Consider the following 144179-nt stretch of genomic DNA (forward strand, 5'->3'; position numbering starts at 1 on the left):
TACACTACACAGAGCAATGCCAAGAGGGAAACGTTAGACTTAGAATTGCAGAGGGCTATTTAAAGTCCGAGCTCTGAACTAGTTATTTTCTGGGTGATTCACCATCCAATTTCTCCAGAGCTTCTTGCAGTGATTTCAGAAGGTATAGAAGGGTATCCCAACCCTACCCCTCTGCCCCATGCATTTTGGTAGAAACAGAAATCTAAATTTAAAGCTAAAATTGAGGCTTTTCTTGGAACCTCTGGAGTGAAGAAACAGAGGGGCCAAGCATCTGATCAGGCATTGCATGCATATCTAACCTCTGAGACAAGCCATTTGAATTTTTGTTGTTCACTCTCAGTTTTAAACCGCTGCACAAGTGATCCATATGTGAAGGACATGCAGGGCTATCTCCCACCCATGTAACTTCCAGCTAAATGTAATCTCAGAGAAATTATTTTGAGGTGGGAGGAGGACAGGAAATCAGAGTATGTTCCTCCTTGTTTATTCTAAGGCAGAATTTTGTCTGTTGTTTTTACATTTTGGAGACTGTAAATGTTCATGTGATTTAAAAAAAACAAACAAACAAACCTGTGGCTATCAGGTTGTGATTCCAAGGAAAGGAATGAATGAGAAACAGTAAAAAGTTGTTGGCACTATTTTTTTATGCATTTTTAATTTTTAATTTTTTAAATATTTACTTATAGTTTATTAACATTGTATACCAGCTGTATCCTGCTCCCTCATTCACTCCCAATCAAATCCCATCCTTCCTCATCTCCTCCCTGCCCCTTTCCAAGTCCACTGATAGGGGAGGTCCTCCTCCCCTTCCATCTGACCCTAGCTTATCAGGTTTCTTTAGGACTGGCTGCAATGTCCTCCTCTGTGGCCTAGCAAGGCTGAGCCTCCCTCTTTGGGGGGGTCGGTCAAAGAGCCAGCCATTGAGTTCATGTCAGCAATAGTCCCTGTTCCCCTTACTAGGGAACCCACTTGGATACTGAGCTACCATGGGCTACATCTAAGCAGGGACTCTAGGTTATATTCATACATGGTTCTTGGTTGGAGATACAGTCTCATAAAAGACCCCTGTGGGAGGTCCTTGTGGAGCTCCTGTGCTCTCCAGGTCATACTAACTCCCTCTTTTTTCATATGATTCCCTGCACTCTGCCAAAGGTTTGGTTATGAGTCTCAGCATCTGCTTTGATACACTGCTAGGTAGAGTCTTTCAGAGGCCCTCTGTGGTAGGCTCCTGTCCTTGTTGGCACTAATTTTTTGAAAGCTATTTTATTTGCGTTCTTATATCCCTATCTCCCTTCCAATCTCCCAACACTAGGTAAGAGAGAAAGAAGGTTAGAGGGGGAAAGAGTGTAGGTCTCTTCAGACTACTTCCTGCTGATTAGGGTTGTTGGGTTCCTGGTGGCAATTCAATCTTCGTTGTTAGGATATCGCCAACTTCTTGTCAAACTGCAACAAGAGCAACCAGGACCAAAAGGGGGAAGCTGCAGACTCCTCCTTTCCCTCTCCTTTCTTTATTCCTCCTCCTCCACGTCCTCCTCCTTTTTCTTTGGAACACCCCTGTCCCTCTCTGGACTCTGGCATTAATTCTCTCTCCAGAGTCCCCAGAATTAAACCATCTGCAGCTGTAAAGATCATGCACCAGCTAGTGCACAAGACAATCATAGTTTACAGCTGTGGACAAACTGAAGCAGCCCCATATCCCACACCTGAAATTAAAGCAAAAACATATTCACATAACTGGGTTTTCAAAGAAACCAAAACTCTCATTACAGTTTGTGATGGTCTAATGATGCAATAAAAGGGGCAAAAAAAAAAAATCCCCTTTTCTTTGGTTGTTTGTAGAAGACCTAGAGTAGCCATGGAGATATTATTTGTATTTGCTGGCTACCATGGGTTATGCATGATTTTCGAGAGTGACATCAGGGATGTGTGAGAAGTGGTTTCGGATGCTGCATTCTTTCTAAACACAAGGTTCAGTAGCATCACCTTAGGAGATAGGCTGCAGTGAGGGTACACACAGGAAATCAGCAATTGACACAGGCCAGTGGGGTTTGTTTTTTTTTTTTAGCTCCAAGTAAATTTTCTTTTTTTTTGCCAATGTCTGGTATAGCCAGCTTTGATAATCCTGCCTCTACCATCCAGATGGTGGGACTATAAGTATACACTACATATCCAGTATGTGATGAAGGGATTAATTAACTCTAGCTTATATAGTTTCTTTAATTTTCCTTGTGTTATAGGCTCATGCATCCTCTGTTCTTCAGCATACAAGAGTGTTTAGAAAAAAAATAATTGTTTGAATGCATTTGTTCCGAGTCCATCCTTTTAGTGAGAACTTGGCTGTGGGTAGAATGGCGTCTGAAGTCTGTTTTCATACTGATCATGAGCTAGGAATGGGCTTTCTTCCTTAATGTGCTTTAGTAAATAAGTAAACATGAGGCAGCAGGAAAATCCTAGCAACATACTTACTAGGGTTGTTATAGCCACCAAGACTGAAACTAACATGTTGGTTAGAATGATACAGCAGTTTTGGAAAAGCCAGAAGATTAAGCCACAATGGCCACATGACCCATAGGTCCATTCCTAGGTATGTGTGCAAGAGAATACAAGCCATTCCACATGGAAACTGTACATATATGTTCATAACCATTTCGCTCATAACTAATAATTATTTCCCAAAGTCAAATGACCCAAATGTCTAGTGCTAATGGGTACAGTCTGTTATGGTGAGCAAACTTTGGCAATGAGAGAAGTACATGAAGCTTTAACAAGGTTAACTTTGGAAGCATGAGGAAAATGAAATATGTGAGTTACCAAGGACCATCTATTGCATAATGCCAAATATATACCATGTCCAGAACAAGCAAGTGACAGAGAGACAAGAGAATGTGGCTTTCCAAGGACCAAATCAGGTTCTTCTTAGAAGGAAATGTTAATGTGCATAAGTTTGTTTTGGAGGCAATGAACGAAACTGAAAATTAATTGTGGTAATGGGTTCACAATCCCGTAAATACACTAGAGCCTACAAATTTAACACTTTTTTAAAGGATGAGTTATGGTTTTGAATTTATAAGTTTTTATCTCAATAAAATGTTATTTTAAAAACATGTTCCTTAGGCATCGACAGAAAAATCTAGAATCCACCATAGCTGCCCAATTTGTTCATTTGCCTTTGATGTATAACAGCATTTAATGAGCACTTACAATAGTACTGATATTATTTACTAAAAGGAATGTAATTTTAATGATTAAAAGAACAAAATTGGCTGAGTGTAGGGAACCATATTAAAGAAGAGGTAGCCAGTAAGACTGAGAGAGTACAGGAGCTCCACAAGGAGAGCAACAGAACCAAAATATCTAGGCTCAGGGGTATTTTCTGAGACTGATACTCCAACCAAGGTACATTCACAGACACAACCCAGAAACCCTGCTCATTGGTATTTTTTATTGTTTCTTTTTTGTCTTGTCATGCTTTTTTCTGGTCTTGTGCTTATATATTTTGGTATCAAATTTGGATGCTTTGTATGTGTTGTATGTGTGTGAGTGTTTGTGTGTGTGAGAGAGACAAAGAGAGAAAGAGACAGACAGAGAAACATAGAGAGTTATGCGTCTCGGCATCTGCTTTGATGCATTGCTAGGTGGAGTCTTTTTGGAGGCCCTCTGTAGGAAGCCCTGCTCAGATGTACCCCATGGCAGCTCAGTATCCAAGTGGGTTCCCTAGTAAGGGGAAGAGGGACTGTCTCTGACATGAACTCAATGGCTGGCTCTTTGACCTCCTTTGCCCTGAGGGAGGAGCAGCCTTGCCAGGCCACAGAGGAGGACACTGCAACCAGTTCTGATGAGGCCTGATAAGCTAGGTTTGGATGGAAGGAGAGGAGGACCTCCCCTATAGGTGGACTTGGAGAGGGGCATGGGAGGAGATGAGGCAGGGAGGGTGGGAGTAGGAGGGAATGAGGGAGGGGGCTACAGCTGGGATTCAAAGCAAATAAAATGTAATTAATTTAAAAAATAAAAATTTAATTAAAAAAAGAATAAAATTGTTCACCGAACAATTAGCTAACTGAAATAAATGGAGCCTCACTTAAAAAGTATTGCGGGGCCTGGAAGGATGGCTCGGTGGTTTAAAAGCACACACTGCTTTTGCAGAGAGCCTGATTTAGATCATACCACCCACAGCAGGGCTGTTCACAACTGCCCACAACTCCAGCTCCAGGGGTGTCTGATGTCTCTTATCCCCACGGCACCTGAACTCACATGCACAGAATCACACTACACACACACACACACACACACACACACACACACACACATCATTAAAAATATTGTATGGTTTTTAAAAGTAGCTATGACAATAACTTCTACTTTTTATACTATTTGAAGCACACATCAGTCCTGTCACTACTTTTAAAGAGATTGTTTGCAGTTTGTGCATTCCACGGTCATGTAATTAGCCTAGTGATTTCATATGCATATAATAATCTATTTATTAATTAATAGAGATGAGAAAACTTTAGATAATAAAAGACTTTATTCAAAATATCTAAAGATCCATACAGTCCAAAATGCAAAAATAAAAGAAAATTTCTGGAAACTTAAGGACTGTCTAAAAACCACATTAACATTTACTACTTAAAAGATAATATCAAAGTTGAAGCTGTTCTTTGTGTTTCACAATATCTGAGCTAGATTTTCTTCACCCACTATACTATTACCTGTTTCAGTTCTAATGCTTAAATTTATAACTTGGGTCTTTTCTCACAAGCAAGAACACATAGCATCAAACTCTCTACAAAATGGAAATAATTCAAAAAACAAGCAACAAATTTCTACTTTTACAGCAAAGTATACTTCTTTTGCAAATAGTGGGGGCAAAGGGATTCCAAATCGAGCTAGACTCTCTCCTGTTTGAAGGCTATCTAGATTACCCATCATCCATTAATGAAGTACAAGCCATGAGCTAAATGCTTCTACCGATTATGAGCCAGGAATCAACATCTAGATACCGAGAAACTAGTTTGCCTCTGCTCATGAATCAAGAAGCAAGGCTTGCTGTGAGACCTGCATGGAGGCAGAGTGAGGCCTTACTAGTTTCCCATGGGAAAAGCTAGTTTCTTCTGCAGAAGAAGAAATAGAAGTACAAGAGTTGGGGTTTCTACTGCAAAGACTTAGTTTTGGGTCAGAGTAAGAAGTTCAGAATACAAGGTGGAGCTTCCAGTGTGAGAGGACTAATAGAGAAAGAGTTAAAACCAGGATAAAGCCTCTTTTCAGACAGAGTTCACTTTTCAGAAGTAAAAATAGCAAAACAAGAATAGAAAAATATAATAGCTAGGGAGTTTCTCATTTCTAAGCCCAGGGGCTTTTGTAAAAGCACTTTGAAGGAGCGATCTCTCTTAAAAGATAGCCCCTAGACATCTTATTCCCCCCTACCACCAGTACAACCTTGTTAGGTAGAGAGCACGAGTTGAAGGGACAAAGCTGAGCCACGGAGATGTTGAGAGGTGAGGACCGCATGGAGAGCTGACGGGCTGGAGATGGCATGGTGTGCAGCACTGGCTTGGAGACAGAAACAGAAGGTAGAGGAACAACAGGAACTTTTACACATAGACAAAAGGAATAATCCGGGGCTTTAGTGGCAATACCAGCTACTTAACATAGTTTTACAGAGGATTTGGGGTCTCTGGTACACAATGAAGCCAAAGATAATGGACACTCCTCCTCCAGGGACTGAAGTGCTGGGTTTAAGGGAATCTTTGCAGTTGTGTTTCATGGGATTATGTGAGGCACAGAGTACAACTGAGTCACTCGTGAGCTGGAGGAAACTGGTGCACACAGAACAAACTTCTGCTACCTCTAGTTAAAATACAATGACTACCCGACTACTCATAGGATTTCTGAGAGGAATTTAACTTAGCTTGATTGAAACATCAGAGTGGATTTAAAATCCTGACTGTTTTTGGAAAGGGTACTGAAGACCAAAATAATGGCGTACACTCACTTGGAAAAATGTGTGTAACTTTGGCCTTCCTGGATCTTCTGTGTGTCATTAAGGAAAATTAACCTCTGAAGAAAGGCAGCTAACTCGTCTCTCCATGGTTGTCAGACACATCTGCGGTGGGACAGGGTTCAGTTCTAAGTCACTGCAGCAAATCCAGTGGAATGGATTCCCAGGGAGGACTCCCCTTAGGGTTTCCTCTAATCACCTTTCACAGTTAAATTCCATGCCACAGAGATAAAATCAATCCAGTGTAGGTCACAAAACCAGCCATTGTGTTGTACCCATAAGCTCTGATCCTAGAAATAGTCCAGGGAAACCCATAAAAGGGCAACTGTGTGGCCTCCCACCTTTAGAGTGGCAGGAGACTGAACTATCTCTGAAAGCTCCCTTTGTTTATGGAAGATCGTTTAGGATAGTAATTAGAACTTGATAGTAACTTTAAGACCAAGTGACCTCCTGTGTAGCATTTGCTCCTGAGTGATAAATCCACTGTGGAACTTTAGCACAAGAGGCCAGAAGCCTGTCAGTTGGTTGTCAATCCAGATCCTGGGCTCTTTTTGATAAATCTGCACAATGCTGACAGTGCATCCCAAGATAACAGCTGTTACTATGGATAAATGTCAGTAAAACTCTTCAGCAGGTTCTTGATTTCAGAGCAGTGACTAGCCCACCACACCCTAGAGTAAGAGGCTGGGAAAACCTGAGAAATATTTACTAAGTTCTGGATTTCACTTTAAAAATTATTCTCTAACATGCTGATCAGTTTTAATATGCCTCTAGGGATGGCTGGTTAATATCTAAATCATCCTAATCAAGAGCCCACATCTTCCAGCAGCCATCAGCATCTGCAAAGGCTCTGGTCACTTCAGAGGCCGTTACTGCACACTTTATTTGCAGCTCAACCCTAGAGACTTTGTTAACCCAGCAAGTGAATATTTTCTGTGGTCCGGCTGGTGGTGCTGATGGTGAGTGGATTGGTTCAATTCATGTAAAGCCAGTCCTCCCATGAACAAGCCCAATGGATTGAAGATACTTGGCCTGTTCTCTCTGTAGAAACCAAAGAGAACACAGTATGGCTGACTAAATCAGGAAGGGTATTGCTGGACTCGACTCTGAGAACTCTTTCAGATAGGCATGGGATGCTGTTGGGGTTGCTGGGAAGGGTAGCATAGGGGTTCTCTCTACTTGATATGAGTCTGGAGGACTGTTCTGGAGCCTTCTGGCTTAACATAGAAGATGTAGTACTTGGACTAAAATACTGGGGAGGTTGCCATGAGGCATATAGACTTACACATCTGTCTACCAAATGCTACCAAAACAGCCGTAACAGCTGACAAAGTCCAGCATATAATATTCTTGAATGGAAAAAAATCCATATATTTCATCATCTGTAACAAGAGTACTGTAGTAACAGTTTATAGTTGACTAGGTTTGCAAACATTAGCTTTTGGGTTAATATAGATAAAAGTCCTGGGTTCTTTCAGAGTCTTCAAATGACCCAAGGATGAAGGGAGGGCCTTGCCATTCAAGCACCACAAAAAACACACAAAGCTGAGAGGCACAGGTGGTGACACTGGAATTCCGAGTTTCACCCTTTCTACCCTTCTCTGACTTCCTTCCAGATGCCTGAAATATGACTGTTGCCACCCTGGGAACTTAATCTTTATTGAATGGAGTCAAGCAGTAAGAAGCATGTCAAATTAAGTCCAGGAAAGAATGTTAAAAGTTTGTGCCTTATAAAACCAAACGAAGTGGTCTAGGCTGTTTTATCTGATTTGGTTGACTGGCCTTTGTAGCTTAACCTAATGCAGGCTAAACTCATGGACAGAAGAGCACTTTTTGAATATTCAGAGGTCAAAGTGAGCACATGTGCTTTCTACTTCAACATTTCTTACAGTTTTATGTGTAGGCTTTTGTGCTCCTGTTTTAAAAAGAAAACCATGACAACTATATCCCCAACAAGCAAAGCAGATGACTGATGAAATACATGATCCACAGCTGTGTGGTATGGGAGTATGACCTGCCAGTTCCCGTGGGAGCTCTTGAGAGAGGACAAAGCAGGGGTACAAGCCAATCTGGTGAGATGATTTATGTAAGGTGATGGCCCTAGAAGCCACTCCTTCCCACACACTCAGTAGTAATTCGTAAAACAGGAGGAACCGTGAATTCTAACAATGCACATCTTCAATCCTACCTAAAGCTCAACAGAGATGAACCTTTTTAAATGATTTATTATTCTTACTGCATGTGTGCAGGCGGTGGTAAGAGGGCCATGTTGTGGCCCTTATATCTCCTTATAGTTCAGTGTTATCTCAAGGGACTGAACTCAGGGGCCCAGGTTTGCATGGCAAGTGCCTTCACCCGAGGAGGCACCTCAATAGCCCAGATATGAAACTTTTTGGGGGGATAAATTGCAATTGGTTATATTAAATCTGGACCAATACCGAAATGTCCTCACTGCTGAATGGCTCTCCCCGGAACATTCTAGTTCTCTAAATACTGGCAAAGGCACTGGAAGTTGAAATCAATAGGTAACAGTGGAGTCATAGGTACTTGTTAGTTTGGCGAGAACTAACAATTTCTCATTCATCATACCCTAGTTTAATTCTTACCACAGTTCTGAAAGGTTGACAGCAAGGTCTCTGCTTCACGGGTGGAGACAACTAATATCCTAGACAGATTATTTTCCTAAATTTCCATAGTTAGGGGTAACACTAGGTATAGACCTGATGTGTTGATTCTTCTAACAATAGAGTCTCCTCTGATCCCAAGGTGGGCCTATTGTACAGTAAGAATAACACCAGGAGTCAAGGGAATGCAAGGAAAAACAAGCAATACCAAAAAAAAAAAAAAATTGAAATTTAGACTTCAATGAAAGACAACTTGAGATGAAAGACTTGGTCCTGTTTCTGAGTGAACAGGACACAGAAAAATAACAATAACAAGAGCCTCTGGCCACTTAATGGGTATTTCTTTAGACGTGTGTGTGTGTGTGTGTGTGTGTGTGTGTGTGTGTGTGTGTGTATTATACCGATGCCTAACACAGGTAAGAGTTTCATATACTCCAAAGCACGGAGCATCTACGAAATGTCAGGCATAGAGGGAATTCTCATAGAAGAACACAATGACTCTCTGCTGGTTGCACTCTTATTAAGTCAGGCTGATCCTAGCCTCAGTGTAGTGAGATGCAAAGAGTCCTGGTGGTCTGCAATGCTGGCAGGTGAAACAGGCAATGGAGGCTGCAGTGAGGGTGAACATGCACCTCCCCTCCCCCGCCCCACACTGCTGAGTGGCAGCAGTATAGGAAACCTGCTACGGGATTTACTTCTGGCCCAGTGAACACTAACAAAACCGTAATGGATCAGCTGTGACTGTGTCTCTCAACCTCACTTTCTGACCTTTATAGTCTAGTGTCCATCATCAAGTGGACCAGGCCCCAAATTCAGAGAGCAGCAGACTAGTTTTAGATGGCTGTTTTTTTTTTTTCTTTTTTCTTTTCTTTTTTTTTTTTTTTTTTTGGTTGAGGGGATGGTTAATTAAACCCTTTTAAAGCTGTTCTGTATTTAGCTAACTTTTTTTTAATAGAGAACAGACAGGAGGCACTAGAATAAGCTATTATGAAGTTTATGTGACCCATGTCTGAGGCCAACACCTATCAAATATAGTAGTTTGTCCAAGAAATTTCATAGCTGAAAGACACAGATAGAGTGAACTAGCTGACAGCAGAGAGTACCCACGCCCTAAAATAACTTTTTCATAGCAATACTAAAGAACATTGAAAAGTAGACAGTGGGTTCCTCCTGGGAGGGTGCTAAGGAAAGGACAAAAGGTGTCCCAATCCTTTTCTCTGGCACAAACGAAGACATTCCTCCTCTCTCCCTGAGGCCATAGTGTGCTTTTGTGAAGTCTACGGCCTGCTTCCCAGCAGGACTCGGGAGACTGTCCTCAGTATTGAGATATTTTAAAGCCTTCTGAAGGAGAGGGAGTGCTGCAGTCTGGCCCCTGGTATCTAGGCCTTATGAAGAGCTTCAGTGTCAGGAAGCTCTCAGTGTATCACCATCTAACTGCAGGAGAACAATCACAAGGAATCCTGTAACTTCGGTTATACTGACTTGGTAATAGCATTTTGAGCAATGAGGCTGACCACTGTCTTTGCTACGGAGGCAGGAAACTAAATCCAAAGTACTCAGTGATGGAGCAGAGAGGACCAGTGGAACTCTAGGTGTTCTGAAGCCGTTGTGTCTAAAAATGCTAACTGCTAAACATGCTCACCCTAAGGAAAAAGGAGGATGGAATTGGAGCATGCTTGCTCCTAGAACTGCCTATCACCCAGGGAGTAAGGTGGGTGGGTGTATTTCTGCAGAACCACCTCTATGAGTTATCTCACAAAGCCTGACAAACAACAAAAAGAAGCAAATGAGAACTATGGCCAGCATGGCATGAATAAAGTATCTTTGGCATTTCACTATAAATCTGTTAATATTCTCATTTCCTCTTGTAGCTTAGGCTGGAAATGAGTATATACTATTTATTTTGCTGTTTATACCACTCTTTTAAAAATATGTAACCAGTACATAGTGTTTTATTTTTTAATGCTGGTGACACACTCGGATCTTCCAGGATATACAGTAAAGTGATGTTATTCTGAAGATGTAACAATGATCCTTTTTGCCTGTATGTTTCCCTCTGTGCCTACCACCGTCAGTCTCAGTGACAGAGAGCTGGCAGAGGGAGACAAGAGTGCTCCAGGCAGATATGAGCAGGCGTTGCAGCCTTACTGTGTAGCTGTTTATACTGGCAGAGGCTGCTGTATTATTCCCCTTGTAGTATCCCCTTAGGCTTGTTGACCAGGTGATGTGGGGAGGAGGAACAGAGGACATGCAGATTTAGCAAACATGTCATATTCAAGTAGCTTTGCAAAAAGTTAAGTTTTCAAATTTTCCACCTGGCTTTTAAGAGCAGGAGTTATTTTGTGGTGATCTTCAGCAAGCTCCCCCTGCCCCCACCCTTGAGGTAGATAGGACAGGGAAGAATTGGAAAGAATGGAGAAGATTAGCTAGCTAAAGCCTGTGTGTGTGCGGTGAGACTAGTTTGAAAGCAATGTAAGAAGTGAAATCAGAGCTTGTCATTTACAAGAGAGATAAGGCTAAAAAGACTGCATCTTATTTCGGCAGGGATTTTAGGACACAATAGGTGGGAAATGGGTTAATCTGGCCAGTGGAAAACAAGGCTGCAGCAACAAGGACAAAGTAGACTCTAGACACAGCTAGTCACCAGGGGATAGAGGGCAGATGGCCCTGTGGAGCCCTTGGGGCCTAATGGCCAGAAAGGGCACATGGCACTAACACTGGCTCACAGCCAACAAGACTGGAAGGTTCCCCTGCCTCTGTTATTGTCTGCATTCAGCAGAGTTCACTTCTTTCCACCAGCCTCTGTGCACAGGTATTGTAATTGGACTGAGATGCTAGGGAAACCTAAATCCCAGCTTAATAATCAGTCAACTGGATGTGGAGCTCGTTCCCCACCTGTTTAAATTACAGACACGCACTGCCTAAGCCCCAAGCAGAGTGGCTGCCAAAAGGTGGGCCTTTCCCTGCCGTCATCACAGGCAGACGCCGTACTTCCACACGAACATGCCACTGTAGGCCAAGTGTTAGTAGTTAAACACCAGAGTTACAGCAAAGCAAAGCTACAGGCGAGTTTGCAAACACAGATGGTGGTTAAGAAACCATGTCTTAATGAAGTTAAGACATCCACTATTAGCTCCAAGTCATCGAGAGTTCCAACACACTTAGACTGAAATCGTTTAGATGCCTCAGTTTCTCTCTCAAGTCCAAGAATAAACATTTGTTAGAACACCCGTTATAACAAGAAAAGGAAAATCACACATAATGTTCTCGTGGGTTGATATAGAGTCTCTTGGGGTTGCTTGGGTGATGTTTGTGAGGGCTTCGGTCTTGGTAGCACATCTGGTTATAAAGGGGGTACATCTGCTGAGTCCCATCTTCTTGCACTGTGTTTTCATCTTCATAGTCAAATCTCCTGCTATTTAGTCCATTCTAGAAATTCAAACATTACTTATATTAGCAGAGACACTGTTTACATTCTTCTAGCATGCTGGGGAAAACAAGCAAAAGCTGAATTCATTAAAGTCTCTGCTCCTGATTCACAAGGAATTGGCTGGCAAGGCCACATTCAGCAGCTCACCATGTTCCAGTCATTTGGTGCCTACCATACCTGAGTAAGAGGAGTGGTGACTTGTAGCTGCAAATACAACTAAATACAAGTAATGGGGCTGTGAGTAAGTTTAGGTTTTGAAGTTTGGAATTGGTATCCATCAAGGTCAGCTAGAGAAGGAGAAGGCTGTGTATTACAGGAGCCTCTCAAAGAGGGCCCCGGCTTAGAAGGAATATATGAGATAGGCAGAGAATTAAATCAAACAAGACAAAAATAAACATTAAGATTCAGCATTGGGGGATTAGGGAGTGGACACAGCAAAATGAACTGGCATTTGACCATATGTCTGATCAAAGAGAGATTTAAATATGTCACCCAAAATAGCCTGTCCTTTCGACCTTTCCTTCTGACTGGACCTTGTGTCACAGCTGACACTTACTCTAGGATGAGCTCCCTCTGATGCTCTCTGGAATTTCTGACATGGCCCCTCTGCCTGCGTACTGGTTTCACACGAATGACAGTTGCTTCAGAGAGTATTTAGAAGTGCTCTTTAGATTACTTGCAAGAGTATGAAACAGCAGGGACTTTATCAAGCCATGTACAGACACTTAAAGAGGGAGCGATGGTCAAAGTGAACTTTTATGAACATCTGATAAAACTTTAAATGATCCCTGGGTGGGTACAACATGAGCCTTACTTACAGAGGGTTGAAGACCATCAGCAACTTTCTCTTTGAACTGAGTCTGCAAAGGCAAGTGTTCAGTCTGGAAGACATTAAAAGACACACACCATAAATCACCAACAGGTCAACCAATATCAGGGAGACTCCCATGTTCAAGGAGCTAATCACATCTTGCTTAATGTCTACCGACAAAGCGAAATAGTCTCCAGGAGGATAGAAAACAAAACAAAACAACAACAACAACAACAACAAACACAGCTACATCTTCCCTCTCCCCTCCCCCCTTCTCTCCTGGATCCTGGCTTCTTCGGAGGGAAAACATCCAGAACATGTGAAGCACAAGAGCTGGGGCAAACTGTGAGTATATGACTTGAAGAGTTTAATCACCAAAGGTCTTCTGTCTTTCGCTGGTGGAACAGTCTGGTATTTGGAACCAGGTGAGAACGGGCTGAACTGGTAATGACAAGCCTCTATAAGTGTCCATCTATGTGGCCATATTCTCCCCACCCCCATTCCTACCTCACAGTTTGTGAAGGGAGTCATCAATTTGAACATCACCTCAGCTGCAAAGGATCTTCCTCAGCCCCCGCTGCCTGATAACATTAGGCCAGCATCCAAGTGTCACCTGATTTGTAAAGCCCTGTAACAAACACCCTCAGGTGGGGGCAGCCATCAGAGCATAAAACAGCAGGATGGTTTCCTCATCAGTCTCCTGCACAACACTGAGTGCACTGAAAGGAGTCTTGTGAGCACCTGCTCATCTAACCCAGATAGGTAATTCTATAAAGCTGCCTTCCAGTGAAGTTGCTGGGGTCAGGGAGAGCACCACACTTGTAAAGATTGTACAAAGCCGCTGACTAACTTTCTGTCAGTGAGAACTACGATGTTACAGGCCAAAGCCAAATTATTCTCCTTTCCTTTCAGTCACTTTGAAAGCCATTCAGTGCTCATGCCCATCTGACTTAACATCCTGGTGACTATAAAAATCTTTCAAATGTATTCTCAGCAGACCACTAGCTTCTCCCAACCCAAAGGCTAAGGACTGCCATCAAGTAGCATACAAATGGTGCCCACCCATGCATCTTCTAAACACTTGGGTTTAGAACTTTCTTCTGTAACCAATATAATCTCATGTTACTGCTTCCACGGCGCTTGGGGAAATCTATGTTCCCAGGTCATGATCAAATGATCATGACTCCAGATCATATCTGACTCCAGAATAAACTATCTCTTATTCCCTTTGAAGTACAAACTGTGTTTTTCTATTAATACTATTTTACATGTGACTAAATCTGGGTCTCAATGTGATTAAGATGTCTTATCTGTTAGTGTAGCGTTACTTAAACGTAAGTTTTTTCTAAGTTTTTGAGGCTTATGTGCCCTGCTTCTTAGCTCCATGCCTACACAAGATGTTCTGCAAAAATAATAAGAGAAAGACTGAATGCCCTGTGTGGCATATCCTTGCTCCTGCTGTTTTGGTCTAGAAGGCTTGCCCCTTATGCTCTGGCAGGTGAAATACTTTCCATATATGATGACCTGATAAAGTCATTCCTCTCATTCCATAGAGCCTTTCTCTACCTCAGACATTCCTTTCATTTTTACTCTCCCCACTGTTCATCTTTGCACATCTATTATGACTCACCTCATAGTTTGCCTGAGTTTATAACCTTGGCCTTTGTAATTTTTATCTCCAGTAAATACTGAACCTGTCCTGCCTGCTGCTGTGGCTTGAATGTTTACCCTCCCCCAAGCCTATTTGTTGAAACCCAATCTGCAGTGTGATGGTACCAGGAAGTGGGACTTTGAAAGGAATGAGGTAATGGGGGTAAGGTTCCCATGGATGACGTTAGTACTTGGTATGTGTATGTATGTATATATCCATCCATCCATATATAATATATACATACATATATAAAATATGAATTTATATAATATATTATACATACACATATAAGGCACTAAAGAGGCTATAGAATTTAAAATATGAATTTATATAATATATATTACACACACACACACACACACGGCACTGAAGAGGCTATAGAGTTCTCTTCTAAACTACGCGGTTACAGTAAAGACAGCCTTATCAGGAGGATTTTCTCCAGACACGGATCTGCTGATGCACTGGTCTTGGGCTTCTTAACCCCCACGCCTGACTAGGTGAAGTGAGTTTCTGTTAGTCATGAGCTTTCTTTTATGGCTTGTTTTTATAGCAGTTCAAAGGGACCTGACAGTCTTCTTTCATCCCAGTTTCCTACCCTGTCTTCTGTAATAGCAAGTCAACAGTTAATGAACTGATTGGAATCTAAACTCTCATTGGTTCTTGGTCTCCTGGGTCAAGGTAAACTTTATTATAAATTATCTGTGATAAACTACCTCCCCTTAACACCCAACATGATGCTAGGGTGCTTGTCACATGAACGGGTGACATTAACAACACAATACACTCTAGTAGAAAATCCCAGGCAGGACAGCTTATCAGACCTATGGCCAGTCGTGGAATTCAATACTCTGTAGTTCTCATATTTCATTTCTAAATTTTATAGTGACTGTATATCCTGTAAGTGGCTTAAGAAGGCAAAGCAACATGCTTAGCAATGAGGAACCCTAGCTCCTTGGCATCATGGCTTCTGGTACTTGGCTTGAGTTGGCTCTTCTCTCCTGGTGCCCAGGTCTCATCTACTATCCCATCCAGTGATGTCATGGCCTTCCACCCTGAAAGGGGGCACAGTGCTGGCTTAGGAAAGGCCAGGACCAGAAGTGTGTGCCCTTCCCGGTTCCCAGAGGCCACATCCCAGCAAAGGCAAGCATCTTCCTCAGCCCAATCTATGCACCTAGCACCATCACAGCATTGCTCACTTTGCTATACCTCACAAATTATCTCCCTGCTCGTGCTCCAAGGAAATCAGACTTGAAAACTAATGCCTTAAAGTAAAATTGGTATTTTCTTTATCTTCTTTGCTTTTTAAATAGGATTCTGGTGCTTGCTTTCTTCCCATTTTTTATACAGATAATTAAGAAATTGTTCTCTGTTACTCATAACAAAGTAAATTTGATAACAGAGGAGAAAACAGCTCCACAGAGAAGGCAGGCATAGATTTTCTAAATCACTTAATTAATCTTCTCCAGGAACCAACTAATATATCTGGATGTCTTTATACAATATGTCTTATGTAGAACTTCATTTGTTCCTCTTCCAAAATCCTCTGTTATAATAAAACCTAAACCTATTTGTGTTGATTTTTAGAAAAATGAGTCAGTAAAAGCCATCACAATCTATGACATCTTTCATCAGCATCAAAGAACCTGCTACATAGTCCTGCTATGGTCTGCCCATGCTGTCTTCTTCAGCACTCCCACCTGTCCAATAGGCTGATTCAGTTTCTATATCTCATGCTTCCAGAGAAGGAAAAAGGAATCTGGTGATGGACTAAGTTGCCTAATCTTCCAGAAAGGTATAGAATCTACCAAAGGAAGGACAACCAGCTATGTTTGGAGGGTTGTTCCTCTTTCATATAAAAGAGCCCAATCATTTGGAAGAATGAGAAGTTAGCCCAACTCTGGTGGTATGGTAGAAAATGCCTACCAGCATAGCCTTGCCCACCAATACAGCCTTGTCCACCAATACAGCTCTTTGTTTGCTTCTCCTGTTGGGAGCACTGTGTGGAGAGAAGAGCTGCCTTTAACCATGACAGAGATGCACATTCTAGGAAAACAATATGACTGCAAGGGTTTATGGAGAGATGTGTTGGGAGCACATGCTGTCCTAATTAATACAAGAAAATTCGAAATAAGAACTTTAAACATGATCAGAAAATACATTAGCGGCCTGACCTTCACAACATGCTGATAAGCCTTGTCAGTGTCATCAAAGAAACACAGGAATAAATCCTAGAAACCAAAACTATCATGAGCAACAACATCCACATTAAGCTTACCAGGGCTTGGGAACGGCAGAGGCTAAAATCTATTTTTTTTTAATACAGTATGTCAACAAACTGCTTGCTTTACGACTAATATAGAATTGCTACCTTTTCCTATGATAGGAGATAGGAAATTAGCTGGACACTTGACACCACAAACCTGAACAAGAAAGAACATGTTGCGACTCTATCTCACATTTGAAATCTACGTCATCAAATCATTACAGCTCAGCAGACCAATAAGTCTGCAATGCTGAATACACAAATTCAGCTCTTAAATCAATAAACTGATTTCCATAATTCAGTTCTATCCTTATATAAAGGTTGAGTGGGAAATAGTTTCCACATACCTCTCCTGCCCCTCCATATGCGTGTACAAACCCCACCTCCAGGTCAACCTCTAGCTTCGCTGTGGCTCATCTGTTACAAATGGTAAGTTTTGCACACACTCTCATCTTCGTAAGTTCACCATTTACAGTTTAATTGATTCTTAGCAGCACACATTATTTGGTTGTTAATTAGTGTCTAATGCCATGGATGAGTCATTCTAGCATCACGTACTGAACAGTTTCATTGCCACCTGAACCCCCTATGCCACAGACAGTTGTTAGCCACCATGTAGGTGCTGGCAAGCAAACCCATGTCCTCTGGAAGGGCAGCTAATACTCTGAGCCGTAACTACTGAGCTGTCTCTCCATCCCCCAAATTATCTTTTCAAAAAAACATACTTCTTTCTTCCAAGCCTTTCCCTATCATGCTCTAATTGCTAGCCGCTGCGACATACCTTTTCCAAGAGAATCCAGAATGGCCTCTGCTACTACCCCATTGGCCATGATCAAATCGGTGTTCCGAGAATTGGACACCTAGATCAATGCTTTCTGTTCTCTGCCTGTGCCATCATTTGTGTTTCCTAGATGCTAAAAACATGACATCTTATACCGCATTTTGCTTTTGAGTGTTTCCTTCCATTCCAGAAGAAACTCCCGTGCCTGTGAGGACTTAGGGCTCCCACTTCTCAAGACCGTGGCTCTGTAGCATGTGTACTCCTCTCGCTGTCCATTTTCCTCAGCTTTCCTCCACAGTGTCAAATACCTGACAGTAACAGCCTGGAAGAAGAGTTTACACTTCAGCCTATGGTTGGCTGGATCTACTGGTTTGGGCCTGAGGAAGGCAGAATATTATGCTGCTGTGAGTATGTGTCAGAGCAGGATGCTCACACCATGGATGCCAGGAAGAGGGGATAGAAAGAGAGGGATAGTGAGAAGGAACAAGGGTCAAAATATGCCCACCCAGAGTTTGGTCCAAGGGAACCATTTTCTCCAATTAATCCCATCCTCTACTTTCTAGCATCTCTCAATAATGCCACCAAGTTATGCTCTTACCAGTGAATCAATTAATTATGAGGGCCGGAGGCCTTATAAGCCAACAGGCCTTTAATAACTGGTTCTACCATCTGGTGACTGAGCACTGACAACATGAGCCTTTGTAAGGGATACTTCCATCTTCAAATCACTGTATCACCACTGTTCTACTGAGCATACAATCTATGTAAGTTTCTCCCACCTTAGAGGAGAAATGCAAATTTAATATACTTAAGATCTTCACAGACATAATTAGAAACCTCAGCTGAGCAAGGTTCCCCGGCCTCCGCCCTTCCTCCTAAAAGACCATCCGACTGCAGGTGACAGTGCAGCTTCACCCTTAGCATGCAGCTCTTCAGACGCCACAGCTGCCTCTCCAGGCTCAGCATTTGCTCAGCTTCTCTCTGTCACATCTCTGAATAACTTTCCACTGCCACTAAAGGTGCATCATACATCACTACGTACTTTAATGTGCATTCATAATTTTTTATGAAGAGTATAGATTATATAGAGAAATCATGAATAATGAACAGATGACAGTTATATTGATTCTGCATGAAGTCTTGTCCAGTCTTCCAGAAAAATGGGACAAGTTACTATCTACTGCCCTCTCTGCCTATCAAGAGGACTTGTTTTATAGTGGTCGCTCCATTCTTTGCATTTTTTGTTATCTACCAAGTTTCACTGCTGACCATGAAAACTGTGCCTACTTTTCCTTCTCTGATCAGTTTCAGGTTAATACCTAGCATACACTGTAATTTTACTTTCAATTAACTACCAATAAACAGGCAATCTGGGGGCACAGAAAATCTAGCCACTTCTTTTCTGAGTTGAATGGTTGGCCCTGGACTCTTCTGGCTTGCTCTTCACATGATGCCACATGTCTGCTGGCATCATGTCTCCTCTTATTATGTCAAGTCAGTAAAAAGGACTTCAGTTCTTTAAATATAGCTTGTCTTAATACTGTTCCTAGACTGCCAAGTGAGTCTCCAGTTATGATGGTTTATGGCATAAACCATGAATCAATCCATGGAATAAGAGTTTCAAACACTGGACAAATGTGTGGCACAGAGAGGGAAAACCAGAGAGAAAGGGCACACACACAGAAATACGGACAGAGGTGAGCACACACATACACACACACACACTGAAGCACAGACACAGTGCATACACACACACAAACACACAAACATGCGTGAATGCATACACAGAATGATTTGTTGATAACCCTGGCTTCAGGCGAGGACAATTCATGATGGTCACTGTTTTACTGAGCTCACAGTCCCTCTTTCAGGTAAGTGAGGCATCTAGAATGCAGAGAAGCGAACTGAGCATGAGACTCAGCTGCAAAAGCTCAGATACCGGGACAGGGGTAGTTCATTTGGCTCCGTTCTAGCCTAGGCATACAAGGAGCGGACAATGAATGAATGCCAGAGGAGACATTAGTAGGGAACTACAATCTTAGCCACCATCAGGGCCTAATTATAGCCAAGAGACACTCAATATCTAACCAGCCAAAGCAGAAAAATCCCTTCTCAACAGGATACTGAATTACTCCATTCCTGGTTACTAGCTCAGGAAAAGAGATTTATATTGGTTAGCTGTCCTGTGGGTATGTGTGACAGGCCACATCTAATGTCGCGGTCTTCTTGATGGCAGAATCCTGAGACAGCCGAGGGAATCACATTGCAAGAGACAGGGCGTGCACACGTGGCATGTCTGGTTTCCCTCTTCCCATAAAGCCACCCATAAAGGGTTTAGTTATGGGGATCCTTTTTAATGGCCTTATCTAATCTTAAGCATGTCTCAGGAGCTACTTTTTTGTATTATGGTTGTGCTAAGTTTCCATCCTCTTGATATAGTAAGGATTAAATTTCAACATATGAAGCCTTCACAGATATTGAACATATATCCACAACACTGAAAAAATAAGACCCCATCCTCCTTAGGGGTAATGACAGGCTTCTAGAATGACACTCCCCCTCTGAAAAAAAATGAACTAAGATAAACTTCTAGAAGTTTATTTTTTTAAGTTAACACTGCCAGAAAATAATTGTTACAAAGGAATAGGAGAAAATGAAGTAAACTGATGTAACATTTACAATGTCCAGTGCCTAAATGACATCTAATGACCATGAAAAAAGTAGAGTAAGTAAATCAACAGAAATTAACCCTGAAATGACAGGTACAGTACAGTTTTCTGGCTAATACTTTAATATGTCAGACACAGTGGCACACGCCTATAATTCTAGCACCAGAGATGTTGAAGCACGGAGAGCTTTAGCTTCTTGCCACTCTGACTACATAGTGAAGACAGTCTCAAAAAAAAGCTATTATAAATATGCTTAAATCTACAAAAAATGTGAATATTAATAAAGATGAAAAAGAATCAAAGACCTTTCAAAAGCTTAAAAAAATTACAACTTAAAATGGAAAACTTTCCAGATGTCCTCATAGCAGATTAGACATTGTTCAAGAAAAATGGTTGTATATGTATGTGCAGAAACTATCAGTGCAAGCAACAGAGTGGAAAGAAAGAGTTCGCAAAAACTCCAGTTTTGGTGAAAAATACAAATCAATATTTCTGAAAGGTCAATGCATTTTAAAAAGAATGTAAACTATGTAATGCGACCCAAACACATTTTAAAATCAAATTGCTAAAAATCAGTATTAAAGACATAATCAAATATATAGCTAGAAAAATGAGATGTAAGATATGCAAAAATATAAGAATTATGTAAAGCTTTTATCAGCAATACACAAGAGACAATGCAAATTCAATTTTAATGTGAGATGAAAAAATTAAGTTGAATATCAATTATAACCCCTAGAGAAATGTTAAATAAAGACAGCGAAATGAGGAAATTTCCAGACAAACAAAGGCTGATGCATTTTGTGCTCAGATTCTCCATATCATAAAAGTATTGCAGAAGGATTCTCCAGGTGGAAGAAATAGACTCCAATAATAATTTTAACATTTAAAATATATATATTATGGTCTAAGGAAAAAAAACAGTAAGAATTTATTATCAAGTTCATAGAACACATGAAGAATAAACTGAATTATTCTATTATTCTAAGAATACTAAGGGAGGTGGGAAGCAGAAGCAAATGTTAAAATTCCTATAATATAAAGTTGTGTAATAATACGTTAAGGTAGAACATGGGAAGTGCCTTTCTTTTTTGTCAACTTTGTCAACTAGTGTCAACAAGTTAGCGTTACCTAAGAAGAGAGAACCACGACTGAGAAAATGTCTCCATAAAATTAGCCTGTAGGCAAGCTTTTGGGTATTTTCTTAATTAGTGATTGCTGTGAACTCATGCCTAGTACTGTAAAACTGAGCCTTTGGCTCAGTCCACTGTGGGCAGCGCTACCCATGAACAAGTGGTCCTGAGTGCTTTAAGAAAGCAGGTTGAGCCAGCCGTGGGGAGCAATCCAGTGAGCAGCATTCCTCCATAGTCTCTCCTTCAGTTTCTGTCTCCACTTTCCTGCCTTGAGTTCTTCCCCACCTTCCCTCAGTGATGGGGTGTGACCTGGGAACTGTAAGCTGAGGAAAAAAAAAAAAAAACCTTTCCTCCCCAAGTTGCTTTTGGTGACAGTATGTATAACAGCAACAGAAACCCTAACTAGTCTGTAAGTTAAAACTGAGCTTGTTGAATATTTGAGAAGCCATAACAATAATAAAGATAAAACTGTGTAACTAATAATTCAACAGAGAAGTTAATACCAAAAGACTCAGCGTTTGGGAGGAGGCAGGGAAAGGATGAGGGATAAGGAAGCATCAGAACAAACTGAATGTGGTAAGATAGGGAAGTTAAACCCAACTGTAGGAGTTAAGAATGGAGTATATATGGAAATCAAAGGCCACAATTTTTAGAATGAGTACAACTGCACATGATTTACATAAAATTCATTTGAAATACAAAAAGGTTAAAAGCAAAAGAAAGTGGTGTGTGGTGGCTCACACCTGTAATCCCAGCACTTGAGAAGCTGAGGTAGGATTGCTGCGAATTCAAGGCCAGTGTCCCATACAAAGACTTCGCTTCGACCCTGTCCTCTCTCCCACAGAACAAAAGGAAAGACAATCCATATCACAAAAACACACGCCATTAGAGAAACAGATGTGTTTAAAAACTGGGGTGATGATACTAACATCAGGCCAAGCGACTTCAGATCAAGAGAAATGCCTAGGAATATAGGAGAACTTTTTAATGATGCTGGAAGGATCAGTGTTATTAGGGAAATAATGCTCCTCCCAGAAGCCATAGTTTATTAAACAAGAAGCCAAGTGCCTGTCCTATAAGTTGTTGGCCTGAGAGGTCCTAGAAGCCACTAACCCAAAATGGACGACTGCTATTGCTGTTAGTTGTATACTAGCCCTTGATGGTGGACCCCTGTTGCTGAAGACACTATGTACTTTCGCACTTTTGTCACGGGGCACGGAAAAATGAAGCTGGAACTGAGCTGGAAACTTACTCTCTTCTGGCTTGCTTTCATAGTGCTGTCAGGTTTACTCTACAGGAGGGAAATGAAGCCTGGTATCATAAAAGCTACAGATGTGAGGCTGGGAGGTCGTAGGCCTATGGGAGAAACTTAAATTGACATAGTATCAGACTGCCTTCTAAATACTTTATATTCGCAGATGAGTTCAGCCCTCAGCCTTCATCAGCTTCTTTTTTGCAGTGGACAGTGTTTATAAAGAGACTCATAGCCAGTCAAAGTGCAGAGAACTAGTGAGTGTGCAGTGCTTAAAGGGGACATTTGTATCACCCCTGCCCTGTTCCCAAGGCCCAGGGAACTCTGTGTAAAGTCTGTGTGGACTGGAGAGCCCTTTGTTGTCGATGTGTGGCAGTTAAGGTTCCCCCCCATGTATTCCTGAGTTCTCATCTACCAGCACTCTCCTTAGCGCTGGAAGGGGCTGACAGAGGCCCTCAAGCCTCACATGGTGCTGTCATAGAGCAGGGTTCAATAAAGCCTTGCAGAGGTGCTTCTGCACTCTGTGTCCAACTCTTTGTAAGGGATCCTCAGATGACTTGGTCACTAGATGGCAGCTGAGACTAGAAACCTCAAGTTCTGAATTACTTCCTGCAAAGAACAGGAGAGACAGATATGAAAAAGGAAAAAAACTCTATAAAAACATATTCTCGATCCTTGGTACGCTAGAGTGTTGTTAAAGTAAAAACCAGGAGAGAAAGAGAGTACAAAGGCAGGCTCAGTGATGTCCCTTAGTCAAGAGAGACACCACTCGCCTTGGCTGTGGTAAGCATACATGTGCAATTTGCAAGGAATGCAAAGAATTCTTCCTTTACTGTCCCTTCCCAATGCAACTCAAAACTAAAGGTTTCAAAATAAAGCCCCATACAGATTTAATGTGTAGTTTCCTGAAATCATACCTATGTCAAGAGTTATGATCACACAGGCCTCGACAAAGATAATCTAGATGTACATAGTCTTACATCATAGGCAATATCATCATTTCCACTTTATAACGGAAGAAATTGAGTCTTGGAATGACCAAAAGCAATGACCACACTTGTAGAGTTAAGATTTAAACTCATGTCGATGTAGTATCAAAGTTTGTCTCCAAACATGATCGGCAACAGCCTGTCTCAAGAATATCTGGTTTTTCTAATTTGGCTGCAGAAAGAACATGAAAGGGGAGATGGCAGAAAATCCAAGGCAAGATCCACAATGCTCAGTCCTTGACAGTTTCTCACTTCTTCTGGTTCATCTTTATCTCATCAGATAGAAGCTATGGCGTTAAGTGACATGTCACCTACTTCGGATAAAGCTTCTGAAAAGAAGACAGAGATAAGGCTTTCAATGAGAATCCATGAGACTCATCCCAGGGGCAAAAACTGAGTGGTTCTCTGCTGTAGGCTGAGGCTTTAAAGAGTAGTTCTCAACCTTTCTGATTCTGTGACCCTTTACAACAGTTCCTCATGGTGTGGTGCTCCACTATTATAAAACTACTTTTGTTGCTAGTCCAAAACTGCAATTTTGCTGTTGTTATAAATCATAATGTAAGCATGTTTGGAGACAGAGGTTTGTCAAAGGACTGGTTTGGAACTACTGCTTTGAAACAACCAGATTTGAGGGCATGTTCTCTCACTTTAGGACTGTTTATTTATTCCATGAAGAGATACTGTAGTGGAAAGTTTTGGTATCTTTAAAAACTCAGTTCTAATATGTAAACATGTTTTTGTTTTAATTCCAGGTGTGGGATATGGGGCTGATTCAGACTGTCTACAGCAGCAAACTATTTGCTTTGTACCGGCTCTGAGAGGGGCTCTTTGACAGCTGCAGACAGTTTAATTCTGAGAACCCTGGAGAGGGAATAAATGCCAGAGCCCAGACAGAGAAAGAGGGCTCAGAGAAAGAAGGCTGCTCTTCCCTCCCCCTGCTGCTTCTGGTTGTTGCAGTTTGGCAAGAAGAAGTTGAATATATCCTGAAATGAAAATTAGACTTGTCCCAAGGAACAACATCCCCGAACAGCAGGAAGTAGCCAAAGAGAACTACACTCCCTCCCCCTACTAGCCTTCTTTCTTTCCAATCTGGTAAGGGGCTGTTGGAAGGGATTAGGGTGGAGGAAAGAAAAAGAATAAGAAACAGAAATAAACTAGTTTTAAAATGTACAACCAAAAGATATAGTTATTATCTTCAAGTTCAATATCCAATTCCCTAATTCAGGATATTAAAGATTATAATGAAAGAGTTAAGGAAGAAATGAGCACATTGAAATATTTTCAAATGCATTTTCTGAGGTTGTTATAGACTCTAGGAGCTTTGCTGTTGCAAAATATCATCCAGAAGGAAGGGTGTGCTCCCTCTTCTTAAGGGTAAATACATGCATGACTTCTGCTGAGTAGACACACTGGATTTTAGTTTTTAAAGTGAAATCTGATAAGACATATTTTAATGAAATTTCTTATCTCAGGTCTCAATCCTCACATTAAAACACAAGATAACAAAAGTTCACTTAAGTTGCAATATGTATGCAAAGCAAAGTATCTAATTAAAGTATACAGATGAAATAAAAGAGACAGAAAATTATTTACAAGCAAACCAGCCACCCACATGCGATTCTAAAATGCCCCTCCACCCACAAATCCTAACCATCTTCAGAGGACAAATCAAGCGGTTATACATGCCCAGGGACTAGTTCTCACGATCAGTACATGCCACACATTTACACTAGAATGCCACGGGATCTACACCTGGTGAGGTGGCTTTGTTCTTCATCCTCATACTCTAATCATATTCTTGAGGAAGCACTCAATACCACTTCACCTCCAGTTAGCCACAAACTAAACTGTTATTTCCCAGGCCTACCTGTTAATGTAATTACATCCTCACATGGAAACACAAAGACGATGAAAACTACCGTTTCTTCATCAAGCACAGTACCACATCTCATGGCAATATGAGAAGTACTTCCTGTTACATGAGCACATACCACCTTGTGAAAGTATGTACTTTCAGAGGATATATACCTTAAGCTATTCCAGAAATGGCTTTATACAGAACGGTAAAATTCTCTAACCTAAAAGAACCACCAACATAAATTCCTCTCTAGAGGTCACTAATTCATTAATGTGAGCCTTGCCAAACATCAGACTCAGTCCACTATCTAAGTGTATATACCCATGGACCTGAGCCAACAGGCAGCGCACAAGACCAGACACTGCTTCCTCATGGCTCCTCCCACTGAAAGGTTCTGTGGTCTAGGAATCATGTCCCTTGCCAAAAATATGCTGATTTACTGAGGGCATAATAAAGCTAGAAGATGAAAAACAGTAATGTCCATTTGTTTACTGATAGACATACCATCCCAGTAGCCATCTAAGCCTGCCCTTGAGCATAACTGTTTAGTGAACACTTTGTTATTTTTCTTGGGGCCTTAAATATAACCAAAATGGTATTTTCCTAAGATAAAAGCATATGGATTTTAGACACAGTTTTTCCTTCTGGAGGACGGTACCCTAACTATGGTAGAGAAGGTATGGTGCTCAGCTTTCTGTAATTGTAATAAAATAAATGAGGAATCCGGTTACAGAGAGGAAAGGTTTATTCTGCTCATAGTTTCAATCTATGGACACTTGGCCCATCGTTGTGGGCCAGTGGCAAGGCAGTACATAATGACCAGTGGACACTGTTCAGTTCATGTCAGTCAGAAAAGAGGAAGGGAGGGCCAAACAAAACATCTCAGGCACCTACTCTCCTTCTGCCAGGTTCCACCTCCTCCAAGTTTCACCACAGGCTGAGACCAAACTTTTAGCATCTTGATCTCAAAGGGACATTTCAGGTCCAAAGTAAGAGAGCAGAACACTCCTGATTAAAAACAACCACAAACTGTCAGGGACAAAAATAAAAACTTAAGAATGCAACTTTATTTGAGTTGGAGAGGTAACTGCAATGCTGGTTTTGTGCAGGGCTGCCCAGCTGCACTGACACTTCAAATGACCTGTACCCTGTGCTGGAAGCTGGCTCAGGAGTGAAGCAGCAGCAGACAACAGTATGGGATGAGAATCCATACCCTGATGGCTCAGGAGAAAAGTGAGTCAGGTGATACTAAGGAGAGAAATTCTTCTAGGAGACAGACGCTGCCTAGTAAAACAGCAGCGAGCCAAGCATTTTATTGTCTTCAGTTAATCTTAACAGTATTTATACTTGTTACATAGTGACATCCCTTTATTAGATGTTTTTCTTGCTGAGGCAAGAAATTCTGCATGCCAAGAATAAATGACAACTAAAAGCCCTTTCTCTTCATGCATACATAATTCATGACCAAACAGAGTTGGAGTGTTTTACTACTGGCCCCTCAAATAGGCTACACTACAAATAAGATCATTTGTAGTGTAGATCATACTTAGATCTGAGACTATTAAACGCCATTGGAAGTTGACATTCCATACTTGAGAGGACTTAGTCACTCCGCTAGGACATAAGCATTTCCATTATTTAACAGAAATAAATGTACTTCTGGGCAGCAACTCAAAAATGCTTAGTGGTGGCCCACACTTTTAATCTCAGCACTGGGGAGGTAGAGGCAGGTGGATCTCTGTGAGTTTAAGGTCAGCCTGGTCTAGAGAGCTGGTTCCAGGACACTACTGCTACATAGAGAAGCCATGTTTGAAAAACCAAAAGCCATTTGTTGAAGATGCTATCTTTTTTCCATTGTATGGTTTTGGCATCTTTGTCAAAAATCAAGTGTCCGTAAGTGTGTGGGTTTATTTCTGGGTCTTCTGTTCGATTCCATTGATCCACCATTCTGTTTCTATGCCAGTACCATGCAGTTTTTATAACTGTTGCTCTATAGTACAGCTTGAGATCAGGGATGGAGATACCTCCAGAAGATCTTTTATTGTAGAGGATTGTTTTAGCAATTCTCGGTTTCTTGTTATTCCATACGAAGTTGAGAATTTTTCTTTCCAGGTCTGTAAAGAATTGTGTTGGCAATTTGATGGGAATTGCATTAAATCTGTAGATTGCTTTTGGTAAGATGGCCATTTTTACTATGTTAATCCTGCCAAGCCATGAGCATGGGAGATCTTTCCATCTTCTCATATCTTCCTCTAATTCTTTCTTCAGAGACTTGAAATTTTTTTCATACAAGTCTTTGACTTGCTTGGTTAGGGTTACGCCAAGGTACTTTATGTCATTTGTGGCTATTGTGAATGGTGTTGTTTCTCTAATTTCTTTCTCAGCCCTTTTGTCTTTTGTATACAGGAGTGCTACTGATTTTTTTGAGTTAATTTTGTATCCGGCCACTTTGCTGAAGGTGTTTATCAGCTGTAGGAGTTCCCTGGTAGAGTTTTTGGGGTCACTCATATATACTATCATATCATCTGCAAATAGTGATAATTTGACTTCTTCCTTTCCCATCTGTATCCCCTTGATCTCCTTCGACTGTCTTATTGCTCTAGCAAGGACTTCCAGCACTATGTTGAAGAGATATGGAGACAGTGGGCAGCCTTGTCTTGTCCCTGATTTCAGTGGGATTGCTTTAAGTTCTACATGTAGAAAAATGAAAATAGATCCATACTTATCACCCTGCACAAAACTGAAGTCCAAGTGGATCAAAGACCTCAACATAAAACCAGACACATTAAATCGGCTAGAAAAAAAAGTGGGGAATACCCTAGAACTCATTGGTACAGGAGAAAACTTCCTGAACAGAACACCAACAGCACAGGCTCTAAGAGCAACAATCAATAAATGGGACCTCATGAAATTGAAAAGCTTCTGTAAAGCAAAGGACACCGTCATCAAAACAAAGCGACTGCCCCTACAGATTGGGAAAGAATCATCACCAACCCTCTATCTGACAGAGGACTCATATCCAATATATATATAGAACTAAACAAGCTGAAAAGCAACAAACCAAGTAATCCACTTAAAAAATGGGGAACAGAGCTAAAGAGAGAATTCTCTGCAGAGGAATATCGAATGGCAGAGAAACACTTGAAGAAATGCTCAACCTCATTAGCCATTAGGGAAATGCAAATCAAAACAACCCTGAGATTTCACCTTACACCCATCAGAATGGCCAAGATGAAAATCTCAAGGGACAACACATGCTGGAGAGGTTGTGGAGAAAGGGGAACCCTTCTCCACTGCTGGTGGGAATGTAAACTGGTACAACCACTCTGGAAATCAATCTGGCGCTTTCTCAGACAACTAGGAATAGCGCTTCCTCAAGATCCAGCCATACCACTCCTAGGCATATACCCAAAAGAGGCGCAAGTACACAAAAAGGACATTTGTTCAACCATTTTTGTAGCAGCTTTATTTGTAATAGCCAGAAGCTGGAAACAACCCAGATGCCCCTCAACTGAAGAATGGATGCAGAAACTGTGGTACATCTATACAATGGAGTATTACTCAGCAATGAAAAAGAAGGAAATCATGAAATTTGCAGGTAAATGGTGGGACCTGGAAAGGATCATCCTGAGTGAGTTGACCCAGAAGCAAAAAGACACTCACGGTATATACTCACTCATATAAACATACAATATAGAATAAACCCACTAAAAGTTGTACATCTAAACAAACTAAGCAAAAGAGAGGACCCTAACTAAAATGTTCAATCCCCATCCTGAAAGGCAAAGAGGATGGACATCAGAAGAAAAAGAAAATAGGAAACAACCTTGGAACCTGCCACAGAGGGCCTCTGAAAGCCAGAAGAAAACAGGAAACAACCTTGAAACCTGCCACAGAGGGCCTCTGAATGAATGCCTCTGCAGTATAGACTGTCAAAGCAGATGGTGAGCTTGATGGCCAACTGATCAGCAGAGTGAATGGAATTTTATGTAAAAAGTGGGAAATAGTAAGAGCTGGAGGGGACGGAAACTCCACAAGCAGAGCAACAGAGCAAGATAATTTGAACACAGGGAACTTCCCAGAGACTCATACTTCAACCAACGACTATTCATGGAGATAACCTAGAACTCCTGCACAGATGTAGCCCATGGCAGTTCAGTGTCCAAGTGGGTTACATAGTAATGGGAAGAGGGACTGCCTCTGACATAATCTGATTGGCCTGCTCGTTGATCACTTCCCCCTGAGGGGGGAGCAGCCTTACCAGGCCACAGTAGAGGACAATGCAGCCAATTTTGATGAGAACAGATAGACTAAGATCAGAAAGGAGAGGAGAACCTCCCCTATCAGTGGACTTAGGGAGTGGCATGCATGCAGAAAGGGGAGGGAGGGTGGGATTGGGAGGGGAGGAGGGAGGGGCTTATGGGGGGATACAAAATGAATAAAGTGTAATTAATAAAAAATAATAATAATAATAAAAGATTTAAAAAAAAAAAAAGAAAAACCAAAAGCCAAACCAAAACAATCTCGGTAGAATGCTTAACCAAGCAACTGAATGTATCCCAGTCCCTAAACAAGCTGAATTAGCCCTAGCCAGCAAGTGACTCTGGTTAGTATTGGCTACATGAGAGACCCTGTCTAATGAAAGAACCTGTCCCTTAGCTCCCATGCATAGTATGAAAGACAAGCGTTGCAGTGTTTGGCAAATCTGCTTGAGACAGGATATAAATGTTGGTTCTGTTATCAGTAAAAAGCCATGCAAGGGAGTAGCCTGGAACTTCACAGTTAGCTGCCTACAAAGCCTCCCCTTTGTAACACTAAGAGTGTTGAAAAGAACTCACGGGCCTGTGCTCTCCAGGAATTTATTAATCTGTTTCACTTGGGTCTTCTTTTAAATCGATAACAAAGAAAGCTCCTCTGGAAGCAAGAAATACGCCTGTACTCTGCTCCTCCTTTTCCTCATTTATCACAGTACTCAGAATACTAGAGGCCCATAATATCTGAAACTATAAGGACCAGATGTGACTGATAACTAGAAACACGTGTGTGTGATGATCATATTAGGGTAATTAGTCTTTCTTTGTATTGAATCCTTCAAACTATCCAAGTTTATAGCTGTTTTGAGACATATGATACATTTTTACAAACTGCAGTAATTCTGGTGTTCTACAGGTGACTAGAACTCATTTCTATCACACCTCATTTTGGTATGTTCTTTTCAATTACTTGTAATAGATCAACTGTTTTAGATTCTACATGTGTGATTATAAACCTGTAACATTTGTCTTTATGTTCCTGGACTACTTTTCTTAACATTATCAGTTATGCAGGTGGAGGCTGGCCAGTATTACCAAGGATCCATCCAATGGTGGGAAGAGAAGGATCACACGGAAAGCAAGAAAAGCACTGGACTAGGTATAGTGGGGTCACATCACACAAAGATTAAGGTTTCCAAGTCCCCCAAATCACCTGATACCAGGTTGGGGCACCAATGAGAGTAGGATCTGAGATATACTAGTCTGAGCAATGATGATGGTAATGGCGACAGGAACGACTAGATTTCCATCATCCTTCAGAATGGAGGGTTTGATCACTAACTATCAGGACCAGAGAAGTGAAAATTAAGAGAGAGGGAACAAAAAACCACCAGTGGACTTAAACCACCCCATGGAAGCAGGAGCCGAAGGCACATGGAAAAGTAGTGACAGACACAGGGTTTTTTTATTCTGTTAAATGAAGTTCTGCAGGACTGTTGTGTGTATCTGTGAGTGTAAGGATCTCAGAGCTCTTACTACAGATGAGCCTCAGAGCATCAAGTTCCACAAAGGGAGGAGGAAGCATGCCAGCTGGGCTGGAAAAGGGCCCGGCTGCCTGACTGTGTGCAATTCCCAGGTTGTGTTATAGATACTGAGATAACTGAGGTTCAGAAGGAGGGTTCGAAGGTCTAAGATTGCCAAGGCTCTGAAAAAAGAGAACAAAACTTCATGGGCCCCGGGGAGAAACCCTGATTAAAGAGATCATGTATGATCACAAGTAAAAGAAAGACCCAGAAGAGTTAAAAGATGCCCACAGCCTGAATCTGACAAGATGTCAGAAAAGAAGGCCTAAGTGTTAACACATGAGGATCTTCACATGAGGATCATAGGGAACAGACACAGATCTAGAAATCAACTTTGCTCATTAATAGAGTCAAGCACTGGAGACCAGAACGGGTAATACATCAAAGAGAATGAGATCCACCTATGTACTAAGGACATAATGGTTTGTTCTGAACAGTCTCTCCCCATTCCCACCCCCACCTGCCCCAGACCCCCACCCAAATATGGCATTTGTATGCAAGCTGTTTGGAGCAGAGGAAGAAAAGATCAAACTCAATGTGAGAGGCTACAAAAATTATCACCTTTCTCTAAAAATAGCTTGGAGTGGTTTGCTGAAACCATGCTTTGAGGAGTTTGGGAAACTCAATAATATAAGGACTCAGAAGAATAGCATAGGATTTCAACCTGGAATTCACAGAAAACATGTGGCTGCCAATCTGTACGTGTCAGGACAGATCAAGGGATCAGGAGAAAAGGAAACATTGTACAGCTGATAATTCGTGGGTGGAGAATTTTATAATATTACGAGGCTATTAAGGACAAAGCTAAGTAATCTAAATAGCTTTTGTGTTGATTAAAATCCAGGCTAAATTTAGACTCTTTTTAATGTGTTCACATGAGTGGAATGCACTTTGTTTTTATTTCTGGGCTTCCTCACCCAATATTTAAACGTGTTTATGATATCTCATATGCATTCTAACTTAGCAGCATCTAGGATTCTGCCTCACAGTAACAAGGGGCCTCTGTGCCATTTAACATGCGTGTATCTGAGCACCTCCGTGTGCTTAGCAGGAGGAAGAAGAGCAAAGGAGAGAAGTTATTAAAAGAAAGAAAGAAAAGCAGAGCAAGAAGCAGCTGCTACATACACAAGGGAGAAGAGTTCAGGATTTAAAGCCTCTGCTGTTGATTGCATGGAGACACTCATAAAGTGGGTCATGCATCCAGAAAAAATGAGGCCTATAATAAAAATCCTCAGGGGAGGAGAGAGGGGCATATGGGGGGGATACAAAATGAATTAAGTATAATTAATAAAAAATTAAAAAAATAGAAATAAAAAAAATAAAAATCCTCAACATCTTTGTCACATTGGTTTACCTTTTTTAGGTTTTATGTTAGGAGCATTAAGGTGTGTGTGTGCATGCATGTCTGTCTGCATGTACACTATGTGTGTGCATGCCTTGAGGTCAGGAGAGGACATCAGATACCCTGGAACTGGAGTTACGGGCGCTTGAAATACCACCAGTGTGGATGCAGAAAATTCCTCAGAGCTGAACCTTATCTCCAGCCCCATCAGCTTATTTTAAATTATCTTTGTTGACCTGTATTGAGTTCAAAGGAAGAGAAGACAGAATATTTAAATGACTAAAACCGGAAGAAAAAAAAAACAACAGAAAAATACCTGAATGTTTTCTTCTTTTGTGAAATATTATTTAAAAAGAAGTTACTTTAAGTACTTTACCACAAATCTGTTTAAAGATTGTTACCAAGGCAGGGTAGATAATCATGTGAATTGTTCTAAGAAAATATGTACCTTTACATTTTAGTGTAGATACTTTGTTACAGATGGAATAGACATGCTTACACACATATACTAATTGCTTATGTCCACATGCATACATGTCAGTGGCTTTTAAGATTTTTTTTTTCCTTACAAGGGACCATCCATGTGAACAATGGTGTCATATGATACCCCTTCATAGACACTCAGTGGCATGGAGCTATGTCCCACAAAGATGCTGGGCATGTAACACATGGTGAAAGGACATGCTTTGAGTTGAAGCAGCAGAATGTCTTCTAGGCACACACCTGGAAGGTGCAAGATACATAGCAGCAGCAGATCAAGATGTCCTTAGCTGGCCAGCCAGACGGTGTCTGCTAGCTCTGAATTTTACATCTGAGGAATTCTAAAATGTCAGTGCAAGAATCTTAGGACTTGCCTAGAAATGTCATGAGGAATTATCAAGAAACAAATGCCCTCTCTTTGTCTTTGAGAAAAATGAAGCTCACAGTTCACCTGTGGGAGACTAAACCACAAATGTGGATCCATAGTCCTTGACTCACAAGCCAGTGATTGCAGTGTGGGCTCTGGCCCGGGTCCACTCATCCAAGTAGCTGGCTCTGGTGAGACGGTGTAACTGGGAGCTTACTCATCTCAAAACCACAGTCTGTGCCCCACACGCTGGTTGTGAGGGTTATGAGTTATGAGGGTTATGAATTCATTTAAAGCATGTAGAACAATGCCTTTTGTTTTAAAATGTGGCATAAGTAGAAGCTATAATTAGGATTAACATATGTTCTCTCAGTTGTTAGGTAGGAAGGAAAAGAAAAACCCAAGCTCAGGAACTATTAGAGATGACCTTGGGAAAACGGGCCCCACAGACCCAGCTTGATTCAGTCTGCTTTCTGAACCTATCCTAGGTTCCTTATTGCACATCCTACATATTCCAGTTCTTCCATCCTTTCAAAGATAGTCAGGCAAATTGCCTCACCCTCTAATGTGCCAGTTCTCAACCTGTGGGTCGAGACCCATCAGGAGTCCTTATTATAATAGTAATCCCTAGTTACTAAGGCAATCATTTTAGCCTTAGCCAATGTAACTGGTATGTAGTGACATAGGTACCTATGTCAATCAGTTGGCCTTTCACTTTGAATCAATTCATATGTCTCTGGGAGACATATCAGTATTTATTTTATGCTATTAACACATTCCTCTTATGAAAATGGCTTCTGTCCATGTCTTAAAACCTAGATCACCTGTTATTGAGTTGTGCAATTTTATATATAATCCTTTTGATATGTTTGTAATACCTATATAATTCTTTTGTTTGATACATTACAACATTTTTCCTAATCTGTAGTTTATTTTTGTTTACTTAGGGGTGGCCTTTAAAATACTATTTTTTAAATTTTAATTAAGCCCAACTTAACAGTTTTCTATTTCATGTTTTTGTGTTCTAGGACAATTAGTTTGGTGTACGCCATCTTACATGGAGACACATGTCAATAGAAAGGAACCACAGTAGGAATATTTAACCTTGTAGCTACCTTTATAAGCTGTGATGTCTCAGCTTCCACATACAAATAAAGCTAATATTGTACATTATTTTCCTAAAAAACTTTCAAGCAAACATTAAAACTTTTAAGTTGGAATCATTACCTTCTGTAATGTGCCTCTAAATTTTAAAGCTTAAACCATCACATTGCTAAGTATTTTGTTTTGAAGACTTTTCCCTATGTACATCATTCTGTACTTACTGTTAGAAATATAATACATCTAACAACTTTTATACCTTTTCTAACACTTATTGTTGTTAAAGCTACTGTCATGATAGTAACTATGCTGACTCTCAGCTTTTATTATCTATACAAACTGAATCAAGCTTATAAACTGTAGCTGTTTGAATGAAACAGGCCCCATAGCCTCACAGTTGAATACTTGGTCTGTTGGAGAAACTTTTTAGGAAGGATTAGGAGGTATGGCCTTGTTGGAGAATGCATGTCAATAAGGGTAGGCTTTGAGATTCCAAAAGCCTATACCATCCCAGTTAGCTCTTTCTCTATGCCTTGTGCGTGTGGATCAGATGAAAGCTCTCAGCTACTGTTCCAGTACCATGCCTGCCTGCCTGGTACCATACTCCCTATCATGATAAACTATCATGATAGTCATTGACTTCCATCCTCTGAAACTGTAAGCAAACTCCCAATAAACTCCTTCTTCTACAAGTTGCTCTGGTCATGGTGCAATGTCACAGCAGTAGAAAATAACCATGCATAAACCTGTGCATAAACTGTATTTAAGGAGAAAGTTCTTTTGTTCTTGAACAGGGTGGCAAACAAAACAGCAAAAATCAACAAAAAAAGTAACTTTTTTTTTTTTTTTTGTATTATATTGCTCTATAGGAAGACCCAATAGTATCTGCAATCATCAGCAGCTCTTGAAATTAAGCAGAATGAAAGTAAGTAAGTCTGCTGTTGTCAATTTACCAGTTAACTGTTCTGGCTTGGATTGGGATTGGCCCTGAAAGCCCATGTTTTAGAGGACTGGTCCCAAGCATGACGTTTTGGGGAGGTGGCAGCCTAGTGGAAGGGAGTTAGCTAATTGGAAGTGTGCTCTAGAATTCTGGGACCTCAACCTCTTCCCCTTTTCCTTTCTCCTTTGCATCCTGTCCATGAGAAAAGATGTTCTCTTCTGCTACCATTTCTACTTCAGGACAGTGCCATGGTAATCATTACCAACTAAAGACTCAAATCTCCACAACAGTGAGACAAAACTAACCTTTTGTCTTTATAACAATTTAGGAATTTATTCGGGTATATGAGAAAAACCATATTATTTCCTCAGAGGAGATAAGATTTGAAGGTTAGTGAAGAAGAAACTTTAAGGCTAGAGAGAGGTCTTGGCAGTTAACCAGCACTGGCTTCTCTTCCACAGACCTGGCTTTGATTTCTGGACACCACATAAAGGCCAACAACTGTATGTAACTCCAGTTCCAGGAACCCAGCACCCTCTTCTGACCTCTGCATGCATGTGAGATACTTGCATTATGGCAAAACTTCTATATACATAAATTTAAATCTGTGAATTAAAACTTCTTTATTCTCAATACAGAAATGGTTCTTTTCATCTACTTGTAGGTTTACAGACAATAACATTATCACTTCTTATGGGATCCATCCACCCCTTTCTCAAATAAGGCCTAACCATTCGAAAATCTGTAAGGGAATGCTCATGGCGTCTTTCTGAATCTTCACCATCAGGTCTTAACCCCATTTTATAAAACAATATAATAATTATACTCAATAAACTAAGGAAATACAAAACCACTGTTAGAGTTTGGCTCTATAGGAAAAGACAGAGAAGCAAGTATGCCATTCTTAGAAATCTGAAAAGAACTCAAGCTGGGTTTCTTAGAAAGTTACAGAAGTAGGGCTAAACTAACGTGATAGAAACTCCAAGTTACTGTTTGGTTGCCATGGAAATCATCACATACGTAAATACATACATATGTATTTGCTAATAATACAAAATAAAGGATGCCAAGTGTGACACTTTAAAGACTTTAATGCAACCAACGGTTTTTGAAAAGTATTTGTAATGCAACACCAATGACTCAAAGTAAAGAATCACTCCAGATAACTTTTCCCACCTCCAAGAAGTCGGTTTTGTTCATTCATCAATGATGTTAGTCTCAATTACAAAATTAACTTTTTAGGGCCAGCAAGACTGCTCTGTGGGTGAAGGCATTTGCTATCAAGCCTGATGACCTGAGTTTGATCCCTAGCACTAGAGGGCGGTGAGAACTAACTCCTCCAGTTTGGTCACGGTATATGACCCCTCATAAATAATTCTAAAAAGTACTTTAAAGAGAGTAATCACTTAATCTGCCTGGTCACGGAAACATGTAAGTTACTTGTAGCCTAATTTATATTTAAAATAAATTCAAAAGAGGAAAAACTAATGTACTTTTAGGCTAACTGCTTGCTCTAAGCACATTTGCAATTCAGCAAATGTTAGTATATCAAGTAAACTACTGTATGTGAAACTGAATACATGAATATCTTGGTTTACCAATGAAACAAAATTAATTTGTACTCCTGTCAAATGCAACCAACCAGTGATGAGAAAGATATCACTGGGACTTACTGCTCTAACCATGTCGACCACCATGACTCAGAGCAGGAAATTTTTACCGTGCTAGTTCAGTAGCTATGGAAACTCATCTGACAGGCTTCAAGGGTGGAAGACTCCGAAACTCAGTTAAGAAAACAGAGTAATTTCGTGTTTGTACATTAAATAACTAAGGGCAGCTTACCCAGAGATAAACTGTGGTCATAACCAGTGTAACCTAAACAAATGTTTCCTAAGGTTTTTTTTTTTTTTTTAAAGCTTTTCAATTATCTTTAAATTTTTCTTATATTTTGGTGTTTCAGTGATTTTTCAACCAATATGCACATTGAAATTAATTTAGTACAGTTAGTTCCCTTTATCTACAGGTTCCATATTCACAGATTCAAGCAACTATGGCTAAAAATGTTAAAAGAATTTCAAAAATACAAATTTTTACACATGCCTCAATAGATACGTTGATTTCTTATTGTTCCAAACACTACAGAATAAAGGCTACTTATAAACATTTATGTTGCATTAAGCAAGCTCAAGATGGTTTCCTATCTTGACATTCAGACAAGATGCTGTGACCTATCATTGTGTTGAGCAGCATTCAGCACCATCACAGCATGCACACAGTCCTTGCGTCACAGGTGGGATGTGCCTGATTGGAAGATTTGCAAAATTCTGTGTCTTGAATTTCATGTAGGGATTCATTCCAAGCACACCAGTATCTGTAGATTCCCTGAATCGGTTCCTTTCAGGTGCTGACTGACACCTTTATTTCTTATTTCTACCTATGACTTTGTTGAAAAGTATGGCCTATGTTTTAGTCCTTGGCATTTGTTTTTTATATTTATTTATTGGGATGAGGCACGCCAGTGCCATAGCATGTGACCAGAGGTCAGAGGACAACTTGTAGTTGTCAGTCCAAATGAACCTCAATACAACTTGTCTAAAATAAACCAAGTCTAAATGACCACATTCAAAATAAAATTAGATTTATAATGTGAGTATGAAATTTCATTTACAGGAAGTTTAATTAAAAAAAAAAACAAAAAACAAAGAAACAAGGAACCACAACTTAATCGCTTTTCTGAACATTTAAAATAGTGCAGTTTTGGACCAGCAAAAAAAGGGCTCAGTGGGTATAGGTGCTTATGGCCAAGCCTGAGGACCTAAGTTTGACTGTGAGATCCATGTGGTAAAGAGAGTGAACTGACTCCACCCATGTTGTCTCTGACCTCCATGCACATATTGGAACACATTCATGAACTTGAATGCATGCACAGACACATAAATAAATAAAACAATAAATCAAATAAAACCAGCCCACTTCTAGGTTCAGACACTTTTAAACCTGAAATAAAATCACTCCACTTATGAAGACCTTGAGTGCTTTTTAATAAGAAAAGGTATTAGGTCCTTCAAGATTCAGGAAGAAATCTCCCCCTACTTAGCTTCTAGTATTTAACTTCAATCAGTTTCTTACTGCCACTTACTCATGAGTCAATCAAGTCACCTCTAATTAAGACTTACAGTTCCCTAATGGTAGTGTGAACTTAACACAAGTCTAAAAGGAACCACACAAATTTAATGCTCCAATTGTATTTCAAGAAAAAAAAAAGTCTAAATTTAATTCCTTAAAAGTTAAAACCACAATCTTGGTAAATTATTGGTTCAAATAATACCTTTTTATAAGAGTTCCCAAGTAGCACTGAGCCATTAAAAGTTTCTTTTTGTTTTCAGAGTGCTGGCACTGCATCTGAGCTAATTCTTTAAGTCTTTGTTATGGCTTCTGGGGTGCTTTAGACTAATTTTAGGAAGTTAAGTTGTGGCTCAGTTGACAGAATGCTTACCCTGTCTGTACAAGGCCTTGGACTAGATACTTAGAACCACATAAAACCAGGTGCTGTGAGCACACCTACGACCTCAGCACTTTGAAAATGAAGGCAGAAGAATCAAAAGATCAAGGTCTTCCTCAGCCACAGAGCAACTTCCAGACCAGCCTGGGACTGATGAGACCCTATCTCAAAAACACCCTTCACCCTGAAAAACTTACTGCTAAGGTTAACAACTAGAGATCAATCCCTACTTGTTATGAGTTGACAATGATAAAAGCTTTGAACTTGGCACAACCTAGAAACTGGCACCTTTTCCAAAAGTTGTCACTTCTTGTTCAAAAACCATATGCTACACAATTTCCTAATTGCTTAAAAATCAATTATACAGGCAGAAGTACAAAGTGATACTGTAAATAGACTTTCAAGCATTCCCTGCCTCCATCCCAAATCTCTATCACATTCAGTTGGACTGGGTAACCGATTTTATGATCAATTAACCTCACTATCACTGTAAGGCAGCAACTTTAGAATAACCCCTGAACAGGGCAGTTAATAAACACGATGAAAAGCTACAAGGGAAGTAATAGCCACAGTGGACTCCTGTAGAGCTAATTAAAAAGACAAAGAACAGGAAAAGCAAAAATCAGAATGTGAGTACAAGTAGTTACGTAGCTTTAAAAAAAATAACAAATCCATTCCTATAACTCAGCACCAAAATTTAACAGGAAGAAGGAAGCTGGAAGGCTTATAATGTAGACAGAACTACACAGAGTTACACTTAGGAGCCATTTAAAGGGTAAATTAGATGTTCTCTCTAAGTTGTTCAGAACAGGCTTAAAAAGCTGATTTCTACTGCTTTGCTTTAATCATCTGCTTCATTGTGATACTGGATACTAGTGGCTAGAATAAAGCCAGCTCTTTTCAATCATTAAATCACACAAAATTGTAATTCAACCAGCACTAGATATATTTCTGAAGGAATCATTACACAGCCTAACATTTTTCTTTCTTAAAATAGTACCAACCGACCTTGCACTCAGAAGTAATCCGGTTAAAAGCCAGAAACAGATGATAGTAAGAATTGTAGTCAGATTTCAACTCCTGTAGCTAGTGCCCCCATGTAAGTGCAATATACACTGGTCCCAAGTTCACATCCCATCACTAAAACCAAAACCTAATTGATTTCAGCTCTCGAAAAGCCACTTATTTTATGTGCTGATATCGTGACTCTAAAATGTTGCCCCTTCATCTTTACTTACTAGTTTCAATTTTTGCTGAGCTACCACCTGTGATAATTGTACCTGACAGAGAAATGAATGCAGCATTTAAAAGGTAGGGTGTACTTCTGTGCCACAAACCACAAAATATTACTGAGGAGGCTAAATCTTCCTTATGTTTACAGAGCTTAGGTAATTATAGACTCCTTATAATACTTATACTCCTGAGAATGGGAGATTCTAAGGATTTTTGATGGCTCAAGAAAACTAGTATCTTTGAGTCAGTTTGTTAAATTTCCTAACCGGTAAGGATGTTCACAATAGAGAAAAATGATAATGGTATATCATAAAAATGTATAAAACACATAGTTTTAATGAAGTTCCTTCACACCTTCAACTCTAGGGAACTTCTGATCTTCAAAAGTTACTATTAAGAAAATGACAGAGAATGAGAGGAAATATTTACAAATTGTTGAGGAAAAACTTACATAAAAATGATGAAGAATGTTTAAACTCAACAATAAAAATGCAATCAATTAGGTCTCATCAGGAGTGGCTGCATTGTCTTCTTCTGTGATCTAGTAATGCTACTCCCCCCCTCAGGGGGAGGTAATTAAAGAGCAGGCCAATCAGTTCATGTCAGAGACAGTCCCTCTTCCTATTACAATGGAACCCACTTCGATACTGAACTGCCATGGGCTACATCTGTGCAGGGGTCTTAGGTTATCTCCATGCATAGTCCTTGGTTGGAGTATCAGTCTCAGGAACAACCCCTGTGCTCAGATTTTTTGGTTCTGTTGCTCTCCCTGTGGAGTTCCTGTCCTCTCCAGATCTTACTGTTTCCCTCTTCTTTCATAAGATTCCCTGCACTCTGGCCAAAGGTTACCCATAAGTCTCAGCATGAAGACCTCCCTTATCAGTGGACTTGGGGAGGGGCATGCATGCAGAGAGTGGAGGAAGGGAGGAATTGGGATGGGAGGAGGGAGGGAACCACAGGGGGGATACAAAGTGAATTAAGTGTAATTAATAAAGAATTAAAATAAAAATAAGATAAAATAAATGTAAAAAAAAGAATGCAATCAAAAACAGGAAGAAAGAGAGGGGAAAAGTGACAAAAAGAGAAAGTGTTACACTTTCTCTGATGAAAAATTTTGATTTGAATAAAGTGACTAATCATTATGTAGAAGTGTTGAGAATTAATTAATGAGTGTTTGTTAACATGATGCAAGGTGACATTTGTTGTATCCAGTAGAAATTTTTTTTTAATTTGTATCAAATTTGGAATTGATGAGTTCAGAAAACAACAACAACAAAAAGAAAGTAAGCCAATAAAAACTCCGCACATATTTGAACATGGACTTCATCATAGAAGATAAACACACACTTTAACACATGAGAGGATTCTACACAATAACTAGGAAAAAAAAGGCAGGTTGACCATAAGAATTATTGGCAAGGACAAGGGGCAACTTATATACTGTCTGCAGAAGCAGAAATGATAAAAACACAGGATGACAGTTTTGTATTTATTTAAAAATTAAAAATATGTTTACCCCATGACTTAGTCACTACTTTAAAGAGAAATATCATGCATTTATTCAAAGGTATACATTAAAAGGCTCCCTGCAACTCTTGTATACAGTATGCCCAAGATGGAATCAAGAAAAACATTTACCAACAGGTAAATGTACAAACAAAATGTTGTATGTGTACAAAAAATATTACCTAAGAAATATACACCGATCAACATAATATGAATGAATCTCAAAACAATCATGTAAAGTGGAAGAGTCAAGATAAAAAGGAAGGACTATTATGTGAATGTACTTAGTTCTACTTTCTGTAGATTAAGTCACACACCTGAGTGAGCTGAGAACAAGTGTGCATTTTATTAGTAGTTATTTCTTGTTAATCTCTTAATATGCCTAATTTGTAAATAAAACTACTATGGATATTTATCTATGTATCTCTCTTTTCCTCTCTCTCTCTTTCATGCATCCAAGAAGTCTTGGGATGGATCTTTCTTGTCTAGAAATGTGGAAAATATGCTGAGAAGAACTGCAGAGAAGATAAAATGGCACTAGGAATCCTTTGGACATGATGACTTAAATGCAAGCTCTAAAACCTACCAGTCCTGTAGGGGATCAAAATACTCCAATCGATTGGGAACAGGAAGTGAGCAGGTGTCACCAGCCTAATATCTGACAACAACAACAGACATGCCTCAATCCCGCACAAAGAACTGCAGGCAACTAAGGAGTGCTGAGAGCAGGAGAATAGTCTTCAGCTGGTTATCCAGCACCAAATAGACAACCCTGGAAACATGCATGCAAGTGACATTATGAAGACTGAGAAGGTTTTAGTAAGGAATATACATTGTGTGTGTGTGTGTGTGTGTGTGTGTGTGTGTGTATAAACACATATATGCATGTAAATGTGATTAATAAAAAGAGAAAGCCAGGAGTTTGAAAGAGAGCAGGAACTGATGTATGGAAAGGCTTAAAGGGAGGAAAAGGAAGGAAGAAAAGATGTAATTACAATCTTAAAAAAAAGAAACGCAAAAACAAGAAAGAAGCAAAGATGAAAGAATTGTATGACATATCAATGATTAATTTTAAAAAGCTGTATTATGAATATAGAATGGATGCTATTTTAATTCCAAGCACCAATAAAATTGTAATAAAGCATCAGTAATTTCCAAAGGAAATATCCTCTGAGTCTAAATGAGTCAGGGGCAATATTTCCATTTTTACTCAAGCACTTCATGGATTTGATGTCTTTATCACTTTTACTGTGAAGTAATAGCATGCAGGTAGTCTTATGTGTTACACTGGGCTTTAGGCTTCCCGCAGATTACTTTGTGAATCCCCAGAGCCATTCATTACAAAGTAGATTCACTGCTCATCTCTGGGCAGAGCACAGCTTTGCCATGGTGGAGGCAGCTATCACATGTGGCTCATGTGTTGCAGCAGCTCCACCTCAGGTCAACAAATCTTATTTTGACCTTCAGATCTTAGTCTTTGCTTTGGAAGGCTCTCCTCACATAATTAGCATATGAATATTACCCATCTAAGACTTATTGATCACAAACATTCTCCCTTCTATACTTTAATAAAACCCTGTGCTTATTTTACAAATACTAATTGCCTCTAGCTAGAGAAAATAAGCATGCTTAGGATGGTTAGCTTAACTGTTGACTTGATACCACCTAGAGTCTGGAAAGACTGGAAAGAATTTCAATGAAGGACTGTCCACACAGTATTGATCTGTGGGCATGACTGTGGAGAGACTGGCTTAATTAACTGATGCAGGAGGCTGCAGCCCATCTTGGGCAACCCTTAGAAAGCGTTCTCTACAGGGAACAGAAATTAAGCTGAACATAGCAAGCAAAGAGGTGAGCATTCATATGCTCATATTCTCTCTGCTTCTGACTGGATGTATTGAGAGCAGCTGTTTCAAGTTCATGCCACTGTTGACTTTCCCACAGCGATGGACCTAATTGGGGATTGTCAGCTGAAATAAAACCCCTTCTCTCTAACATTGTCGTCAGGGTATTTTATCATAGCAACAGAAATGAAATTGGGGCAATGTTGGGAAATTTTCTTATGAAAGCAAATGCATGCCTGCAATACTCAGTAACTGTTGATGGTATATGAAAACATATTAAAATTTTCAAGTCTCAGGGAAAAAAGAGACTACCAGTAATTATCAACAGACTGATCAGCAACAGCCTGCTTGAACAACAGCCCGCTTGAAAAATAGAAGAGGTTTCAAGATGGCGGTTAACAGCACACACTGTATCTTAGGGGCACAAGATCCAAAACTCCAAAATTGGTGAGTGGAGGTGCAGCTGAAGCCAGAACATCTGAATTGAGGCTTCCTGGGCAAGACAGGACAACCTGGGAGCTGGGACAGTTTAGATCCAGGTCACCAGAAATGGATAAATCTCTCAAAGAAAAAATAAAATAGGAAAAGTTCCAAACACAAAACATCCAAGAAATCAAGCATGCCATGGAAAGAAGAAATTTAAGAATAGGAATAGATGAAAAAGAGGATTCCAGGCTTCAAGGCCCAGAAAAATATTTTCAAGAAAATCATAGAAAAAAAATTTCCTGACATAAAGAAAGAGATATCTATAAACATATAAGAGGCCTACAGAACAGACTAGACCAGAAAAGAAACTCCTCATTTCACATCATAGTCAAAACACTAATCTACAGAACAGAGAAAAGATTAAAAGCAGCAAGATAAAAAGGCCAAGTAACATATAAAGGTAGACCTATCAGAATCACACACTTCTCAACAGAAACTATGAAAGCCAGAAGAGTATGGGCAGATGTCATGCATACTCTAAGAGACCACAGATGCCAACCCAGACTACTATACCCAGCAAAGCTTTCAATCAACATACATAGAGAAAAGAAATATTCCACCACAAAACTAAACTTAAACAATATCTACATAGCAACCCACCCCTATAGAAGATACTAGAAGGAAAACTCCAACCCAACGAAATCAACTATACCCAAGAAAACACAGGACATTGATAACTTCACAACAAAGAATTAAAAGAAAATAAGCACTGAAACACAGGAACAACACCAACCCCACAATAAAAGGAACTAACATTTATTGGTCACTATTATCTATCAACACCAAAGGACTCAACTCTCCAATAAAAAGACAGAGATTAACAGAATGGTTGCTGAAACAGGATCCAACATTCTGCTGCATCTAAGAAACACACCTCTACAACAAAGATAAACAGTAACTCAGAATATAGGGCTGGAAAAAAGTTTTTCAAGCAAATGGACCCAGAAAACAAGCTGGAGTAGCTATCCTAATATCTAATAAAATAGACTTTCTAACAAAATTAATCAAAAAAAGATGAGGGACATTTCATTCTCATCAAAGGAAAAATCTACCAGGAAGACATCACAGTCCTGAATATCTATGCCCCAAATACAAAAGCACCTGCATTTGTAAATGAAACATTATTAACACTTAAATCACACATCAATCCCAACACCTTAATAGGGGGAGACTTCAACACTCCACTCTCATGAAGGGACAGATCATCTAGACAGAAGCCAAACAGGGAGATAATGACACTTACAGTGGTTCTAAATCAAATGGACCTAATAGATGTCTACAGAACTATTCACCCAAACTGAAAAGCGTATACCATCTTTTCACCTCCTCATGGAACCTTCTCAAAAATTGACCATATAGTTGGGCACAAAACAAGCCTCAACAGATACAAGAAGATCAAAATAATCCCTTGAATCCTATCAGACCACCATGGCCTAAAACTAGACCTCAACAACAAAAGAAATAGCAAAACCCCTATAAACACATGGAAACTAAACAACTCTCTACTCAATGACAGCTTGGTCAGGAAAGAATGAAAAAAGAAATTAGAGACTTCCTAAAATTCAATGAAAATGAAAGGACGTCTTACCCAAACCTATGGGACACAATGAAAGCAGTGCTAAAAGGTAAGTTCATAGCACTACGTGCCTCCAGAAAGAAGTATGAGGCATCTTACACAAGCAATTTAATGGCACACCTAAAAGCCCAAGGGGGAAAAAAAAAGGAGCAAACACACCCAAAAGAGTAGACAGCTGGAAATAATCAAACTCAGGGCCAAAATCAATGAATTAGAAACAAAACAATTCAAAGAATCAATTAGAATAAGCACTGGTTCTATGAGAGAATAAACAAGATAGACAAACCCTTAGCCAAACTAACTAAAAGGCAGAGAGATAGTATCCAATTCAGCAAAGTCAGAAATGAAAAGGGGGACATAACGAAAGACACTGAGGAAATCCAAACAATCATTAAGTCTTACTACAAAAGCCTATATGCCACAAAATTTGAAAATCTAAATGAAACAGACAATTTTCTTGATAGATTCCATTTACAAAAATAACACTTTGGAAAACAATCTGGCACATTCTCAGACAATTAGAAATAGTGCTTCTTCAAGATCCAGCTATACCACTCCTAGGTATATATCCAAAAGATGCTCAAGCACACAATAAGGACATTAGCTTGTAGCAGCTTTATTTGTAATAGCCAGAAGCTGGAAATAGCCCAGATGCCCCTCAGTGGAAGAATGGATACAGAAATTGTGGTACATCTACACAATGGAATATTACTCAGCAATAAAAAAACAAGGAAATCATGAAATTTGCAGGTAAATGGTGGGATCTGGAAAAGATCATCCTGAGTGAGCTATCCCAGAAGCAGAAAGACGCACACGGTATATACTCACTCATATACACATATAATATAGGATAAACCTACTAAAATCTGTACATCTAAAAGAAACTAATCAAGAGGGAGGACTCTTGCTAAAATGTTCAAATCTTACCCAGAAAGGCAAAGAGGATGTACATCAGAAGAAGGAGAAAGAGGGAACAAGTCAGGAGCCTGACAGAGGAGACCTCTGAAAGGCTTGGCCCTGCAGACTATCAATGGAGATGCTGAGACTTATGGGCTTTGAGCAGAATGCAGGGAATCTATGAAAGAAGTGGGAAACAGTAAGATCTGGAGAGGGCAGGAATTCAACAAGGAGAACAACAGAACCAAAAAATCTGAGCACAGGGGTCTTTGCTGAGACTGATGCTCCAATCAAGGACCATGCATGGAAATAACCTAAGACCCCTACATAGATGTAGCCCATGGCAGTTCAGTATCCAAGTGGATTCCATAGTAATAGGAAGAGGGACTGTCTCTGACATGAACTGATTGGCCTGCTCTTTAATTACCTCCCCTTGAGGGGGGAGCAGCATTACCAGGCCACAGAAGAAGACAATGCAGCCACTCTTGATGAGACCTGATAGACTAGGATCAGAGGGAAGGAAAGGAAGACCTCCCCTGTCAGTGGCCTTGGGGAGGGGCATGTGTGCAGAGGGGGGAGGAGGAAAGGAGGGATTGGGATGGGAAGGGGGAGGGAACAACAGGGGGGTATACAAAGTGAATAAAGTGTAATTAATAAAGAATTTTTTAAAAAAATTAAAATAAATAAATAAATAAAAGAAACTAAAAACAAAAACAAAAAAAAAAAAAAAACCAACATTCAGGAACATTCCTGCCATTTTCTAAGTATGTATGGTATGCTTCTTACGATTTCAAGCATGATTATTTGTGAGCAAAGGTCAAATTTACTTGAGAGATTTGGGGTGTGTGTGAAAAGCCTCTATTTCCAGAGTCTTTGTTCCATAGTTTTCTCTTCTAGGTATTAAGTTTTAAAATAAAAGCATAAAGAAAGAAAAGAAAAATATAGGATTAAAGCAATGTTCTCGAAAATCAACATTGAGAAGCTAGTAATGGAAATTTATGAAAAAAAAAAACTAGAAAGAGTACAATGGAAAGGTTCAAAAAAGGAAAATAAAAATCAGAATGTAAGTCCTCACCTATCAGTCGACTAGGAGAAGGGCATAGGGGGAGAAGAGGAATGGAGGGTAGGACTGGGAGGAGATGAGGGAGGGGGACAAGGCCGGGATACGAATTGAATACATTTGAATAAATGATAATAATAAAAACATTTAAAACAGATGGCTCTAAAAACATCAGAATGGTTAGTGACTGACGCGAAGACACATGGTAGACTGGCACACCTCTATCTCTTGCACTTACTCTTTCAAACTCACCTGCACCAGTAAAATCTGAGCTCCATCTCTACCCATGTTGCATGTCCTTTTATAACACGAATCAATGGTAACACAACATTCATCTTGTTAACTAAAAAAGACTTGCACCATCCCCAACTTCCCTTTTCTCTCTCCCATCTTTCCCCACGTAACCCCTCTCTAATTGATGCCCCTTTTAATTTGTATAGATGTGTGTACATATATGTTCCTAAGTGTGTAAATATAACTTCTTCAATCTATACAGTGTTAATTTTATATACATGGTTTCAAGACTGACTGCTTGGTATTAAATAACCAAAGTGGGGCTCTCTTCTGAGGAAGACCACTTGAAAAAAAAAGAGACATATTTTATGTGTTTCTGAGTGTTTATATGCATGTGTGAATAAATAAATATATACTATGTGAATTCATGGTGCCTGCAGAGGTCAAAAGAGAGCATCAGATTCCCTAGAACTGGAGTTTCAGATAGGTGTGAAATGCCCTATCAGGGTCAGCAACAAGACCCAGGCCCTTTGTAAGAGCATCATGGGCTAATATACAACTAAACCCTGTCTTGCTCCTGAAGATTCCTTATTGTAAATTTTGATATGAAAAGGAAGTGTATATACTGTTCATGCCAGGATTAAAATAAAAGCCATTCACGGCTGCTACAAAATGAGCAAATGCTCGTAATAATGGTGATAGTCTGTAGAAAAAAATAGCATTTAAAACACTGGAAAAGACACTATCATTAAAATGCTGAAGTTACAATTATTTTTCATTTTATATTATATGTACAAAATACAGATATGCAATCTCTAGTAAATCAGGAATAATCAAGAAGAGAAAGCATGTTCTATCAGAATGTTCAAGGATAAGCTGACTTTTATTTAATACATATCAACCACATTTCTAAAAATATCTCTTCTTTGATATAACAAGGTCTCACCTACAAACTTATCCTAATGTTTAAATCTGAAGATACAAAATAAAACACACACAAAGCTATCCATGGTAGCACTGATTAAATAAATCCCTTGACATTAAAATATATAATATAAACACACACATTAAAATTGTATGTACCCTAAAACCAGACACATTAAATCAGTTAGAAGAAAAAGTGGGGAAGACCCTAGAACTCATTGGCACAGGTGACTACTTCCTGAACAGAACACCAACAACACAGGCTCTAAGATCAACAATAAATAAATGGGAACTCATGAAACTGAAAAGCTTCTGTAAAGGAAAAGATACTGTCATCAAAACAAAATGACAGCCTACAGACTGGGAAAGGATCTTCACCAACCCTACATCTGACAGAGGGCTAATATCCAGTATATATAAAGAACTCAAGAAGTTAAACAGCAACAAGTAATCCAATTAAAAAATGGGGCGTGGGGTTAAACAGAGAACTCTCTGTAGAGGATTGTAGAATGGCAGAAAAACACTTAAAGAAATGTTCAACATCCTTAGCCATCAGGGAGATGCAAATCAAAACGACCCTGAGATTTCACCTTACATCCATCAGAAAGGCTAAGATCAAAAACTTAAGGGATAACACATGCTGGAGAGGTTGTGGAGAAAGGGGAACCCTCCTCCATTGCTGGTGGGAATGCAAACTTGTACAACCACTTTGCAAATCAATCTGGAACTTTCTCACACAATTAGGAATAGCGCTTCTTCAAGATCCAGCTATACTACTCCCAAGCATATATCCAAAAGATGCTCAAGTACACAACAAGGACATTTGCTCAACCATGTTTGTAGAAGCTTTATTCGTAATAGCCAGAACCTGGAAACAACCCAGATGTCCCTCAGTTGAGGAATGGATACAGAAATCGTGGTACTTTTATACAATGGAATAAGTATTCAGTAATTAAAAATGAGGAAATCATGAAATTTGCAGGCAAATGGTGGGACCTAGAAACGATCATCCTGAGTGAGGTATCCCAAAAGCAGAAAGACACACATGGTCTCACTTACATAGACCTATAAGATATGATAAATATACTGAAATCTATACACCTAAAGAAGACAAACAAGAAAGAGGACCTGGGGTAAGATGATCAATCCTCACTTAGAAAGACAAATGGGATGGACATTGGAGGTAGGAGAAAACAAGTAACAGGATAGGAGCCTACCACAGAGGGCCTTTGAAAGACTCTACCTAGCAGTGTATAAAAGCAAATATTAAGCAGAGAGCAGGGAATCATATGAAAGAAGAAGGAGTTAGTAAGACCTGGAGAGGACAGGAGCTCCACAAGGACCAAATATATCAGGGCACAGAGGTCTTTCATGAGACTATTTCTCCAACCAAGGACCATGAATGGATATAATCCAGAACCCCTGCCTGGATATAGCCCATCGTAGCTCAGTAACCAATTGTTTTCCCATAGTAAGGCGAACAAGGACTATTTCTGACATGAATTCAATGGCGAGCTCTTCAACCCCTTCCTCTGAGGGAAGAGCAGCCTTGCTAGCCTACAGGAGAGAACATTGCAGCCAGTCCTGAAGATACCTGATAAGCCAGGGTCAGATGGAAGGGGAGGAGGTCCTCCCCTATCAGGGGACTTGGAAAGGGGCAGGGAGGAGATGAGGGAGGGAGGGTGGGATTGGGAGGGAATGAAGGAGGGGGCTACGGCTGGGATACAAAGTAAATAACCTATGATTAATATAAAAAATTAAAAATTAAAAAAAATTATATGTACCCATAAAAACATGTGAAATGTCTGCATCCCAATGGTGCAATATATGAAAACACGTGTTTATATGAATATTCATTTTCTTTTCTGTGCTTAAGCAAAATAACAAGGAGAGGAGGCAAATCATTTAACACAAGTGATTTTTCTGGAGGTAGAGAAAGTAAATAGGAATTACACTTTAGAAAATACTTGTTTTTACTGTTTTGAATTAATTACTCAAAAATAAGCGGACAGCCTTCATGTAAGACCACCCTATGGTGATGAACATGAACACTCAGGAGCCTTCCTAAGGAATGTAATATATTGTAGTGAATTGCTGAGGAAAAACCCCTCAGTTTTGCCTGAAAGTGAGTCCTGCAGATACCCCGAATACCCTGTGCTGCTGGTTTTCAACAGGTGTAGACATCCTGTTCTGAGGCCAGTAACGGAGCAGGGAGAAGTCACTTCAGAACTCAACTTGACAGAAAAACAGGCCATACAATAAAACTCGCTGAGAATTCCCATCAAACATAAATATAGCCACTGCTAACACTTCAGAATGCTTCCATTCTTTTTAAATATTTTCTTTTCATACATAATATACTGACATCCAGTATATGTACAACATGAGCTAAACAGACATTAGTATACTGAAATATATATATGTATTTATATAATATTGTATATTACATATATTTACAATAAGTTTAATGAAATATGCACATATAAAATATGTTTATCAAAGTATACAACATCAAATCATCAATTTAAATCATAAATAATGCAAGTTATTTATATCCAATTAGAACATCCTTTGGTCCCTTGCTTTCTGGCATCTGCATACCCACAAGCCCTAGACCTGGCCCATGAATTCTTTTTGTTTGTAAGACTATTTCTAACAGGATCTCAAGGGCAGGCTCTTTGACCTCCCCCCCCCCCCCCAGGGGAGGAACAGTCCTGTTAGGCCATAGAGGAGGACTTTGCAGCCAGCCTTGAAGATACCTGATAAAACAGGGTCAAATGAAAGGGGAGGAGGTCCTCCCCTATTAGTGGACTTGGAAAGGGGCAGGAAGTAGACCAGGGAGGGAGTTGGGGAGGGGGAGGGAATGAGGGAGCGGGATACAGCTGGGACACAGAGTTAATAAATTGTAACTAAAAAGAAAAATAAAAATTAAAAAAAACAAAGAGTTGGAAGTGAAAAGCACAAAGATATATGATGAAGTTTACTCCTGTTTTCTGTGATTGGAGACTCTACCTATTAAAAGTCAACTATTTGCATGAAAAAAAAAAAAAAAAAAAGAACCCTGACTCAAAGAAAAAGGTCAAAGAGCCATCAGTGGAGGAGGATTGCTCACATTAATCTTAGGCCTGTATTGCATATGAAACCCCTCACATATGAAATAGCCACACACATACATTTTAGCAAAGGAAAAGAAATATCAAGGTTTCCCCGCCCAAAAAAGGAAGAAAGAAAACAAAACCAGAAGGAAAACTAGATTTTCCTATCAGCTGAAGTATTTACTCTGTTGTAATATGCTGTTTAGTTGAAGAGCATGAAAGAAAATCAGCCTCACACAGATATGTTGGGAAATGGAGGCCTATTTCAATAGTCCTTTTAGTAAGTGATTTTTTTCTGCAGTACTACACCCAAATGGTGTATTGGTGTTAGTTTCTTAAGGACTTGCTTTACAGAACCTCAAGATTCATCAGTAAACTTCACGTTCTGTTTTCTGAAAGAACAGCACATTTCTACATATGCATCAAGCATGCTGGGTCCTGCACCCCTCACTTATAGAAACTGTTCGGTATATTTTTACAACAGAAATAGTGCTCATAAGTTATTTTTAATACCGTTAAGGTTTTACATTCACTATTGTCATCTGACAGATAATTTTAGATGTATTAACAAGAAGTAACATAGAACCCTAGGTGGTTTTGGTGTGAGCCTTTCCACATGTTAGTAACACCCATCTAGCAGAAGCCATGGAGGGAGAGGTAGAGAACACAGATGGCGATCAAAATCCTTAACAGTGTACAATGAACCCTAAGAGAAAAGAGTGCATGTGTTCCAAAGAAGACATTTTATTCCAGCACATAAACAAACACCAAAATGAGAGCCCATGTGATGTCTGGAATTGATATTACCATGGTTGTCAGTTTGCATTAACGTAATCCCGAAGTTCAATACACAGTTTTATGAAGCCTGGGAAGTCATTCATAAAGTCAAAAAAAAAAAAAAAAAGAGAGAGAGAGAATATTTTGGCAAGAAAAAATTGATAGACAATTCGCTACAGTAAATAGTAAATCATATAACCAACTTATGGTTTAATAAGAAAACACAAAAATATAATTACACACTTAAATTCTCAGAAATTTAAGCAACTAGTGATCCCACAGGTTAAACAGTTCTCCACTTGAAATTACTCACACAAAATATCAGTTTTAAAATAAAACATTAAACTACTAGACTTTTATATAATTTAAGAAACTAATCTAATCCTTGATTGCATAAAAACTACTGATATCATAAAGTTATAAAATAGGAAATAATCTAAAACAAAGGACTATACTATATCAGAATTTCTAAATAAAAAACAAAGTTCAAAACACAACTAAAAAAATTGGGCAGGGGGATGCAAATTGGTGGTTCTGTAACTAGTAACTGGTTATAAAACTAGGGCTGATTTCAACCAAAATCCACAGAAAATATCTCATATTACAGGATGAAGAGGGAAACAGGTTTTGCATGCTATTTGTAAGAACACTTATCCATACTATGGCTAACATCTTCTGAAATGTAAAAAAAAAAAAAAAAAAACAAAAAAAAACAAAAAAAACACAAATAAACAAAAAACAGAGTAATCTACTTCTTGGCATAAATTACAAGCACAACAAAATGCAAAAAATATTTTCACCACAACTATGCAAAATAATAAGGATCTCATTGGGTGAATTTTGTGTATTACTGTAATGGAGTATTTCGAAAGTCACCTAGAGTGGGGCAGAGATACACAAACAGAACTTAGACTTAAACCGTTAAAACACACCTAGTCTGGTGGGGACATGCCAACTGTCAACAAATCCAAGATTCTGATTCAAGGAAATTGAAAAGTGTATTTATGAATATTCGTTTAACAACCCAGAGGATCTTGATGAAGGGAACTGCATTTGCCACCCTGAAAAATACAGTAGCATGGAAGACATAGTAAACAAAGAAAATTTTCAAACCAGATATATCCTACGGCCCTACCTCTATTTTAAAATAATCATTCACAGACAATATGAAGTCAAGTCATGGAGAAAAGTACAGTGGGGATCTTCAACAGCAGTGATGCTGAGGAGAAGGAACTGGGATCTTTGAAGATCGTGAAATGAAAAGAAAAGAGATTGATCTTTTTAAGTTTCTGTAAGATTGGATTATAGATTTTGTATGAAGAGTACACTTGTGCATGAAGCACACAAGGAAACTAAGCCGTCATGAAATGGTAGACACAGTTTAGCGTTGCACCCTTGTATGTTTCATAAATGAAGATCTCTTCTGTGAGCTGTTCATCTAGAGAAAGGACACACTGGCGGATTTAAGTGCTTTTTGCTGTCAGACAAGACAGTGCTTCATTTCCTGCCACTTGAGACATCTTCTCTGTAGAAAGACATTTCCCACTCAAGCCAAGTGCCTTTCACAATACCAGGCTTCATTTTCATGAATGACTTAGATCTGGAGGAAAAGCTCTTAGGTACTACCACCAAAGTAACGCTCATTACTGTGAAAAGGCATACGTGGGAAAGAGTCACTTCTTTCTAGCATTTCTCAAGGAAAACCACCAATGAATAGGTCAGCACACACGGAAACTTGCAGACAAAGGGTTACATTCATCATAAAGATTCCACAGTACTTACTGATGGATCGGAACTTGATTGTAGGAATGCTGCTGATCTAAGGCCAAAATAATAATAGGCTACCTTTCGTTCCCTTAGCAGCCATTCACTTCAACTTCTGTCAGGCTTGGAATTCTTGTGTCCATCTGGTCAGAGTTCTTGTAATGCTTTAATGTAACAGACCACTAGTTTCCACCAACTCAAAAGGCACAAACACTTTCACACAGTGCATAGTACCTACATTTGGAATGTCCACACTCTGCTGTAGCCTGCCTAAGCTAAGTTTCCACCAGTGTATTTGAAAGTGTGCCTCAATTTAAGACTTTCTTTCCTTGTTCTATATCTTGTTTCTACACTGGGGCATGGTCCTGGAGGTTACCCTGTGCCTGGGCTGTGCACATTCACATTTGGCTCAAGAATAAACTATCTCTATTGCCTTTGAGGAGAGAGTGGTGTTTAATGCTGACATCAGGCTCTTCCTTAAAGCCAGGTTGGCCTTCTGGAAACATAAGCCCTTTGTCACTAGGCATACAGCTAAGTAATGATTTCAAGTAGAAACTAACGAATTTAAAAACTCATAAGTTATCTTTTGAATCAGAGCACGGCCACAATAAACTTACAGATTCCTTAGTAAACAAGAATAGTTATATGCTTTGCCATTTGATATGATAAACTTAAAACAAATATCCATACAATTAGTGTATGATATTATAATTGGAAAGGCATAATAAATTCACTCCATTTCCAAATGCATTCTTAAAAGGATGAAGAGTTGTCTAATTTCATGTCCAACTCAGGTTCTGATTCTCCTAGGCAATATTTTCTAGATTCAGTTTTATATATTGAGAAGAAAACACTGCTGACTGATGCTTTTGACTGCTTGGTGTCAATGAGGAAAAAGAAATTACAATGCTAACTGGTTGCTTACTTCTCAAGGACCAATGTTGCTCATGTGTTTATAAGATGTTTCCCCAGCAAGTTTCCTTCAACAAGTGGTTTTGACTACTTTTCAGTGTCATTCTTCATTTCTGCCCAGGATTATGCCTCTTACTAGACTTAGTACAATCAAATTCCTCTATTATCTTAGTAATTCATCTCCTACCTCGAAAACTGAGCCATCCTGAAAGCCCTCTGCTTCACTGTCATCTCAAGTCATCCAAGAACAGCTTCCTTCTGTTTTTATGCAGTCTTTTAGTGTATATGTAATAGTTGTAATTTCATTCTTTTTTTTTGTTTGTTTGTTGTTTTGTTTTTTCGAAACAAGGTTTCTCTGTGTAGCTTGGCTGTCTTAGACTTGCTTTTTAGCCACGCTGGCCATAAAATCAAAGAGATCCATCTACCTCTGCCTTCCCAGGCATATGCCACCTCACCCAACTCGCTTGTAATTTCTTAAATAAGACGCTAATATTTTAAGGTCTTAACATATGACCTGAACCAAATAACTTTTTCTACTTCTTCTATAAACAGTCATCTTCAAAATACAAGGAATAAATTATATATAAACTGATTTTTCTAACAAGATTTAAATTATATTCAATTAAATTTCTTCTAAAAAAAAAGCCCTAATATTAATATCCTAAACAAAATTCTCAGAACAAAGCCTGGATACCCACAGAATAAGGCGGGAACCCTCTCTAGCATTTATCATCTCTGGTCAAGAGCGCCACAACCATTTCACACTGTTTCCCACTTTTATTTACTTGCCAAAGGCTGTACTTTATATGAAACAGGGCTCTGAAAAGATCCAGTGTCAAGATTCACAGCTGCAGGAGGGCAGCGCTGGAGCCACTGCTAGCGGCAGTACTTGGACGAGTGCTCCCTACTCCTGCCTGCCGCATCCAGGCTTAGCAGCAGGCTGACTGTACAGTGAGCAAAGGAACAGGAGCTGAGGATGTCTTCATGGAGCCATTCCTTTTCTCCAACCAAATTAAGTGCAATGTGTATTCAGAGTGAATGCAGGGTGGAGATCAAAGGCATAGTTTTCAAGGAAAAAAAGACTATTCTAGAATCCAATCCCAGATACTTAGAGAGAACATAAAACACTATATGTGTAACAGAGAAAATGGAAGCAAAACAAACTAAAACTGCTAACACAAAAAACCCACAAAATGGCTACAATTGAGAATAAAAAATTAAAGTACTTGTATAATCTTTCTCAAAAATATTAACTAGATGTAGATACAATATGACAAGCGCTGCACTTTCACATGAGCTACTGAACATTCACTTTAACATAAATGCTGAAAATCACCATAACATGAGGATCCAATATTCATTTTCAGGATTTTAAACTAGAATACATAGCACCTGTTGCTCAATAAAGGGATGCTAAAATTTAGACCTCTTTCATACTGAAGAGAAGAGTAAAATGTATTTCTCAAAGAAAAGCAGGTATCCACAACATTGCACTAAAGGTTCTTATGGTCTTTTCATCCACATCAGTGGCAGACTCTCTGATCACCTCCCTCTGGGAGTTCATCCTTACCAGGCCACAAAGAAAGACCATGAAGCCAGTCCTAATGAGACCTGATAAGCCAGGGTCAAATGGGACGGATGGGGGGGGGTCCCTATCAGTGGACTGGGGGAGGAGCATGGGAGGAGAAGAGGGAGGGAGGGTGGGATTGGAAGGAGATGAGAGAGGAGGCCACATCCGAATACAAAGTGAATAAAGTGTAATGAATGATAAATAAAATTTTTAAATGCCAATTTTTACAATACATCTGTAGGTCAATAGCTCACAGTCTCCAACCGCAGCTTTTAGAGAAGGGCCAGTACAGGACTGACTTCCCTTACTCACATGAAGTCTGACTGATAACCCGTGTATTTCAGAGGAATACTTGAACATGTTAAGAATTTTATACCATTACAAAACAGATGACAATGTTTTGAGAAAATAATACAAATGGCATAGGATTAAAAAAAAAAATTTATTCACTTTGATTTTTGCAATGGGGTCTCCAGTAGCCCAGGCTGGCCTCAAACTCACTGTGTAGCCAAAGCTGACTTTAAACTTCTGGTCTTCCTGCTCCAGCCTCTCGGGTGCTGGGATTGCAGCTGTGCACTGCAACAGCTGGGCAGATTTTCAGAAGCTAGTTCAGGTGATTTTAAGTGCCTTTGTGAACACGTACCTGGCACAGAAGATCTTTCTGAGGCAAAGAAGGAGCTCGTTCTTCATACACAGGGGGTGGCTTGTGTGTAGGTGGAAGGTCGATTCTGTGTTCCAAACAGTGAACAGATGGGGGGGAGACAAAACAAAGAAAACAAGGTTCTCACAAACCAGAAGGATATTTTCTTCATACTAGAAGAATACATAATTAGTCTATTCTACATGCTTAAGTTATATTCTGTTCATAACAAAAATAAGTACTACTTCTAATACGTAACACCAAACTAGTTTATTCACATTAATGAAATAATCCAAGAGGAGCACTGAAATTATTAAGCAAGTAATCTTGTGCATGATCCATCTTTTTAAATTTAATATATTTTCACCTTTGATTATGAAGACAAACATTTTAAATACAGTATTGTTTTTTAAATATTTTTTTATTTATTGTACATGTGCATATATCTGTCACATATAAGTGGATGCCCAGTAGCCAGAAAAGAGGTCAGATGTAGAGGAATTTGAATTCAGAACATGGCTGCTCTGGCAAGAGATCACATCCAAAGACCTTCTAGGTCTGTGTGATCCAGCTGGAATATAGACATGCCTTTAATCCCAGAAGATAGGCAAGCAGATCTCCAAGTTCAAGGCCAGCTTGGTGTAGAGCAGGTTTCAAGTAAAGAAAAGCTTAGGTCCAGGCATGGTGGTACATGCCTTTAATTCCAGCACTTAAGAGACAGAGTCATTCAGATCTCTTAAGTTCTAGTTGGTGCTGTTCAGGCAGTTTGGTTGAGAGTCAGTCTGGAGGTAGTGCAGGAGTTGAGTTCATGGCATTGTGTAGTTCCTAGAATTCAGAGGCAGTTTTTACCAGGAGAGTTGTAAAGAGAGATTGACGAGAGAACAAGCTAGACACAGGTGAAGACAGAAGGAGCCAGAGAATGAGAAGGATCCAGGAAATCAGAACAGATTGCTAGAGTCAGTTTGAGGCCAAGCAGAGAAACTGAGAGAAACCAGACTGAATCAGAGTTTGAGCCAGAAAAGCTGAGTTGAAGCAGCGGCTAGAGTTTAGAAAGAACTACAAATGGTGAGCAGATTCAGCAGTAAGTCTCAAGCTGAAGGCTTTCTAAGCCTAGGTTAGATTGTATGGAGGCTTGAAGCTTTCAGGACTAGGCACAGGATAGCAGATGGAGGCAATAAGCCTCAGAGACAATTATCAGGAGAATAAAAGTTACTTGTACAGTCAGACCCCTTGCTGCCAGAGTCACGGTGGAAGTGAGCCTCCAGATGTGGGTGCTTGGACCACACTCAGCTCCTCTGCAGGAGCAAGAATCTTAACTCGCTAAGCCATCTCTCCAGCTGCTAATGTGTCTATTATTATGTTTCTCCAAATGGTCATTGAAGTGACTTGAAAGATTAACAGAAGTTCACATTATGGTTTGAAACTGCTTTCCAATACAGATTTTTCAAAAGGGCCACCTTGGGGCTGGAGAGACTGCTCAGAAGTTAGAAGTTCTTGTTCTCACAGAGGACCCTGGTTCATTTTCCATCCTGCACCCACACGGTGTTCACGATCATTCTGAAATTCTAGTTCCAAGGGATGTGATGCCTGGTCTAACCTCCACGTGCACCAGAAATGCACATGATACAGAGACATACATGCATACAAAATGAACATGCACACAAAACAAAAATCAATAAATCTTTTTAAAAGGGTTCACTCATTTTTAGAACATTTACTCAATAAAATTAATATTTTTTAGCAGCAATCCATTATAAATTAAACCATCTGAAATAGACAAAGGATCCAGGATTTCCCTAAAGAATATATTTTTGATGAACTCATTTGTAAAATTCCCTGATATTCACATATATTTTAAATGTCACTCATATATTTAAAAACAAATTCATGAGTCCTGTTTTATGGAAAATAATCTCATACACATACACAGTTTTCAATGCTTTTGAAAAGTAAAGATGTATTTCCAGTATTTTTCACTAGCAAATAAAAGAAAAAGCTACCTATATTAAAAGATAAATGAAATCTTTATATGCTAAAATAATAAATTTGCCATGATATACTCATTTGTCGATATGAACTTGAACCAATATTTTTTAGTGAAAAGTATTAAAAAGTTCATAAAAGAGCTCCAGTCTTTGAGTTATCAAACTAAAGCAGCATTTTGCCATCTTTTATTCATAAAAATAACTTTCCTCTAATGAAAATTGCACCAGGCATGGTAGCACACACCTTTAATCCCAGCATTCTGAAGGAAGAGGCAGGCAGATCTCTGTGAGTTCAATGCCAGTCTGGTCTACAAAGTCCAGGATAGCCAGAGCTCTGCTACACAGAAAAATCCTGTGTCAAACAACAACAACAAAAAAAAAAAAAAAAAAAAAAAAACAAAACCCAAACCCCAATTTCCAAAAAAAGCAAAGCAAATTACAAAAATTTATAGTACCATATAGGTAAGGGAACAGAGGCCTATGGGACCAGTGACCTGCTTGTGGCAACACTGACTACACTGACAGGGTCTATAATCCAGAAAGACCAGTGCAGTGACTATGTTAGATTAAATAAATCCTTATTGGTTTTTTGAGACAGAGTTTCTCTGTGTAGCCCTGGCTGTCCTGGAACTCACTCTGCAGACCAGGCTGGCCTTGAACTCAAGAGAATCTCCTGCCTCTGACTCCTGAGTTCTGGGAATAAATGCTGCACACACCTGACACCCCAAAACACTTTATGAAAAAGTGAGAGACAGAGAGAGAAAAGGAACATATCACTTGAATACCAGCCTCATGCCCTCCTGCAACAACAGACTACACAGAAAACCCCACTACTCAGTTCACAAAGCAAAGCCATCTCATTCTGTTCCAAATACAACCATGTGAAATATAAAAGGTATCATCCAGCCAAACCAGAGATAGTGACAAGATTCAAAGGAAATATATAACTAGTTATACCATTCCACAACAAGGTACAATATTTATCTTACAATGCAATCTCAGTAATCAGGCCAAAAGCTGTTTATTCATTCAATGAAAGGATGCTCATTTTATAATTTACTGAAACAAAGCATTTTTCTTAAGGAAAAGTCTTTACAATGAGAGCCTTTAAAAATAACTCTTGGCATAGTTTAATTTTATCTATATCTAAGACAGACATATAATCAATTAAGTCTAAGATGTTTCTAATAGTGAAACCAGTAATTATTAAAAGTATTCAGGTTGGACAACATAAGTTGTAATTATGATGCATTTGGAAAAATGTCCCATGCCTGTGGTTTAGGATCTGCTTAACACATGTGCTTCCGGTAGCCCTATGAAGATGCTCATTTACTAGGATGTAGTTTGAGATGTTCTGATGAAAGCACAGCCAACTGACATGGGCCCAACGCTCTACTTCCTTCCATCTGTTGAACACTAAGGAGAAGTAATGTAAAGGTGGACATAAAGGCTGATGGAAAATGGATGATCACAGCTGAACACAAGTACAAACTGTTACCTACACTTTGTCAAGATAGGATGGTCTCTTCTTCCGTGGTGTCAGCAGCACAGTCACAAAGACAGCGATGATGAACAGGGCCAGGACAGCCCCAATCACAGCTCCAGCCACTGCAATGGATGAGGTCTGCTTAAGCGGGATGTCTGTTAAGTAATAAGAAATTAAGCTTTTCAAACAACTTTAAATTAGAGTCTTTGAAGTTGCATGCTTTAATTTTACAGTGCTCAATGAGTATTTGATTAAAGTATGCTATTTGACAATTAGTATAAAGGACCCCAAATTTAATTCATCAATTTTAGGAGCTTTATGTTAAGAAATTTCTATTTTCCTTAAACACCCCAGCTTTGCTTTCCTCAATTAATGGAAAGAATATTTTTAACCAGGCATTATTGGGTTGATACATTCTCTACAGTCAACAAATATCTAAAGAAAACAGTAAATAAAAATGAAGATAATTTTAAATTTTCATTCTAACAGGTGATAAAAAAAAAAACAATCAGTTGACCATTAAAACAAACACTTACCATTTTCATTCTATTCAGATGAAAAAGAAACACTATTAAAATCCTGTGATAATATTCAATGGCTAAACCAAAAGAAAATTCTACAAATATAGTATAAAAAGTAACAGTAACAGTAGATACTTTAAAAACTTTACAAAATGTTTTAAAGTGGAATATTTCAAAACAGTGGAGACATCAACAATGGCAGTTCTTTCCTATATGGTTAAAGGATACATGTCAATATATAAAACTTGTGAAATACTAATATATTTCTCAAACTAAAGCATACATTCTGTTAAGAAGTTAATGTAGCAGTTAGCATCTCACACAAATTTTAAAAAGATGACATCCATAAATTCAGAAAAAAATGGAATCAACACAATTCAAATGTATTAAGTAATATCACTGTTTTACATTGCTTATTGTAGCCATATGAAATCTAACAACTCAATTTTGTGGAGTGACTCATAAGTTTCTTCATACCCATTTTCTGGTTTTGTTGATGTGTTTTGTTTTCCTCTGTTTGAGATAGGATACCATGCATCTCACGCTAATCTGGCACCTGTTGTATAGCCAAGGCTAACTATGAACTCATGATTCTAAAGGTGGGACCTTGTACAGTGGGGATTACAGGCATCTGTCATCATGCCCAGTTTATGTGCTGCTGGGGAACCAACCCCAGTTTTGCATATGGTAAGTACACACTCCACCAAATGAACTACACCCTCATTCCATAAACTTGGTTTTGTTTTAATCTTCTACCCAGTAAGGTAGACAGTGAAAATACCACTTTATACATGAAGACAGGGTTTTAAAGTATCCTGTCAGTCATCCAGTAAATGCTCAATACGGAACAAAAGGAAAAGCTGGGTTGAGACACAAGTCTTCAGCCCTTGCTTTTTCTCAGATTTTGGGGTTGGGTGGGAGGCAACAGCTAATAAAGGCTTGCCCTTTGTCTATAGGAAATAAAAAGCTGTTTTCATGAAGATGTATGTCTCATGCCTTAATTCCTTACAATTACATCTTCACACCAGACATGGCAAACTGAAATGGAAATGAAGGGCTGGCATGTTGGAAAAGTTTTATCTACCCAAGTACTATTATTCAATTGTAGTACTAAGAAGGCTGAGGCAGATAATGTCTGTCAGTTCAAGACCAGTCTTGTTCACATGTCGTTTTACTTTCTATGATTTTCTTTTGCAAACTAATAATATAGTTTACTTGTGGGTCACTTCATTAGCTTCATTTCAGATTGCACCTCTTACCCTTCAGAACAAGTCATCCATCTGAATAAACTGTCAATGAACACAATCTTGACAGAGTGGGAAAAACATGTGATTGTGCTCAAACTACAACTTTTAGCATAACTGAGATTATCAACTTCTGTTTATCAGTCTAATTACTAGCTCTCAATTTGATACCATAAAATTCAAATATTTGTCAGTACAGTCAAAGAGTACTTAGTGCTTGTAAATGCAAGAGAAATTTGGGATCATTCTACATAAGGTTTTCTTCAGAACAGAAATTATATTTTTAACCACTACACCAAACTTCAATGTGGATGAGTCTACTGTCTTTACTGAGAGGCTAACTGAAATCCAAAGTCAACCACCTAAAAGCAGTGGCAGAAATAAAAAAAAGTCCCAATTGTCAAATCTGCTATTTCTTATGCACTAGGTCTTTTAAATATGCCTTTAAAAGAATGTTTCCTCTGGTAGAGGTAAAATGGACCTATCCCTAGTACACACACTTTAAATTTGTGATTCCTTATTTTATAATGATGTTCACAGGATAGTAACAGTAGTACTTCCAAAATTGTTTTTCAAAAGCTGAGGTTACTTGAGTATGAGTGCAAACTAAGATTTTTCAACCCACAGATCATCACAAAAGTAGTTCACATGGGTAAAGATGATGGTAAATACATAAAAGTTACTTTCCTCGTTTCTCTTCCTGGTTCTTTTACTAATTTAGAAAAGAGACAAAGCATACTTAAGGATAATCAAATGCTTTAAGAATACAAGTTGAGTGTCAGTATGAAACATAAAGAAAGATGTAAAATCTTTTGCATGCAAAGCATTTTGATGCGAATTTGAGAATTTGATTCAAAAATACCATTTCAGATAAACATAGAGCCCATACATAGACTGTTTATATTGCACAAGTAAAAGGTTCACTGTGAAAGTGAAACTTGATTTTTTTTTTTTTAAACCTAAGCTAGTGACTTGAAGAAACATCTTATCACCTAGGGAAATGGCCCACAAAACTCTTACGTGTCTTAAGTGCCAGAAAATAAGTGTTACAATTTTACCATGAAAAGGAGGTATATGAATCTCTAAAAACAACAGATTGCTTCTTTCACAACAGTTACAGTATCTCACATTCACTGGAAATTTACTCCCTATTCCACAAAAACTTACCCCCCAAAAGAAAAATGACAATCTGTTATGTCAAAAGCATAGCACCTATAATAAAGATAACAATTGTACATCTTCTAAGACAAATGTTCAAAAAGGCCAGTTATCAGCCATCCAATACATATTGAACTTTTAGAAAAGCATGCACATATGAAATATTATAGGTATCAAATATAATTTGTTTTCATTATCCATCTTTTACTTACTCTCACAGTGTACCAAACCGTTATTGCCAGATTTTCCCATAAATAAGCCCTCAGTGTTCAGGGCTGAGGACCCAGACCTTGTAGATGCCGAGCAAGCTCATGGTCTACACCTGTGCTACACTGCCAGCCTTCATTTATCAACAGCTCCTTCATGATCTCTACATGACAGCTGAGCTTGTATCCAAAAAAAAAAAAAAAAAATTAATCCCACCATTTTTTTCTAAGTACCATATTTATCTCAGGTCACTTTCAGGGGCTCATTCAATGAATTGGCAGGCATCTATGTGCCAAGCACTGTACCACCGCTAGGAATACACACGTGAACCAGTCATTATACTGGTCTTCACAACAAACAGAAACATTCCAAGATGAGGTTATAAAATTCATGAAATACACACAGTCCAATCAAGTGCAGAAATAGCATTTACATTTGAAACACACTTAATGGGGCTGGGGGTAGAACTCAGAAGTAATGCTTGCTTAGAAGGAGAAGCTACCTTCCGTTATTAGCAAATCAACACCATCACAAACACACACACACACACACACACACACACACACACACTCAAGGAAAAGCAAAAAGGCAGCATGGTTATAAAAAAAAGCAAGTCATAACCAACATACAACGCATCAACTGGCACTGTCAACCTGACATGATCAAGTGCCACTTCCTCACTTGCCGCACGGGGCCCCACAATGCATTCCTTCCATGGGGAACTGAGGTGTCTTTAAGAGCTCCGTATTAAGCCAAGTATCAGAAGATATGAACAACAGAAGGTCTTTGAAATTATTGAATCAAAAAGTCTAAAAACCGAGATTTTAAAAAGGAAGCACATTTAATCATTTTTAAATATTTTGTGAGAAACGAGGTTGTTTTAAAATGAAGCACATTGTGTATCCCAAATAGTGACAATTACACTGACATTTTCAAAGTATTATTTTTCAGAGTCAAAATGTCCATTTCAGACTATTTTAAAATACATACAACTGAGTTGCTCTAGAAGCACAAATGTACTTGGAATACATACTAATGTTACAATCAAAAGTTTTCACTGATCTACAAAAGACAGACTAAAATAATAAAATGTAAACCTGGGATACATACAAGATGATTGAAAAGACCATGGGTTGCATTTGTTTTTTCTGTTGAAGTATCATAAATCTATCATTTGAGATGTACTTCTATGGACTGGCCTCCCAGTGTGGAAAGGGGGTGAAAGTAGTTTTCAATAAAGGGAAAGCGTGGACATAATTATTCATGTATCAGGCACACCGCAAAGGGAAAGCACAGTTAATACATCTGGATATGAGTAGGTCCTCTGTTACCGTGTCTCAGCACCAGGACCAAATGGTTGCTAAGGTCGGAGCAGAAAAGCAGGTATTATGAGGCTCCCAGTGGAAGAATGCATCCTCTCCTATGAAGCCACCTTGCGCACACAATGAAACTTGAATGCAAGCAAGGATATAGACCTTAATATCAACTTATGAAAATGCAGTGAATGCATTTGGGGCTAAGGGACAATCTACACAGGGAAACTATAGGAAAATAAAGCCATTTTAGAACACAAACAAAAACACGGAGGGAAGAAATGTGGGCCAGAACACACAAGAAGGTATTTCTAAAATTACAATACACAAATCATACTTGGATCCTGATTAAAACTGATAAAAGTGACAGAAATGTGAATACTTACTGCTTGAAGTTAGAGAAATATTTGGTTTTGGTATAATAAAGATACGAAGAAAACTTTCTAAAAAGCTACAATGGCTGATTTCTAGAACGATCTTTATCTTTTAGAATGCATGATGATTTACCGCCAATGAGGTAATGACAGAAATGCTGACATGCTTAAAATGCTGTGACAGTGATCTGGTAATAACCAAAGCAGGTGGATTAGAAAAAAAAAAAATTCCACAGGTAGCTTTTCCCTGAGACATTTCTAGTAACTGGAATGGTAAAATTTCTGTACTGGTGTATTGATGTAGAAATACTATGAATGTAAGAAAATAAGGCTTTTGATGGTTCTCAAGCATTAAGGATTACTTCTGTGGCAATGTTACCATCCAATACTCACTTTTTCACCACTGCCATCATGGCGTACAGCTAGGATAGTAAAATGCTACTTTCTTCCCACAATGAAATAAACTTTATTCTTCTAAGGTGAAACATATATTCCCTGCTGCCAAGCTCCAATTAAATATATACAGTACAACCTGTTGTAAAGTTACGCTTAATTTTGCTTCTCATTTTCCTATTTTAAAAATCTAGATATATCATAACAAAAGAAAACACACATATGTAAACAGAGACATGTCTAAACTTTAAGTCGGGATACTGTCGACACTATTCTAAAGTTGCTTCCATGAATGAATTTTTATTGGTATATCATGAGGTGAACAAGAACAATCCAAAGTGTATGCCACTTGAAGAAATGGCTGCTTATTTAAAAAAAAAAAAAAGTCTAGAAAAATACAGACCATTATTAAAAATAACAAATAGTAAACAGGAAATTGAGTAGAAAGTGTTGTTTCTCTTCAAAACAGTTCATAAGCAGTAAGTAAACACCACTAAATGACAAGCTAAGTAACTATTAAAATGAGGTGACTTCAAAATGAAAACCAACTGATATTTACATGCAGTGGTTCCAGGACCCCAAAGTGCCAAAATACAGTGACGTTCAAATCCCTAGCAATGTACTAGATGAACATAATCTCTACATATCCTACATGCTTTTATCTTCAGATCACTTAAAATGCCTGATGAATAGTAAATTCCATGTAATGGTTATATGTAGTGTTTACAAAAAGGCGAGACACACAGGTTGCACATGTTTGGTGCAGATGCAATTTTCCAAATATTTTTGAGTATCACACTGATGATGGAGACACAAAAAAGCTCCTGAATATATGCCAAAACCAACGGTCTAGTGGCTAACATGTCTTAGAGGCACTGTCAATGTTTACTTAACTCCCTCTTTAACCTGATATTCATTGTTTGGGAAGAGGAATGAAGGAGATCCTACTTCCTATGATTATTAATGGCATTTTAATGTTTAATTGAAAGGACAGTGGGTTATGCATATATGAACATACAAACACAGGCACATGAGCAAATATGAGGACAAAGAAAATAATACAGAATTTAGTCTCACTTTAGAAATACGCCACTGAAAAGCTTTGTTTCAAACTGTATTTCATGGTTTATTGCAAGGCAATGAGGACCAATACCTAATAAGTAATTTTCTTTCTTTCTTTTTTTTAAAGTATTGGTGAAAAGCTAAAACTGAAAACTGAATTCAACGCAGAATGTCAAAATAATATGAGAAATAAGACCCCCCATTTTGACAGGTCATTTCCAATTAACAAGTAGTGGGAAAACCTGTTTATACTCTAGACCCTGTAGGGTTGAAAAACTCACTACGTGTGCCATTTTTTCCTTTCTCATATCTTATGTTAATTACTTCCACATAAATAGCCTATTATAATTATATAGTTTAACAGCCTTTATCAAAATTACATCAAACATTTTATGTATTACATGGCTACATGTATTACATGTCACATTTTGCACTAATTCTAATTCCTATAATCCCTTAATTTAAAAATGTAGCTAGTTTCTTCCTAAAACTTTTCACACATGAATGACTATCAGAAGCAGCAATCACTTCTTTAAGAACACTAGCAATTTCTTTATATACAGCTGTGTGTGTGTGCGCGCGTGCACGTACGTGCAAATGCACGAGTCCAAGTGTGTGTGTGTGGAAAGGGATGGACACAGATACACACACAGCACTTATTAGGCACGTGGTTAAATACTAAATGTTCAAATATAATCAAGTACTATTTTAGAATTAACTTCCAGCTTACAGAAGTTTAGTGTATTTTAATAAAATTTACAGAAAAAAAACAACTTGTAGTACTGAAATGATTTAACCAGCAGAAAAGAAACCATGAAGCAAATATAAAAATGTAAAAGCAAATCGAAACATATCAAAGTAACAAAAAGTAAACATGGACCCTAAAGAGTAAACATTATCTTTCAATTTTCTAAGGAGAGATGCTTTTTACATTCCTAACAATCAGCTGTGCACATCACCAGTATTCACATGAATATTCATGTTCAGACAACTTTCTATGTACAGTGTACATACATAAAGCTTTAGTGAACAACAGTGCAATGTTTCCAAAAGCCATAAGCACCAGTATAAGATTCCTAAACCCTGCCAAGCCTCCAGCGTACCAAACGATCCAGATACAGACTACATTAAATGTGCCATAGGTTTCGAGGTTGCTTTTTGCCCACAAAACCAGAGGCGATGCCTAAAACTAACCACATAGTCAACCGAGTAATAGGAGCTCACCATCAGCAGGTATTTGTACTTTAGAAACAGCTCTCAAGATACATTACTAATTTCTTCTAGACTATATTTTCAAGTTGGGATTTATATAGACTCCTAAATGTAATCATTCTGCTTGGTCTCATACAACCTATCAAAACTCTACTTCTAAAGATAAAGTATTTAATCAAAAAAGCAATAAATTCTTATCTTTCACAGAAAGAAATAGACATCTCTTTCTTGTGGCTCATATCATTACTGATACTTAAGTGAAAATAAAGTTTGTTTTGTCACAGTGTGTTGTTGCTAAGAAAGTGTACTCCCAACGATTTGAACTAAGTGTCTATTTGTACATTAAGTGATTAAATATATTAAAACATATTTTCAATGAGATATTGGCAAACTAACTTTATTTCTTAATCTGATATTATTGCCTTACAATACATGTTAGGGTAGAGCTAATTTTCAGAACACTGCTAAAGAAAAATAGTGTCTAATCATTCAGAATAAAGCTGTCACTATTTGCAATATTTTAGGAATATGCCACAATTCTGTCTTCTATATGAAACATATAGAATAAAATTCTAGTATATATTTATATATAAAATTCACATATATATATGAATGAAGGAGGATTGGGAATATTGGTTGGTAGAGTGAAGAGTGCATAATTTTTCTTTTATTAAAAATAATTTATCTATTATGATTCATTTAATAATATCTTTACTGTCCTGGCAAGATACTTGTTCTACACAGTCCTTTTTCCTAGTCAACTGATAGAAAAACATTCTTTGGGCCTTAAAACAGTTTCTATTATCACGATTTTAAGAACTCTACTGCAGAACTAATTCACCATACAAAGAACATTAACATTTGAAGATTTATATAACATCTCTCAGAAATTATATGATATTGGAAAGAATATAGTTAATGAACTATGTGAAACAAATGAACAAAATAAACCCAAAAAATCTCATGATATGTTTCCAGTTTTAATTTGAAAACAAAAACAAAACACAAACAAAAAAAGCTTGAATCATACACATACATTTAGGAGAAAATGGAGAAAAAAAGGATGGATTGCCAATACTCAAAGTGTTATCAATGACTGATTCTGTAATTCAGATTTCTCTAATTAAACCTCAAGCTTCAAAGTTTATTTTCATTGCTTTTGTACATGTACCCGTTTGAACAATAGCAACATTAAATAACTAAAACAAGAAGATCTAGAAAATTCTTTGTATAGATTCCTGGCTGAAACAGTTCATGTCTAAGTCTGGCACACAAATATACTCAAATACCCTCTTTGTACTTATCTGCCTACCATATTTTCATCACTATTTATATACTTGTCAAATAAAGCATTAAAATAAGCTTAATGCTTCATGCACCAAAACCATGTTCACAAAACAACTTAAGAACTTTCTTCCAAAAATGAGAAAAATTAATAATTATTGTTAGGAGGCATATATTTTATTACTCTTCAATGTATTTTGGACAAAAATATTGACCAGCTAATTATGCTCTTCCACACATCATATTCACTGAGTTTATGGCCACAGTTTTAGTGCAACAAAATATCTTTGAAAAGCCACTTTACAGTAATTATGGCAAGGCTCATTAAAATGCAGAGGTAAAGATTCTATATATATAGAAACTTAGAAAATAATGTTGGAAGATGAAAGATACTCCATCAGGATGAATGATTTTAGTATACTAAAAATATATAAGCATTTCTTGAATTAGTTTTACTGTCAATTTTGATGGAGTACACTTAGTGGTGATAAGCTTTGAGAGGTATACGTTACACAAATATTATACTTGAGATTATAGTCTTAGGTAAACATTTAATACACAATACCAAGGTAGTTTCATTTTTTTCTGTTTTTAATTTTTGTACCAAAACGTCATACATTTAACGTTGACATTTCTTCTTACCTGTGTGCCTCAGACCAATAAAGTACTCTGCATTAGAATTTAAATCTTGAGACAGTAGTACAGCAGTGAAAAAAATTGTAAAGCAGCTCAGATACATTGAACCCAGATGTTACATTTTCATTTGTCAGATCAGAATATAAAAAGTAAGCTCGAAATCAACTTGAAAAAGCTTATTCTTCCTCAAGAAAAAGTATGAACAATCTGAAAATGATCAACTAGTATGAATGAAACATTGTACATAGTGAAGTCACATTAGTGGCTGTTAAACATACCACTCCCTCCTGGAAATTACGGAACCATCTACATGGGAAACTAAATCATCTTCATTTTCATCGTAGCGTTCATCATTGACGAACTTCATTCCCATTTTTAGATCTTCGTAATAATCCATCGGTCTTTCAAACCTAGTGAGATTTTCTACATTATTCCACTGAGTTTTTTCAGGCTCTTCTAAGTAGTCTTTACGTATTAGATTGTTCACTGGATTTTTGTTTTCTTTTTTTACACTGTCTGGGTAAGAATCAAGCTCATCTTGTTGAAGAACATCGATTTGCGATTCTTTCTGCATGTCTGACGGTGGAATGTAGTTTTTGGCAAAGTAGTCTCCACGAAACGTCCGTCGTCTCCTATAGCAGAATATTCCAGCCAACACACTCACGAGCACTATGAAGAGGGCCCCACCCACTACACTAGCAATGATGGTGCCAATTGTGTCATCCTTAATTGTTGCCAAAGTTGACAATGGAAAGGGCAATTTTTTAGGTTCTGTTGCTAGATCCTCGATGTCAGCAGTTGAGGAATGCCACTGAACTGTAGGCTGAAGGGTGGTGGTAGTAGGAGGATCTAATGGAAACAGTAAAGATAGACAAGACACAGAAAGGCAGAGAATGTCAGTGAGGCTGATCCAGCAGCAGTTGAGAAGGCAGCACAGCTCATATTTACATATTCACAGTAAAAATAGTTTTTCATTCTTAATTTAAGATTAGAAAGTAATGTAACTTACAGATATTTAAAAAAAAATCCTGACACTTTTGTCAGTTACCAAGTTAATGAGAAAAATAAAACTAGTGGTATGAGTCCAAAGTCACTGATCCACATTTGAGTAATACTGTGCACTAAGGAATGGGTTGCTGTTCCAATGTAGACTGTTACTTAATTGATCTGTACATCCCGGCTTAAGAACTATCATATAAAATTTCAATTAAATAAAATATTTCAAATGGGTAGTTTTTTAGCCAGTAGCAAAAGGATTAAAATGATAATTAAAGTGGAATATTTTCTTAATATGTATCTTTACTTAATAAATAAGATCAGAACTTATCTTTTAAAAGAATGAAAAACCATAGAATCTTGTTAAGTGGGCATACTATATATAAGTTGTGGGTTTAATAATTCTCTCAAAAATATTTATCTTAAATAAAATATACTATAAACTTTTTATGAAAGATATATAATAGTAAAAACCATTGTTTGGTAATTTAAAAAGTAAAGCACATATGTAGAACGGTATCAATCAAATGGGCTATTATGAAACGAAACTAACAAACACAAAGGAAAAACATACTAATTGCCTCTAATAATCAATGGATAATATATTTGTGTAATTCCATGCCATTGTTTTAGGACAGACTGTAAAAGGGAATAGCTAATATTTTAGAGAGAACATTCTAACAATATTTAAGTATTAGATGCGAATGGACCATTTATTAACATTATATTACAGACTAGCCATTAATATTAAAAAGCAACTAAACATAAAGAGTAAAAAATTAAAGATTGGTTAATTGTCCATTAAGTAGTATCTGTAGGCCATGATACATAAAGTTCTAGAGTTTAAAGATGAGTTTTAAAATGTTGAAGTTTTCAAAGAGAAAAATAAATGACCCAAATGATAATCTCCTAAAATTAATTTTTACATGAGTGGTTCTGACAGAGTTTTTAAAAATGATTGTTAGAAAAATACTAAATCTACATGGGGTAAGTTATTCTAACATCACAAGCTAAAGAAATATACTTACTGAAACAGGTTTCATCACGGAATGCCATATGTATAGAATGTGGTAAAAATTTAGCAAATACAGTATTTTAAAAAAACAAAAACAAAACAAAACAAAAAAACCCAAATAACGTAGAGCTCTTTTCCTATGGTTTTAAGGTTCTGTAACAGTTCATACTGATGGATGCTACCAAGGGCAGATGTAGACGAACCTAGGAAGACTTATGAGACAATTTTTTCTAGCTGGGCAAATTCATGTTCAAGAAAGCAACTGTTATTCTTTTTAGTGTCAACAAAGTAATGCTTCATATAGTCCAGCTTCTAGAAATTAAGGTACATAAGACAAAAACTTAAGCTTTGTTTTTGTGAGACAATTTATGTATTTTTTTAGGGGAATAACAGGGTAGCCAAGTTACCAAATGTAATTATTACAAAGAAAAAAATGTACCAACACGTTGAAATAAAACTACAAATTGCCTATATTAATTATTTAAAACTTATACATTGTATACATCTGTATACATGGAGACTTTCAAAGCTTATGATGGTCTCTAATGCCCTAGTTTTAATAAGAGCAATGCATACACCTAAACTCCCCACCAAGTAGAAAATATAAAACTCAACAGTGTTATAATATACTGATAAAAATTTAACATTTTTATTTCCACTTGCAAAGTTCTTTATATGTACACAAATAAATTTCTACTGTCCTTTTACTTGTATTTTACAAAATAAAGATTTCAGAAAAATCAAACAAAAATATTTAAAACTTTAGTTAGCCTTATTAGTGGCCCTAGAAAATGTTTAATTCAAATTCACTCTTCTTAACAAGTGTTAAAGATAGCATGGCCATAATGTCAGTACTGCAGGAGTTAACACTTCCTTCATTTTATATCTTAAGCAATGGACATATGGCAATGGATAGCAGACCTATCTTTTTATTTTAATCTAGAATGAATCTCCGTCAAAGATTTTAATAATCATTAACAGCTACTTATCTATAGTGATTTAAAAATCTCATCATCACTCCTTATTGTTTCAATCAGACATTTTTATCTTCTTTGCTAAATGTTTGACATGAGAAGATGACAGATATGAAAATTGCAGTTGATTTTTAAGATCTCTACAAAGGAAGGGCCTTTTTAGTTTGTTTTGCCAACTAACTGATTAGTTCTGCTACATAAGAGAACAAATAGTAAACTTAGGAATATCCTTGTCACTATCAGGCACAATTCAGTCTAATAATTGTGTTAAAAATTAAATATATTCATCTTAATTTTTTACATATAGGCTCTTTTTTTTAATCACGTATCTCAAAGTTAGAATTTACCACTTGTAGATTCTAAAATGTATGCGTGGATCTTAAAATCAGTAATATGAAATTCAACTTTGCAGAGCAGTTAAGAATGCTAGGCATGAGGTATTGACGTGAAATGTCATAATTTGATATTCTACTTTCAGAAATAATGAATTAGGCAATCAGCAAATCAGAAAAACAAAAGGTCCAATAGTTAGGGGGTTAGACTAAGAGCTACCTGAGAACCCTGAGAGTGACGCTATACTGAGTACAGTGCAGCACCCTAACCTGAATGCTGCCGTCATGAGGCCTCGGCCTCTGTCCAAACCCTGATGGCCACCAATGTGAGAAGACATAATGATATTTGAAAAACAAGTTCACTAAGAGTTGCTAAATCTGTTTTTCTAAGTAAAATTTTTTGAATCTTGACATAGATTACACATTTCCAAAATAATAAAATATATATTTTAAGATTATATAGCTTTAAAAGTTAATCTAACACTGAGATGATCTCTTACTATGTCATTTACAGTCTCTTACCCTGATAAAAACCAAATAGTTTGATGAAAAAGCACCTTGTAAAAGTACCAGCACATTGAGGATACAATCGGCAGCAGAGACAGTGACTGCACCTGGCATAGACTCTGCGTAGGAAGGTAAGATCCAATTTTTGATCGCTTGATAAACACTACCTCTCCCAAAGTTATCTTCTTCAGCAGTACTCTGAGTAACTAAACTGACTACTTATATTTTCTCAAAGTTGTCTCCCCTATTTATAAAACCTAATAGATTTTTGATTTTTTAAAAAGGGTTAGTCATCAGTTCCCTAAACAAAAAAAATAAAGTTACTTCTTTCCTAAATCTATTTTTTTCACTCATGCAACAAAAATGTACTGAATACCTACTGTATGTCACAGATTATTGGACATGGCAGCAATATAGCTATGATTAAAATAGACACAAATCCTTGACATATGCATTAACTTCTGGTAGGGATAAAAACAGATGAGCATATGAATAAAAAAAAAAATATGCCATATTGACAAGTACCAAAGAGAAGAATAGGGTAGAGGACAGGAGGTAGTAAAACGGTTATGGAGAATCATAGAAAGAAGAAAGATTTTGTTAGAAAATGTGACCATTTGGAAAAGGAAGTAAGGGAGGAAGAGGATACCTTGCAGAGCTCTCCAGGTTATGGAAACAGAAAATGCAAACTCTGAGGCAGAAGCATACCTGCTATGTTCAATGAAATAGGAGGCCAGAGTGGATGAACCAGTGACCAAGGAACATAGAAGATGACATGATGTCAAAGAGTGCACACAAAGCCCTGTTATTCACTGTGAAGATCTGGTTTTAACCATGGGTAAAATGTAAGTCAGGGAAGCTCTTAAGGAATGACATAATCTAATGTACTCTTTAAAAGGACGACTGGGTGCTTATCTGAATACTGATTGGAGGGTGACAGGTTCAAAACAGGAGATTAACAGCTTTACAAGTAAAGGTTCTGGTTGTTCTGGCTTAAAGCAGTCACTGCAGAAAAGGTGTAGAGCAGGTAATGTTCCATCTAGTGTACAGGAAAGCCAAGACAGGCTGGCTGATCGACTGAGTTCAGGGTAGAAGAAAGAGTGAAAAGAAGGCTGATAAAAAGGGCTGTATCCGGACTAAATGTGATTGACAAAACACACAAGCCAATGACAAGAGAAACTGACAGAGAAACAGGTTTGCATCTAGGGGCATGAGAAAAAAACCTTGATTTTGAACAAAGGTGAGTTGTAATGTCTACTTAACTTCTATATATAATAATCCTAAATAGGCAACTGCAAACAAAGCTTGAGAATTCGTCAGAATAAAACAAATCGCAACACAACCCTGGATTCCAGAGAGTATGAAGTCTGTGTCACCAATGGAATCGGCGTACAAAAATACTATGTAAAGACGACACAGTGACATTTGGATCTAAGGTCAAACACCCCACAGGACGCTGTGTAAAAGGAATAAAACTTAAGGAAATTAAAATTCAATACTATTTAATTTCAATAATATAAATTTAAGGAAACCAAAATTTATGTTTTAATATAATTTGAATATATACTGCCTGTAGCTTGTCTTTAAGGGAGAAAAGCAACTCATATCTTTGAATCAACCCCTGACCAAGTGCGGTTACTAAGAAGCTCTATGTGGATGCTCACAGCTTTATGTCCGTGTGAATATCACACAGCAAATAGGAACCTCTGCTGTATGCCGGGCAGTAATACACTGCTTGTCCAGAGGACAGGTGAGCATCTGTGTAAGCGTGTCATTAGCTTAATGACACAGGGTCACACAGCACTGAAAACACAAGCATAATGCTTTCTAAAATCCATAATTTATTCTTACATTTGAAGAGACTGAGAGCTATGACCATCCATTCCATACTACAAACCTTCATCTCAGAGTCCTTTTTTTAAATCCTCATTTTTCATGAGTTAGAGATGAACAATGAAATATCCTTCTGAACATTAAGAATTGTTCAAATACTTTAATGTGTTTTCCTATATAAGTACCTCATGGGTAAGTTACAATAAGTAATTTTAAAATGTGGATTTTATTCTTATATTTTGTGAATGCTCAAGTTTATACTGAACCAAATTAATAAAACTTTCATAGTGAAACAAATAATATATGAAAAATTCACATATTCAGGGCTTAAAAACATACAAAAAATATCAAATTTTACTTCTTTAAAACAAAGTAGCACTTTTAACTTGACCTCTCATTAATCTAAAATGGCAGGTCCACTTCCAATGGCAAGCAATGTTCTTTCCAAAACCAAATTAACAAAGTTAATACCCAATTTTACTTAACCAGACAATTATATGCAATGAAGAAGGAAAAATCAAAACAAAACAAACACTGTTCATTATTTAAACATGGAAGAACTTATAAAGGCATGCTACCAAATATGCAGAACTTGTTGCATATACATTTTGACATTACCTTAAAGTACTGCCAATTTATGTGTATATATATATGTATATATCTAACATATATATATATATATATTAGATGCTGTTACCTTATCATATCCTCTTTATGTTTCTTTTAAAACTTCCTATCAATGAACCTAAACTGTTACAAGTATAAATTACTGCATAGTATTACATTATTTAACTCATCTTGGAAAAAGGCAGTAGCTTACCTGAAATGTAGATGACCTTTTGATCACTTCTTTGACCAAGGGAATTGGTCACTTTACAGACATAAACGCCAGAATAATTGAAAGTCAATGGCTGGACAAAGTGAAGAGTATTGTCTGAAGCCAATAAACCATCAGGCCATTGTCCATCCAACCTAGATGTTTAAAAAGCATAACATTTGTAATAGCTTCAAATAGCAAAAGCAATTCTTTAATAAACTCTTATATTTTAGGATGGCAGTAATTTTCATTTAATTTTATATAATTTCATATAATTTTTATTTCAATAAAGATAAACTATCCAAGTGCATTACATACACTTACTTCTTTGGAAAATGAATCCAGGTATGTTAGATGGGTCAGCATAAGAGGGAAGATTTTCATAGATTTTACTAAATTTCTTCCAACAATTTCATCAATTACATATACACAACATCCTGATAATTGTCACCTTCCACCATCTCTGAAACTCCAAATCCCTTCTGTCAAGGCCCCTACCCCATCGTGAGTTGCTTTTCTTATTCATGTCTTTTTGTGATACACTGAGTTTAACCAGAACTACTGGTGTGATTAAGAGTTTGGAACTATCCACTGTAGCCTAGTGGGCTCATCCATTGGTACTAACTGAAAATAACGCCCTTCTTCTCTTTCCCCAGATTATAGGAGTAGCTAATAAGTCGGTAAGCAGGGATGGGTCCTATAAGTCCATTCCTGACAGATGACTGACTGGTGAGTCTTATCCAGGGCCAGTGCAGGCTGCCACAGCTACTGTAAGAGCATGACTGCATTGATTATGTCGGGCATAGAAGACAGCATTTCACAGCTCTTCTCCCCATCGTCCTGCTTTTTGCTTCCCACTCACTCATGACAGTATTCCACTAGCATTTGATGGACAGCATCAAATGTACTATTTAGGGTTGAGGACTCAACCATCATTTCCTCTCAGGACCTTGAGCAGCCATGAAGTCTGTGTTTAACACCATTCACTGCAGAGGGACATTACATCTGTAGATCGATCCTGGCACAAAAATCAACTCTAAATGGACAGAATACCTCAACATAAAACCACGAATTCTGGAACTGTTAGAGGAAAAAGAAAGCAACATGCTTGCTACAAGATGAGCCATAGGCAAATAGTTTTTAAACAGGAATTGAGTAACTCAGAAAACAAGGCCAACAATCAACAAACTGGACTTCATGAAATTAAATATCTTGTGTACAACAAAGAAAAGTCCATGCAATCAAAGAAAAATCTTTGCTAGCTATATATCTAGAGAATACATACACAAGAAACTAAGACAAACATCAAGAAAAGACTAATTTTACAAATAGGTTATGGAGCTAAGACTTAGTTTGCTTTCAGTGTCACTCTGACAGAGCTTTGAACCACCTAAGACAGGAATCTCAACTGAAGGATCTTCCAGATCAGACTGGATTTTAGGCATGCTTGGGGAAATGTTTGACTGTTAATTAATATAGGAAAGCACAGGCCACTGTTAGTACCAACTTCCCTAGATAGATGGGACTTGGGCTGTACAGGAAATCCAGCTAAGCATGGGCTTGCTGAAGGGCAACAAGCAGCATTTTCCATGGTTTCTGCTTCATTTCCTGACCCAAATTTCCCCAATGATGGACTATGACCTGTAAATGGGAGTAAACCATTTCCTCTCCTAAGTTGTTTTTGGTCAGATTGTTTTACCACCGCAACAGAAATCAAACTAACAATTTAAACAGATAATTCACAGTAATAATAATAATAATAATAATAATACATATTTTAAAAAATTAGACATTGTTAACCATCAAAGAAATACAAATTAAAACGACTTTGAGAGTAGATTTCACTTTGAGAGTAGAATAGCTATCAAAATATCAAACAAGGGGCTAGAGAAACATCTCAGAGGTTAAGAGCACTTTATTGCTGAACCACAACCTGTGCTTGTTTCCTAGCACTCATATGGTCCCTCACAATTGTCTCATTAGATATCCAGGGGATATAATGCCCTTGACTGTCTCCATGGGCTCTTTTATAAACATGGTATACATATGCAAGCACATACACATAAAAATAAATAAATAAAATATAAAAGAAATCTATTGACAACAAAGGCTATCAAGGATGTAGACAAAGAACACATAGTCATGGTTAGGAGTATGAAGTAATACAGCCATTACGGAAAGCAGTTCTTCAAAAGGCTAGAAACAGAACAATCACATCACCCAGTCATACCACCAGTAGACTTAGGCCCAAAGGCCTCTATATTCTATTACAAAAATATTTGCTCAATCATGTCCAACGCTACTCTATTCACAACACCTAACAAATGGAATCAGCTTAGATGTTCATCAGTGGATAGATGGACAATAAAAATGTACACAGACACAATAAAATTTTATTCAGCTGTGAAGAAAAATGAGATGTTGAATTTGTAAGTAAATGAAACTGGAAAAATTACAAGTGAGGTAACTCAGGCCCAGAAACAAAGCATACCATGTTCTCTCTCATATATAGTCACTAGCACTGAACCTTTACATTTGTGTTTAACTTGGAATACCTGTGAAAGCCAGAAAAATCAAAAAGGCCCATTGGGATTGGGTGTGCCATAAAGGGGGTGCAGTACAACAGGGGTGATATGAAGTAGACAGAAGAAACACTAGAAATGGAAAGTTTAAGGTAGAGGAGGTAGAGGTTACAATGGGAAGTGATAATCTCCATGAAGTATATAGGAAAAGGCCATATGGATACCTACTAACTTAAATGTAAGCCAAAAATAAGAGTGAGAGTTAGAAGAGAGCTAGTCTGCAAGTCTTGGCTAGTGCTGTTCCTAAAAGCTATGGATTAGTAAACAAAAAATCCTAGTACTAAATATGAGATGCCTCTTTATTAGTCAGGTCCTAGAGGCCTGAACAATATAATCTCTTGCCATTCTCTTGGTTGCCTAACAGAATTAGATAACACTCTTTTGCTGAAGGTATCACACATCCTAACTATAGGATAATAGAGAAATCAAGCTGATGCTAAAATGGAGGCTTCCTCCCTACTGGCTAGCTTTCATCAGAGCTATGACAGTAATTAGAGGGGAAAAAAGCTAAACTCCCTAACATTGTTGCCAGTATGCAGAAACAGAAATGTCATGACAGGATGGTAAGAGACAACAGGGTAGAAATAATGAGCAATCTCTCAATCATTTAATTTCTTCAGCTATTAATTTAATTATGCACTGTATTGATTAAAATCAGCCTCAGTGCATTTAAGGATACATTTCTCTTCTAAAGAGTTGGTTACCATAAGTTTAATTCTGTGTTACCTGCTCCACACGGACTTGAAGGGTGGAGGATTTGCATCAGCATTACACTTGAGGTTAACACCTTTTCTTCCCACAAACCAATTTCCATCATATCCTGTTACTGAAACTTCAGGGGCATCTATAAAATCAATGCATGCAGGACACAATCATCTTTTATCACAAAGTAAATACACCATACAATGAAAAAACATCAATGCAATAGATAAGCCTTAGAAGAATAGAAATTATTTTTTTTACTTTCAACATAATAACTAGGGAGACAATATTCAGTAAATAGTACTTGACTAAGACAATGAATGAATAAATTAATAGATGATTTGAATTCAGACACCAAATAAACAAAATTCACCCACGGCATTATTAAGCATCTGCCTCCAAGTACTGGGATTAAAGGCAGGCACTGCCATCGCCACCTGGCTAAGGAAAACATTCTTATTGAAAACAGTAAGACCCAGGACAGGGACAGCAGCCCAATATAAAACAATGCACTTGTTTGTCTTTTAATTAGTACACATCTGAAGTACAAGTTTTCACAGCTTCCTGAAGGGCAGCCTACTTCAAAGTCTCAAAACAACAAAACTAAGTACATTTAAATTGAGCAAACCCTGCTGTGGGAATACCCGCATGCTCAATATTCAAACTAAAGGCAACTGGATAAGGACCTCTGTGAACAGTCAGAAAATACAATGTGTAGCTTAAGTTGAAAGCAGATGCTGGAGCATACTTACACTGTATGTCTAGTATAAAAGAGTATCGGATATCCTTTTCTAAGGCTGGATGTTTTACAACACAAGTGATTCGCCTTCCTCTAGCAAATCTCGTGGGAAACAGCTTGTATTGGCTGACAATCGTTGTTGTTTCGTTTGGAAAAGAAGTTGTAGTAGATTCCATTTCGCCAAGATCACCTTCCCAGTCAATTTGTGCAACAGGTTTTCCAGTGGCTGCTATACAAATGGCTGCTACTGTTTCATTTCCTCCATCAATTAAAGAATCTGGTCCTTTTATCAGGCTCACCGTGGGTTCAACTGTTTAAGTTTAAAAAAAATGTACTTCAATTAAGAAAGTACTTACGATTTGCTTTAGCCACACCTAGAAATTTTTCATAATCTTATACAAATACAAATGAAATCACATAAGTATTTTTTTAAGTAAGGTCAACATCAACAGCATTCCGGAATAAGAGGTCAAATTTTAAATTATCATCACAAAATGTCAGTCTCTGATAAAGCTTCAGATTCTGAGATGAGTGAACTATAATCCAATTAAAAGATTACTGTGACCGTGATCATAACTTCCTTTGATATTAAAGCCATTACTTTTAAAATACTTTTATACTTTAAAATATATATACACATATATGTATATATACATATATATATTATTTCATTATAAGCAAAAAGTTTAAAGCAAATAACCTTTAAATAAGTTACTAGTTTTGTTCTATCTCTGATTTGTACCTATCTACTCTTGCTCTGTATTTTACTTTAATAATATTTCTTTATGTACCCCCTTACTGAGAAATAAAGGGAAAGGAAAAGAAATATAGGTAATGATGAAATGTATAGCAAATATCCATGTAACCACCACCTGAACCAAAAACTGCAGCTCACAAGTTCTTTCTGTCTCGTCTTGTCACATCCTATCTACTTGAATGTGGAACTATAATGTTAACTTGGTAAATGAATTTTAAATATCTTCTCATTAAAATCAATAAGGCAAAATCAAACCAGACAACCTTACTTTCCCTGTACCTGGAGAGTATAAGAGAACAGCTAGGCATTACTTGTGCAGGTTTTCTTTGATTCAACCTTGCATTCAATAGATTCATTTATCGAGCTTTTTTATTTTTAAATTCATTCAACTATTTATTTTCCCATCATTTGGATACACATAGAATTTTAATTATTGTAGAATTTATTTAGGAAATGAGTCATTTATTTATACCAGAATTTATTGCTGGCATAAACTAGGGTTTTTCCTTGCTTCTCCTAAATACGTCTATAACTATCACCCATAGTCATATCTTGGTATATTTACACACAACTTTTTCTGGTTTGTCCCAAATACTGGAACTGCTTCTATCATATTTATTTTCATTTTCACCTAAACTTACTCAAGTTGCCAATTAACTTGCAATTTTCAAGATATTAATTCATATCACCAGCTGATGTTATTAAATTATTTAGCATTTGCCAATCTCATATATGACATGATACATCATATTTGAAATTTTCAGTTATGAATGTGAACAGAGTATCAAATATGTTTTAGGGTCGTTTTGAACTTTTTCTGCTAAATGTACATTAGAGATAGTATTTTTTTTAACTGACATGTAACAGTCATCCATAAATCTTGGGAAATAATTCCTTCTAAATTATATGTAGCACAAATCACTTTCTATTATTTTCAAGCCTGCCATTCTACTGTTCTGTGTGGTGTTTTCTTTATTTCTTTGTTTGTCTTGAGATGCTCGGGAACTGAACCAAGGTCCTATTAAAGCTAGACACATGCTGTCATTGAATTATATCCCCAGTCCTTTTTGAAAAAGTTAATTCAAGCGTACTGAGTAATATGCTTTTATTTATTTTGATGGTTAACTATTAATATACTAAGAAATAATATCCTCTAATTTGAGACCAATTACTATGAGATTTTTGTTTGTTTCTAGTTCTTTCCATAAATATACAGATTGACCCATTTCCCCAAATGGCACAAGCAATCTGTTTAAAAGCCTTTGGTAATTCCAAGATCTTACATCTGTACAGATCCATTGTGTTTTTAAGGCAGTTCTGTGCTTTCCAGCCGGGGCTCAAAAGCACTGGGTAGCTCCCTGAGACCATGAGTTCTGCTCTGCCTTCCTCCACCTCCAAAATGCAGGCATTCCAAAAATGTGACTCCTTGCTATGGCTGATATAAGTGGCACTGGGGATCAAAGCCCAGCCTTCATGTATGCTAGATACTCTACCAACTGAGCCACATCCCCACCCACGAGTTTGTTTCTGCTGTCTTGTTTGTACAGGGTGTTGAATACAGACTCTCCTAACTTGTAAAACTGGTGATACTAAAAAAGAGGATAGACCTGTATTTCAATTATTAATGTAGAAATACTTTAAGACAATACTTTAAGATAATTCCCTCCAGAAAAGATCTTTCTTTCTTTATGCCAAGCTCCTAAAACCTAACCAAGCCAGGACTTTTAAGTTCAGCCTCTTAAGTAATATACACTGGGTTTATGACTCTTTAAGTATGATTTGCTTTGAGTTTACTGCTACTCTGAGACTGCAAATCACTGAGACACAAAACAAGTGAGATTGGACACTCCACACTAGACAGAATACACTTAGATTTTGCTTCTTGATTCACGTGATCTAGCCCAAAGGCTAAAAAACCACCTTTCCCTTCTATAGGCTCTAAAGCTCATCTTAGCTTCATGTTTCTTCCTAATTATCCAGGATCTCCAGACTGAATGGCTTTCAATGTGAGGTTACCTTCAATACCATCATCTTCTCCCAGTATTAATGCAGTCACACTCCTCACCATATACCTCCAAATGCCTCAGTTGAAGAATTGCCCTAAGTAGCTTACATACTCACAAAATCTTTCTTTCCTCTTCAAAACACATGCACATTTAAAGTCAATTTTGAATGATATTGTTTATATTTTCCTGGTCATATACAACTAGTTGAATCATTTTAGTTGGCTTCTCTGTACAGCCCTCTGCTAAGCAGTCTTCCTCATCTGCCTAGAGAATATCATTTAATAAGACACAAAGGGGCCCCAAATGCTGTGTGTCTAACACACTTCCAAGTGAGACCAAGGCTGCAGGCTTATTATCATTCTCTTAAGAGCTGGAATTACAGGTGTGAGTCACCATACCCATCCATTATTGGAATTAAAGCGCTACAGATTATGAAAAAAACTATCCAGCATTACACACACACAGGCTCTGCTTACAATAAGAGAGCCTAGAAACACACAACTTTACGACAGAATTTGAAAATGTGTATTTGAATCAAATTTATAGAAATCTTCATTTCTTAACATTTTATTATGATATTTACTATAGTAATCAAACCCACCTCAAGCACACTCACCTAACACAGTCACAGTTGTAGAGGACTGGGCATTTCCAAGTGGAAATGTAACAGCTTTGCATATGTATTTTCCAGAATCTGAGAAGCCTATGTTATGCAGAGTTATTGTGGCATCATTAAGTGAATAGTTTTTGAACAAGACTCTTCCCTGATAATCTCCTTGAACAGAGAATCCATACTGAGGATGATGAACTGCAACAGTCTGTGTGCTTTTGCCATGTATCTTCTCCCATGAGATCTGTGTTATAGTTTCATTCACTTCAATTAAACACTTCAATGAAACATTCTTTCCCCACACTGCTGTGACATGTGGCTCCACGATAACTGATCCAGCTAAGGCACCTACAGGGGAAACACAAACACTTAAGATCGTTTTGATAATAGGAAAACTGTGCTAACATACAGTTACTCTCCCTTTTTTTCTACACATATTCCACCCACCCATCACATCCCCGGATCCCCAAACAATGAGAGATTGAAAGGAGCTAGGATCTGGATTCAGGTCAAAGTCAGATCCAAAATGACTATCAAATCATTCAGTGGTAAGCTCAGCAGAAAATGAATTACACTGGGAGCAAACATGGAAGCAAGCCTCCCTGTCAAGAATGCACATGGGATTTCAAACCTAGCTGACCCTGGATTGCAGCATTATAAAAAGCTAAAGCAGGAGCCTAAACGTCCTTGCCCACAAAACCAAGAACCTAAGATAAGTGGGTGTTACTGTAAAGTTACTAAGTTTTATGGTATTTTTTAATGTAACAATAAATAATTCATTTAAGTTATTTCAAGTGAAATATAAGATCAAATAGTTTCTTGTGGAATCATTCCATGCTAAAATTCTCTATTAACAAACAAACAAACAATCTTTCAAGACAAATTAAGTTCCAGAAAACACTGAAGAAATGTTTGATATGAATATAAAAGCAGTTATTTTCAGCTGAGTGAAGAAAAATTCCACAAGCAAGTTTAAATTGAAATGACACCAAACTTTTCCATTATTTCTTTACTACAAGCCATAGAGAATGGTATCGTTCTGAAGGAGACCAATACTGATCACACTGTATTCAAGACACCATTCAGTAAATGCTTTAAAACATAAAGAACCTGCCCTGACAGGGGTCTTTTGTGAGACTGACACTCCAATCAAGGACCATTCATGGAAATAACCTAGAACCTCTGCACAAATGTAGCCCATGGCAGTTCAGTATCCAAGTGAGTTCCCTAATAAGGGGAACAGGGACTCTCTCTTACATGAACCAGTGGCTGGCTCTTTCCCCTCGCCCCCCCCCCCCCAGGGGGGAGCAACCTTGCCAGGCCACAGAGGAAGACAATGCAGCCAGTTCTGATAAGACCTGATAAGCTAGGGTCAGATGGAAGGGGAGGAGGACCTCCCCTATCAGTGGACTTGGAAAGGGGAATGGGAGAGATAAGGGAGGTAGAGTGGGTTGGGAAGGAATGAGAGAAGGGGCGACAGCTGGAATACAAAGTGAATAAACTGTAATTAATATAAAAAATAAAAATTGAATTAAAAAAAAAACCTGCCCTGAGATAGCATACCACACATGTGGCCTGACAATTGTAAAATATATCTTTAAAACTTAATTTCATGTCTAAAATTTAAATGAAAATGCATATGCAGAAGCAATCAAAATAATTTCTAAATCCATTAAATTTTATACATTGTTTTTTCCCTTGTTTTCTGTATGTTTTGAAATGGTTTGGCTATGTAGAAAAAGCTGGCCTTCAACCTCATGACTTCTCTCACAGCCCCACAGTACTGATTTACAGGCTTATGCCACCACACCATGTGTTCTTCAAACAGTCCTAGACAAGTTTTAAACAATATTATTTATCATTTTAGAGGGAAAATATTATTGTAGAAAGAAGGAAACCATACAGATGACTAAGGATAACACAGGAAGGTAATGATCATTTATAACACTTATTTAACAGCCTGGAAAGAAAATGTTTTGGTGTTCTTTAAATCATTGCTCATTATCAAGCCCCTCAATTTTCCATCATCCATTATTGATTCCAAATGTTGATATAACTAACTCAAGATGTATGATGTGCAGTAGTTGAAGATATTTTAGCACAAAGATGGGTAGAATCAGGAACTAAGCCATGGGTTTATGCATAAACTCATGAGTACTGATATACTGACTTTTATTACAATCATATGGTAAAGGAAAGGGACAGGAGGATAAGGGAGGGCATACAATGACAGCCAGCTAAAACTAAGGGGTATTCAAGGAGTTGTGTGGAAATCTGATATTGGATGATGCTTTTGTACACTTTGTATTCAGATGCAGATTTCTGTGCCCCAAGAACTGTTTGTAGTCAGATGTGGGCACTGTCATTTCTATGAAGACTCTCCTGTATCAATATTGCATAAACACTGCTCCCCAGCTATCTCTGAATGGTTAATAAAGAAGCTATTCAGCCTATAGTTAGGCAAGAGAGGAGAGATGAAGGATTTCCGTATTTCTTGGTCTGGGGGTCTCCAAGAGGAGAGAAGGAAAAAGAAGAAGAGGTACCACGAGGAGTTCGGCGTGAGAAAAGAGTTACAGCAGATGGCCACGGAAAGACTGCGATGGCAAGTCAAAGGACACACAGCTAGACTATGTAGCCAGACTAGCATAACTGGGTTAGAATAGATGAGTATCTGCCCAGTTACAGACCTAAGGCTTGTTGAATAAATCTAATAGGTCTCTGTGTTGATTATCTGGGAGCTAGAGAAAGTAGCAGGAAAAGGCCCCTCCTGAATACTGTGTTTCTGCAGTCTAATATGGTAGAAGCTTCCTAAAACATATACATACTCAAAGTTGATCTAAGTGGAATCACTACACTAGGGAGACAAAGCCCCAACTGTAAACCTCTCAACACTAAACGAAGCCTCCAGTTCTGGGAATGGGTTACATCTAATCGAGCTGTTGACCAAACAACCCAATCTACAGCCAAGACCACTGGTTACTATCCGTAGACTGATGGTAAGGATCTGCTGCTGAAGACAGCAGCTACACAACTCACTGAATATAGAAGCAGGGCTGGTGCCTACCTTAGCGCTTTCACCCCTATGGCCTAATGTTCATGGTACAGGAAAGAACTCTGCAAACTACTGAAGGCGAAAAATAAACTCCAACCCAACTACAAATCCTTTGATCTATAATGATGTTCTTCCTAAAAGATGCACAGGTAGAATAGTGGAACTAATTAGCCAATATCTGGTACAATTTAAGGCCCATTCCATAAGATGGAATACATCCCCAACAATGCTCAGATGATCAAGAACTTGATACTGGCTTGGCCATAGATCTATGGTAAACCAAAGTACAAGAGCTCTGCTAATGGAACATAGCAATAACATGACTCCTAAGGATGTTCTACTATACTCGTAGATCACGGTCTTGTTCAGCAATCATCAGATGGGAATACATACAGAGAGCCACAACTAGACACCAGACAGTAACAAAAGAGAACAGAGAGTAAGAGACCTTGAAACACTCAGTACTAGGTGGGTCTCCATCAATTCCTCCCACCTCCTCCCAAGGCTCAAGAACCCTAAGGAAGAGAAAATGGAAAGACTTAGCCAGTGGGGATGGAGGACACTATGGAAACAAGACCTTCAAAATACAACAGGACTAAATACACATGAAATAACAAAGACCGTGGTAGCATGCACAGGGCCTGACTAGGTTAGAGTCTGCATGTACATAATGCGGTACCAACACTGAGGGAGAAAGTGGCTTCAAACTCCTATCAGTATCCCAGAAGCTATTACCAACGAATACCCACTCACAAATGAAAACAGATTTCTATAACAAAATTTCTCACCAGGGAAAGCAGTCTTAAGACCAGGCCCTATGCCCAACAAGGATGAACTCTTATGGCATTTTTGCAGGTTCAGCATTTTTGTGTTTGGGGAGGGTTTTTTTTCTTTTCTTTTCTTTTAATGTCCTTTTCATATTGTGGATTCCAGTTTTGTGTTTTTATGAAACTTTCGCGTGTGTGAACTTTTTCTTTGGCTTTTTTTTGTCTTATTCTGGTTTTTTGTTTTTATCTACTGTTATTTTATTACTATATGTTTTTAGATGCCTGTTTGTATCCTAATGAGAGAAAGAAAAGAGTACTTATTTTGGTACGGTATGGATTTTGATGTGTGGAGAAGTGGGAAGGATCTGGAAAGAGCCAGAAAAGAAGGAATCACAGTCAGAATATACTGTACTAAGAAAATTATTTTGGAGCTGCAGAGATGACTCAGACATTAAGAGCACTGGCTGCTGTTCCAAAGGCCCCGAGTTCAATTCCCACAACAACATGGTGGCTCATAATCATCTACAATGAGATTTGGTGCCCTCTTCTGGCCTGCAGTAACACATGCTGGCAGAATACTGTATAAATAAATAATAAATAAATAACAAATAAAATTATCTTCCATAAAAAGGTTGCTTTTATAATAAGTAAATGCACATACTATTATGACATAAAAACTAGCTCTGCATTTAAGCTACATTAAGCTCTATATTTTACACAAAAAGTGTGATAGCAACTTGAATTATTCCAAAGACTTACTACTTGTCTTTTGTCAAAGAAAAAGCTAACATCTGAGAAAACAAGGCCTCTCAATAATAACATAGACTTCACAAAACAGCTGGTATCATCACACTGAAATTATAAAAAGAAGCAAAGCCCTTTCAGATGGTCTGCCATCATTGCCACTGGAGAACAGAAACTGAATTTAAACCAGTGAAGTTAAGAAAATGGAAACTCAAGACATATATTTATAAAGGACAGAGTTATTGTCTGAATAACCTATTACTTGAAAAAAATCAAGAAGGTAAAGTGGCAGGGTAGAAGAACAAATACTCTAGTAGCTCACATAACAAAACACAGTGCAAATAAATTATCACCATGTGTTATGATAATGCAATTTGCATAAACTTACTGTGGGAAAAGTTATGACTTAATATATAAAAAATCCATGAATAAAACAGATGAGTTTATAAACCTGACAACTTAAACAAATGACAGTGTTTTGGCACTTGTATCTTGGGATTTCCCTGCCTCTCAGCTGTGAGAAAGAATCCCTATGCTGTTTAATCCACTTGGTGTATCTTGTTTGTTACAGCAACCAAGGCTAACCATTACAGATAGTACCAGAATAAACTTGGCAGGCTACTGGTAACTACAGATTCTCATGGACCACAAGAACTAAAGCCTGATGGGTTATCATAACTAAAGGAATATTTGTAAATTAGTAAGACAGGAGAGAAAAATATGGAAGGCAGAGAGAACTGATTAATTCAAAATGTGTTTTTAGAAGGCAATAGCATTTAAATAAAATAACTCTCAATTTGACAACAAAAATAAAAAAAGAGACCAAGAAAAAGTCTGATATACTCTAATACACTTGGTTGGAAAAAAAATAACCCCCAAGCAAATGCATCTTTAAACCTATACTTTTATCAGTTTTATTAGTGGCTCAATGGGCAAAAGGAAGTCACACACATGACAGAAGGCAAATGCGGGAAAAAACATAATCTATCTTGGTGAAATGGATAGTCAGTTCTTCAAAAATAAACACATAAAGACCAACTTTGGTTGTTTCTTTGTTTAAACCCTTAAAGCAAGGCTTTACACTAGCCAACACTGATGCTGTGTTGTCCTTAGACTCCATGAGTTAAAATCACAGTACTTTTGTGAGCAGGGTTTTTGCTTCCTTCCAAATAAGACTTTACATGTTTCCATTTCTGGATTAAACACACAGGTTATAGACCACTTCTGAATAAGATTTTCCCATTTGGAACCTAAACTGTGGAAGAACAGATTTTCTGCTATAATTCTTCAGCTGAACTCCTTATCAGAAACCCCTGGCACGCAGTAAGCCCAGCATCTCTGACCCTACTTTCCCACATGAAGCTAGATTTAAAGAATTAAAGAGTGCTGGAAACATGCAAATGCATATTATTAAATACCCCAATTACTTAAAATTTACCATTACCTGAGGTTTAGAACCTGAAAAGTCTATGGAACGATGAATGGTCAATTTTTTCCTACCAAGAACACTACCTCTGTGCTAGGTGTTTCTGGCAGGAACACATACTAAAATATACTATTTCTACTCTGAATCTCTTCATGATTTGCCAGTAAAATTTTGTACCATTTCCTAATTAACTAACTTGAATGTATTATCATTTCAGGCAGGGGAGAACCTGTTGATTGATGAAAGCATTACAACCGCAAAAAAAACTAACTCTGACATCTTCTTGTGTTTCTGAATAGTCATTCAGTCAGTGCTTAGTGTCCCTGGGAAACACAGGCATCTGAAACTTGCTGCTAAGGAGAAAATGAAATATCACATACCGTGATTAGTATGGATTAGTTAAAAAACAAACAACTGGACACATGTACTGAGGATTACACTACCGTGCCAGGTAGCAGCGGTTCCCTTGCTCTTCACCTTCTGCCTCAAGACTAAAGGAGCTTTTCACAAATTTGATCAAATCGTCAATACTATCTTGTATCACATTTCTCTCTTACTTCTCATCTACAACCAATATTTCAGGCTCAATTTCTTTCAAATGTGAACATTTTTAAGTATACAAAATATTTTCTAAACAAAATGTTTACTTTAGTCTGTGTCCTAATTCAGTAACTCGAAAGGTCACTAAAGAATACAGTCTACTAAGAATTCTAAGAATTTATAATAATTTTAAGAGCTTTACTGAGATTTGTATACCTTATGAACTCCAGTAGACTTCAAGAAACACATTCTGAATAATTCAAATTCTTTAAAAATATCATATCAACTCAAAACTCCAAGAAAAAAAAGCTTCTAAGATTCCCAATCACTTCAATAGAAATATTAGAAATAGTAAAGTAAAATAAATCACTATTTATATACAGCAAACTCAAATACTCTTCAACTATGAATCTCTTTTTTTCTCATGCCATAACTAGAAAAGACAAACTCTGAGGTTATATTCTATATTCTTAGAAGAAAATGGTGTCACATATGAAAATTGAGAGAAACAACCATTCTTTCATTCATCAATATGTATGAAACATATATTTTGTGCCTGACACACTTCTAGGTGGTAGGAATACTACTAAAACAGAGAGTTGCCAGCCTTAGTAAGTCTACATTCTGATTCAGAAATAATATTCAGGAAATAAGATTATATACACACAAGTACAATAGAAAGAACTCTGGAGAAAAATGAAGCATGGCAAGAAAGTTCACTTTAGGGCAGATGTATATAAGGGTGATAAACAGATGGTTTCTTAAGATAACACTGTAGGAATTGTTGGTTCTGTTGTTCTCCCTATAGAGCTCCTGTCTCCTCCAGGTCTTTCTATCTCCTTCTTCTACAAGGATTCCAGCACTCTGCCCAAAGTTTGGCTATGAGTCTCAGTATCTCCTTTGATACCCTGGTGCGTAGAGTGGGCCTGAAGAGACCAACACTCCAACTAAGGACCATGCATGGAGAGGACCTAAGAACCCTTGTTCAAAGGAAGCCCACTGACTGTTCAGTTTCCAAGTGGGTTCCCTAGTAAGGGGTACAGGGACTGTCTCTGACATAAACTCAGTGGCCGGCTCTTTGATCACCTCCCCCTGGTGGGTGCACCCTTGCCAGGCCACAGAGGAAGATGATGCGGTCATCCTTGATGAGACCTGATAGGCTGAAGCAGGGATACAAAGTGAATAAAATGTAATAAATAAATACATAAATAAAATTTTTAAAAAGACTATGATGAAAGTAATTAGTTGAATTTTTTTTTAAAGTAAGGAAACCGTAAAATAGAATTCACATCAGATTTGTTTTTGAATCATGGAAATAATGAGATGACTAAACAATTGCACTTAACTTAAAAAAAAATAACACTGCAGTGAAGACTTAAAAAGTGAGAGACAAAGAACAATTCAGGTTCACTGGAGTAGAGTGAGTACAAAAATGACAGGCAATGAAGCCACAAAGGGAGTGAGATGGAAAACTCCTGGGAATTTCTAGCAGAAATATGCACATTTCTAACTTATATTTTATAATGGTCATTCCTTGCAACAAAGCAAACATCAACCACACAGAAGTTATTCATCACGGTAACACAGAGCTTATTCATCACGGTATCATTGAAGGTGGGCTGGATCGACACTCTGAAAACTGCTCATGCGATGAGCAAGAGTGTAAATGAAGCAAATTTCGGGAAACTACTACCTGATTTCTGGTCACTGGATGTGGAATGACGGAAGATCCATCTATCAAAGAGAACTAGCACGTGCAATTCTTTGAAGAGCAAGTAGAAGACAGAGTCCCAAAACACAGTTTTAGACTTCTTATGCTTAAGATGCTTACTTCAAAACCAGAGGGACGTGTTGGAAAAGCATGCCCAGATCTGTAAAAGAATACTGTTCTGGACAAACTGACAAACTTGGGGTACAAACTCCTAGTATCGATTTACAAAGGGATTGGCTTGTGAAAACATGAGACTGCTTGAAATCATTTACACACTGGTAACAGCAAAGCGAGCCATGAAGCCAGTATCTGTGCTCTATTAAAGCATAGAAAGGTGTGAAAGCATAATATACTTCTACAAAGATGACAGAAGAATGCATAGCGGAGAAAGAAGAGCCAAACATCCTGCACACCAACTTAAGTAACAACCAAAAATGAGTTCTAAATATTCTAAACACTGCCAGTAACAGAAAGGTGGATAACTACTGCTTTAGCAACTACGATGAACATAAAACTCTGATTGGAATACCTTTAAAATAGAACCAGAGACTTGTTTTCATACAAAAAGAAGTAGCAGTATTCATCCTCTTGTGTGAAAGAAGCCACCATTTCAGAGAGTGATCAACAGTTAAAGCATAATAGGCCTTTTGTACCCATGAGTCCTTTATCTATAGATAAAAATATTAGAGAAAAAAAAATCCCTTATAAAGGTCCAAAAGCAAATCTTGACCTTGCTGTGCACTGAGCACTATGTTAAGTTTATAATAATGAAGGGCATCTAAGATACCCTGCTATGGTCATCTTTTACTTCACAGCTCTCAGTATCTCCTCAGCATTCATGCCCTATCGCTAATTTGCTTCCATCACACTCAGAGGGTATGTACTAACTTATGTTGTTGCACTGAACATGTACAAGCTATTTTTCCAGCCATTATTCCCTAAACAATACAGTACAATAACTATTCACATAATACATACATTGTATTAGTAACAAATTAGTTAGAATGATTTTAAGTATATGGAAAGATGCATCTCAAGCCTGAGCATCTGATAAGCTGGAGGATTTCTGCTAAACTGTCCTAGAACCAGTCCTTCACAATCCTTCTGAGAAAAAATAAAAACAGTGAGCAGTATGACTGGCCTTAAATTGCCATGTGGAATGGATTTCAAGGCCATAACACCAAAAGAGAAAAACCAAACTAAGTCAGGTGTCTTCCTTTAAAACCAAAATTGTTCTGAAGGTTCTAGGTAGAGCAATCAGTCAAGAAAAGTAAAAGGTATCTGTATTAAAAATTAAACTACTTCACAAACACGAACATGCTTACACACATGCACATACAGAGGCACAAAATCTGTGCAGAAAATCTGATTTAAAAAAATCCATCAAGCATGCAAGGACAGAAACCTACCACAGAGGGCCTCTAAAAGATTCTACTGATGAAGGTATCAAAGCAGAGGCTGAGACTCATAGACAAACTTTGAGCAGAGGCAGAGGACATGGAATTTTATGAAAGAAGGGGGAAATAGAAAGACCTGGAAGAGACAGGAGCTCCAAAAGAAGAGCAACAGAAAAAAAAAAAAAAAAAAAAAAAAAAAAAAAAAAAAACACACACACACACACACAGACTTGGAGGCCCTGCAGAGACTGATACCCCAACCAAGGACAATGAATAAAGAGGACCTAAAACCCCCGGCTCAATCGTAGGCCATAGACTTAGTATCCAAGTGGAGTCCCTAGTAAGGGAAGCAGGTGCTTCCTCTGGCATGAACTAAGTGGCAGGCTCTTTGATCATCTCCCCCTGGAGGGGGTGCAGCCTTACCAGTCCACAGAGGAAGGCAATACAACCAGTCCTAATGAGATCTGATAGGCTAGGGTCAAATAGAAGGGGAGGAGGACCTCCCATATCAGTGAACTAGGGGAGGGGCTCAGAGGGAGAAGAGGGTGGGAGGGTAGGATTGGGAGGTGATAAAGGAGACCACAACCAGGATACAAATTGAATAAACTGTAATAAATGATAAGGAAAAAATCTATCAAAACAAGCAGTAACATTGAAACTGTTTAATAAATGCTATGATAATCTTTATGAAGACTAAAGAAAAAAACACATAACTGACTGAATTTCTACATACTAACAATGAAGTCAGAAAATAAACATTTTAAGTACCACTGTCAGTAGTAGTACCAAAAGAAGAAATGAAACATGGTCAAAAGTGTGAAAGCAATGCACAACTAAAACTAAAAAAAATGTTAACAGAAATGTAAAGATCTAAATAAAGAGATGGACTTCATCCATCAGTCAGAGATTAGATAGAAGACATTCCTCTCTAAACTGATTTGTACACTCAATGAAATCAAAATCCTATTAGGATTTTAAGAGGAATGAACAAGGTATTTGTAAATGTGCAGAGGAACTGCAAAAGTGGTATTGGCTAGGCAAGAATCTCTTGGCTATGTCACCACAAGAACATTCAGTGAACATAACCAATAAATCTCTGTTCCTTAAGACATTCTTGGTCAAGCCACCGACTAAGAATAAGAGATCTGTACAAAATATATATCTAAAAGGGATACTGAAAAGCATCAAAATACATACAAACTCATAGTTACTTACAATTTTTTAAAAGAAAAGACTTTTTTAAAACAGGTACAGGTGAAAAGAGTACCTAAGAAGATATATACAAAACTACACAGTGATATTTAACATCATTAGAAAAATACAACTTGTGACCACAATAAATGATCACTTTATTCTCACTACTGTGATACAAATTAAAAAGAACCACAACTCCTAATGTTGGAGAGAATGTGGACAAATCCCTCATGAAATGGCAGCTGGACTATAAAACAATATAAACATGCTGGGAGCATCAGATAACTTCTGTCCATACACCATAACTAGTACATAAATTAACACCGCAACTTAATCCAAACAATCCCAAACTGGAAACAGTCCCATTGTTCATCAACAAAGAAACAAATTGTGATATACTACTCAGTAAAATATCACTCTGCAATAAAAGAAGAACATCCAACTCAGAATAGGAAGGAACATCCTCAACTTGAGAATGGACATCTACAAAACAAAACTATATTAATGTAGAACCCACTTGTCAGTATGTGTAATAAAAGTTGAAGTGTTCACTGGGGCTGCATTGCATATGTATATCAATTTGTGAAGAATGAACATCTTAACAGTATCATGTCTTCCTATCCATGAATGTGGGAAATCTATTAATTTAGTTCTTTGCTTTTATGAGGATTTTAAGTTTTCTACATATAGGTTTTTGTACATCAAAGCTTTATTAGATTCTTATATGAACATTCTGTTTTAGAGATCTCCAGGTAAAAATTACAGTTTTGTTGAAAATAATTTGTCTTCACCCAATATATTCTGGTCTGGTTTCCCCTCTCCCAACTCCTCCCAGATCTTCTCCACCTCCCCACCCATCCAATTCCACCACTTATTTCTTTCCTTAGAAAAGATTCTACATGTTCATCGTAACCCGGTTTTAAATAATACAATTTTAACAAAAGAGTTTGAAAGGTGAAACTCTGCATTCCTTGATAATACTGCTCTTAGGAGCTGTGGGTTAATACTGAAAAACTCCAGTGCCAAGTGTGGTATACTTCTATACAACAAGTGTGGGTCAGGGAGCTCCACAATGCACACAAACAATGCAAGCTGGCATTGCCTTTGGTTGTCCACAAGAACTAGATGATGACACAACAAACCTTGTATGTAAGAGTCAAAGAAATTAAACAAGAATGACATTGAATACTGTTGCAAGATTTTATGGAGGCTGGTGGTGGAAAAGGGACTCTAATGGTCATATGTGGCTATGAGTCCTACAAATGTAGTATCAACTACCCAGACTGGATGAGTCTACTTGGGCAGCAGTGGCATGACTGGGAATAGCCTACAACCCTGACTGGATTTGAAATATGCTTCACAAAAGGAAATCCATGCATGGAAATACAACCTGGTCAAAAACCTCATGACTGGGAAGTCAAAGGTCCTCAGTGGGAACCTACTGCTATTGTTTAGCTAAAATGGCTTAGCATCAAACTTGTGTTTATAACCTTCTTGTGTTTATACCCATAGTCAAATGGTACTATCAACCTTAATCAGATAACCTCTCTTTCCAGTGAATATAAGTGAAAAAGTATAAACTCATGGCTGCTCAAGACACTGAGAATATGTGGTAGCTGAATGCTCGGCCCTAAACAGAAAACCTGTACCTTTCTCTTGAATGTTGAACATTGATGGAATGAGGGTAGAAAGAACATGAGAGTCAAAAGATAGTGAAAGGGCTAAAAAAATGCTGCCTTTTGGGCATGTCACACCCATTGTAATCATGAACCAAAAGCAACAAAGAGTTTCCTCTTCTGTGCCTCCACAAGAATTAGCCAGAGAACAGTCAAGTATGAGCAGGGCCCTATGCCCTCATGCTGAAATAGTGGGAGGTTCTGGGAGAAGAAGAGTCATTGTCTTCAGTTGTGTAACTACTTGAATAATTCTAAGCCCATGACCATTTGTATGGCCTTAGTTAAACTCAGTAGTTAACAAAACAAAATGATATGTATCTTGGAGAAAGACTAGTATGGGAGAGGGATAAAAAAAAGGGTAGGGGAATGAGAGTAATCCTAATACAGTGTGTGTGTGTGTGTGTGTGTGTGTATACAAACTGCCAAACAACAAATTTAATTAACAATAATAGAAAAGATCAGCACTGTAAAGGAGAAATTTAAAATCATTAAGAAAAATTTCAACAAGAACAATGAAACGCTACGAAAGAAAAAATAATAATAAGCATGGTGAAAGCATCAACAGACGATTAAGTACAAAAAAAAAGAATAAAGTCAAGACAATATTAGTCAGACATTTACAAACAAAAACAAGACCAAGAACAAACCAAATAATAAACCACTCCTAAGAATACAGGGGTAATGTTTTGAGATAAAAAGAGACACAGAACCTATTAAATAAAAAAAATTTCCCAAAACTAAAGAAAAAATTAACATCCCCCAAAAAAGAACCACAAATGACCATTTAAGAACCACTCTACAACACAGTGTAGTGAAAATGTCCAAAAATACCTGTTTAAAAAAAAAAAAGCCAATTCAGTTACAAAGGCAAATGATCTTATTAAAGACAGCTTCCAAAAGCACAAAATACCTAGAACACCCCTAACCAAAGAATTAAGGACCTTTACAATGCATATTTCAAAATATTGTATCATCTTAGATGCTTAAAAACTAAGAGTCCCATGTTCATGGATTTTCAAAATTAATATTGTAAAGTGACTATGTTACCAAAAACTATCTTCGATGCTTTCTCTATCAAAATTGAGTGATAATCTATATACAACTATAAAAACAATCCTAAAATTTCCATGGAAACATAAAAGACTCCAAATAGGCAAAGCAATCCTAAGCAATAAAAGCAACTCTGGAGGCATCGGACTATCTAATACCAGATTGTCTCACAGACCTACAGTAACAAAAACAGCATGAGAATGACACAGAGGAAGACACTTATACCAACGGGGTAGAGCAGAGGACTGACATAGCCATAATCTTATACCATACACATGCACACAGAACATAACACATACACCAAAAAGGAAAAAGGAAACTGGAGACTGATTTCAGAGAAAAATATTTAAACAAAGTGAAGGAAATAAGAGACAGTAACATGAAAGAGAAGGGAGCTAATAGAGAAAGAAAAGAGACCAATCATAAGGAGAAGGATGTCTGAGGAAAGGAGTTATATAAGAATAAAGCGTGGGCTGGAGAGATGGCTCTGAGGTTAAGAACACTGTCTGTTCTTCCAAAGATCCTGAGTTCAATTCCCAGCAACCACGTGGTGGCTCACAACTGTCTATAGTGAGATCTGGTACACAGGTACACATGTAGTCAGAATGCTGGATAAATAAAAAAATGCATAAATATTAAAAAAGAATAAAGTGTAATAACATTTATGTATGGAATAATGAAATCAATTTCTTCTTATGCTAAATTTAAAATTAGCAAAAAAGTATAAAGCCTAGATATTAACTTTATCATTCCCAAATAATAAACCTATCTTTAGCTTCCACTTCATTAATGCTAACTGGAAACTTGAAAAGCAATTACCAAATGTATTTAGAACTACTGAAATTATTTCACCTTATGCTTTTGAACTACAGAACACATATCTGATCTGTCACAAATTCTGGAATAGTTCATGATACGCCTAAATAAAATTCAGTTTCTAAAAAGCAAACTGTTAATATGGAAAAGGAAATTTTTCAGGGTAGTGATCTAACTTATTCTGCAATGTAGTAAGCTGTTCCTTTCATATGACCAGCACATAACAAAAACGCAGCCAGGAAACAGCTTCCTAGATGTGAAAGGACATTTTTCCCAGCCTCATCATGTTGTGCACAGTACATACGAAAAAACTTTTAAAGTTTTGCAGAAAGAGAAACTGGATTACTTATCCAGTCTTTCCAAACTTTGGTGACTTCCAAAACATAAAGGCAGGGAGAAGTTGTTTTTCACAAGTCAGTACTACTTCTACCGCACACAAATGTGTAAGGGTTTTCACAGTAATTACCAAGACTCTGTCCTTTTGATTCCCAAGATAATTAACACTGTCAATTTGACAGGCTGTAGACTCACTATGGAAGCAAGTCTATGGGCCTGTTCTATTGGAGATCATCTAGGTTAACTTAAGTGGGAAGACCCACCCTAAATGTCAGCAGTATTCTCTGGATGGGCTGTGTTTCCAAGAAAGTTTGAGGAGAATAGCATTCTCTGCCTCCTGACTGCAATGTTAAGAGCTGCCTTGAGGCCCTGATGCCATGACTTCCCTATGATGGTCTGTACCTAGCACTGAGAGCCAAAATAAGTCTTTCCTTCCTTAATCTGCCTGTCAAGATACTTTGTCATAGTTCTGTTATATTTTTAAGTAAAGAAATTTGTTTAAAAAAAACTGAAGTTCTACTCATAAAATTTAGATCCCACAATATTTTAGTGATTGTACTTATATTATGAACAATCAATTTTAACCAAATGAATTATTTTTTTCAACTATACTTAGGAATTCACTTCAGACTTCTTTCTTTTGCTCCCGTACTTCTGATTTTAAATGTACAGTAGGTAAAAGTAGGAGTGCACAAATAGGCAGATTTTATCTCAGAAGCACCAGTCATTATAAACAATTATTGCTTTTAAGACACCAATCTACTATTAAGTTTCATATCAAGTATCTGTAATGATTAAATGCAAATTTTTATGCACAAGTTAACATGAATGAATAATCTAAGACCCTCACTAAGTGTTAAGAACAGACTCTCCAAAGAAGTACATGGAGCTCACAGGTCAGGGGTATTCTTTTCAGATATAAAACTATGCATGGGGATCAGCAAAAAGAGCATCAATGGGTAAAAGTACTTTCCACCAAGCCTAATAGCCTGAGTTGGGCCTCTAGAGGTTATACAGTGGAGAAGAGGACCAACTCCACAAAGTTGTCTCCTGACCTCCACAGGTGCCTGCCATAGAACATGGATGAATGCACGTACACACGCACACACAAGCGCGCGTGCACACACACACACACACACATACACACACTTTCTACATAAATATAAATAAAATATTTAAAGTATAGGTAATTAAAAGGATAGAAATAGAAAAACAGCTTTGGGCCCTACTAAATTGTATTCAAGAATACAGAGGTTCTCTAAATTATTACTGGGTACATAAGTCTACCTTACCACCTAAAAGATGTCAAAGCCGCAGCAAAATTTAAAAGAAAACACTCAAGCACAAGAGTAATCACTAACTAGGCACCAGGAAGAATCAGTAAATGTATTTGAGGTTGAGATAAAAGTATCTGGACGCTACAGTGCACCAACATGCTTTCATTCTGAGCCTGGAATGTGGGTATCTATTAAGCAAGGAAGCACAGCAGGATCCCCTCCTGTGCACTGTCTGAAACAAGCTTTAATGGTTAGCGACATTTCATACTTGACACCACAGCTTTTCCTGTGGGACTATGGGAAAGAACTCCAGAAGCTTGTGCCTGGTTTTCCCCAGACTGCCTTATGACCCTTTGCTAATAATGTTTGCATTGTTTTGCAGTAATACATTACAGCCTTTAGAATATAAGTATGCCTGTCCCAATAAATTTCTGAAAAACCTTCTAACATACCTTATGAGAAAACAAGCATCAATTGGTGTGCTCTTGCCTGGGGCCTGAAAACATACACATACAAGTAACATCATACAAGCCAAATATGCTGTATTTATTTAGGGAACATAGTATGTGTTTAGGAATACACACATACCTATGTGTAACAAAAATCAAAAAGAAGCCATGAGGAGAAAGGTCCATAGAAGGGCTTGGAGAAAGGAGTGGGAATGGGAAAATGAATCAAAAACTAACAAATAATAAAAAATTCGTAAGTTTCAGCATCAAGGAACTCTTTAGAGCAATGAGATTTAAAAAAATGGTGCACTGTAGTGGAAGTCTGGGTTTTTTTTTTTTAAACTCAGTCACATTATATATTGTTTTTGTTGTAATCCTAAGTGTGAGATGTGGGAATGCTTTTAGTCTATCCACTGCTGATAATAGCCTTGTGAGAGGAATAGTGATCTTGGTCAGCTAGAAACTGCCTTGTGGAGGAGGGCATGGTTTTTGCCAGCTGGAAAACATCCTCTAGTGGACTCAGAAAGGATATAAAAAGGAGCAGACACAGAGAGAGAGAGAACACTTTGAGACTGTCATAGAGAAAAACACTCCGGACAACACTTCGAGGAGGCTGCTGCTGATTCTTTCTGCTGTTGCTGTCAGCTATCTGTGTTTGGCTGACTCCTGGAATCCTGATGATGAAGAGTGGAATTGCCCCAAGGAACTAAGTCTAAAGAGGTCTACATCTCCTGCCCTTAATAACCTTTTTCTCCTACGTAGGGTTGGAGGTTGGAAGGGAGGTAGAGGCATTTAGGAACCTCAAATAAAGTAGGTTAAAAAAAAAAAAAAAACAAAGCTTACAGTGTATGCAAACAAAAATAACAAAAAAACACAATAGGAAAATTTTGAACACATTCAACTTTAACTTTGTGGTGAATTCACAAGTGTTTTTGTTAAGTATGCTTATGTGTAAAATATTCACACACTTAAGTATACTATAAGTTTAAGTATATAAGTATATGCATACATATATATGCATATAGTGATAATAAAATATCATAACTGTTTGTCTAATAAAATAAGAAATAAACAGAGCAACTAGATTGATCATAAACACAACAGGACAATAGTGACAGTGTACAATCAACCAAAAGAAAATAAAATACGGAACCTAGTACATATTGCAGAAATAAATTCCATGTGTGTCTTACTAAAAGCAAATCTTTAGTGACAGTGTATCAGAGAAGAACATTGTTTTGATGACCTGAACATTAAAGTACTTCCACTGACAAACACTTCAATAAGTAAAGAGCACAGAACATATTTGCAATATATGAAGCTAGCACACATAAAAAGACTCCTACAAAATTTAAATGAAAATAAGACAACACAATATAATAAAACAAAAAGAAAATGAACAAACAAGTATTCACATCCTGAGACCACAGTTATTAGGGAAATACAAACTAATTACTCAAAAATTAGAATGACTAAAGGGAAAATCTGCTATAATAGATCAAAGTCTCACACTCCCCTGCTAAGACTATAAACTGTTGTAAGCCTTTTTAAAGCAAACCATGCTATCTGTGCCCAGAAATTCTGCTGCCAACATAGGTGATATGGATGTTCATAACAGTACCATTCATAAAAGTATCAGAAGTGAAAACAACTCAAAGTAACATCAGAACCCTAATACATTTTCCAATATTTAGGACAAAGAATGCTACACAGTGGTTTAAAAAAGCTCCTCCATATAATAATATGGTTCAACCCACTAGTAACAGCAAAGAAGAAATTTTCAAGTTTAGATGCAAAATCTGGTGTTAACAGACAGAATTGTGGTTATTTTCAGAGACTTATGATTGAAAAGGAGAGTCAGAGGGACCTCTGGAATGTGCTAATGTTTATTTCTTAGCCACTGGTTTCATGAATATATTAACTCTATTATAATCCATTCAAGAGTACATTTACATAGGTAACACCTCATTCATCTGTCTGAAATTTTGTTCAAGTCAGCTCACACTTATAGTATCTTCAAAATGAATCAAGCCCCAAATCTTAGTTCATACTGCAAAACAAAACAAAAAATCACCACACTATTGTCATGAATTCAATTGTATTATGGAAGAAGTTGTGTTGAAGACCTACACCCTAGTACCTGCAAATGTGACCTTATTTAGAATTAGGGTTATCTGCACATGTAATTAACATGTAACTTAAGATGTGGTCATGTTGAAGTGTATGCTTTTAGTACAATAGGACTGCTGTCCAAATGTGCAGACATTTGTACAGAGAGTGTTACTTGATGACAGAGGCAGTTACTCCAGTGACGTAGCTACAAAGAACAAAGGCTAACAACATCCACAGGAACCAGTGTACAAGGAAGGGTGTTTATATGGCAACCGTAGGAATCAAATATATCCTTCTATATAATTTCTGATTCTTACTTCAGCCTCCCATTCAGCAAGTATTAAATTACTCTTTTAATGTATACAATACAAAATTCCAAACCCACTCATTTCCCTGTATTTTTCATATCCTGGGATCATCAAGACATTATTTTTTCTTCTAATAATCTCTTATTTTAAACCTTTCTACTCCATTTTTACCATTACTACTCTAATTCTAACCTAGAACATACTTTTTATAATTCATATTAGTTCCCTTATATATTTCTCTTCCCAAAATGTCAAATATTACATTCCTATATCTCTTGTCCTGACCTGTCAGACATCCCATTACATGGTACTCAAAAGGTATGCAGTACTTGGGCACTATATTCTACTTTTTTCAATAAATATCGTAGTAAATAAACTATAAACCTACTTATTCCTTATTAGCTGGCTAATGTTTTTTTTTTTTCATTGTATCTAAAATAATCTCTGGGAGACTCAGTGCTTAATTAAATATTTGTATCCACCAACATAAATTACTACCACACCAACCTTTACATGGTAAAAGTTCATCTTCTGTCAACTCATACTTTCAAAGCTGATTCATAATTTACTTTTCACTATGTTTTACTCTACTTTCCTCTGGTGATCATTCAACATTGATTTATCCTCAAAATAAATCACTAATATCAAAATATCAAATCCTCACTATAACTTTCCTCTCTCCCTATGATTTTATTTACGTAAACTTATAAGGTTCTTTTAAGTCTTTAAGGCTCCCTTAAATATGAGCCTCTCTTGTTTTCTGTTACTGAATTTTGTTATACCCAATGTGCATTCCCCTACCCCCTACCCCCCACCCCCAATTTATAAGTCACAAAATTTAAGTGGGTAAAAGAGGCTTTTCTCTCTTTGTCTATCCAATGTATTTTCCTGAGCTACAGCAAAAACATGAAGGTCTGGGGAGCAGGGGTTTGATGGTACTAGCAACTGAACCTACAGCTTTGTGCATCCTACCCAAATACTCTTATTAGGCCCTATCTCTAGACTTCTTTGGACTAAGAATCTAAGTCATCCTAAACGCCTTTTAAATGTATGATCCTCCTTCCTTAGCCTCCAAAGTAGCCGGTTTTACAGGCCTATGCCACAAAATCGAATATCCAATATCAATAAAGTCAGTGTCAGAGGCAAGCTATCCAATGTTTTTAAGAGGTAGCAAGTAAAGTCCTGGGCAGATTGCCTCAAAAGTATCTGACCTACAGTTCTAGATGCCCAAGCAGCCTCCTTTAGTTCTTCATTTACATATCTGCACCACTCAATAGCCTTCAATCATCTTTAGCTGGACTTAAGGTTCTGGCCCTTGTTAACCAAGAACTCTCAAACTTAATGTCTTAGCTTGGGCTGCTATGACAACACCAGGCTGGGTGGCTTACACAGGGTATTACCTTAAGCACTAGAGGACTGAAAATCTGAGATAAGGGTACCAGCATTGTCCAGTTCCTGCTAACACATCGTCCTGTCTTACAGATAATTATTTTCTAGCTGTACTATTCTTCTGACCTATCCAAACTCAATCATCAAAAGGACTCACCATCCACCACTGTCACAGTGGGGATTAGAGGTCAACACATAAATGAGAGATACATATATTCAGTTCCTAATGAAGTGATTCATTCTTTACTCTCCATTTTATCTTTCCCAAGAGTAGACGCTAGCCTATATCTTCTCTAGACTCCACTGGCTAAGTCACTGGGATTTGACACTTTTCCACAACCACTTGTACTAAAATTATTGAGTCTTGGTACTTAGAGAGACTGCTTTAAGGTTACAAGCACTCACTGCTCTTAAAAAGGTCCTGAGTTGGGTTTGTAGCGCTCACATTGAGCAGTGTACAAACACCTGTAATCGTGCTCCAGGATATTCAGGGGCATCTGATATCCTCTTACTGTACTCCATGAGCACATGCACACACACAAGCACACACACACACACACACACACACACACACACACACACACGGACACACATGTACACAGGTGCACGCGTGCACACACACACAATCTAATAAGATAAAATTGGGTCTTTGATGTGTCAGTGTTTTCTTCTTAGCTACTAAATCTACTTCTCTACTTAGTACAACCTTTTTATTTTCTTTCTTTCTCTCTGTCCCATTAAGTCAGGGTCTCGCGTATTCCAGACCGGCCTCAAAGAATGACCCTGAGCTTCTGATCCCGACTCCACCCTCCCAAGATTACAAGTGTGAGTTACAACACGTGGTTTGTCTGATGCTGAGAATCCGACCCAGGGCCCATGTATGTTAAGCACGCATTCTACCAGCTGAACTCTGTCTCCAGCTGAAGGAGAAAATGCAGGCATAACCTACTTGGCACTGCACTTCTAAGTAAGGGAATGGCACATCATGCTCCTGAAGTCAGAACACGGAATTCTGAAGTGGTGTGAGCAACCAGTGGCTGGCCTATGGACAAGTCTGCACAGTTCGTCAGTCCTTTAATGTGCTTCTTCGCGTAATAGCAGGCGGTATTAGTGTTCACTATCCAATCAAAGGTAATGAGCACACTATGGACAGTCCCTAGGCTTCCAATATAGAAGTGGTCGCTCATGTGCAATAAAGCAGACCTTTCTCCTCAGTGGTTTATCGCTACACCCTTTAACAATACAGACATTGCTGTCTTATGGGGAGACACTCCAGTAAGGATGGCATCAGCTCCCCCAGATTACCGTATCCTTTCCTCCTCCCTCTTTCTGACAGCTTATCTAATCAGAATATGGTTTCCCTTTCCTAGGTTTCCTTTCTGCCCTTCTTCTCAATCCCTGTCTTCTTCCACTGTATCCTATAATCTCTCAAATAGTTCCAAATCTTAATTCTAACAATGTTAGAATTCCCAATGTTACATCTTATATCCTACACATCATTTCCAAGTACATCTAAAGAATATTCCCCATAGGCACCATAATTAATGAATTGAATAATAAGTGTCTTTCTTAGTCATTTAGAGAAAAATTCTTACCTAACTCCTTCATGAGTTATACTAATATCCAAGTACTTCTACTTCTCAGGTCCATTCCTCCCTTCAAATCCTTCTAACATATGGCCATTTATCTTGTCTTCCCAAGGACCGCTTCTGCCTCTAGTAGCACAGACGTAGCAGTAATAAGAGTCCACCAATATACACTCAATCACAGAGTTGAGTCTATAGCTAACTTCCTTCAAAAGCCACTGTATTCATTATTTTTCCATTGCTGTGATAAAATGGCCTAACCAAAACAACTTAGGGAAGAACAGGCTTACAAGTCCAGAAAGTCCACAATGCCAGCCAGGGAAGCGTGAAATGGCAGGAGGAAACTAGCTGATCACATTTCCATCCAGACACAGGAAACAGAAAGAAGAAACAGGAAGTAAGAGGAGTAAACAAACCCTCAAAGCCCATACCAGTGTCTTTCTTTCTTCAGCAAGGATCTACCTCCTAAAAGTCCCATGGTGTCCCCAAACAGTAACACTAACTTGTTCAAATACACAAGTCAGGGTGGAGCAAATTTCTCATCAAAACCACCATATTCAGCCCCTATCTTCCACAGGTTCAAGGCCATATTATAATGCCAACAGCATTTAGTCTACCTTTAAAAGTCCCCATAGTCTCAATACTTCTCAAAATTCCAACTCCCAAGCCTCTTCTGAGATTTAAGGCAGTCCCTCACCCATGACCTCATTAAATCAAAGATAAATTATATACTCAACACACAATGGCACAGAATATGCACTATTAAGATGAACAGAAGCACAGTGAGGAAAAGACTGGACCAAAACGAGACCAAAGACCTAATATAGCAAACACTACTCCATGTCCAGTACTTAGGGTTTCAGTATCAAAAAGCCCATCTAGATGGTTCCACCCCTTTCAGCTTTGCTGTCTGCAACATACAACCTTTTCTTGGGCTGGTTTTACTCCCTGTGTAAAGCTCTCCTTGCTGATGTCTCACTGCTCTGGCATTCCCATATCTTGGGGTTTCCATTTTCACCACAACCCAGGCTTCACCTTCACAGATTCACAGGGCCTTTTCTTGCAAATAGCAATTCTTTCATACACTGCTTGGACCCAGTGGTCCTCTGAAACTGCAGAGGGAGAATCCACTACCCTCTTTCTTTCATCTTTCTTCTTTCCCAAACAAGAATGGCAAGATGTGGATAAGATATGGCCAAGTTCAGTTTCATTGCCAGCTGGGATAGACCCTGCCCCACCTGAACCACATTTACAGCAGTTTTTCCTGGCCTTCTTTTCTTCTTCAAACCAGTTTGCTTTTTCCCCATTTGCTTTTATAAATGTAGACTTGTCCGAGAGAATTCAGTGATAGCCATACCACAGACTCAACATCAAACATTGACTACCATCAAATCTACTCTGCCAAAGAAATTAGTTTATTACTTTTTAATTTAGCTTCAAGCAAGTTCTCAGGACAAGGGCATAATACAACCAGATTATTTGCCAAGCTATCACACAAATGGCTGTACCCCAAATGCTAACTCTTTGTTCCCCTTTGAAACCTCCCATTCCAGGTCTCTCCTGTCCACATTACTCCCAGCACTTCTGTCTTTTGGGTTCCTATAACAATGCCTGTTGAGCTCCGTTTACAGCATTCAATAGCTTTGCTAGTCCAAACTTCCAAAGCTCTCCATATTCCTTCAAAAAATAATGTGCCTAGGTTCTTCACAGCAACACTCCATTTTCTCTAGAGCTAATTTCCTTACTCATCACTTTTTCTGTTGCTCTTAAAAAGCACTCTGACAAGGAATGTTATAAAAGAAGGGAGAGAGGGAAAGACCAGGAAGGGACAGGAGCTCTACAAGGAGAGTAACAGAAGCAACAAATCTGGGCCCAGGGGTCTTTTCTGAGACAGATACTCCAACCAAGGACCATGCATGGAGATAACCTAGAACCCCTGCACAGATGCAGTCCATGGCAGCTCAGTCTCCAAATGGGTTCCCTAGTAAAGGGAACAGGGACTGTCTCTGATATAAATTCAGTTGCTGGCTCTTTGATCACCTCGCCCTGCGGGGGGTGTACAGTCTTACCAGGCCACAGAGAAAGACAAAGCCAACAGTTCTGATGAGACCTGATAGGCTAGGATCGGATGGAAGGGGAGGAGGACCTCCCCTATCAGTGGACTGGGGGAGGGGCATGGGAGGAGCAGAGGGAGGGAGGACTGGATAAGGGAGAAGACTACAGCTGGAATACAAAGTGAATTAATTGTAATAAATTTTAAAAAATGAATTAAAAAAAACTGGAAAAAAAAAGCATTCTGACTAAAAGCAACTTAAGGAAGAAATCAGTGTATTGGGCTTATGGTTCCAGAGGAATACAATCCGTATTGGCAGGGAAGAACCTCATGGTAGCAGATGACAGAAGCCTGCTATTGACATTCCTATCTGTACACAGAAAGCAAAAAGAGGCAGCATGAACTTCTACCAGCAAGGCCCCAACTTCCAAAGTTGCCAAAACTTCCCCAAGCAACATCTACTAAAGAACAAGTGCTCAAATACATAAGCCCATGGGGAACATTTCTCATTCAAACCACCATAGCTCCTTACTGCTTACCAGTATAACTTTAGCCAAGAAAAACAATCACTTGCCTCCATAAAGTCCATGTTTTGAATGCCACAGAAATATTAATTCCTTCTGGAATACTCACCCAGTGGTCTTTTCAACTTACCATTTTCTATTTATTAGATTACCTCATAAAGGGAAATGCAATTCAGCTAAAAATGTTAGATTCCTCCTCTTCAAGTCTTCCTCCATCAGTAGCAGAAAGAGAGAAGGGGTGGGGGGGGGTGGGAAAGAGAAAGCGAAAGCTCCTTCTATATTCCTACAAACTTCATTTTTATGGTACAGGAAACAGAAACCAAGGCAGCATGCAAGCTAGACATGTGAGATATATGTTCAGATCTCTTCACTCTGAAACAAGGTCTCACTGTGTTGCTAGGCCCGTAGTCTGGAACTTGCAACAATGATCCTCCTGTCCCAGACCCCCTGAGTAGCTGGGATTGCAGATCTGTACCACCACATCCTATTCCACAAAACTTTACATGGGTTTTGTTGTAGATCAACAACTTAATTTTCACAACAATTTTGTGATTGAAATACCATTTAGCCAGATTTTGAAACAGGTAGAAAATCACTAGACACTCCCGCTCTCCATCCATCTCCCTCTTCCTCCCTCTGTCTCTGTCTCTCACACACACACACAAATCTTCAATGCCGATCTCCTGACACTGAACTTCCTGTTTCTTAGGTGAAGGCCACGCAGCATAGCTGGAGGGTGTTTGCCTAGAATGTTCAAGGCCTTAAGTTTGGTCCCTGGCATTAAGAAAAGAAATAAGCTCTACATGTCTTAAGGTCCAGTATTCCAAAAAGATGTTCTGTTTAATAAAGGGGGAAGTCTCTTTCCTACTTGAAATAACAGTTTTACCCAGCTGAAGTCTACTCGTGTATTTTAAGTTATACTGGTATATTTTAAGTTATACTGGTATATGTTACATATTTGTGTATATATTTATATATGTATGAATTTTGTATTATTCTTACTACTGAGTCTAAAAGCCTAAGAGTATCATTCCTGAATCTACCATGGCACATACATGATTGCTCTGGTATCGTGGTTTCATTAATAGGAACCAGCATCTCTCTCCTGCTCCAATTTCTAAGTCCTTTAATTTCTGTACAGCAACATCAAGTGTTAAAATTACCTAGTTAAAATTATCATATTTAAACAATAAATATTATTCAACCAACTCTTGAAACTTCAAGTTCACAAATCAAGTCCTCTAACCCATCTGGTAAAAGAAACAGCTATGAATACAAATAGAGCCACTACTCCAGATGACTGTAGAGGGCAGCAAAGCAATAGAAGTACCCTCAAAAAAACCTGGATCTTAAAACACATCGTCAAAATTCAAGCTTTGGAGAACAAGAGACTATTGGACTGTTATAAAAATTTTGAAAATTTATATATGTAAGCATTTTCATGTGCACCCAGATCCATGTATTTAACTGTGTATACATGTGTGCATATATGCACAAATAAGTTTGATAAACAATCGCTTCAAAATAGGCACCATAATTACTAATTACTTCCAGTCTTAAAGTTGAAAATGTTTTCTCTAAAACTATGAAAGTTATCTATTTTCATTTTTGTACTATCTTAAGTACAGAAATAATATAACATACTTTAAACAGACAGCCATATTTTTCTAAGACAGTTACTACTGCCAATCCTAGACTTGATAAATTTCAAAATCAAGTCACATATAAGGTTTAACAGCAACTTAAACAAAGAAAACCCTTTGACATTACACTAACAGACAACAAACAGAAGAAAAGTTGCAAAAGAACTGCAACTCTTTACGGCCATTTTTCTGTTAAGGAAGCTAATATAAAAAATGATGTTGAATACAAACGCATTACTGGCATGCTTCTGATCTTATGCTGGTTATTTGTTCATCTCCTTCAAGTTCTACAAGAATTGCAAGGATTCGGAGTAGCTATGTCAGCTACTCTGCTGACATAAGCAGTCTACATAAGCAGACTTACAAGTTAGTGAAAATTTGCTATTAATGTTGTACCACTTAAACCAAGGTCCAAGTGTTCTCTGTGTACACTACCCCCCCCCCCACTCCTAGCCATAATCTCTTCAAAAACACGTAAGGAAAAGGTATTTTTAAAAGACATTTTTTTCCAAATAAAGGACCTAACCGATTTTAATGTCTGCCTTAGTGTTAAGTTGAACTTAGAGTCATACACAATTATCTCTAATTTAAATTAAATTGAATCCACGATGACAAGACCATTATGAAATGAATTTTAACCTAACTCAGTGCAGCTATACTTAAGAAAATTTAACCCAAGTCTTCAAAACCAACAGTCCACAGTATTTTTTAGAGACAATCATTTCTATCATGCCCAATTTACAAAAATAATTTGTGTATAAAGTTGATCATAACAAAGTTTTCATTACACTTTTTTCTTTGAAGAGCACAGCTCATTCTTAATTACAATGTTCTCAGTTACTGAGTTTTGTCTTATCTGTTGATTTCTCATTGGTATACCCATTTTGAATTTGAAGAAGGTCAAAACTGACCTATGGGAGGAATGTAGACTTTCTTCGGTGATATTGTAAAATGAGCTGTATATTATTTAGCTAGTGTGTATAAACAGTTTCCAATGGGGGCCATATCTTCATGATGTGCTATGAAGTAGGTAAATTTATGACTGATAGCAGGTTATCTTATAATGAAAATTTTCCAGAGCTGCTTTTGGGGGAGACATGAAAGCACCAAGTGGAAAATTTAAAAATAGGGTCATGTCAAATTCAAAATGGGTATACCAATGAAAAATCAACAGACAAGACGAAACAAATGGGAAAGTATTTCAGTTAATAAAGCCAGGCCTATCAATCTTCCGTAGTTTGTCGCTCAAATTTAAAATACATCTCAACAGTTTCATGTCTCCCTTAATATATTTTATATACCAGAGCTTTTACAACATAATAATAAACATGTCACAAAAAGAAAAGTTGAGATAGAATGCTTCACGAAACAAGTTAAGACGACTAATAATTTAATGCATACTGTTAGTTTTTTGTGAAGAGTATTAATTATATAATATATACTTTTCCCAATTTCCAAATATATTAATCATGGTATTTTCTTCTTGAGATGAGTGCTCCATGAAAAACTCCTACCTCTGCTATTCTAAACGTAAAACCACAGGAAAATGGACCTACATTCTCACTGTATGAATGCAGTGGTAAGGGAGGCCTTAGTGACGAGAGCCGTTCTTACAGGAAGTAAACCGGCAGAACAACGTGATTCTAGGCCCAAAGCGGATCACCCACTTCAGAGACGACATGTGGGGCGGTAGCCAGAAGCCATGATGCGGCTCACTACCAAGTGCATCGTGTGTGGCTTATTTAAATGGAAACCGTCAATGTGTAAAATGTCAACAAGACTTCAAAAACTTTAGCATAAAGCTAAATATCTGCAATTTAATATTAATTATTAATTACATGCTGAAATGCTACTTGGTCATCTTATGTCATGTTTACTCTTTAACCCTTTTAATGTAATATTAAGAAAACAAAATTATGTGGGTCCTATCATATTGTGTAGTATGCATGCTCATACTTAAGGCTAAACTTGATTTTGTTGCTAAATTCTTGAAGTAAGGAAACTTGAGTGTCCCTATATGACAAACACAGGAAAATAAGAAACAGTGAAGAGTATGGTACAGTGTGTTTCGTTCAGAGAGTAGTTTTATCTGGTCAAGCTGAAAATAAAAAGTTTGCAACAAGTAGAAATCATCTGGGGGAAGAATTTGAAGGCATCGCTCAAATTAATCTCCCCAACTCCCAATACAACAGCTCTTCCGGCCTAACACAGCAAGATAAGCCTACCAGAAAAATAACCTCATTGATATTACTCTAAAGTGAAAATCATAACATGAGCATAAATTATTATCCTTTCTGAGATAACCACATATTGTGTAAGATGTATCAAGACAAATTCGAGGCAGCTCTCACTAGAAGTTGATGGCCTATAAGAAAGCAAAAACATCAAGTCCACCCTTAAAAAGGTTCCCAACAAACCTAAATAAATGACTAAACTGTCAGAATCTACTAAAAAATAAAAATCTTTCAGAGCTGGGAGAAGGCTCAGTCATTAAAAGTGCCTGTCATGCTAGTAAAAAAAAAAAAAAAAAGAGTACTGGGGTTGAGATGCCCAGAGTCCACAAAGATGCTGGGAGGTTGTAATTCCAACCTTGGGATGAACAGGCAAGAGGACTCTCCAGGCTAGTCAGATCAACCCTATCTTCCAGCTCGGCATTCACTTGCCTCAGTGCCTAACAAAGACTGCCAATTTCTACCTGTGGCCTCCAAATACACACCCACACACACCGGCATAAACATGTGTGCACAAACACGTGACACGCATACACATACATGCATACTACACATACATACACATGAAAAAATACATAAAATGGGTGTGGTGACACATGCCTTTAATCCCAGCACCTGGGAGGGAGAGGCACACTGGAGCTCTCTTGAGTTCAAGGCCAATCTGGTCTGCATAGTGAGCTCCAAGCTAGCCATACCTACATAGTAACAGTCTTGGTGTCCAAAAAAACAGAGAAAATAAGTAATTTTGAAAAATTAAAATCATGAATTTGATGAAAATCAGGAATATGTGTTTAAGAATCAAAAGGCAATTTTAGGCAAAAATTTATTTTAAAAATGGAAAGTATGACAAATTAATGGTACTTCAATATTTAAAGTGTTTTCTGAATGCTTGGCACACAGAATATTTAAAATTCTATTACCATCTTATTTGAATATACCCAAATTTATATACTAACAGCAATTATTAATGAAATGTCTTATCTTGTAAAAATCATATAGCTCTTACTGTGAATTTTTATGACGATATTAACAGTTAACACAATAATCTATAGAAATACACTTACTACTTTTAATAGATAAATTACAGAATGTAAAATTACTATTTTTTTTAATAGGACTACCATAGCTAGCTTCTCTTCTACCTAGTTTTTAAACACCATCTCTAACTGGAAAGGTGTTTATTTCTTTAACTATAACAGATGCAAGATGCATATCAAAATTTGCAAGCTCCTAATACATATGTATGTATGCATGTATATGTGAGTATGTGAATAGGTCATCCATTATCCAAAAAGCTGCAATTCCAAATGTTCCAAAACACAAAGCCTTGCACATGACACCACAAGTACAAAATCCCATACTATGCACAAATTTACTAAAAACATTGCGTACAATTACTGTGAAGATAAGCATACAAGGGGATATAGAAAGTTGAACTTGGTCCCTTGAGACCAGTACTATCATGGTATCTATTTAAATTACCTATATGTATGTGCAAATACTCAATCCTCAGGGACAAGAAAGATGGCTCAGGAGTAACGGACATTTGTTGCTTTTGTTGGGAGTAAAAGGGATCCAAGTTCAGTTCCCAGCACCCATATGGTGGTTCATAGCGATCCTTATCTCCAGTTCCAGAGGATCTGACGCCCTCCGCAAGCACCAGGTACACATGTTCATAAAGACAAACAGGCAAATCGTTCATTTACATACAATAAAATAATATAATACAATAAAATAATCTAATTTTTATCTTAAATATGAAACATACCTGATCCCAAGCATTTCAAATAGATTCTTATGACATACACAAGGCCGCATAAATAAGTCAGGCCAATAAACATACTTCACAAAAGTACATGCATTCAGCTCCATAGCTATGCCTCTTTCTGATGCTGGAGGTTTTAGAAGCATGGTTTTCTTTCATTTGTTTCTAGATTTGGTTACCATTTCAACAATGCATGTTTACAGTAACGACTCATGCCGCCCCTAACCTGATGGTATGGACAGACAGTGGTGTCATCCCTTCTCCACACCACATGACCCATATAATCATTAATCTTCTAAGTGACCCTATGGAAAATTGCTAAATCGTAAACATTCATCCTCTCTGAGGGAGGGGGTCAAGTAGTTTCCACACTAATAAACATTTAATTTGACTATGTCCTAATTTTCTGAAACAGCTACCTCTTTATTTACATAAAGTACATCTAATGAATATTTCTAGACTACTGATTATGTTATACAGTCAGGAACATACAAAGTGTCAATGAATTAGAAAACTCAACTACCTAGAATTAATTTAGAGTCACCTATGCCGGGGCTGACGATTTATAATGTACAGTGCAATAAAAGCTATAGCATGTAGGAGCTACGACATCCATGCACTTGAAATGTTTCAGTTTATTCTTTGATCTAATATCCTAAGAACCCCAGTAGTAAGAGAAAATAAGTAACCTGCCAAGGATTCCCCTTTAAAAAGTGGCAGTCTTCATTCAGAATCAGACTGACTTTTTAGTGATTAAATCATCAATTCCAGTAAGGGAGAAAAAGGGAGTGTGAAAGAGGAAACAGACTGATCTTATATCATTAAATTGTCTAATTTCAAAAATAACTGACTCAATTGATTTTTAAAAGTGATTTTTAAAGTCAAGATGCAGTTCAGTGGTAAAATGTACTGGCTTAGAATATGCGATTCCCGAAATTCCATCCCTAGAGAAATATACACACATCCACACATGCACACAACAACAAAGTGAGTTTTTACATAATGAGATGTGTTCCCCTATCCCCAGAAACTCACAGGATCTCATATACTTCTCTACAAAAACGCCAACTGTTCTGTAATCGTCTACTTCCTTCCTATTGGAGCACTCACTGCAAGCATGCTGAGGGCAAGACACTGCCAAGTGTGCATTCCCAAGTGTTTACAAAGTCCCTAAAAGTGTTCAAAGTGTTTGTTAAAGATTTGCTATTATATAATAACTCATTTGCTAAACATTTATCTAACATAAGACAAAGCCTTGTTAAAAAAAAAAAAAAAAAAGCAGAGTCATGGTGGCAGAATCCCAAAGAAATACTGGGACCCTAGATCAGTCAAAACTTCCATCTTCTAATTCTTCAATGTCATATTCCTGCTAAAACAATATTCTCAACCTCCCAGAAAAATTGTAAGAAGAAAAAGTGAGACACATAAGATTACCTATCAGTGATAATTATCATATCACAAAGGAATATGGAATTTCAGAATTAAAGAAACTAGGTTTGAGTCAGATGTTATAGAAGCTTGATCCCTTGGACCTTGTAACTAGAAATGACTTATACTTTAAAAATCTAGCAATTTCTCCACCTCTGAAATGCTCATTTTAAAAAATTGAGCTCTCAAATCAGAAATAGGATTATATACTTACATAATCTCACAATTTAGGAGAGTAACAGGTAGATAAGAAATGTGAGGCCAATCTCAACCACACAGTGAGACCCTGACCTCAATCCTGGGGGCCAGGGGGCACTAGCTCTTCTAATAGTATTCATTACCAAAACACAGAGCAATTCCAGCATTTTATATATAGTTTTTATAATGTAAGGTTTACCATTGATGAGGAATATTTTTAGCAGCTAAATTAACATGATGATGTTAACCTCACCAATTAATACAATGCTCAATTTAAAAAAAAACCTTATCAAAACAAAACTTATCAAAACAAAATTTTAAAAAAACTCCAAATGACAAAACAAGAACATTCTGATTATCAGGTAGCATCGTCTTTTTACAGTCTAAAATTCTTTCAACTCTAGAACCAAGTCCATCAATCAAACAGTAAGTAGGAGGCAAATCAGGTTAGTACTATGGAATATTAATGTTACTATCATTCACAGATCAACAGGTTGTTAGAAGGGGAAAAAAGCTTACATGAAGAAAATTGTTTCTATACGTACTACCATTTCTGAGTCAAGACAACTGCACCCTATTCAAAGCCTGCATTCTAAAATAGAGGCCGATTAAAAAAAAGAAAGAAAAAAAAAAGAGTTGTAAGAACTCACTAATTACTGTGTTACCTAACACAAGCCCAAACATCCAGCCCTTTAAATGAGCGGGCACACAGTAACAAACCTACTGTCTACATCATCAAGTAGAGTGGGCTCTAAAAAACCCAATTCATACCTCCTCTAAATCGCAGTATGCTTTGCTACTAGAACACTATACAAGATTTCCTTAAAACATATTTCTTCTTCTAAGGAAAAACCAAGGTTTCTTCCCAAAAGTAATCAACAACTCATTGACACAGCCACTATGAAATTAGCAACGTAAACTCTATTTTCTGAATCAACTTTTATATAACTTCAGTCTCCCATCTCTAGCCTCACAAATACTCCTTCAGTACTTACACAAACTGAGTCACAAAGGTGAAATGCTTATAGCACCCCCACTCTCAAAGTATCCTGGAACTGAAATCATAAGCACCATCTACAATCCTCCTCCTTAATGAAGCTCCTGAGGACAACATACAAATTCAATCTAGAAATTCGTATTAACTTAAAAGGAGGGTAACAGGGCTAAAAAAAATGGTGTCTTAGAACCAAAGATCTGGGGAGTGGTGATATGGAAACCTGATTAGATTGCATAGCATTTATCACAACGCACTCCATGTAAATCAGAAACTTGCCTTACAGTACTGGGAATGTACTAAAATTCTCCGTCTCTAAGTGGCACTCAATCTCAACATAATTTCCTCTCCCTCTGAACCAACCAACTGCCCTGACTCACCTACCAGTAACGTATTTCCTTTCTCCTTCATTACAGCACTAAAGAAATCCGTATGTATCTATCCTTTATTACAAATACCAATTTATTATACGGTTAAAGATTTAATGATGCACTCAGAACCAGTGTCTGAGCAACCTAAGTTTTATTCCTCCATCTTTACTATCAGCAATCCTTAAATGAACATCTTGCAAGCATTTCGATATTACCCAGACATTTAATCTCTTAAGACTGGTAGTTTTCTTTTACCAAATCAGTGCTGTCCACTGATCATCAAGTCTACTTCCCTTGCATGAAAAGTGAATAGACCAGTTGTTTTTTTTTGTTTTGTGGTTTTTTTTTTGTTTTTGTTTTTTTTTTTAATCATCCTTAAAAAAGTAGGTCTTTAAACTAGTCTCAGATCCCAGGAACAGAACTTACAAAGAGATTAGCTCCTAAACCTGGAGTTTAAAAAAAAAAAAAGACACACGGGAGAAACCCGGGGCTCCTTGTTTCAACAGCCAGGGGAGAGTCGAGGCAATACGTCTTTAAAAGGTAAATCATGGATCCCCCCAGACAAGGTTTTCTTCTAAAATAACGGGGGGTTGGGGGGAGGGGGCAGCGTGAAGGACGTCCAACAACTGGGAAGGTGGAGTGCGGGTAGCATCTGAGCTCGACCGAAAGATCCAATGGTTGCCAGGGCACAAATCGGGTCGTAGGAGAATGCCTGCCGCAGGGTGGGTTCTTAAGATGGTGCTTTCTCCCGGAGGCCAGGAGGCGTGGACCCCAAGGCTTCGGCGCGCCGGGCTAGTGTCCGCAGGGTTTCCGGACTCGCAGCTCAAGTTTCACCCGGGAGAGAGGAGGCGGCAACGTGCATCCCGGGCATCCCAACCTCAGCCCACAAGTCCGCGCTCTCGGCTTCCAGGGCGCATCAGCTCGGGAAGTAACGGTTCCCGGGGCGCGCAGGGCTCCGCGCACCGAGCTCCACCGCCGGCCCCGGGGTCCCAGCGCGACGAGCCGCGCGGCCTCGGGGGGGGGGGGGCGGGCAGCTGGCGGCGGGAGCCTCGTTCGCAATTCCCGGCCTTCCCGGGCCTCGCCCGGGGCGCGGCGAAAAGTTTCCAGGCAAAGTCCGCGGCGGCCGCTCGCGCAGCCAACCGCCCCGGCCGGCACAACCGCCTCGCCCCCGCCGCCCGGACCGAGCCGCCGCTCCCGCCCCCGGCTCTGCCCCGCGCTCGCCCGCTTCACCTACCGCACAGCCGGGAGAAGAGCAGCAGGGGAACGAGCAGCAGCAGCAGCGGCGGCGGCGGCGTCGGGGCCGGCAGCAGCAGCAGCCCGGCCGCGGGGGGAGACGCCGAGGAAAGTTGTGCTCTGCCGCCTCCAGGACACGACGGGGCCGGGCCCGGGGTCCGCGCCATGCCCGCCCTGCCCCGGCCCACCCGCTCGCCCGCGCCTCAGGCTCTGGGTGGCGGCGGCGGCGGCGGCCGTGGCGCGGAAGGGCCAGCGCGCGCGTCCTCAACCCCCGGCTCCTGCGCCGTCGCCGCCCGCCGCCCCTCGGCCGAGCGCTCGCGGCTGCCTCGACTCCGCCGTCGCCGACGCCACTGCCGAGGCTGAAGCGGGAGCCGCCCGCCCGCCGCCGCCGCCACCACTCCCCCTCCCCGCGGTCCCCGCCCGCCGCGAACTCCTGGGAACTCGGAACGCACCACCCCGCCCTGCGAGAGGGGGAGCCGCCGACCCTCGCTGCCGGGACGAGCCCGCCCTCCCCCGCCGCCCGGGGGCCGGGACGCCCAGCGGCCCGCCGAGTCTCCTCCCACCCGCCCTCCCCACACGCTCCTCCCATCTCAAAAAAAAAAAAAAAAGAAGAAGAAACTTCATCCGCTGGGACGCACGGGCTTCTCCCGGGGCGAGGCGAGCTGGACCGGGAGAGGCGGCCCCGCCCCTCGGCCCCGCCCCGTCTCCCCCCGTCGCCAGAGGTTTAGATGGTCTCGCCCACTCCGCCCCTCGCGGGGCCGGGGCCGCCGGGGCACACCAGGCGCACCCGGGCGGAGGGCGGCGGGACTCCCGGTCCTGGTTTTCTCTTCTCCCGAGTGGCGCGGTGAACCCCCCCCCCCCCAAGGGGAGCGGGGAAAACCAAGGGTCGCGGCGAGGGAACGGCAGGACGCGGGCACCGGCTCTCCCTTGGTGGGAGCGGGAGGCGCCTGTTTGGAAAAGCTGGATGCCGCCCTCTGGACCAGTCTTCTCCCTCCTCACCACCCCGGCACCCGGACTGAAAGGAGACATTCTCCACTCTTGCCTCCTCCTCCCCGGGGCATCCTGGCTCTCGCCTGTCCCGGCCCCGCGTTGGCCCAGGCATTTAGCCTTCCCCTTTCTCTGGGAGGGAGGCGTGTTGGAAGGGTCAGCGGAGCTGGCGGAGGACACCAGGGGCCCGGGAAGGTTTGCTCTCCAGCTCTTGCTTTTCTTGGGCCGCCGGGTTGTCCACTTTCGGCGCCAGGCGACCGGCAACAGGAGGCCATGGATTCCTCCCATCCGAGGGCTTCGAGTATGGTCTCGTTTTCTCTTTGATCGTTTGCATGTTCGCACGTGTAATTTTATTTTCCTACTTGTTTCTCTCTGAGTGATTCCCAGAAAAGCGAGCTCGGGAAGTATTAAACATTTACCCTTAAGAGGAGCGTCTGTGATTCACCATAAGCGTCCCTCAAATGCTTGTGTGCCCTGCCCTCCTCATCTGCTCGCCACGCGCGGCCGGAGGGCCTTGACCTGACCTTGAAGACCCAGCCACTGTTGGGGGAAGGAGATGGATGGGCAGTTTGGCCTGTCTGCGGGGGTAGTGGAAGCAGAGGACGCCGTCGTAAAGCCTGACACCGTTAATGTTATGTTGGTCCTGCCGTCTCCAACAGATAGCTCCAGATGTGCCAGAGATGGGTCTGTGGCGGTTAAACTAAAGCTTTCCCTGTGCCCAAGACGACGCTGTGCTCAAGACTTTGAATCACCGGGATTCCCCCGCATCTCAACACACTGATTTATGATGTTTTACTCACCTCCAAGACCACACAACATTCTACCCTGTCAGTCTCTCTCTCTCTCTCTTCCCTCCCGCCTCCCGTTTTCATCTTCCTCCTCACCTGTCCCCTCCCTTCCTGTCTCCCCGCACTGGGGCTACTACTAGCTATTCCCTCCACTACCCGCTTTTTCTTCTTTCTCCCCCAACCCTAACTCCCACCCCATCTGCTTTCCCTACTCTTCCAGCAATCACTGCTTCCCATCACCTAGCCACCTACCTATCCTCAAGATGCACTTGGGAGTAAACCTTGACCTGCATTGCTGGGGAGATCCCCTGATGATGCTCATAATTGACAAAATGTAGCTATTGTGACATTCCTCAGCTGTGCTGACACCACTGTCTCCCTTGAGAACATTTCTTTCCCTATTTTTTCATTCCCTAAATCTAATTTCACTGCTAAATTTAGAAAGAGCCCACTGCTGCAACTACTAGCTAATTATCTGTTTAGATAGCACTTTAACACGTTGAGATTCAGTCAAATGTTAAACAACCAAAATTTTAATATTGTTAGCCAATTTCATTCCCCAGTCTTTCCCTGATGGTTCCAGATTCCAGGAAAAATAATTTAGCTAACATTTTAAAGGGTGCCAGAGGCTTAATTCTGGGGTTATTGTGCAATCTGCTGCAAAGACCATAAGGGATTAACAGGTTGAGGATATCTGAAAAGGATATGGGGCTTTTAAACAGCCCTCCATACATGGAGACAGTGACTTGTAGCTTGCTATGATTTTATTCTCTCACCTAAAATGAGAACGTGGAAAAACAGTAGTCACTGATGTGATGTAATCAATAAAAGAGCACTGTGCTGGTGTTTTATGTGAATACATACATTATGTTCTAATAATAATAATTTGTGTTGATACGGCATCTCCAGCCAGAGATGTCAAAGCACTCGTTCATGTTATCACAGGGAAGGTAGCAATTACTATTATCTCTCCTTGACAGCTGGTGGAACCCAGGTTAAGTACTCCGTAAACCCTGCCAGCCATGCGCAGTATTGTTTTCTGCCAGAATTGCCTTCTTGCCTACCGGTGGGCACTACTGAGTCCTCAAGATTCCTTTTTGAGTGAAAATTTTACTTAGGCAATATGATGTTTCAGCTTCTAAATACCCAGTCTGAGACTGCATTCTTCTCATCAAGCTCTAGTTTTCCTCATGGAATTATTACTAGGCACACAAAAAGATCTTACGTTTCACAGTAAAACTTTTTTCTCCCAAAGGCTAGAATTACCGATTATCTTTTTAAACCTTTAACATGAGAATTTTACTAGGCTCCATTCAATTTTCAGTTCTCTAATATTACAGATAAATACACATTAAGAATATGACTGAAGAAGTAATTACAACTAAAATTCATTAAAATCTTTATACCATTGAATGTTGAAATATATATCTACATTTTAGGAAAATCATTTGAAGAAAAGGCAACACAATCATAAAGTCAACAATAGTTTCATTATGTCAGGTTAAGGGTTGATGGGGTTCAATCCCACTTTTAGTTCTAAAAACTATTCACCGATTATCGGTTTATTAACTCTTAACTAAAGAACAAAGATTGTATACTAACAATGAAGTAATTATGTGCAGTGCTGGGGATTTTAAATAAGTTCAAAAGTTTGCAACTAGTAAAATTCTGTGACAGAGTGAGTCCTTTGTAGAACAGATTGGACGTTGTATACATCAACTAATTGTCCCTATCATCAGCAACTTTAAACCCACATAAAAAAGCAAAACTTTTTCCCAGTGGAGGAGGTGAACAATGGATCATAGAATGTTTGAATTTTGGTACCATATATGACACTACAGGTGATGATAACCACTTGGACCCCCACGGCTTCTGAAAAAGAATTGCGCAAATGATCAGAAACAAGGTAAAATCCCACAAAAGTGTCTACCACTTTCAGAAGTTTCAAACTCTCATTAAATGCAATTCTTCTTATCAAAAAGATCTTTATTTTATTTCCCCTCCTCCTATTTCTTTAGGTGTTTGCTCAACTTACACTTTATCATTGAGATTTTCAAGAAACACCTGTGCAGAGAATTACCTCCACACCATTCTGTCCTTTCAGTTCAGTTCATTTTCCTCTATTCATGTAATGTCTATTGTCTTTTCTCCTTAAAGTGAAAGTTCTACAGGGACTCACAGGATCCATCCTAACTTTTCACTACTAACACAGAAACACTTAAAAGAGTACCATACAGACCCCAGATTGGATGAAATACTCATTATAATAATATGCCATAACTTCCTCAAGTTCCTGTTTAATGGTTAAAAAATTCAGTAGAAGTTCATTAAAATTTTCAAGACTTTAGTCTGTATTGATCATGTTGCATATTTAAGCTGGTAAATGACTGTTTTGAGAATTGCTTAAGATTTTGATTTAATTGCCATTTATGATGCTTTTTATTTGTGTGTGTGTGTGTGTGTGTGTGTGTGTGTGTGTGTGTGTCTGTGTGTGTTGTATTTAGGGGAGCACATGTACCTGTGTGTACATGCAAGCGAGGCAGGGATCAGTATTGGTTATTTTCCTCAGTACTTGAGACAGGGCCTCTCACTGAACAGGAACTCATCGAATAAACTCAACTGCCTGCCTAACCAGGGAGCTCGAGGGGTCCTTCTGTGAGAGTAGGTTTGGGTCTTAGCTATTTGCTGTGGGTGGTAGAAATCTAAACTCCTCATGTATTTTCAACAAGCATTTTACTGCCTGAACCAGCTTTGGTGCTGTGCTTTCAACCATTGTCTTGCCACTGTAGCTACCATGTGTGCATTCACAAAATACTTCACTCTGATTCCCTGATGGGCCAGGATTCTGGAGTCTACCCCTCTCCCTTACCAACTGGCTTCCTGATAGGCTCCATCAATATGTCATTGGATTCCAGGGCTTTTGCATTTGCTTCTTTGCATTTGTTTCTTTTCCCCAACAGCGTCACCCCAGTTTATACACTATCGCTCTTGTCTTTAGGACTTGCTTCCAGACTTTCATTTTTATGCTCGAATATCAGATTCTTCACAACCTTTCAAAGTTGCCAGCCCCAGCCATGCTGTTGCCATTCCTCAGAGGCCCATTCCTGAGCTCAGCACCTCTTCTCTGAATTTCTGAGCTCAGTTTATCCAAACTTTCCACTTTCCAGGATTCTAAAGGTGATAATAATGTCCTTCGCAGCAGATAGATCCCTATCTGTAGGAGATTTCACTTCCCCTTTTTAAACCTAGAAACTCCTTCCAACCCCTGGGCAACACTTTCCTCTATTTTTTTTTTTTTTCAGTTAAATAGATTGGGTCTCCCTTCCTTCATTAGACCCCAAGTGACACACAGTTTTTCTATGATTATTTCTTCACATCATAACTTATAGAAGTTGTTTTTCTCTACATAAAACTGTCTAAACATCACAGAGCCAATGTTACTCCATCATTGTTCCATTAAAAAGTGTAATAAAGTGTAAATAAAAGCCACAAGTCAAAAGAGCAAAACTTTATTTCTCAAGCAAGATGCTATGTTTGGCAGAGATGATGCTGAAAGTAGTGAAATTATGTTGACACTTTAGTTATATACACATAGGTCTTAGCTCTTTTTTTTTTTTTATCCAGATGTGTTAAAAATTAAATACAAATTTCTCACTTTATAAGTCTTGGTGATTTATTTCCTTTATACGTCTTGAATGGAACTATGACTCTGTGGAATTAGTAGATTGTTTGGAAAACAGTTGGACTTCTCAAGCCAACAGTTATCAGCAAACACGTCAGACACCTGACTACTGATAAACCATTGTTATTCTTTGCTACTTTTCTGTAGTAATGCTATCATTCCAAAGAATATACCTTGAAAAAAAAAAACATATTCAAGCAGAAAGAAGAATTATGCCACAAAAGTGATTTGTTAAATAATAAAGTAGGTTGGATTAACAGCACAAATACCACTGATAGTATTCATTTAAAGATGTCTACTATAAAAGGAACAGAGAAGGAGGGCAAAGTTCTACCTTTAAAAGACTGGAAAAGCTTCATGGTAAAAACAATGTTTTAAAATGTGGCTAGGATTTTTTTTCCTCAAGGTATGAGAAAAAGTTAGCAAAAAGAAGAGAGGAGCGACAGCGGGAAGTTACAGGCACAGAGCACGGCACTATATGCTCTGGAAACCACAAACATTTCTATGCTGCTATGTTGGAAGATGTTTTTTGTGCTGTGTGTGTTTCAGATGCTGATTATGTGCCCTGAGATCTGGTTGCAGTTCGAAATTGGCATTGTCATTTCTATGAAGAATCTCCTATATCAATGTTGTGTAAACATTGGTCCCCAGTTATCTCTGATTGGTTAATAAAGAAGCTTATGAGCCAACGACTGGGCAGAGGAGAGAGCAGGCAGGACTTCTGTTCCTAGTCTTGGGGGTCTCAGGTAGGGACCAGAGAGGAAAGGATGGTTTGTGGAGAGAGGAGAAAGAAGTAGCCACGAGGAGGACCATGAGGAGTTCACCATAGGAGAGAGTTACAGCAGAAGGCCATGGCAAGACTGAGATGGCAAGTAAAAAGGCATGTGTCTGGGTGGTAACCAAACTAGCATACTTGGGTTAGAATAGATGAATATCCTCCCAAATATGGAGCTTAATGCTTGTCGAATAACTCTAATAGGTATCTGTGTTGATTATTTGGGAGCCAGGGAAGGTATTAGAAAAAGCCCTTACTAATGACTTAATTCCATAGTGCTTAGAGGGTGGGGTATAAGGGATATAAGACTAAAGAGTAAAATGAACTCAGGTTGCCAGAGATTTCTGTTTGGTTTGGGCTGATGGTTTGTTTTGGTTTGGGAATTTTTGAGACTAGGCCTTACCCTTGTAGCCCAGGCCAAATGCATAGTTTTGGCAATCCTACCCACAAGTGATGGGATTATAGGCATGAGGCACCACACCTGGCCAAGATTTTCTAAGCGTTGTAAATAATACTGGATTATAGCTGAGATAATGGGTTCAATGTAAGAGTTTTGAGTAAGGGAATGACAGGGTATTTTGGTACGGAAGTCAGAGAAAAATAGGAAGGTGAAGGTGGAAGTGAGGTCAGGACAATCTGGAAAAATTGCAAGTGGGAATTTAGCAAGGGAGTTCTGAGGAGCAGCAAGTGAATGAACTTCACTCACATGAAACAAAGAACAGTTTAATAAGGCAGGTGTGAAAGTGCCGGCTTTTAATCCCAACACTTGGGTGGAATTTTGTGAATTTTTGCTCAGCCTGTGTGTGTGTGTGAGGGGAGAGGGGTTAGAAAGAGAGACCCAGTCTCAAAAAACTAATTGGGGAAAATTTTAGTGTTTTAAAACAAAATACTGTATATCCACAAAGGGCTGAATATGAATATGATATGTTATGTTCAAGTCTCATGCACCCTAAAGACCACCAAGGAGCTGATCCCAGTGCAAATGCAATAGGGTCTTTTATTACAAGCTCAAGCTCAGGCTCACGCTGTCACCAATGCATCTGTTCTTCAGTGTAGTATCCTGAGCCCAGGTGGAGGAGGGTTTTTTTTTTTTTTGGTTTACAGCAAGGTTTGGGAAACTCTAGCTAGGCAGTTCCATGATTGGTCATTTGTCCGGAGGGTCAAACCAGAATTGTTTTACTCAACCTATTATTATAAAGAACACCTGGATAAATTCCAGGTATTCACTTATTAGCCGTAGCTAGGGGTGATGGTTAAATATTACTGGGTTTTCTCCAGGCTATTCCTTGGGTAGGGGACTCCATTGCCATTGTATTCTTCCTGGAATTGGTGACCTATGGTCTGGTTTTTGGGACGGGTGACTTTTGGGGTTGGGGGTCAGGCCTGGTTCTCTCAAGACAATACTAGAGATGAGCGGATCTCAACATCCATAATGTTGTGACCCTTTTATATGATTCCTCATATTGTGGTGACTCCAACCATAAAAATTTTCCATTACTACTTCATAGCTGTAATTTTGCTACTGTTAAGAATCATAATGTAAATATCTGATAATCAGGATGTCTGATATGCCACTCCGAGAAAGGGTTCCAACCCACGGGTTAAGAACTGCTGCTACAGGCAGTGGAGAGAAACAAGCAAAGGGATGAAGCAAGGATGTGGGGAAAGAACAAAAGCAGAAGCCGTAAAAATATGTGTAAATATGGGGGATGGTTAAAGATCAGTGAACAGATAAGAAAATCTGGAGAGGAACAAATTTCAAAAGCTGCAACCATGCAGCTGGTGGTTTCATACATTATTAGGTGATTTAGGCTAAATTGTATTGCTTCTAAGTCTTAATTAGCCAGTTCATGTATTCTCCAATTTCTTTCTAACTGCCAATAATCAATAGGTATTTTCTCAATGGAATGGAAAAGGTGAGGGACTAGACTTGGAGATGCTTTTGCTATTGTGTTTCGATCAAATTATTATTATCATCCATCCATGTAGGCTATGTAATGAAAAGTCACTTTGCTCTCCTTTGGGTTCCAGTAGTTCCTGCCCAAGCTAAAGCATTGTTTTTAAATTGTCTTTGGATACCTAATTCACAGTGCTAGCCATCAGCAATTCCATGTACATCAACCCAGAAAGATGCATATATGGGTACATAAGTTATAATTGATGTTTAAAGCATATTGCTGCCAGGGATTCAGTTCATAGCTTCCTACTTTTTGATCTTTGAGTAAGTTGCTAATTCTTCTTAGTTTCCTCATATGGAAGAAAGAAAAATGATTATCTATCCCTCAGAGTTATTAAGGCTTAGTGTATGTGACATTTAAGAGCTGGTCTGAAACAAAACACAAGAGATGCTAGTTCTGATAGAGGTTGAGTTATTATCAGCCACCAAGGTATTTGAAACACAAACTCAGTGATTTCTTATTGATCACAGCTCTTGTTCGAGCAGTTATGATCAGGCGTGTGTTCCCAACGATGCCATTCAGATCTTGAAGCCTGTTCTGTTAAACTCTACCTATTATTAATAATAGGTTTGCATATTTTTCTTTATCACTTACAAACCTCATCTGTTTACTTCTGGTACTTTGCAGATTTTCACGTGGCAATCTTCCAAACCTAGGAATACATCGGGTTACATGGCAAAGGTAAAAGGTTTGTGGATGGAGTTCAGGCTACTCCAGGCTGACTTTACAAATTGCAAGTTTCCCCTATTTTCCAGGTGGATACCACACAATCAAGGATCCTTAAAAGTCAAGAAGATAAAATAAAGTCAGAAGATGATGCTTTAGAATGTTTGGAGAGAGAGAGAGAGGCTGTGTCCTGACTTTGAAGAGGGAAGAAAGAGAGAGAATATGTACCACAGAATAGTGCACTACCTAGACGACTGAAAAGGCAAACCAGGTATTATTCCTGGGGCCACCAAGAAGAAACACAGGCCTGCTCATCTTGATTTCAATCACATAAAAGCCCTCTTGAGTTAAACTGCAAAACTATTCATCATTGAAAGTCATTGTATCAGTAATAACATTACAGCACCTTCCACCTCATTTAATTCCTTTGAACAACATTCAGAGGGGCAGAGACCTAAAACTGAGGTCTTTCTAACCACACTTACCTATCAGCAGACTCTGTGCCATCCGCATGTCCAGTCTTTATCCTTGGTCCCTTTAGAGTCACCATGCTACTAGGAATAAATATCCTTATGTCTTTGCCTTTACTATTCTTTACTACTCTTTCCCTTCAAAATAAAATGAAGCATGAATTAGTGTTTCAAAAATTTAAGGTCTGTGTCTCCTGTTCTTAAAGAAAGCTTCTGGTTTGGTTTGGTTTTTCACTTCCTTGAACTCACACTTCCTAGCACAGGTCTGAGTCTATCTACTTCTAGGTTATTCCATAGTCTGCATTCTACAATTGGACAACTGTAACACTATTCGAATTTTGTGTATTAGAATGCTGTGGACACTCTCTTTTGATGCTTCTACTTGAACTACTTAGTTCTGGTGCTTTAATACTTTTTCACCGTGTGAACCTTTCGTCTTAGTATAAAAAAAAAAATCTGATTTAATATGTTATTCTAAATTCCTCGTTTTCTAATAGCTATCAATGTTCACTTGCTCTCTATCTCCCAGGCTTTGTATTCTAACACATCTCCAAGATCCCATTCTTGCTTGTCAGCCTTCCTATCCTGAATGGACTTCATGGCAAATTTTTCAAAAATCCACTCAGTAATGCCTTTGTAATTTGCTGTCCCTCACTAATGGCATTCAGCATTCCTGCCCTAGGTCAAGTTGTTTGATAAAAATCTCAACAGTATGCCCGGTTTAGTTCCTGAAATTTTGTGTTAGCAGACTTCCACTTCAGTTTCTCAAAGCTATGTGACAATCTATTGTGAGCATAACTGAGACCGTTGCAATGACAGCCCAGGTTTTTTTGTTTTTCCCCTCAATCCTGCATGTTTTCTCCTCAGTTCATGTTTTTTTTTTTTTTTTCATTCCTTGGAAAAATATTGAGATGCTTCTAGATGACCTAGCAATCACCTTCTAATTTAACTTGCAACCCTTTCCTCTGAAAAGTAATTTAAACAGTCACTGCTGAGAACATCATTTCCAACCTCCCCTACAAGTCACAACCTATGGATAATTTTTGTCTCTGCAGCTGAGGAGGAATGAAGAGCACCGATGCAACTCACTTCTTAAAAACAGACCAACCGTTTGAATATTAGAATATTTAAACCATAAAGAATTTTTAAAATGTAAGTCAGAGCCTGAAACCTAGATTCAAAAATAATGGACTGCTGGTAGTTCAAATGCTGCTCTGGAGTCTCTCTTGGAGAAATGTAAAGACAAAGCAGCTGGCCTAATGAATAGAACAAATTAGAAAGCTGCCAGTCACCTTTCATAGATATCAGTGCTATTGGTTTCAAGAACCAATAACTTCACATTTAGCTGCTGCCATTTGGTGTGGAAAATATTATTTTGGCATGAAATATGTGTAAATATTTTGGTAAGCAAATAGCTTTGTCATAACTATGATCAATAAATAGATGTCTGGGAATCTTGAGATTTATTTTTGTTCTTGAATTTTCTTTGCTGCGTCATACCTCGTTCCCTTCAGACCTTTCATAGAAATGTCATCTAGCTCCTTGAATTTGCGTCCACAATTTGTTTTCATCTTCACAGTGTCCTAAATTACTGTGAAGTAATTTTAGGTTCCTGAAAAATATATAGCTTACTTTAACTTCAGCAAAAACTTACACAGAATAACTAATATGTCCTTTCTATCCCTGAATTAATAATATGAGAGAAATCCTTGAGGAACTGACCCTTTTGCCTAGTGATAAGTAACTATTCTGAACTAGTAAATGTTTTGTCCCTAGAAGAATCACTGACAATGAATGGCAGAACTACTCTTTCAAATTCTATCATAAAAGAGACACTTAATGTATTCAACAATATTTAATACAGATTGCCCATGCTTCATTCGGTTGTCACGAATAAGACATAAAAATTATTCTCTTCAGTGACTTTTCAGGTTAGCATGGGAGGCAGGTAGTAAATGAGTAATTATGTAATTCATTACTTAGTCTCAGTTTTATTAATGCTATAAGGAAAGACACCGGATGGCAGAGGGTATATATATTGAGGGATCTTGGGTAATGTAGGCCTAAAATGGCTTTACTGATGAAATGTTGTTTCCATCAAACCCTTTATGATACATTGGCATTAACTCTTCAACAACAACAACTTGCTGTGTATGTACTTATCATGAGAAGGTTGACTTAAAAGCCAGGAGTTTGATTCCTTTGAAAAGTTAAAAGTGGGAACATATGTCTGCCAGCTTTACTCTTCACTGTGCTCTTATCTCAATCACAGGGGCTGAAAGTCTGCAAACTGAGATTTTCCAGATTCTGTTGTCAACACATTTTCTGTTGAAATCTGGCACTGGGCAGCTCTGGCAGAAGCCATTAGACAGTGAAAGACATTTATTTTTCCTGCTTCTTGAGGAGCCTTTAGTAGTAGGACAAGGAGTGGTGTGGTCAGAAGAGGCTTCTAACAGTTTCTTTAGAAAGGTAGGTTCTTTCTATTTAGCTCCAGCGGAGGCTGCACAGGCAGCCAGAGGAAGGAAAAGCTATGAACATCAGTCCAGGGAGGAAGGCATCTTCCTGATCTAGATGGTATCCCACTTGGCCAAATAGCCCTTGGAAATTATTTTTCTTGCTCTACAATGACTGTGCACCATAAAATAAGGGCATATTTTATTTTTATTGTCTTTTTTCTTTGAGAATTGCACACACATATTTAATATATTTTAGTCACAGTCTTTGCTCTCCTATCCTCCTTCCCCCTCCACCAATCTGCCCTCCCGAAGTTCCTATCTGATTTTAATGTTATTCTGTTTATTCACTTTTCTTTGTGACTCACTAGGTTTAACTAGGGCCTCTCTCATGAGCATGAGTGTGGGAGGCTGTCCACTGGAGTATGAGTAACTCAACAGTGACTAAATCAATGAAGAGAATGACTTTTTCTCCACTAGAAGCCTTCTACTGCCATTTGCTCCAGGGTATAAGTGGAAGTATGTGAGTTTGTGGGGAGTGATATAGTCACAGTATATTATATACAACTATAATACTGTAGAGACAAAAATGAGTTAAATATTTGTAAGATAACATACTTTAAGCCTAGGAAGGTAAAGAAATTCTTAAAGGTCATGCTAAGCATTTTGGAGTTCAGCCATCCATAATGGGAAGCAACCCTTTAAAGAATTCTCGGTTGAGAGATAACATCATCAATTTTCCATTTATAAAAGGGCAATTTGGCTACTGTAGAGAGTATGAGCACCAAGGGTAGGAGTTCCCCTCTGGGAATGTGAGTTAACTAAATTCAGGGATCAATTATGTGAACAGAGGAATTGAATTAGCTAAGTTCAGTCAGTTAAGTGGATAAAAGAGCTGAACTAAGAGGTGATGGTAGTTAGATCCCAAGCTATAAAAACAAGTCTGAAAAGGAATTGGTAGTACTAGGCATTGGTTGAATTTAGATGTTGGAAGGAAGGAGGCCAAAGATAATTCTAAAGTTTCTAACATGTAAGTATGTGTAATAACTTAGGAGCATGCCATAAGGAAATAAAACTTTATCATGAAAGCTGGAAATATTTCAGTTGTGCAATTGTGAAAGGAAGGGAAGCGGTACTGGTTAAAAAAAAAACAACAACAACAAAAAACCAAGGTTTGTGAAAGAAAAAAAATAAAATTTAAAATGTGATTTTATAAAAATGTAAATAAATTAATGTTTTTAGAAAGAATGATCAATTAGGATGGCTGGTATGATTAAATGAGTGAAGATATCAAACAGTGGTAATATCAAAAGCAAAACCAAGAATAGCTAATAAAAGACACTAAATCGAAAGATTGAACCTCTGAGAGGAGCAACCAACCAGACTGCAGCTCAGCAGCCAGAGACAAGGCACCAAATCAAGCTGTAGAGGAACTCCAGAGGTCACTATTCATGCAGACACGGGGCATGAGTGGGCGCATCTGCCGCCAAGAAAGCTTGGACAGTATGGTCGTCATCACCCCCGACCTTGCTGCCACTGTGTCCTCTGGAACACAGCCGCCCTTCCACTGCAGCTCCCCAGCCATTGGTGGGAACAGAAGCTGTAAGGAAAGGAACAGTGAACAAAAGCCGAAAAGGAGAATACTGGAAGAAAAGTAAGAGCAGATAGCTTTGAGAGAGCAAGTAGAGGGAGGATGTGTACTATCTCAAAGGGTCTCTGAAGTTAGAAGAATAGTGAATAGAAATGGAAACTGACGTACTAGAAGACAATCTAAAATGTAGGCCTACCTCAGTAAGAGGCATGAGTGCCTTACCAGTATGTGATGGTCTGACCCCCGCCTCCACACCCTGAAGATGTTAAATACAACAGGTAAAAAAAAGAACTTTCAGGTTTATATATGAGGCAGGAAGAGGTTAAGTTGTTAGGACTTGGAGATAATCCAATTGCACATGTGAAAATCTCAAGACAATTAATTAAGAACCCACCTGAGAATTCAGTGACTGACTACAAAACTAATACACAGAAATTAATGGATTTCATAAATTAAAACAATGAGTTAAGTAACAATGAAAAGGAGATCACCTTACAGAAGCAATTGAAATAATAAAATATACAGAAATAATACAATGGGAATGTATATTGTATATAAGCAAACAAGTTATAGAAGCAGACAAGTTATAGAAGTGGAAGAAGAAAACATGATCTTCCTTTATCATCCTGACATAGCAGTGTTGGGTGGGGGAGAGGGGAAGTGTGGGCAGCTTTCTAAGTGCATCGCTGAAGCAAGAAGCCAAAACGTAAAAGTTAATAAATCATACGCTAGAGCATTTTCAGCATGGCCCCCAAAGTTGCATAGTACAGAGCGTATCATTACATATGAATAACATCTAAAAATTAACCCCTAGAGAACACACCAGTAGGACTTTGGGATGTTGAATTCAGAGTATGGGAAGATAAGAGAATATAAGAAAACAGGAAAAGTGTGAGAACCAGGAGATCACATCAAAAGCACTTCCTAAATATTTGAAAACACTCAAGCTTGAAAATGCAATGATGAAATTCTGAGAAAATTTGCAGAAGTCTTCAGTTGGATATGTATTGTCATGCTTGTATATTTTAGTACGAGGATAATTTGGAAACATCTATGAAAATTACGTTTGCACACCCTTTATGTTTAAAACCCTCTAATAAGAACTTAACCCACAGAGAAGTGGTTCTCAGCCTGTGGGTATTTACATTACAATTCATAACAGTTGCAAAATTACAGTTATGAAGTAGCAGTGAAAATAATTTCATGGTTGGGGGTCACCACAACATTAGGAACTGTATAAAAGGGTCACAGAATTAGGAAGGTTGAGAACCACTGCCAGAGAATGAGTATTTACATATGTGCATTATGTACATATGTAGTACATACTGAAATGACAGTATTATTTAAGATAGTAAAAGTTTAGGGACACTCTAAAATGTCCATCAGTAAATTCAGGTTAAGATAGCGGAAATTCATGATTTATGGCATGTCAATGAAAACGGAAAAAATAGCCCTTTTTTGGTTGACGCTATCTGTAAGATAAAAATTTAAATGAGAAAAACAGCTATGTAGCGGGGTGTGTAAAGCTTTGCCTTTTTCTAAGACTCAGGAAAGAATATGTGCGCTTGCTTATTGGTATGTCGAAAATGTCCCTGGCAGATCTTGCTCCTAGAAAAAGCAAACTGCTTGGGCCTTGGAAGAAACAGAGACTTTTCAGCATCTCTTCTTCCATCATTTTTGAACTTTGAATCATTTAAATATATCACTATGAAAAAATGATTAACATTTGAGATTTAAAAAAAAGCATGGGTTTTAAAGAAATGAACAGAGAAGCAGAATGCACAGAATAACTGGGCAGACAGGTTTTAAACAGGAGAAAATGTTTCCTCAACTTTTACAGACCACACAGAGGAGATGTAGCTTTAATTGGCTGGGTCCAGGTTAAAGACATTTTCCATGAAAAGGGCTTTTTTTTTTTCCTAGGAAAATTTGTTCTGTTATGTTTTCTTTGTCTTAAGGGAGGATGCCATGATGTCAGGAGACTATAAAAAAAATAAAAGGATAGAACTTAAGTGGATAAGAAAGAATAGATTGGCAATAGATATATGGTGTTAAGCAACCCTAGCTGCTCAACTTGGTTTCCCCATCAACTCAGAGCTGGTTGGGATGAGACAAAACAGTTCATGAAAGTCAGTGTTTGACCTTACATTTTTGCTATGAGGAACGCTAAGGACAAGATGACCTCTGTAAGTGGAAAGAGACCAAAGAATATGTGATTCAAATAGCAGGAAATGACACTATAGCAGAGAAAGCACCATGTCCCTGCTGGCTATCATCCGTCACTGAAGCAAGAACAAACTGATAGGGATTTTATTTGCTGCCATGTAAGAAAGGCAAATTCTATCTTATTCTCTTAAGTTCCCCGAAGTTGTGTCACATACTCAGAAAACGTTCAACTTCCATCTATAAAGCAACAACAAGTTGTCAGAATTGTCATTTAGTAAAACTCTTCTTAAATATGTCTGTTTTAAGAGATCTTTAAAGGGACTTTGAAAATACACTGGATGGGCATCTTAGGCTTCATGTCAGCCCACTAGTTAGGGGAGTGGGGGATATCTCTGACATGGACTATGTTGCCTGGTTTTTGATCACTTCCCTCTGATGGGACTCCCCTCCCTCCCAGGCCACAGGGGAGGAAGATGAACTCATTCCTCATGTAAATAGAGAGCTGGGGTGTCTAGGTAGGGGGCTCCCCTATTCTGAGCAATAGGGGTAAATGGAGGTGAGAGGGAGGGTGGGACTGGGAGGAGAAGAAGGAGGGGCCTATTACCAGATATAAATTGAATTAATTAATAAAAAAGAAAAATATATAGTACACAAAATGTTTTATTAAGTATTCTACCGCTCTTGGTCCTCTCTTCTCTTTCTCTCCTGGTCTTTTCTTTATCCCCCTTCTCTTTCTTTCCCTTCTCTATCTTTCTCCCCATCATGTTCTGCTCTTCCTTCCCTCCCTCTCTTCATATCTACCTAATAAACCTCTTTTATATATTTAAGAAAAAAGAATTCTACCATTTAGTATAAGTAGGACTGTGACCCTGAATCATGCTATTTGCAATTATTAAAATGTTAACATGCTTAGAAACATGAGTATTAGCTATTTATGATATATTAACTATTAAAAACTTGAAATATGTTTATTAATACATTATTATCTTTAAGCTTTTGCCTCAAGCATAGTGCTTACACTCTGCTCACAAAACTACTTTATAAAAATTCTAATTTTTAGGATTGAAAATACATGTAATTTCTATGAAATTTTGTATTCAGATACAGCTTTGGTCCTCCTAGTGTTTGGAACTCAGAAACGTATATGTGAAGAGACACAGCAGTTTGTTTTTATCATGACAGTATAGACGTCTATTGAAAATGAAAATAACATTAATTTCCTGAAAGTCTGTTGCAAATCTACTTAAGAAGTACGTTCAAAGGACCCTGGATCATGCCTATGACTTTGGAGTAGTTCATTGTCAGGGCCCACGAACTGTTCCCTATAGAGCTCTTTAAATAGTAACATTAAAGAGCTTTGTCTCCAGAGTTGTCATTGGGAAAGGTATTTTTTTCTTGTGCTGGGCTGAGAGTTAAGACTTGATTGATAGGCCTTTTGTAATTAAGTTTTAGTTCTCTTCAAATAGATACTCCTCTGTGATGAGACAACTGCTTTACCTGCTTTCGTAGGGAGAAATTTAAGTTGTACATTCTTATAGCAGAAAAAAAAATTAACAGTTAACAAAGAAAAAAAAAAGCCCATTGTATTGAGGAGGGCTCACAACAAAGAATTGTGAAACACAAGTATGCTGTATTAAAAACAATTTAAGCCGTAAATAAATAATAGCAAATATATTTAAAATGTATGTTGTTTCATGTCCCCATGGACGCTGCACAGCTAATACTGTTTATACAGTTTAAAATACAAACCTGAAGAATGAAAGTAGCTTTCTTTGTTTCTGAATACAATAAGGACAATGTACCTTTTGAACCAGAGCGTTTTTACATCTAAAAGGATTTAGTATTTTTCCTATTTTATGCACCAAGGAAATTCTGGCTCCTCTCACTCATTGCTAAGTTTATGGTTGAGGCTCCCACAACAAAAGACAGATTGAGATAAAATCACGTAAACTTATGTAGTATGAATTTTATGTCGCACAGGGACCTTCACAGGAAATAAGGGCCCACAGAAATAAAGGAACGTGTGTGGTTGGTGCTCAGCTTGACAGGATTTGGAGAGTGAGTCAGCTAGAAGTGTGATTGGACAGACAGGATATGATGAAATAGTAATTACTGAGGAACTTGCAGAAACTGTCCGTCTCACACTCTTCTCTGGCCCGCAGAGTTCCCAGCTAAGGATTTCTCATTTGTCCAGTATAGAAGTCCTCTGTTCCTTACTCCCCTGGCCCGCATCGTACATCTCATGATCTACCCTAGACGAAGAGCAAGTGATCTTTTACAGCCTGCTTTGGGGGAAAAGGCAAGGCAAAGAGGATCTTTTCTTTTCTTCTGTTCTTAAATGCCAAGCTATCGTATTTTAGGTACTGAACTTTGAACCCTGCTGTTTGCAAATTCTTACTGTCACAGGCCTGCCCTGTTCCTTTCTGTTCTTCAGGTAAGAAACTCACTGCAGGAGTTCTTCTCCAAGACCGTGGGACTCACCTCAGTTTGGTGGCATAGGCGCTAGTTACAGAGTACAAGGAAACTGAGTTAAGCATTAGGCTTTACCTTCCTTTTGACTATGAAGGTGAGAATCTGTGCTCATTTCACGGGGTTCCCGCAGAATTCTGAAGTCTAAGCAAGATAATGCCTACAAATCATACACCACTATTTTTTTTTTCTCTTCCAGATGTTGCTTATAGTAACAACAGTGTGCTGAGAAGAGGGTTTGAGTAGGTTTATCCTAACAGCCCCAACCATCTCTCGTATTTCAGTTTTCAATGTCTTTCCTATATCTGGGGGAAGATGTATCTTCCCATTGATGTTCTCTCTGTCACTCTGGTAAGCCCTGTTGGTATCACTAATAAGCCATGTACTTAAGGATTTCTCTCACAGTGCTAAAGGATACCAGTTTGCTGGACAAATGGGATTTAAACCCAGAAAAATTAAAATTCCAATTGGCAAATGCTCACATTTACCAACTACATTTTTTTTTCATCTGTGTAAATATACCCAGAGCTATTTTTAGATCAGGAAACTTAGGGGAATCGTTTACCCAGAATATTGCTACTAATATGCAATTATTTTTCAGATATTTGTATGTGTTATTCCCTCAGAGAAGCTCTCCCTGGCCCCCATTTCTAAATCATGGATCCCTGATTATTTATCATAGCAAAGTTTATTTGACTTAGTGGCTAACTCACAAGACTATAGGCTTCATTAAGACACTTATTTATTTTCATACACACAGTATGTATGCTAAACATGTACATATAATACTTAGCTAACGCACAGTTGCAGTCAGTGAGTATTTGTTAAATGAGCAAACAGTAGGAGCAGAGCACAGACATGTTGCCAATGACTATATTCTATATTTACTCACATATTTTTGTCTTCCGTTAAGCACAAAAGGAGGAAAGAAAGGATATGAAGAGTAATTTTAAAGGATTACTGCCCTAAGGTTTCCTTCTGTTTTTCAAGTTTCAGATCCCAAACCTGAAAATCCAGTCTAGAGGAAGTAGTGTGCTGTTCATGAAAATCCAGCTTAACTGTCCAGTGTTTGTGGGAAGATTAGAGGTACCTTCTGGCCAATCTGTGTAAGTGTCCAAGAGGGAAAAGGCGAAGAAGGCAAACAAGGAGGGGGCTGTGGAGCTAGCCAGACCAACTCTGTCTGTCCTCCCTTCCCCTCTCCCACAAATCAGGCCAGTCAGTCTCCTGGTTCAGCTTTCACTGTCTGCCTGATGAGGACAAGGGCACATTCTACCTCACACAAATTGCTCCCCAAAGAACAAAGATGCTACTAACTGGGAAAATGATTGATGCTTTTTGTAGCTTCCTACTGCCAACCCCTCTAGCCAGGGCTATTATCTTGAAATATGTATTTAAAGTATTCTCTCTCTCACCTACACGCATGCACACACACACCTGAACTTTTGCTTGCACATTGATCATGGTGAGTTAAAAAAAATCATATTTTTCAAAAGCTTGATATTTACTGATATAAACCATAACTTGGGGGTCACTCTACTATGTTGGTTAAATAAACACCTTCAGATGTGCTGGTCATTGGTAGAGGAGTACTGTTAAAAAAATGGTTTCTAAGTTGGCAAAGAGTGGACCTCCGATATTACTCTTCCACAGACACTGTGTTTACTCTACAGTGCAAGTACTATAACTTTTGGCATTTGAGGAATACCTTGTTCATAAGCATCCCTTGCATATTCTTTCCCTCAAAGAATAACTAGGAAATACAGCTATGCAAGGACATTTTCACAAGGCCAGACAACTCATAGTGACTTATTACGTCACCCCATTCCTTGGTTTAGAGCTACACAGGGAAGTTACAACCAGAGTCCAGAAAATTGTGTGTGGACCACAGGGCAGCAATTTGGCTACTGGCAGTTTGTTTTTTGTCTAAATTGGAAAGATATTGAAAAGAAGATTCTCTTGGATGAAGAGGAATATAAGTCACAGGAGTTGAGGCTGGTACAAAAGATTGAATAATTTACCCAACTTCTAAAGCTTCTTTCAGTCATACCAAGGCCAAAAGGAGGATGAGGCTCTATTATCCCGACTGAACAAGTTCAGGCAACTATGAAGAAGTGTTTTCAACTGTACAAAAATTATCTAAATTGCCTAAAAACTATGATCAAGTGAGAGAGTATCAGTGGAGAGCCGCATACTACTGGAGTACACAACAAACCAGCGGAACTTCAAGGGAAATATTCATGGCCATGTGTGGGTTTATAAGGTGAAAAGCCTGGAGAGTAGTGGGTGAAAGGTTGAGGCAAGTCACCCTGCAGATACTGAGACCCAGTGGCAGCCTAAGGTTCACACCAACATTCAGGCAGATTATGGAAGCTAGTGTGCAGACCAGCTACAAACTAATTTCTGTGGCCGTTCTAGATCGGATACATTCTGTTTCCTTGTTTGCTTTACGGTTACAGGGAAGGAAGAAGAGTGGCTGCAGCTAAATATTACCACTGCTTACTTCCATTCACATCCACTCCCACAGGCACACACAGATCCAGTGACTGATAATAGGATCATAGAATCTGCAGGGGATTTGGATCATCCCATCTTAACTCTCTCTCTCTCTCTCTCTCTCTCTGTGTGTTTGTGTGTGTGTGTTATATAGAATGGTAGATATGGGTTGAAGTCAAGAACTTATCATGAAAGACTTTAAACCAACTCATCTAGTTTGGGCTGTAATTTGTTCATCCTAAAGTGAAGAGTTTGAATTGCAGCAGTGGCTCTGGGAGGGGGGCTGAGTGGGTACAGGCCTCCCAGGTGAGGCCATTGAGTCCACTCCTGGAAGTTCTAACTCTCCAATATTCTAAATTCATAGCAGACCAAGTCTGTGCCTGAAGAGTTCTCAGCTGTGTCCTTGTTATATTTGTTTCCAACAAATAGAGAAGACTAAAGGATGAGAACCAGTAAGGAGGCCAAGTTCTTAGTGTCAGGAGAGAGCAAACACCAGTGACAAGTGTATCTTCTTGTTTAGTGTGTGAAAATGTGATTACATTATACTGAAAGGTCACTCTGCCCAGGTTGATTGAATTACTCTGGCTAGAACAACCCCAGTGACCATCATATAATCAGTATAGCCTTAGAGATCGGTATTTATTTCTGAAGAGACTGGAGCTGAGTCACTCATGATGTGGCTGGTGTAAGTGGCCTCACCACTGGAAGGAATGCTCTGAAGCTTGGCTTAGTTCTCTAGGGTCAGCGTGTTGAAATTCTTTGTAACTTATTAACAGAGAACTCTACATTTCCACGTTATGAGGACTCTGCCCATTACTGAGCGAGCGTAATCTAAAACTAGCTTTGTTTCCGTGTGATTGCTACTTTTATTTTCTGGTGGTGAAGTTGTTTATATTTTATGTAGGAATGCAGAACAAAACAAGGCCATATCTAACCCATTACTTCAGGTTTACTCAAAGCTATTGATTGCCTTTGTAAGGAAACAAAGAAATTCCTTCAAAATTGCGGTGGGAAATAACTTCTTAACCTTGAATTCTATACTCACACACACACACAAAAACAAACAAACAAACAAACAAAACCAAATGTGAGAATAAATAGAATAAAAAACCAAATGTCAGAAGACAGTGTGAGTAAAATTAAGGAGCAGAGAGAAGCAATGGCTACCTCCCAAGTAGACAGGAGCAGCCTGGTTAGCCCTGCAGAGCAGCTGTAGTTGAGTCAGAAAGTTTCTGGGGTCCTGTAGAGGACAGAGATGAGAGGAACACTCATTTCATAAATTTCTGTTAGGATTGACTTTGGCGAAATCAGTAATGACGATTAAAAATAAACTGGAAAAATAAAATAATTAGAAAATCTAAGAACAATACTACATGTCTATAGCAATCTGATTGACAGTCCAAGCCATTCAACACTCTGATGGATATGTATTCAAAATATTCTAAACACTATAGGTCATTTAGATAAAAATTATTTAATTATACTTTCAGAAATGGGAGAAGGATGATGACTGCTTTGTAGGTTAGACTTTTGTCTGAGGACATAAAAGAAACACTAGGAAATCAAAAATAGTATTCTAAACCATATTATCTATACATGTAAAATGTCTTGTAATTAAAAAGAAATCACCTCTAAAGGACCAAATACAAAGTTGGTCCTTCATGGGGAGCATGAAGCAAAAGATGGTTCATATTCATATGTGTTTTAGTACTATTTGGCTTAAATATGAATATAAATATCTTCTTTTTAACCTCCCCTATCAGTGGACTTGGGGAGGGGCATGCATGCAGAGGGTGGAGAAAGGGGAGAATTGGGACAGGAGGAGGGAGGGAACCACAGGGGGGATAGAAAGTCAATAAAGTGTAATTAATAAAGACTTTTTAAAAAATGTCTTCTTTTTATATAAAGATTGCTAGTTTTGTTTTCTCAAAAACATTATTTTTCTTAAGTTGGAGTTGCACATCAGTTAACATGATATATCTGAGCAAGCTGGCTAAAATGCTGCTTGCTTAGGTATAACATGAGCCCTGTTTCTTAAACTTCCCTGTGTAGTTTTAGTTCATGATTCTTAATTGATACTTGTGAAGGTATTTCAGATACTTTTAAAAAAAGATTTAGTCAATGTTGAAACTATCTTTTTCTAATAAAAAATTTAAATTACATTTAGTTATACATTCTGTTTGACAGCAAATGGCAAGAAACACAAAAAAAACCCTCTACTTTAGAACTGCCACTGTGAGGATCTCTGTAGTCTGCTTTTTACATCTTTATTTTAAAGCCAAAAAACTAGTATTTTTTTTTTTCTTATTTTCTAGAGGTCATCAAAATGAAGAGGAAAATGATGTAGATAATAAAATTTAGTCAAATTTTAAATGTAGCAAAAATGTACTCTGGAGAGACATAAGCATGTTTAAAAAGTTAAATGATTTTGTTACATTTCATGTCATTTCCTCATTTCAGATGGTGCTGAAAAAAGAGAATACTGTCATATGAAAATTAATGACTTTTATTTGAGCACCTGCATGCCAGCCAGGCTTTGTTGTCAGCTTTTAAATCCATATCTTAATTTCTTTGTACATAAAGGAAACAAGGAAACAAGTTTCAGAAATGTTAAGTAACTTGTTCAAATTTACATAGGTCATTTGTAATTTCATGGAAACTAACTTTAAGTCTGTTACTAGTTCAACATGCCATGTGATTTTATTTTTCTTCTTTTAAAATTAATTCTTCTATCAAACAATCACAGCCTTCCCTCCTTCCCCTCCTTCCAGTCCCAACCAAATCCCTCTCCCGCAGATACACTGTTCTATTTCCCTTCAGAAAAGAACAGACGTCCCAGTGATATCAAGAAACACAGCATAGTAAGTTACAATAAGACTAGGCACAAACCCTCATATCAAGGCTGGACTGGGCAACCCAAGTGAAGTAAAGATAAAAATAAAAAGGGTAAACTCAGTACTACAGTGATGGCTCTTTCAAAGGGCTACTAAATTTGAGTCAGGGACACTTACGCTGTGAAAAACGGGCAAGCTGAAAAGCAATTTGCTCAGAGCTGTCCTTAGGCTTTTGTTGAGTATGATCAACAGTAACATCAGTGTCTGGATGGGCGGGTCAATGTGCTCTCTGGACTGGTTGCAGCAGCATGACCTGGAAACTTGATAGACATGCAAATTCCTGAGCTGCATTGCAGACCTGGACGCAGACACGCATTTCCCAAGCTCTAGGTGAAACTGCTCACACAGCAAGCATGCACAGGATTGCTGTGGCTTCCCTCATGGAGTCTGAGTCAGCTACTGTGTGGATTGACCTGAGATTTCTGTTTCTAACAACTCTTGCTTGTCTGCTGCTGCTGTTCCATAAGCCATGTTTGAACTTGAATTGTAAGTCAAGCAGCCTATGAGTTCATTTTTGTTTGAGAAGTAAACAAGCAGATGAATGAACTTTTCATCAAGACAAGGATGAGTAGGGCAATAGAGAGGCTGAGTAGAACTGGAGTCAGGAGGATAAGGAGAGAGTTGGAACACATAGTTGAGAGTTAGAACCCCAATAGTAAATACTGTCATATTGTCATTTTATCATAGAGGGGTGGACATGATGAGTTAGAACATCATCTAGATTCCCCTAAGCTGCCCAAGCTTGGCTTTATTTATCCTGTGTTGACTAGGATAGGAAAAATAACAAGGAAAAAACCTTTAATATCAGGACTGAGAATAAGAGTTTCCAAAGGGCTATGAATTATTAAAGGAGAGAGGGAACAGCAGGTAGAAATTAATTTCTCATTTTGAGCTTAATAGTTTTTTTTTTTTTCTTCAAAAGCAATTCTCAAAGTGGAAGGACTGACCTGGGTCCCAATGGGTCAGTCATATCCAGAGGCATAAAAGGAATTTAATTCCATGACAGAACTCTGGAGAACTAAGAATTCTCACTATCTCCAACAACCTGTTATTAGTTCATTGTTCAGCAAAAGGTGTGGGGTCATTTCTTTGGTCATGTTGGCTTGCTATGTCTAAGGACAGGGTAACCATATCAACTTGATGTGGTCCAGAGCAAAATGTGTGAGATCCTTTTCTGCAGAGGTTTTCACTCTCACATTTCCCCTTTCCTCACGTCAGTTCAGGGCTTGTGTTGTTTGTTATCTACTGTCATCCTCTCTGACACACTTTTAAATCATAGGCAAGTACAACTGGTTCTAAATACGACTGTCTGATTTGTAGTGGGTTGATCCCTGCACCATCCTGTCCTGCAGCTAGGCACAGGTAATGTGCTAGACACACATGCTTTTCCCCCAGCTTGCTCAGGTCTCCTCCAGTGACAGAGAGTAGCAGAAGTCACTGAATCAGGGTAGGGAAGAGGCACGAAAGCACCCCAAAGTGGGGCATTAATAACTGGAGGTACCACATCTCTGGCATGTTCTTCTGTTCCATTAGAACTCACTTTCACAATGCAGATTCAGAGACAAACATTAATGATTACAACACAGCAACTGCAGACAACTAAGCCCCAAGTATGGGGTATCCCATTCTGTTAACAGTTCCCTGCACTGAAGCCAGCTCTGGTTTTACTAACTCTTCTAGTATAGAAGATGCTGGTAGCTTGTTGTTGGAGCGGACTACAGTGATAAAAATCCAAGGGAATATGTGTGGTGCCTGTAACGGATCTGGAGATTTAAATTCTTCATGTCCATTCCTATTAGTAATTTTGCATTCCCAAAAGCAACATGGGAAGCTGTTTACTTACCTTAGAAAGAGTTCCCGCAACACCCCCAGGTAGTTTTGACTTTCTGCTTACTCCCATGCATCGGGAACTCAGATCACCATATATCTTACTACCTGTGGCTGCACATGATGTCCCAAATAGACTTAATTGTATATTGGGTGCATTCATTACATTTCTATTATGGATTGAGCCATGTGCTAGATGCCATGCGCAGGAGCCCAACAAGTGATCTGCTGTCATGAAGATTGCGTTCCAAGTTTCACTCAAGGAATTTGCAACTTAGCATTGAAATTCTCCCTCATCTTGGAAGTGGTGCTGGTGCTTGAAAAGAAGGAAAGTGATGTCCTTATTACATGTCAGTTGCAGCCCTTGAGAGTTCTTCATGAAAATGCAATAGCCACATTC

General features: G+C 38.4%; 1 protein-coding gene and 1 long non-coding RNA gene across 3 annotated transcripts; both read right to left on the reverse strand.

Annotated features, from left to right (window-relative positions):
- Positions 1 to 4506: 4506 nt before the first annotated feature.
- On the reverse strand, positions 4507 to 61358 carry LOC129666599 (uncharacterized). The gene is made up of 4 exons (XR_008718610.1): positions 61033 to 61358; positions 57549 to 57633; positions 12871 to 12933; positions 4507 to 12051 (listed from the first exon to the last, which is right to left on the reverse strand). It is a non-coding gene; the product is annotated as an uncharacterized LOC129666599 (long non-coding RNA).
- An 8103-nt stretch (positions 61359 to 69461) lies between these two features.
- Nectin3 (nectin cell adhesion molecule 3) lies at positions 69462 to 118941 on the reverse strand. 2 transcript variants are annotated; one of them, XM_055593799.1, is made up of 6 exons: positions 118562 to 118941; positions 84297 to 84638; positions 80931 to 81227; positions 80203 to 80320; positions 76898 to 77049; positions 69462 to 71269 (listed from the first exon to the last, which is right to left on the reverse strand). In XM_055593799.1, exons 1-6 carry the CDS (start codon positions 118725 to 118727, stop codon positions 70689 to 70691), a joined length of 1656 nt encoding a protein of 551 aa, XP_055449774.1. In that variant the 5' UTR covers positions 118728 to 118941; the 3' UTR covers positions 69462 to 70688. The 2 variants fall into 2 exon arrangements, with proteins under 2 accessions (XP_055449774.1, XP_055449768.1); XM_055593793.1 differs by lacking the exon at positions 118562 to 118941 and adding an exon at positions 114054 to 114528.
- Positions 118942 to 144179: the final 25238 nt, after the last annotated feature.

Source organism: Psammomys obesus, unplaced genomic scaffold (genome assembly GCF_907164565.1).
Source record: "Psammomys obesus unplaced genomic scaffold, mPsaObe1.curated_primary_1811, whole genome shotgun sequence".
NCBI classification, from domain to species: Eukaryota; Metazoa; Chordata; class Mammalia; order Rodentia; family Muridae; genus Psammomys; species Psammomys obesus.

What these genes read in the sequence shown, in the direction of transcription:
- Nectin3 (XM_055593793.1), bottom strand. Translation starts at nt 114,273, where the DNA reads ATGAACGATTTGCCTGTTTGTCTTTATGAACATGTGTACCTGGTGCTT. An exon ending in TTTTATACTAGACATACAGT is followed by an intron (nt 80,321 to 80,930) that starts GTAAGTATGCTC and finishes TTGATTTTATAG; the next exon opens with ATGCCCCTGAAGTTTCAGTA. An exon ending in TTCAAGTCCGTGTGGAGCAG is followed by an intron (nt 77,050 to 80,202) that starts GTAACACAGAAT and finishes TTAAACATCTAG; the next exon opens with GTTGGATGGACAATGGCCTG.